At 41.6% G+C, this 144,179-nt stretch overlaps 4 protein-coding genes across 15 annotated transcripts in view; 2 read left to right on the forward strand and 2 right to left on the reverse strand.

Moving 5' to 3' along the window:
- The first annotated feature begins 13,625 nt into the window (after positions 1-13,625).
- On the forward strand, positions 13,626-58,308 carry LOC120301906 (titin homolog). Of its 2 annotated transcripts, none has more exons than XM_039329677.1 (8): positions 13,626-13,996; positions 37,023-37,074; positions 45,999-46,079; positions 46,779-46,903; positions 49,408-49,507; positions 51,082-51,112; positions 52,025-52,132; positions 54,696-58,308. In XM_039329677.1, the coding sequence occupies exons 1-8, from the start codon at positions 13,854-13,856 to the stop codon at positions 57,047-57,049; spliced, it is 2,994 nt and encodes a 997-aa protein (XP_039185611.1). In that variant the 5' UTR covers positions 13,626-13,853; the 3' UTR covers positions 57,050-58,308. The 2 variants fall into 2 exon arrangements, with proteins under 2 accessions (XP_039185611.1, XP_039185612.1); XM_039329678.1 differs by lacking the exon at positions 13,626-13,996 and adding an exon at positions 30,440-30,649.
- A 12,882-nt stretch (positions 58,309-71,190) lies between these two features.
- IL27RA (interleukin 27 receptor subunit alpha) lies at positions 71,191-99,913 on the reverse strand. 4 transcript variants are annotated; one of them, XM_039329673.1, is made up of 16 exons: positions 99,433-99,903; positions 98,542-98,758; positions 97,586-97,707; positions 93,652-93,799; positions 92,687-92,853; positions 91,253-91,407; positions 90,691-90,844; positions 84,171-84,250; positions 81,792-81,987; positions 80,815-81,015; positions 79,790-79,891; positions 77,774-77,938; positions 75,743-75,871; positions 73,313-73,403; positions 73,068-73,182; positions 71,191-72,068 (listed from the first exon to the last, which is right to left on the reverse strand). In XM_039329673.1, exons 3-16 carry the CDS (start codon positions 97,650-97,652, stop codon positions 71,847-71,849), a joined length of 1,992 nt encoding a protein of 663 aa, XP_039185607.1. In that variant the 5' UTR covers positions 97,653-97,707; positions 98,542-98,758; positions 99,433-99,903; the 3' UTR covers positions 71,191-71,846. The 4 variants fall into 4 exon arrangements, with proteins under 4 accessions (XP_039185607.1, XP_039185609.1, XP_039185608.1 ...); XM_039329675.1 differs by lacking the exon at positions 79,790-79,891 and having other exon boundaries at positions 99,433-99,905; XM_039329674.1 differs by lacking the exon at positions 98,542-98,758.
- Positions 99,914-105,220: 5,307 nt separating this feature from the next.
- Positions 105,221-108,133, reverse strand: RLN3 (relaxin 3). The gene is made up of 2 exons (XM_039329696.1): positions 107,974-108,133; positions 105,221-105,477 (listed from the first exon to the last, which is right to left on the reverse strand). The coding sequence occupies exons 1-2, from the start codon at positions 108,131-108,133 to the stop codon at positions 105,221-105,223; spliced, it is 417 nt and encodes a 138-aa protein (XP_039185630.1).
- Positions 108,134-138,157: 30,024 nt separating this feature from the next.
- Positions 138,158-144,179, forward strand: part of RFX1 (regulatory factor X1) — a 61,230-nt gene continuing 55,208 nt past the window's right edge. For 5 of the 8 annotated variants that reach the window (XM_039329700.1, XM_039329704.1, XM_039329702.1 and 2 more), the window contains exons 1-2: positions 138,158-138,364; positions 141,379-141,486. In XM_039329700.1, coding sequence (XP_039185634.1) covers positions 141,409-141,486 — 78 coding nt within the window. In that variant the 5' untranslated portion in view covers positions 138,158-138,364; positions 141,379-141,408. The other 3 variants (XM_039329701.1, XM_039329698.1, XM_039329699.1) reach the window with 2 other exon arrangements.

The following is a 144,179-nucleotide window of genomic DNA, read 5'->3' on the forward strand; positions in this document are numbered from 1 at the left end:
AAGGGGCTGTCCTAGTCCCCCATGGCTGGACACTATAAAGGATATCACCAGGATGACCATGGCAGATCTGAAGGAGGCGGTGAGAGACAGAAGGACATGGAGAGTGCTGATCCATAGAGTTGCCAAAAGTCAGTCACCACTGAATGACTGACAATGATGATAACGTATAAAATGTGCTGCTAGTTTCCATCATAGCCTATCAAAACTCCATAAGGGGCATTTGGGAGGCAAATAACAAAATTTATATCATAAATGTACATTGAGACATCACAATTCAAATCCATACTTACATACTTTCATCAAACATCCAGATGCAAGTAGGTAAGGGTAGAGTTTGGGTAATGATGTTAGCCCACATGTATTATTTTGACACTATCTTGGTTTGCCCAGATGTCTATAAGGGATGTGATCCAATAACATCTGGAAGACCACCTCCACCACAGATATAAGGTCAGTCTCAGCTGATGGTTACCAGCAGTGCTTTTATTAGCAAGCATTCCCAAGTATCTCCCTCTCTCCACTGAACTATTTTACTGTCACTCAGTTATAGCATATACACAGTTAGCATAGATCAGATGAGCTAAAAACAACCATGCTCATGGCTTGAGAAAGAAGAACAGAAGAAGACTGGAAGAGAAAAGCTAGCCATGTAATGTCTGCATGCTTAAATGAGCTTGGAGGCAAACCATGAAGTCAGGGGATATCCAGGTTGTCAATCTGAATTGGTGACATTCCCATGCTGAGAATCATGGCAGAAAGCGGGCATAAATACCAAGAATTCAAGGCTGGCCTAGAAATACACTAATTCTAAGAAGCTCCATTCCGTGGTTTAAGAGCTGGACACCAATTCTTCTGCGTCCCAAGATGCTTCTGTTGGACCATGGAGGCCGCTTGACAGTTTGCCGCTTATAAAGCACCTGCTTGGATTAGTTGTGCCGTGAGACATGCCTCTCCCCTCTGTTTGGAGGTGGTGACAGAAAGACTGAAAGAGAGAGAAAAGAAAGATCAAGTTCTGTGGTTTGGTGGGATTAGAGGACATTCAAGGACTTGATTAACTAACACTCAGACAGAGAGACTTTCCAGAGTCACCCTTTGCTGCCTGGCACATGCTGGATCCATCTGGAGGGGAGGAGAGGGGACAGGAGGTGAGGGAGGGGCAAGGGCAGGACAGGTACAATCTATGGGGGTGCCAAGCTCCACATAGCTCTTTCCAGGGATTTGAAGTATAGCAAAGTCACCTCCTGTTCCGAATATGTTATTATTATCTGGGCTGAAACTTGAGCAATCCAGATTCTAGAGCCTGTAGCGAGGAGAAGGAAATGTTCCTTCAAAATGTTTCACGTCACCCTGGAGAGATTAGGATCAGTTTGGTGAATGGAAAGGAGAGAGAAAAGCACCAAAGGAAGGAGAGAGTCCAAGGTCAACTATACACAGAGTAAACCTGACTACACCAAGCTCTCAAGCTATGTTGAAGAACTGATAGAGAACAAAATAATGAGGGTGCCAATATAAGCCATAAGTGCGTTTAGATCCCTCATTATTTCTCATACTCAGAAAGCCTGGATATACATAGTGGCTGGCTTCACACAATGCAGTAAGACAAACCTAAGCAAACTATATTTTGGCTTAATATGTTGGGCGAACAATTGATGGGATCTCAGCCACTGAGTGCTGCAAGGGATCTTGGGACAGCCTCCTGAATAAAGCACAGCTATTAGACATGACTAATTTTTTGGATCTACATTGAGAACCAGATAAGATAGCCAGTTTGGTCTAGTAGTGAATTCTAGAAACCAGAAAACTGAATTCTAGTTCCACTTTAGGCATGAAATCCAGCTGGGTGATTTTGTGCTAGACATTCTCAACCTATAATGTCAGGCTCAGTTAACGAGCCAATCAGTCAATTCTTGTTGCAACTAATGGATCAATACTTGACTGATCAAAAAAAAAAAAAAGCCAATCCTACACTTGTAGAAAAACACAAGGAAGGAAATAATTGAGAACCACATGGCAGAGAAACTTGCTCCCAGCAATACACCTTAGGATTCAATCCCTGTACCACACTCACTGAATAATTCACAAATGAAAACATTCAGGTATTTTAGCATCTATATATCCTTAATGGGTTGGTTTACACATCACATTAAGCCACAATTTGCTTTAATCACATTGTGTTTATTAAGCCTCAGAGGGTGGATTCACATGTTGCACTACACTATAACTATAGCACAATGGCTGGATTCAATTGTTGTGCCAAGGCAAAACTAAACAATCTACAATCTATAGGCTGGCTTCACTATACCATGATGACTGCCTCCTTTTCTTCCTCTATTTTGCCTTCAAGTCTGACTTAACTCCTGAAGGAAACATGTTCAGAAGTGGTTTGCTAAAGCCAACAAGACACACATCATTGGACAGTGAATTTCATAAAGTGTCAGGCCTGCCCCAGTCTGCTTTCTCATGAAAGTAAGACTTGTGACTCCATTTAGTTGAAGCAAAGGAACTTTTACTGTAAGAAACTGGTTGTAATAAAGTCAGGTGGAATCTGGTGTTCCCACACAAAATACAAAGCTATTCTTTCCTATTGTCCCTCCCTCCCTGCATGACCAATCCCCCGGCCAGCCAATGAGATGCTGGTAAGATGTTTTGAGAAACTCTGGGATGTGAAACTGGTAACATTCCATTCTCAGGGCAAATGGCCTTGAAAATCCTGTACAAGCTAGTTTGGTGATCTGGTCTTCCATTGTCACTTCCCCCCTCCCCATTTCCCACCATTAGATACACAGGTGTGGATTGCCCCAAATGCCTCTGCCTCCCTTCCTCTTTGATGGCAGGAACCCAGCAAGGCACCAGGCTGATGTTGGAGATCCTGACATGCTGCCCCCCTTGACAAGGATGTTAGTCCTGGAAAAGAAGAGAGAGAGAGAGGGAGGGAGAGAGAGAGAGGAAAATCAGGATAAAATCATTTGGGTTGTCAGAGTATTGATTGTGGAAGCATTTAAGGAGTTTGAGGGCATTAACATGTTTGAGGTCCAGCCACTCCATTTTGGAAGGAGGAAAGTATGTCCATGCCAGTAGGTACTGGAACTTCCTGTGGTGTTTGCGGGAATCCAGAATTTCAAAATGGTGCTCCCCTTTGATCATAAGAGTCTCAGGTGGAGGTGGTAGCATTGGGCGCAGAGGGGGAGAACGCCTCAGGTTTCAGCAGACTGCAGTAGAAAATCGGGTGGATGCACCTAAGTGATTTGGGAAGTTCAAGTTCTACTGTGACTGGGTTAATCAGGCATTTAAAGGGAAAAGATCCAACATACTTGGGTCCCAGTTTTTTCGAGGATTGCAAGTACTTGGTAGATAAATAGACCTGATCCCCTACATTGAAGTCCTTAGGCTCCGAGGGTTTTTTGTCTGCTTGCTTTTTATAGGCATCCCTCACCTTTTCTGGTGATTTTCTAGCCAGTGGCCAGATGTTTTGTAATTGGATCACCCAGTCTTTGAGAGAGGTGACAGAGGGGGTGGCCATGGGTAATGCAGGTATTGAGGCAAAATCTTGGCCCATGGCCAGTTTGAATGGCGTAAAGCCTGTGCTGCTATGACGGAATTATTGTATGCTACTTTGGCAAATGGGAGGAGCTCCGACAAGTTGTCTTGCTAGTAGTTTACATAACACCTGAATTACTGCTTTAGAACCCTATTGGTCCATTCACACACCCTATTAATGTGGGGGTGATGACTGACCCTTAGCCCCTGGGAGGTCCCTAAAAGTCCGAGAAACTCCTGCCAAAATTTTGAGGTGAATTGCACTCCATGATTGGAAATTATTCGTTGCAGAGCCCCACGCAATATATAGACATGTTGAATGAAAAGTTTAGCCAAGGCATGGGTGGATGGGATCTTTTGGCAGGGCATGAAATGTACTTGTTTGGAGAATAGGTCCGTTATGACCCAGATCACTATATTTCCTGAGCTCTCAAGGAGTTCTACAATAAAGTCCATGGAAATTTCTTTCTTTGGAGTGCTAGGCTCCACTACTATTTGAAGGAGCCCCGGTGTTTTCTCTTGCCATTGTTTGGTCGAAGCACATACTGGGCATCTTGCCACCTACCCTTCAATGTCCTTTTTCAGCAATGGCCACCAAAAGTGTTGTTTGACCAAATGAACCCGAAGTGTCCTGCAGAATTAACAGTCTATGGCTTTTCGGGCCATATAGTTTAGCCCCTCCCCCCCGCCACCAAACCATCTCTCATGATACACTTATCCTTATGTTTCTGGAACCGTTCATCTCCCTTCAGGGCTCCTTTTAAGATTGCTTCAATGCCTTCTGTTTTAGGGGCTTTTGGTTTCGTTTGTGCCCTGCCGGTTACTAGTGACTAGTGATGGTGGGAAGGGATGACTGGCCTGATTATTTCTGGCTTAGTGCTATGATATTGAGGCATTCTAGATAGTATGTCAGCTAAGACGTTTCCCCCTCCGGAGGTATTTCAGAGTGAAATTGAAGCAATTAAAATATTGGACTTGTTTGAGCAACAGCTTTCAGGGTTTTTTTTAGGGCCTCTAGATTTTTGTGGTCTGTCCAAACTTCGAAAGGAGCCTTAGCCTCCTCCGGGAAGTGTCTCCATGTAAGCAATGCTCATCGCACTGCGTATGCTTTTTTCCCAAAGGCCCATCGACGCTCGGTGAGTTTTTGGATGTATAGGCGCATGGCTGCAGGGCCCCCTCCTGGTTTCTTTGTAGGAGGACTGCTCTCACAGCCACATCGCTGGTATCAGCTTGGATGACAAAAAGAGTGTTTGGGTCTGGATACTTTAGGACTGGCTCGGTTGCAACAGGCATTTAAGTTTCTCAAATGCTGCTTGATATTCCATTGTACAATGGAACAGCTGGCTGGGCTTGGGCATTCTCCTCTCTTTTGTTTTTAGCAAGTTCATGATGGGAAGAGCAATTTGTATGAACAAGGGGATGAATTGCTGATAGAAATTTGCAAATCCCCAAAAGTTCTGCAGTTGTTTCCTAGTGCGGGGTGGAGCCCAGTCCAGTACTGCATAGACTTTTTCTGGTCCATTTTTATCCCATCATGGGATATGCAGTAACCTAAGTAGTCACTTTTGCTTTCATGGAACTCACATTTAGAAAGTTTAGCAGATAGCTGAGCACTGTAGAGTTTATATAGCACTATCTGCACCAGCCTGACCTGGTCCTCCATAGTCTCGGTATAGATTAAAATGTCATCTAAATATACTAGCACCCCTTTGTGTAAATGTTCATGCAGCACCTCATTTATCAGCTGCATGAAGACCGCAGGAATTTCTTGCAGTTCAAATGGGAGGACTCTGAACTGGAAACATTCTAAGGGGCAGTTGAACGCTGTCTTCCACTCATCTCCCTCTTTGATCCTAACTCGGTAATATGCTTCTCAGAAGACTAGGTTTGTGAAGATTTTCCCCTTTGCCAGATGGACCAGCATGTCTTTCATTATGGGAGGAGGTAAACATTTTCCATGCAGACGGTGTTTAACCCTCTGTATTCCACACATAGATGAAGGGACCCTTCTTTCTTTTCTCAGAACAGAACCGGGTCAGCTACCTGGGGTCAGGCCAATTGGATGAACCCTCATTCTAGATTTATATCAACGAAGGTCCAAAGCTCTCCCTAGGGGTCATTAAATATAGCTTGGGTTTGAGTAATTTGGCCCCTGGTAGAATTTTTATGGAACAGTCAGTCAGCATCTGACCCCTTTTTGCTAAATACATCACATAGATCTTGGTACTCTTTGGGCATTTGAGGGCTTGCCTGCTTCTGTTCCTGGAATGCAGCTCCCATCTCCTGTCTGGGGTCCTGGGGTCCCTGGTCCCTTATGATTTTGCCCCGGATTTGTCCATCATATTTTTAATAGCCTCCACTCCAGTTCACGTAGGGGTTCCACTTCAGCAGCCATGCTAGCCCCAACACCAGTGGATGTCCAATCACCAGCTGCAGTGGGGAGTGGATGTGCATCAGGTTGCCCCATCTAAGCCAGAGTTTCGTGAAGTTTGAGGTTCTTGAAGGCCCCCCTCATGAACTTTATGGCTTGTTCCATAATCCAGTCTGCCCAGTCACTTTCTCCGCACTCATCACTTCCTTCCTCCAGCCCTTCCAACTCAGCTCACTTCCCAAATTGGTGGCTGCCTCTTCCTCCACAGTCCTCTTTTCTCCCAACTCATAGGGGCCATCAGGGTCTCAATGGGTAATCTTCCCCCAGCCACTTGGACAGATCCAAGTCCTCCCAGAGGAGGTCTTATAAACGCCTTTCCCCAGGTTTCAATTTCCTCTAGGTCACTGCCTTGAGTCAACATTGTATGCACAATTCCGATGGTAGAGGTAAAATCCTCTCCAGGTTGACCAACATTGCAGATTCCGCCTAATATCAGGCCTGCCCCAGTCTGCTCTCTCAGGAAAGTAGGACTTGTGACTCCATTTAGTTGAAGCAAAGGAACTTTTATAGAAAGAAACTAGTTGCAGTAAAGTCAGGTGGAATCTGGTGTTCCTGTGTAAAATACAAAGCTATTCTTTCCAACTCCCAATCCCTCCCTGCATGACCAGTACCCCAGCCAACCAATGTGATGCCAGTAAGCTGCTGGTAACTCTGGGGTGTGAAACTGGCAACATTCCATTCTCAGGGCAAATGGCCTGAAGATCCTGGTACAAGCTGGTTTGGTGATCTGGTTTTCTTCTATTGTCACTTCCTCCTCCCCATTTCCCACTATTAGATATACAAGTGTGGGTTGCCCCAAATGCCTCGCCCTTCTCTTCCCCTTTGATGGCAGGAACGCAGGAAGGCACCAGGCTTGATGATGGAGATCCTGACACAAAACAGCCATTAAAATATAAGAAAATAATATATAGCAGAGAAAGTGCTCTACACATTCTACCATCTGCTTTGAAATGGGTAGTCCAGCTGTTTGTCAGACCCTCCAGGATTTCATTCTCTTCACTTGCTATGTCCCCCAAAATTAGAATCCCCCAGCTCATTCAGTTTATTTCATCTGAGAAATCCCATTCTCTATCCAAGTACATCTAAAGAGGCAGGCAGGCATGTAGGCAAGTGGCAAAATGACACAACAACCTGTCTGCAAAAATCTAGTTTATATACTGGGTTGAAATCAGAAAATAGTACTGTAGTATTTTATGATGCAGCAAGCAGAAATAGGGTGGCATCACAAAGCACAAGGAAAGCTCCAAAGAAGAGAACCAACTGAGGTTCAAAAACTACACTGACATTTTGACTTGCAAATTATTCAGCACATTTTGCATGTTTTTCTGACTGGACATGAAATTATGTTGTGATGCAATACAACTGGAGGGCACTGGGTTATGGCCTGCCGCATACTGGATTGTGCTGGTAATAATCCTACAGAAAATTATTCATCAAGAATGTGTATATGGGGATGGAAGGAAGAAAACAAAGAATACGAGAAAATTAAAAGGAAATAGTCTGCTTGTAATTAGTCTTGGATATTAATGGCCAGAAAGCAGAATACACTACATTTATAGAGATACTAATAGAATTTATTCCATTTTAGAACGGTAAAATATTGTCTATGATGCCTTGAGAATAATAAGGTCTCCTTGCTAAAGTGCATTCGCAAATGTGGTGCCAGTAGGGACTTAGTATATACACTGCAAAAGAGAACATTCTCATCACCAGGAACTCTGAAATAAAAAAAAGACCCATTCATTTTATAAATCCAGTTTTGTATACAGTTTGAATGTTAACCAACATCCACCAAGCAAGGATGCTGCAAAGATTCTGGGGACCATGTCTTGAATCATATATTCTAGTTGTGTGCAGGAATCTGATCTTCTTGCATACCGTGTCTATGAATCTCCCTTCTTCCCAACACCCTGCAAATTAATCTACATCAATGTATTTCTATTTCTGTCTTGCTAATCACCAAACCTTTTTTTGTGGGGCAGTGTTTGGTATACAGCTGTCTTTAGAAGACTAAGCTGCTTAATACTCCTGAGAGATGAACTTGAAGGTGTCAAAGGCATGTTAGCCAAACAAAAAATGCTTTTGGAGATTAAAAATAAAAACAATTAACCAAGTGCCTTTAATGGGGGGGGGGGAGGGAGAGAGACTCTGTCAGGAGTCAGATCTTTTGCTCTCTCACCTGGATGCTCTTCTCTTTTCCTTGAATCCAGGACTGGCACTCTATGTACCTTCACAGACATTTTATACATTCTAAGGCTCAACTACACTGACATGGAAATAATTTATGTGGTTACATTCTATTGTAAAATGCTGCTGAAATCAAGAGTGAAACAGCAACAATGGCATTCCACTGTATGGCTGAATATAAACAGTTTTTAACTGCTTAAACGTCAAATGAAAATAGTAATAGTAATAGTAGTAAAGTTGGAAGGGACCTTGGAGGTCATCTAGTCCAACCCCCTGCTCGGGCAGGAAACCCTACACCATTTCGGACAAATGGCTGTCCAGTCTCTTCTTAAAAACTTCCAGTGTTGGAGCATTTACTGCTTCTGGAGGCAAGCTGTTCCACTGATTAATTGTTCTCACTGTCAGGAAGTTTCTCCTTAGTTCTAGGTTTCTTCTCTCCTTGATGAGTTTCCACCCGTTGCTTCTTGTCCTGCCTTCAGGTGCTTTGGAAAATAGCTTAATTCCTCTTCTTTATGGCAGCCCCTGAGATAGGGAATACTGCTATCATGTCCCCCCTTGTCCTTCTCTTCGTTAAACTAGACATACCCAATTCTCGCAACCGTTCCTTATATGTTTTAGCCTCCAGTCCCCTAATCATCTTTGTTGCTCTTCTCTGTACTCTTTCTAGAGTCTCAACATCTTTTTACCTTGTGGTGACCAAAACTGGATGCAGTATTCAAGTGTGGCCTTACCAAGGCATTGAAGAGTGGTATTAATACTTCACGTGATCTTGATTCTATCCCTCTGTTAATCAGCCTAGCACTGTGTTGGCCTTTTTGGCAGCTGCAGCACACTGCTGGCTCATATTTAGGTGATTGTCTACTAGGACTCCGAGGTCCCTCTCACAGTTACTACTATTGAGCATGGTGCCACCTATGCTGTACTTGTGCATTTGGTTTTTCTTGCCTAAATGTAGAACCTTGCTTTTTTCACCATTGAATTTCATTTTGTTAGTTAGTGCCCAGTGTTCAAGTCTGTCCAGATCCTTCTGTATCTGAAGCCTGTCTTCTGGGTGTTTGGCTATTCCTGCCAGCTTGGTGTCATCTGCAAATTTGATGAGTTCCCATCTATCCCTTCATCCAAATCGTTGATGAAGATGTTGAAGAGTACTGGGCCCAGAACAGAGCCCTGGGGCACCCCACTACACACTTCCCTCCATATAGATGCAGTTCCATTGAGGACCACTCGCTGAGTACGGCCGGTCAGCCAGCTACGGATCCATCTGGTGGTGGATGAAAATACCTCTATTAGAATTGCAGGGCATGGAAAACTAGAGAAAAAACACAACATTTAGGAGAATTTGTTCTGTCTCATAATATATACATGGAGAAATAGATTGAAGAACATAAATCAGATTGCACAGAAATCTTAACCAATTTTATTAATATGCTTATTTTTAATGTAAGTTCCACCTGTTTCTTATGGCTGAAGATATTTGGGAAGAGAAGCTAACATTTAATTACTGGTTTGGAAAAGGGGAATAGTACACCTTTTGTTTGGCGTGCTTATCTGAACTTTGAGTCAAAAGAAAAACTGATATCAGAGGTAGGAGTGTAAAATTTCTTGGTTGGAGAAAGTATGACTCAGTAGTCACAGAACCACATTTTATTCTGAAAGATCAGATCCTACAGCAGCTTTCCCATTAAATAGCTGGAGAAAATAGTGAGAATAAGGAAGAGCAGAGTGTGTCTTGTGGAGAATGCTTTTGAAATATGGAGATAGCAGCAGCTGAAATGTGGAAAGAAGTATTGTAACTCAGGAACTACATTTCCTTGCCAGCAGGGGTTGCAAGAGGATTAATTACAATAGAAATATTCCTGATTGCTATCAGAATCACAGGGCTGGAAGGGTCCTTTGAGATCTTCTAGTCCAACCACCTGCCTAAGGCAGGAATAATTTGTAAGTCATTTATAGATTCCTCTATAAAGAAGATAGAAACATAAATGAGGAGGGTGACAGCACCAGGTTTAATGCTGCTGGTTCCAGTTCATACAGTTGCACTTGGGTTGGTTCAGTTGTATGAGACAGAACCTACAGACCTTATAATAAATAACAGCTTGACTCCTTCATGACATACTGTGTGATTATGAAGGGCTTCATTTCTGGTTCTTATTTCTTCTCCACAGATCGCAGGTTAAAATTACTTCACAGTAAGCTTGCCAGATGTCTCAGGACCATAAAAAGACAGTAACAAAAATGCCATTGTCCCTCCATCTCAGTAGGATATTGTCTTGACCATAGTTCCCCAAGGGTTCAGGTGCTCTACCTTGAGGCACTGGGGGCTGAATTTAGGGCCTGCTATATACAAATCACATTGTCTATCATTGACCTGTGGACTTTCCCATCAGTAGGACAGGAGAATCTGTGATCTTATCAGTGTTGCTGAATTACAATTCCTACCTCCTTCATCATTACTCATACTGGTTTCCCACCCTCAACCTGAGAATCAGGTAAATAGCCAGGCAAACTGGTTCATAACCCTTCTGGTTAGCTGAAATTGGATCCACACTTTAAGCCAAGTTATATGGGTTTAAAGTAGGTCTATCTCACATGGGCTACAAAACCTGGATGTCCACTAGATGACAATGAGGAGTTAAAGAAATGTTTGCCTTCTTAGCTTGTTTGTGATGATGTCTTCTTTGCAAAAAATTAACATGACAGCATTAATAAATTATTTTCCCCAAACTGATGTAATCCATTAACTCCTTATTCCATCGATCATTTGATCCACGTCTATTCTTTTCCCCTTTCTGAGTTCAAGTGCTCTCCACATAAAACTGCATAAAACATGAAATTTGCTGTTCCAATTACTTAAATTCTGCCGCTGCTATATTGTTTCAAGGCAGAATAATCAACTGACTTATCTCCAGCATATAAGCATGATCACATCTAGTGAAATTTATACATTTGAGGGCTACCTTAGACAGTGGCAGAATAAGGAGGGAAATACTACTGGTAGCATTATGGATGCTTAACGTCTGCCTCACTTGTGGACTAAGGTCTAGAATGACAGTTGCATTATAAGAATACAGCACAAGGAAAGACATCTTGTTTGTATGCTGATTTGATGCAAGGAAAGGCTTTAAGATATGAAAGTGCTATTCTAGACAAATGACAGGAAATATAAAAAAAACCTCAAGCGTACGTGTTAGCTTCATAAAACCGCACATTAAACAGAAGTAGAGTACCAGGAAGAGGAAGTAAAATGTAATTCAGGAGAAATATATCATCATTTCTCTCAGATTATGATTGGGGACAAGACATTGTGTTTCGCTGATTCCATCCAGTGAACTTGGGGAGCTTTAATAAAAGCTTCTTTAGACCATCATAAAAAACATAATTTTTTTTTTTTTGCTTTTTCATGGTAACTGATTCGGAAGAACTAGATGGGATCTGTGTTATGACAGCTTTATCTTTTAATCGGTATAGAGAAACCTATCACTCTCTAGCTGCATAAACTTTGTGAAATTGTTTGAGAAAATGCTAAAAATGAATTCTTCCAAAGAAGTGTAGGAATGACACTACGTAGGCTGAATATGTTGAACTGATGTGAAATAGGCTATATGTGGTTGCTATTATTTACTGTAATTAATTCATCATGGATATTTTGCTGTTGCTGTGAGTGTTTTAATATTGTATACCTATTTGTGACTGCTAGGAATCTTGACTGAATTACAGCAGACTAAAATGGAATGAATGAATGCATGAACAAATTATACAAATAAAGAAATAAAATTATGGGTGTTGAAAACCAGAATATTTGGGTGCAAGGTATGAGGCTGAATCTATCAAGAATCACCAACATGTTCCCAAGATATACCGGTACACTTTTTCTTCTTCAATGTTAGGAACTTAAGGTGACATATATAGTCATCATTTAGAGAATAGAATAGAGCTGGAAGAGACTATGGAGGTATTTTAGTCCAGCCCCCTGCTCAAACAGGAGAACCTATACCATTTCAGATCAGTGACTCTCTAGACTCTTCTTAAAAACCTCCAGTGATGGAGCGCCCACCATTTCTGGAGGCAAGCTGTTCCACTGGTTAATTGTCCTCACTGTTAGGAAGTTTTTCCTTAATTCCAGGTTGCTTCTCTCCTTGATTAGTTTCCAACCATTGTTTCTTGTCCTGCCTTCTTGTGCTTTGGAAAATAATTTGACCCCCTCTTCTTTGTGGCAGCCGCTCAAATACTGAAATACTGCTATCATATCAACTGTTTCTTCTTTTCTTTAGACTAGCCAAACCCTAGTCCTGCAGCCGTTCTTCGTATGTTTTAGTCTCCAGGCCTTTGATTATCTTAGTTGCTCTTCTCTGAATTTTTTCCAAAGTCTCAACATCTTTTTTGTAGTATGGTGATCAAAATTGGTTGCAGTATTCCAGGTGTGGTCTCACTGGGGTTTTATAAAGGGGTACTAATACTTCACGTGATCTTGATTCTATGCCTCTGTTTATACAACCCAGGATTGTATTAGCTTTTTTGGCTACCGCTGCACACTGCTGGCTCTTTCTCTTATTTTAATTCACAACCACAACCCTACTTTCTAACACAAAGTAGGTGGGTGGAAAGAATAACTGGTCCAAAATCAGTCATTGAGCTTTCATGGCTAAGAGAAGACCTGAATCTGGGTCTCCCTGGTCCTAGTCCACATCTTATTCGTTACTCCAAACTTTAAGTGTGGTAAAACAACAAAGCCAATTTTGCTAATTATATGTTACCCCTGTATGCTATATGAATTCAGCCAGCATGGTCAATTCACATTTGGGAAAAAAACCAGATTATTAGTATGCTACAAAAATCCAGGGAACAGTAAGATGGCAGAAAGGTGAAATTTTGTATGCTTTTCCTGACATCTAATAGTGATCCACATTGTTGCAGTCAGATCATGTAAACCCAGAAAAATGGGGTAATTTTGAAAACCACAGGTGTGTTTATGAAAACCCCACTGCAGAGTCTTCTAGTAGCTGAACAGCTTTTGAAAAGAGAAATGATTATAACATAAGCCCTTTGCCACACAGCCAATTTCATAAAATAAAAACCTTTGGTCATTTCGTTTGGTGTTTGTTGTTGTTGTTTTATTTTATTTTGCTTTGCTTTGTTTGACTGAGCCATGAAAGAACTGGGGAGAGCTTTTCACCAGGGGAAAGGAGTCAGTTGGGCAGAAACGGGATGACCCAGAAGGAGGGTCCCACAGGAGCTGTGTATGGCCAGCTTTACCATTAAGGACCCTATTTTAAGCATGAATGGAATGTGACTATTTGAGCGTCAGTGGCAGTCATCTCCTTTTATTTTCTGGCCTTAAGATGGTCTCAGAGGATAGAAAACCAGAAGGTAACCAAACAGCTCAGGAATGCTGGTAAATAATTCAACTAGGCAGCTGATAAGCCACTGACCCAGCAGTGGGGGTGGGAGGCTTTCAAGGGTGCCAGGGCCCAGCTGTGCTGGTGCTGCCTGTGGGGAAACTCACCTCCCTTCGCCCAGCTCTCCCTGCCTCTCAGTTTTTTCCCAACTGAAACCGGCCTGACCAGCTCTGGAGAGCCTCATTTCTTCTCTGCTCTGTCTTTTGATCTAGGCACTCTCTCGCGCGCGCACACATACAGAGAGAAGAAAGGCTTGGAGCCAAGTCAGGCCCTGCTAGGATAGTGGGGATGTTAAAAGATGTATGTGCTCTTTGACTTTGCTCTTCTGGCTACACCTCACTGAGCGGGACAGAAGTTCTCCCCACCCTTGTTCATCTACTCCCTTCTGCATCAGAAGAAACTCTGCAAAAGACCAGTGGCTGGCTGACTATCCCATGACTGAAAGGTAAGGAAAACACAAGAGGACTGGGCAGCTCTGGTAGGTGCTGGCCTATGGACTTGGAAAGAGTGAAGGGGGAAAAGCAGAACAGAATGACCAGGCTGGGCTGTTGGGTTAAAACCAGGCCAGAGCAATTCACCCAGAAAAAAAGAGAAGCGCAAAAAGAAACCAAGCTAGTTACTCCTACAAGCCTCCTGTTTTGCAAAGGGCTTCATGCCATTTGTGCCACTTGTGACCCAAAGCAAAGAAGGATAGCTGTGGATCCCTTTAATAATTCCATACATGAAGGAAGATGGCAGGTGGAGCTTGTTCTATAGGGAGCAGCCAAGCTGCTCCACTCAAATTGTAATTTTCCCTTTTTTACCTCCAGTCACTCAGCTGGGAAAGCTCTGTCCTAAAGTGCCTCCCTTCTGGGCAAAGGAAATAATTAGGGCGGCAAAAATAGTCAGTGTTAAGGAAAGGGTGGCCTTGATGTTACAAACAGCTGCAGATGTTGTTTCTGTGTACAAGGGATTGTCAAAGAAACAGGTGTGCATCTTTTTAATCAGAACCCCCACCTCCCAATTTCTTCATTATGGGTGCACTGCCCCAAGTGGAGGCCACAATGATTCCCCTTGATTTGCAATGATGTCACGACCTGTATGACATAATTTGTTCCATCCTATGGACTCCCAGTGGACACATGTTCCAGGGTGTCACTACTAGGCTACAAATGAAGTTTTAAGGGAATAGCCTCAGCCTAGGCCAGGGGTAGGCAACCTCGGCTCTTTTATGACTCGTGGACTTCAACTCCCAGAATTCCTGAGCCAGCCAAGCTGGCTCAGGAATTCTGGGAGTTGAAATCCACGAGTCATAAAAGAGCCGAGGTTGCCTACCCCTGGCCTAGGGTGAGTGCTGGAAGATAGCATGCCCAAGTGTCTCCCTACATAGGTATTTGAAGAATGCACACACTGAAGATGACTTTTTATAGGTGATTAAAATCCTTTAAATGTCCTGCTGGTTGCATACCCTGTTTGGGTATATTGATCTATGGACTTTAATTAAAGCCCTTTCTCAACCATAGGTCTGGATATAATCATGAAAGAAAAAAATTAGGCTGTATTTGGACAACATGCTAGATTAAAATGTAGTTGGTTAGTTTCTAATTCAGTGTGTTGTATGAACCCAGCCAATAGTTGGTTTGTACATCCAGAAAATTGGATTCGGTAAACCAACTTTATGTTGATCATGGATATATCTGTAGTGGCCACATGGCCTAATTGTGTTTTAATGATTATATATAAAGGCATGAAAAGTCTTCCAGACCAATTTAACAAGTGTAAAAGCGCCCAGTAAATCTGTCTGTTTGTTCAGTAGCAGCTTTGTCCTTGGCTTGGCCTTGAAATGATTTAGTGCATTTGAGACTGGAAATGGAGCCTTCAGGCCTTTTGAATGTTGCTTAGCTTTGCTCATTTCATCACTGCTCTCTGGGCCTTTTCCACCCCCACTGAAATGTACAGAGGAAGCTGTGGCCCTCCTGATGTAACCAAGCAACTTGAACAATCATCAGTGGCTGGGGCACCTGGGGGTTGTAGTTTGAAATACTGTATAGCATCAACCCCTTGTAAACTCTTTCTGCTATGTGTTCAAAATGGACAGTGATTAGTGTGTGTGTGTGTGTGTGTGTGTGTGTGTGTGTGTGTACATACATTAAGAATTTCATTTTTAATGTGGGCCAGTGTGCTCACAGTAGAAAATGACAATAAAGGTTGTCTTATCTTATCACAGCAGATTTTTCTATTCTATTTTCCATTGTGAGACTACAATGATAAAAACCCTATGTCCTCTTGATTTAAGTGCCTAAAATTGAAATAACTGGGGGGGGGGAGAGAAGGGGAGACTGGAGAAGATTGTATTTGCAAAAGGACTTATATGAACATTGTTGCTAAAAATAATCCTTACCTTAACATGTTCTCAAAGTTGTTATGTACCCCAATTTTGGGGAGGATTAAAATCCAGGTTAATGTGCTAATTCTTGTATTGTCAGAGATAAAAAAAAATCTCATTATATTACACATTCAAGAAGTGTCTGGCCAGCCTTGATTAGTCATTGGTGGATTTCCTGGAGGATTCCTCTATTTTAAGAGGAGAGGGGGAGAAATTCCTGCATTGCCCATTCCTCAGCTAATTAACACCTTCAAGATAGTCATTCCACCCCAGTAACACAACAGATTTTCCTAGCCAGACACCATAGCTGCAAGAATGAAGACCTCACATTACCATTCCAACAAGATGCTACATTCACTATAGCAAGAGCTGAGATATAATAAGGGTCTCTAATGAAAAGACTTTGGTTTGCACACCCAAAATATTAGTTGAAATTCACCATATATCCAAGCAACTATTGTCCCAAGTAGATGGATAGCAAGAGAAGCCTAGCTTCCACTGCATGCTTTTTCTAATTATTGACAGTTGCTTGTCAGTCATATTCTGGGTAGCAATTGGGTAAGCATTCCCACAGTTATTAGTCTACTCTACCCTGTCTTCTTCCATTGCTTATTTGCTGCAACTGTTCCAGCAGATGAAAAAGTAGTGCTTATGTCTGTTAGAAGATTATGGTTTCCTTTTGGTTCAATAGTTGGCTGTTTGCCATCCCATGATCTGATTCCTATAAAAGAAATTAATAAGCAAGCTTATATTAAAAAAATCTATGTGTCCTATTAATCACTGATTTATCCATGCCAGATGAAGCAGCTCTGGTGCGACAGTTTTCCAAATTTCTAATAACCAAGATACCCTTTTCTGAATTAAAATTGAAGACTCTGTTCAGTTGGAGACTTCATCCCTCTGATTCTGTCACTGGATGAGTCATTGTTCCAAATGTGCCATTTCATTAGTAGTAAGGAATTCCAGAACAATAATTCACCCAGTAAATACTGGTATTGAGTGACTAAATGACCTACTTGTGCAAGAGATCCCAGTAGAGGGCGTTTGTCATAGCAGAGACACAGTGGGAACCTCTTGAGCTAAGACTAGCTCAGTGTTTCTCAACCTTGACAATTTTAAGGCATGTGGACTTCAACTCCCAGAATTCCACAGCCAGCATTGCTGGCTGTGGAATTCTGGGAGTTGAAGTCCACATGCCTTAAAATTGTCAAGGTTGAGAAACACTGGACTAGCTCAAGAAGCTTTTAAGGATAGCAGGGTGGGTTTCTACAGCATGCCAAAAGCCTCTGGCCCTCAGCGTTTGTGTTTCTACAAAAAAGAGGTTGAGGTTGAGAAGTCCACGCAAAGTGAGGAGGAGAAGGGGCTGGCTTTGCACAACAGAAAGACTGGTTGCCTTCCAGTTTCTGGGACAAACAAAAAACTAGCTTGCTTCTTCTAATCTAAATCCTAAAATGTTTTGCTCTGCAATATGTAAACTCCAACTCTGCCTTTAATCACTTTGAGGGCTTTATCTTGCTTGCAATGACAAATCAGATGGCTATCTACCAGTTCCTGAGCAAACGGAAAAGCATGCCAGCAAAATATTTGCTGCCTCGGTTGCTGATCCCTATTCTGCCATGATAATGAGAATGGTGAGGTAGTGTCCTTATAGTTTTAATGCAGGACATATTAAGGAAAGCCATTGGTAGATTCATCTGACTTTGTTTCCCCTCCTACCAATTCTTACCTACCAGTAGGAAAATAACCACTTATTGCTCTTCCTAATGGAAGAAGAGTGAGGTGAGTGTAGCAGTGCTTGGAATGGTTGGGGTTAGCCAGCACTCAGTAATTTTGATTGGGATACGTTGGAACACAAGTTTAGTGCATTTCTGAAAATAATGCTAGACCCAATAGTGCTCACAGAGCAGAGGAGTGTTGGTGAAGATGATGGAACTTGCGGAAATGGCTAAATTAACCTCTTTGATAGAAAAAAAAATAAAATCTATATTTATGGGTGACAGGAACCCCTTATAGATTTTTTGCACAACATTGGAAAAGTGCACTTATAGTTTTAATGATTAAAAAAAAACCTGGATAATAATTAAAAAAGAGTGAGCTTTCTTTTGTGATCATAGAGCACAATTTTACAATTGTACTTATATTTGCTGCAAAAAGAATTGGAAACCTTTTTCTATGTTTTTCTGCAGTTTTGCTTTTTTTCTTCTTCCTTTTTTACTGCTTTTATTTTGTATTAGTTTGTGCTAGGTTTTATGTTCTTGGTAAAACTTTTAATAAAAAAATATTTTAAAAAGTCAAAGAATGCTACATCCACTTTAGAAACTCATGTCAACAAGTAGCCTAGTTGAGAAGTTGCAAGCCTAAAATAGGGACGCAGGAGGGGGGATGATTCTTAAGAAGTGAACACCAATCCTGACTAGTGTTTCAACAAAATGGCACCTCTGACAGTGAATCCAGTTCTATTCTCACAGCCAGCAGCAGCATGGAGGAGATTGTGGACAGCCCTGGACTGATGAAGGCAAGATGCAACTTTTTACATAAACAGTAAAAAGTCAGCCACATATGATTACTTTTATTTTATTTTTTATTTATTTAAAATGTTTATAAAGCTGCCCATCTTTCAACCAGCCCTGGGCGGCTCTCAATCAATCTACCAATCTCCCTTAGTGGTAGAAGCATTGGAAAACCTGTAACACATGCATTTGTGCAGCACCAATAATACTGGGATAGAGCAGCTGGTTTACAGAAGAGCAATACAAAGTATTTCCCTGGTTTAAAATGATTTCTCTGTAGCACAGAGACCAGATGCTTAAAAGAAAACAAGTCTGCCACTATTTTTAAAGACTAATTTTTATTAAATATTTTTCTCAGATATAAAAGGTAAATATAAAAGTAATATAAAATAAAATGAGAAAGAAAGAAAAAGGGAAAGAAGTAGGGGGAAAAAACCAACTAGAAACTAAAATAAGCAAGAAAATGGTAAGAGAGCACCTATCCAACCTTGACGAATATAAATCACTGGGACCTGACAGATTACATCCCAGAGTTCTGAAGGAGCTGGCAGATGTTATCTCAGAAACATTGCAACACATCTTTCAAAAATCCTGGAGCACCTGGGAAGTACCTGAGGATTGGAAAAGGGCTGATGTGGTTCGCATCTTCAAGAAAGGGAAAAAAACAGACCCAGGAAACTACAGACCAATCAGTTTGATATCAATACCTGGGAAGATCCTAGAAAAGATAATCAAAAAACAGATCTATGAACAACAACTAGAAGCAAACAAAGTCATAACTAGCAGCCAGCACGGGTTTGTTAAAAACAGATCATGCCAAACCAATCTCAACTCATTCTTCAATAAAGTGACTAAACTAGTAGACCAGCAAAACACATAGTATACTTAGATTTCAGAAAGGCATTTGACAAAGTAGACCACAACCTACTCCTTGGTAAACTAGGAAAAGATGAAATAGACAACATCACCACCAGATGGATCTGTACAGTGGAGGGATTCAAATATGTGAACACCCAGTTCTCTGTGTGGATGCTGTTTCTGGAAGTACATTCTGGGCCTGGGCAACAAAAAATTAGCTACCGATTCTGCCGAAGTCGTGCTGAATCCCACCACTGGATTTGTAGCTGGCTGACAAACCGTACTCAACAAGTAGTCCTCAATGGCACCACATCCACATGGAGAGAAGTAAGCAATGGGGTACCACAAGTTTCCGTCTTAGGCCCAGTACTCTTCAATATCTTCATAAATGACTTAGATGAATGAATTGAAGGGGAACTCATTAAATTTGCAGATGACACCAAACTGATAGGAATAGCAACACCCCAGAAGACAAACTTAGGATCCAAAAAGGTCTTGACAAACCTGAACAATGGGCCCTAACCAACAAAATGAGTTTCAATGTGGAGAAAAGCAAAGTCCTACACTTAGGCAGGAAAAACCAAAGGTACAAATACAGAAAGGGTGAGACCTGGCTTAAAAACAGTAACTGTAAAAGGAATCTGGGAGTTCTAGTGGACGATCACTTGACTAGGAGCTAGCAGTGGGCAGCAGCAACCAAAAAAGCTAATACAATCCTGGGTTCTATAAACAGAGGCATAGAATCAAGATCACACAAAATATTAGTACCGCTTTATAAAACCCTAGTAAGACCACATCTGGAATACTGCAGCCAGTTTTGGTCACCATATCACAAAAAAGATGTTGAGAGTTTGGAAAAAATTCAGAGAAGAGCAACAAAGATGATCAAAGGCCTGGAGACTAAAACATACGAAGAACGGCTGCAGGACTTGGGTTTGGCTAGTCTAAAGAAAAGAAGAAATAGGGGAGACATGATAGCAGTGTTCCAGTATCTGAGAGGCTGCCACAAGGCAGAGGGGGCCAGGTTGTTCTCCAAAGCACCAGAAGGAAGGACGAGAAACAATGGTTGAAAACTAATCAAAGAGAGAAGCAACCTGGAATTAAGGAGAAATTTCCTAACAATGAGGACAATCAACCAGTGGAACAGCTTACCCCCAGAAATCATGGGCGCTCCATCACTGAAGATTTTTAAGAAAAGACTAGACATTCACCTGTCTGAGATGGTATAGGTTCTCCTGCTTGAGCAGGGAGCTGGACTAGACGACCTCCAAGGTCCCTTCCAGTTCTATTCTATTCTATTCTATTCTATTCTATTCTATTCTATTCTATTCTATTCTATTCTATTCTATTCTATTCTATTCTATTCTATTCTATGAAACAACTCCTTACCTCCTTTATAGCAATTACAAGTAAACAAATCTTCATACCTCGCACTTTAAAAGTGCATCCTATTTCCCTTTCCCCAATATTTAATGCCCTGTAATCAACAAATCCATAAATCACTTTTTTCCATTTCAGCAAAACATCTATAAAAGGTTATCAGTCATTAATAAAACCCCTGATCAAACAGGTCAATTTTGCCATTTCTGTTAATTCCACCGTCTTCACAATCCATTACTTACACTGTGGATATTTCAGTATTTTTCCATCCTTGTGCATATAGTAATCTCACTGGAGTGAGCACATCTATTAAGGCCATATTTTTAAGAAGCTTGTATAAAAATGTGTAAAGTGCTTCAGAAACTGTTGGTCAGACAATTTGCAGGCAAACACTCCTGTGGAAATTAGGTGTCCATTCTTTCCTACAGCCCAAGCCAAAGGTCTATGACAAAAAATTGTATTGGGAAAAGGAAAACAAAATTGAGCAACCAAAAAACTAATTTAAACTGCCTCAGTTGTGGGTGAGGATGGTGTTTGTAGAATTCCTTGAAAGAAATTCAGAGACGAGGTTCGGAGTAGCAGAATAAAGTTTCTTTTATTATCAAAGTTGAGTTTAGTAAAAGAAAACGGTTTGCAAAGCGTGGTGAAACTTTAACCATGCACTCACAAGAGTTGCAGGGAAAAGCCACACCTCCTACAGAAGCTAACAGCAGTTATACCCCTCCCTATCTCCTCCTATACCTACGTCAGCTATTCCTGACGTGGCAGGTCACAAACCTATCAGACGACACAATTATCCTACCTTACCTCCTACTTTATCATATATGGGTATTCTTTTGTTTTCTACATGTGGACATTCCATTCCATACCTAGTTCCAGGCACGTACTCAGGTTTTCCCGCACATGCTCAATGAGCCTGTTGCTGAGTAGAAAATTTTAAACTTTTCTAGAACCTTCCCATTCAATTCCCCCATTTCTTATTTGGTCACTAGTTTAATATTTTCTTTTATTTCATTTAACCTACTAGTTTCTTCTTTGGTAGTTTTCATTGGATGTGAAGTATTCATATTTTCCAACAACTGGATTTGGTCCTCAATTTCTTTTAATACCATTATGGACTTAGCATTTTGTTGGGCTTGTAATATACCGTGGACTGAACTGTTTACTAGGTTCTTTATTACTGGAATCAGACAAGGTAAACAGAGCCTGTTTCCAATTTCTGAATATTCCTCCCAAGAACCCTTCATCATCCAATATCCCTGTCCAAGTTTGTACAGGTACATGTGCAATTCTAACCATATCTTTCGTTATCTGGTTAATTACCATGCCTGAATCGTTAATTTGTATACAGCAATTTGTTAAATTAAATTTTCCACAGACACCTCCTTCCTTAGCCAACAAATAATCTAAAGCCAAGCGGTTTTGCATAATATATGTTCTGGACAAAACACTTTCTTTAGCCAACTTAGTTAAAGCCTCAACTGTTCTATTGGTTATAATTTCTACTACTGCTTGTAATCGGATAATTCTGTTTAACATATAAATTGGGGTCCTATACCCCCAACTTCCATCTTGGGCCCATGTAGCTGGATCATAATAAGCAATTATTCGTTCGGGTGGCCATTCATCATCTTTCCAATTCCCAATTTTTAACCCTTCTCTCACTTTAGCCACAGATCGCCTTACCAAATTTCCCACATGTTCATAGGCAGGGACACCCAATAATTGTCTTCTTTGTAATGGCAAGAGGAAGAAAGAGGGTTGTATAGCACCCAGAATACAAGACCCAAACCATCCAGCAGGGAGAATATTATATGCAAATGCTCCGCAGATCCAATATAACCCATCAGGAGTGGTCCAGAGGAGGGTATCGTTTTCAGGATCTTTTAGGAAGGCTAGCTCGGGAATTAAAGATAAAGAGTTGTTAGGGACACTTTGATTCGTTTGTGATATCCAAGTATTGTTTTCCCAGGTATTCAAACAGCGCATGAACCCCATAGGTTTAGTTCTCCCACTATGGTTACTCCTTGAGTAACATATATTGCCCACCAGGTTAATGGACATCCTCCAAGTTTCATTATAGGTGTTCTGGTAAGTGAAATTTCCTTTCCATTTCTCAATTTCAGTATAATTAGCTTCTCTAGCATGCCATGGCCATTCATCTCCCATATTGGTTCCCCCACACACGAAGCAATTTTTCAGCATTAACTTCTGAGCAACCTCTTGGGCTAAAGCGATAAACATATTTTTAGCCTTTGGTGGAACAGGGAGACTATTAAATTTTGCAATCTCTTCTTGATATTCCCAATATACTTTTACTGGCTCTGAAGTTAACTTTGTTGAACTCACTTTTACTATAATATACCCATATGGATCTTTTCCTCTTCCATTTATACCAATACCAAAATAATAAAAATTAGTAGAGGGGGTTTCAGATGCCTTGATTTGTAAGCAAATCCGTGTACACTGTTCTGGCTCACAATCTGTTGATACTGAGGCCATAGACAAGTTGAACCCCTGGGGTCCTTTCCTCCATTCCCAAGGGGTCTTGGTGATATACCAATAAGTGTGACTTGGAGCAAAAGCCACCTGGCCTGTACTCGCAGCAGGCATAGCAACTTGGAATAAATATTTTTCTTCCCTCATATAATCTTTTTCCCACTCAAAGTTACCACACTTCATTCCTTGTCTATTATCATGTCCTTGTCCTATCCTTATAGCTTTACAAGTGTCAAAACACACAGACAGCTTGGTATTTCCTCTTGTGGTATTGTGGGCAACGTATCCTCCCTTAGTTTGGGCTATAGCAAATAACCCTTCTGTTCCAGTAACTCCCCCTTTATATCCATATACATAAATGTTAGCAGTAATTGGACCTACTGCTTTTGGTTCATAGCACTGCATCCCTTGGGCTGTATAACACCTAAAATATTGAGTTTGATTACATACACAAGGTTGCACTTTAGTAGCATTACATTCTGGTTTTAGAGTGTGATATAATAAGGTACTAGTAACTATATTCCCTGGCTTAGTCTTTTTAATACATTCTGTGCACTCTTGGCAGGGTCCGAACTTCGTTGTGGTCTGTTTTATAATAACAGTAGTTCTCATCTTTCTAACAGGAGGGATAAGGAATGGACAGGCTGATGAGTCTGAACAAGTTCTTCCCATAATACTTCACACAGCCCTTCCCATTCAGGTTGTAAATACTGACTCCTAGTATTGTTACATAGAAAGTAGAGATAATCAGTGCTTTCCCCTTCTGTGCCACAACCACTGTACCACAAGGCCTTCCCTATCCAATGGCACCTTGGGTCTCCCCTGGTTGCATTTTCACACATCTGGGTAATTCCACTCATCCACTCTCTACTTTGATTTTTACAAGTCCAAGCTGGATCTCTCTGGGTTTGCCTTGGTGTTACTTCCAGAGTCAGATTACATCCATATTGAGTAGTTTTCCAGTATTGGAACTCTCCCTTTTGATGTCACCCACCTTTTCTCCTGACCTACTTGCTGCCAGTTTGGTTGCAACTTAGATTCACACCACCAAATTTTTGGGTTCAAAGATCCAGTTCATGGGGCAGTGTTCACTCTCTTTGTCATTATAACACCGAATTTGTATCCAAGTTTCATTAGGTTCAAAGATTCTAGGCGGCTCAATCCATAATTTCCCCCAATCGCCACTATTGTCATATTCAAAAGGATATAAGTCATTGTCTTTTTAACACCAGTTTCAATGGTTCTTTTTGAAATGCTTTCCATGTTTCCGACTCCTCAAGATTAGCCTTCTTTACTCTGGTATAATGAGTCCAACCCTTTTTCTTTCGTCCAGACTGCTGTTTCAGAGGTCAGCAACACTGGAATGGTCCTTCCCACTTAGGTTGCAGTTTTTCCTCCTTTCACGTTCGGATCAGGATCCACTGTCCCACCTCAAACTTGTGGACAGGAAATTTCAAAGGGGGTGTTTAGATCAGCAAGCCTTGTTTCCTGAGATAAGACAAAGCAGAAAACAGCCCCAGTATCTAATTCTTTATAAACATGTCATTAGTTTTCATATTGTGGAATTTCCTACTTGAGATGATTTAAAATCAACTTGAATGCATTGAAATAGCCTCACCATTAGATGTTATAGAGCATTTTATGTATTTGTCTACATATCATATAACCAACCATATATTAACCATAGAAAAGTATCAATTATCCCTCCCCTAGCCATTTCTTTTATCCGTATTTACAAACACATTGCTTAGTAAAGAGCCAACACAGGAGCGCTCACCAACTCTGCTTGAGTTTGTTTGCATACAAATCTTTATTTAAAACATAGCTCATTTATAATCCCAACATTTTCTCAACTCCTTCGTTTTAAACAAGGGTTGAATTACCATTCCTTAAGGTCTCCTAGATATTATGTTTTTATCAGTGTGTCCTGCACACAGACATAAAAACATAAAAATAAAACTACAGTATAGGTGTATTCAAGTTCTTCTCATATTTCATTACTATAAGAATGGGTATTAAATTTCACATCCACCCCACCTTCCTCCCAAAGCAGAATTCCAAGCGGAGAAAAAAGTTAAAATGAGCAGCCCCCCCCCTTTTCTTTCTGTCTCTCACTCTTAAAGCAACACAGCCAGCTGAAAACGAAGGGGGAGGAATAGCTTTCTCTCCTTCACATGAATTTGCCATAAATTCTCTCACATTCTCCATGGAACTCTTCTCATGCAAACACTTGCTAAAACAATAAAACCTGCAGTTTAAATGGGGGAGAAACTCACTCACACACACACACACACAGAGAGAGAGAGAGAGAGAGAGAGACAGGATCAGCATATCCATACATTCACTTCCATTCAAACTGCTTGTACAAACACTTTCACATAGGGATATTTCATTTCATACTTTCTCTTGACAAATCAATAACTATTATTATTATTTCAAGGAGCTGTTCAAAAGCCAATGAGCTCCTTTCCCTCCCCTAGTAAAAACTATCCTCTTCTTCCCACACTGAGTAAACTTGCTGTTCTCTCGCGCGTTTAGGGCAATTTTTTTTTTTTTTTTAAAAGTGGCCCTTCATTCCACATCCAAAGCATGTTGTCTCCTTATTCTGGTATCCACCTTGAAATCCTCCAAATCCCCTTCCTCTACTCCCATTAACATACTGGTTCCTTTCATCCCCCCTATATCTTGTCTCAAAGGGACTCTTCTTATCCCCAAACTCTCTTCTAGGAGGTTTTTCCTGCTTCATTACTTGCTGTTCTGTTGCTACCATCATCTGTCACCCAAATTAGCACATAATCTAATTCATTATCTAAACTCTTACATTTCTTTTTCTTCACATAGTTATATAAATTGTGACACTGAAAATAATCTGTGGAGCCATTCCTTGGCCACTCCACATTATCGTCCTCCCACCAAACAAAACAACATAAATTGACCATATCTTCTTTATTCAACCCCAACCTCAAAATCTCCCGGTTATAGGGCGGGGATCCCCATCCAGCCAATATTTTGCCCAAAGGGCCATTCGGGTCGATTTTAAGTTTGGGGTTTTTACGGATCCTTTTAACACACTTTTTCCCCGGATTGGTCGACCCTGTATTGCCCCCCATTTCTTTTATGGGTGCTCAGCCTATCTTGAGTATGTGCGCCTGTGTCCCTCCCAGCAACTCCTTCCAGTTCCACACGTCACCGTCTCCGGATATTCAATAATATCCCCTTCACTCACTCCGTCCTGCAGACCTCCCCGAGGTCCCTCAAAAGGACTTCCACCCGGCCCCGTTGCCAGTTCTCACATCCACACACTCTATCCCGACCGCCCTGGACTCTTGTGTTCTGGTGTTTTCAAACCAGTACTCACCAGGGTCTGCGCGCAGATGTTACCCGGTCTGTCTTCAGGCTGTTCCGCACTTTATTCACCCTTCTCCTAATACTCGTCTTTATTAAAATTTTACGGGTTTTCCAAGAGCTCCGCAGTCCTCTGGGTGGTTCCCCTCCTTTCAAAAGGAAAGGGGTGCACCTAAGGAGGACCCCTCAGAGTCCCAGCGCAGATTGGATCCCGGTCGAGCCCCCAATTTGTTTGTAGAATTCCTTGAAAGAAATTCAGAGACGAGGTTCGGAGTAGCAGAATAAAGTTTCTTTTATTATCAAAGTTGAGTTTAGTAAAAGAAAACGGTTTGCAAAGCGTGGTGAAACTTTAACCATGCACTCACAAGAGTTGCAGGGAAAAGCCACACCTCCTACAGAAGCTAACAGCAGTTATACCCCTCCCTATCTCCTCCTATACCTACGTCAGCTATTCCTGACGTGGCAGGTCACAAACCTATCAGACGACACAATTATCCTACCTTACCTCCTACTTTATCATATATGGGTATTCTTTTGTTTTCTACATGTGGACATTCCATTCCATACCTAGTTCCAGGCACGTACTCAGGTTTTCCCGCACATGCTCAATGAGCCTGTTGCTGAGTAGAAAATTTTAAACTTTTCTAGAACCTTCCCATTCAATGGCATGAAAGCACCATCATGAAGACCAGGCATAAAAATGCCACATGGAGTATGTTTGTGTTGCATTAGGTGGATGTGATCATATGCTCTAAGTCTCACTTGTCTACAACTTTACTTTTTGGGGACACAGCTTGACTTCTCATACCTTTGGAATAAAGTGCCAGGATTTTAACTGTTTAAGAGAGTGATGATGAAGGCTGAATGCATTCTTATTAGAAGCATGTTTAACAACAAGCATCCTGGGTCAACCATTTACAAAAGCCAAGTCAAGATATAGAAAGCACAGGTTAAGCTTTGGCAATCTGCATTCTTCTTTCCGGGGTGCTTCTCCACTCCACTGCCTCCTTAAATGACAGTGGAAAGCCTCACCCAGAGCCTCTCTGGGACATGGATCAGGGAGCTATGGTGGTTTCCTGTCTTTGGTGCTATTGATGCAGCAGAGGTTCCACTTAGCACAGCAGGAAGGAGGGAGTCCATTTGGCAGCAGTATAAAAGTGCCAATGGACTCTGGCAGAAAATGGCTTGGAGATAGTCATGCAGCTGAATTTGCCAAGATTAAAAAGCAGCATTTCATACTCCTAGCTGGCACCTGTGATGCATCTAGCTTCAGGATTGAACAAAGACTCTCCGGTATCTATGGCATACAATTAAAATGTTATCTGTGGGCTTTGCTAATTAATATAGGGCATAAGCCTCTGGGATACATTGGTACACAGATCCATTCAAAATGAATGGAAGCTGTCAAAGAGAAAGCTCAGCACTAGGCTGCCTAATGCAAAATCACTACGGGCACTGTCACTTGAGCAGCATCAGAAATCTGCCCATCCTATTGTCTGCAAAATGGGCCTTTATCTAGATTGGTGGCAAATAGCATGGTCATAATTAATAGTCTCTGATGCTTGTTGAGCCACTAGAATTTGTGTCAGATTCTGTCTGGCTGAGTGAAATCTGTCCATGAATTATTTTGAGCTCGTTGAAACAATTTTCCCATTGGTTTCTTTTTAGCTGGCAAAAGCAGCATTTTAATATTGGTGCCTGAATGATGTGACATAGCAGCCAGTCTGAAGCCCTCAAGATATGTAAAATTACAACTCTCAGAATTGTCAGCCAGCATGGCCAATTTATTTATTTTAGATTGTTTATCCTCCCTTTATTTTTATTTTTTTAAAAAAATGACTCTAGGTGGCTAACATACATATAGTCCTTCCTCCTATTTTCCCCACAACAACCCTGTGAGATGGGTTGGACTGAGAGAGGGTGACTGGCCCAAAGTCACCAAGCTGGTTTTCATGCCTAAAGCAGGATCGGAACTCTCAGTTTCCGGGTTTGAAAGCTACAGTCCCAATATATTTAAAAGATACCAAATGAAGGAAAGCTGTTATAAAGACTCCAGTGCATGGGAACGCCCGCTCATGCAGTGCAGGTTTTGCTGTCCATTTATTGTAGAAAGCAGAGGGAATGCTTTGAAGTATTGGAAGAAAAGCCAATACCAAGCCAAAGGTCAGATAAGAGGAGCTGAGCCTAGGCCAAGAAAATAACATGAGTAATCATTTCAGACAAGCCTCTCCTAAATCTCATGAAGATAATGGATAGCAGAGGAGAAATGCATTCAGATTTGCAAGATTCTGTTACTATAGCTTTACCAAAATAAAGAGAGAGAGAGAGAGAGAGAGAGAGAGAGAGAGAGAGAGAGAGAGAGAGAGAGAGAGAGAGAGAGAGTACTGACTTACATGGCATTAGTGTTCTAGTCTGGTCTAGCTCCAAGGGTTGACACCTATTCAAATATTTAATTATAGAGTTTGTTGAAAAAATTCCCATGTTCCAGCATAACATAAAGGAAGTGGCCTTATTTACTATTTATTTGTTTGTTTGTTTGTTTGTTTGTAAAATTTATTGGCTACCCATCTTATCATAGGGTAACTCTGGGTGGCTTATAGTTACACCTAAGACACATGAGGAGGGCAGGGGCAGAGGAGGGGAGGTGGGATCTGTTATTATTCAATCAATCACCTCTATTGCGCTATTCCCCCACTGGGACCCCAAGCCAACTGGCAGAGCCAAGTCTTTGGGCCCTTATGAAAGGATAGGAGGGTTGGGACCAGCCCCACATCAGGGGAGGGGAGGCAGGATGTTCCAGAGGGCAGGAGCAACAGCAGAGAAGACCCTCCTCCTGGACCCCGCAAGCCGGAATGATCGGGCTGACGGTACCCGCAGCATGCCTCCTCTGCTGGCATGAATGGTACGGGCCAATCCCAGTGGGGTGAGACGGTCCCTCAAGTATTTGGTAAGCATTTGCAGATAGAGGTCCTCATATTCATCAAATTGAATTGTTCAGAATATAAGAACTATCTCTGGCTGCATCAGGCCAAAACCATATAATCCTCCCAGGAGTAGCCAGACAGATATCAATGATTATGTGAGTTTCTACAGGCAACCCATGAAATTGAGAAAAAGAGTCAATGGTCTAGAGACCAGGGGTAAGCAACCTTGGCTCTTTTATGACTCGTGGAGTTCAACTCCCAGAGCTCAGGAATTCTGGGAGTTGAAGTCCACGAGTCATACAAGAGCCAAGGTTGCCTACCTCTGGTCTAGATTACCCTTTCTGTGAAGAATGATGAAGCTACCTATTTCTTATATCACTGAATTAATTTGAATTTTTAAAACAAAAATTTGATCTCCTTTTTTTCTCCTTGACTTGCTTATAAGTTATCTTATAACCAAATAAAAACTGACTTCTTCCTTGAAGTGATTATCAGCTAGCTAGAAGTCACACATTTGGGACATGTGATGCAAGGGGCTGGATTAGAAAAATGATTAAACTTGGCAAGTTCTAGGCAAGAACAAGAAGTGGAAGACAACAGATAAGGGTCTGAAGAAATCACTGGAATGTTCTTGAAAAAGTTATAGGTTAAGGTGGTAGGCATTAGTCCATATAGTCACCAGGATACTAGCTAAATACTTAGTCATTTGGATGCATTGAAACTAATGTAGTAGTCACCTGGACAGAAAACTCCACTTGCATTTTGAATACGCACTGTTTGCAGTTAGGGAGTTAAGGGAACTCATTAATGTTCCTAGATTCTCTATAAACCTATATTTCATCCACCAGGACCAACTGAAAATCATGCTTTTATAACCTGAAGAATCAGAGATTGCAATGTATGAAATGAGATGTACTTTCAAAAAATTTTGTGAAGTTGCAGCTAGTGCTCTACGTGTCTGACCACTTCCTTTTGCCAAGAGTGCATAATTACTACTCCGTCAGTTGCAGTGACTGCTTTTCCAGTTTCTATGCCTGTACAGAGAGTTGCTGGTTTAATTTCTTTTGCTGTTTAATTTACAAGAGCAGGAGCTTCTTCCATGTCTTGATCTTTTGAGATCTGCTGGTGAATTTCTGTTGGAGATACTTCTTTTGCCTCACTGAAGTTGCAAAGTTAGCTTCCTAAAGTACCTGAGGGACTCTAATTGATTTCAGAAGGCAAGTTAATTCTATTTTGTTTATGCGGGCATTATTTGTCATTTGATTTATCTAATCTAAATTACTATTCTCCTCCATGTTTGTTTAAGTATATGATGAGATGTCATTGCTGTAAGGAAATGGATGTTGTGATTTCAGACATATCTATGAATTTAGGATGAGCTGGTGATCAGTTGGCAAAATATCTGGAAACACACACACACACACACCAGTTTTGTCTTTAGATATTTGAAACACAGATAAATTACAGGAAAAATGGTAATAGTGAATCTCGGAGAACTGCAGTGGTGCAATGGTCAGGGTATTGGACTCAAATCAACCTGAATCAGGTTCAGATTTCTGCTGGGACACTTTGGGCTATTTGCTGAGTATAGTTTTTTAAGCTCCTTTGCTGTCTAAACGAAAGGACTTGATCAAGCCAGGAATTAGCTATTTGAATCCTGCTTGAATTCAGTGAAGGAGTTCAACAAGATCTTAAATGTTTCACTAAGCTCCAAAGTGTTTAACTCTGGTGGGATTTACTGATTGCTGGTTTGCCCAAGCAACTAGTCCCTGTCCAAATTAATAAAGCAAATCCTTATCATTTAATAAAATGGTGATAGTAGTAACCGAGGCATATTAAGGAACTCTGATGTACTTTAAGCACCCCTTTCCATTATGAAGAACTTTATTTTTTCACTATCCACTCTTAAATTATTTTAAAAATTGTCTTTTTTTTTACAATATCTGTATACTATCTTTCTTAGGTACAAAAATGTTTTGTGTCTATCTGAAAAATCTAATATGGAAAATAACCCTCACTGTAGTTTGAGAATACAGTCTTACATGTGGAAACAATGGGTTCAATTTTACCTTTACCATCCAGCCAACCATTGAATTACTTGTAGGGTTGGACCAACAGTATTTGGTTGCTGAGACTGCCGACTTAGATGATGGTAGAATCACTTTTATCCTAATTTGGAGGCCTGGCATCAGTAGCAGTCTGGAAGCACCTTCTGTTCTCATTGGCTGTTCTTTTCACCCACGTAACCTTTGGAATAACCACAAGCCTCCCTTTCCTCTGAAGCAGCACTTTTGGTGGTTTGGGACATTAACCTTGTGGGAGGAGGCAGCCCAAAGGGCAAAGTAGCCATTTCAGAGCAGGGCTTTTTAGCAGAAGTTGGCCTCTTGCACAAGTGCCAAATGAAAGGTTAATAATGAATGTCACTTAAAGCAGGCCAGGCAAATATTCTTTTGTAGAAGGGCTGATCTCCCTTCCACCAAAGAACAGGCAATCTGATATTATACTGATATTATAAAAAGCAACATGGCTCCATAGTTTTTCAGCATTCTTTTGAATGGGTTGACACCCAGAGGATCAGAGGATCAGGTCTCTCTGGATTGAAGGCTGAGCCCTCAAAAAACACCCTGGATCTAGAATGAGCGAGCCCAGGGGCAGAGAGTTTCCATGAGCAACATCTGCCTATATTTGCATGTGGATCTCTGGTCTCCATAAGAAGCATCTCTTTGCAGGGGGACTTAAAGCACCTAATTTGAAATTATATTATGATGCAGCCGCCCTAACTTGGTTAAGTGATTGGCTTAACTTAACAAATATGGATATTCTTTTTTTGGAAGGTTGGGATTTAATATATGGTTGGCATGCATACTTAATTTTTAATAAGAAAGTCGATCGGACTTTTAAATCACATATTTTGAGGAATGCCTTACTTCGTGTTTGGAAAAAGTATTATTATAGATTAAATTATAAAAATACCTATCTGGGGGATTCCCAGACATGCAATTGAGGGAACGTCTAAAGGGACAAATTTTGATAAAATCTCGTATAAAGAATTGTTAATTTGCTCTGGTTCGAATTGGCATTTGAAATCCCTAGATGTATTAAGGCAGGAAAATATTCTACAGTCATGGTTTCAATATTTACAAATAGTGGACAGATGGACTGTAGATAAGAAAGAGGGAATAACATTAGAAGATAGACAATTGATTATTCAGATTAAAAATCAAAGTCCAGCTCATATAAAAAGAATATACAATGTTTTATTAGAGTTAGGCTCGGAAACAGAATTGGTTAAAGATTGTATGATTAAATGGGCTCAGAATATACAGGAACCGATCTCATTGGATTTATGGGAGACAATTTGGACAAGAAATGTTAAATTTACACAAGCTCAAATTTGAGAGAAAATTTTTATAAAATGTTTTATAGATGGCATTTAGATCCTAAAAAAATATCTTGTATGTATTCCAACATAAATGTTGGAGATGTGGCAATAATGATGCGACATACTTTCATATTTGGTGGAATTGTAAAAAAGTAAAGGCTTTTTGGATTATGATTTGGTGGAACATTCAAAAGATTTTTAGAAGAAAGATAAAGTTTACTCCTCAACTATTTTTACTTGGTATTTTTGTTGACTTAAATGAAAAAGAAATACTTTGATGTTGAATTTATTAACTGCAGCAAGGTTACTAGTAGGTTTATATTGGAAGAAAGATTCCTTGCCTACTTTAGAAGAATGGATATTTAAAGTATCTAGTTTTGCAGAAATGGCAAAAATTTCTGCTTATTTAAAGGATCATACACAAGAAAGATATATTATTGTATGGGGAAGGTGGATAGATTATATTCAGAAAAAGTATGGAATTAAAAAGTTTCATTTATTTTATGAATGAATATTAAATATTATAGAGAATTGTTTTATAGGTTATGGAGTTAAAGGTTAATTATGATAATTTTTTTCTCTTTTTTTTCTTTTATTATTATAAATTTTGTCATTATTAACCCTGTATTCTGCTCTGGGAAGTGAAGGGAGGGGGGTTGGGGTGGGGGGAGGGTAAGGGGGGGGTAAAGGTAGTATAGACAATGGTGTTTATGAATTTTTTTTTCTTACTTTAAAATTTTATTGTATTTTTATAAATGTTTGTATATTAAAAAATAAAAAAAATTCAATTAAAAAAAAAAGAAGAAGCATCTCTTTGCAAGATGTTTTGGTCTAAGACTCTTGTTCTTCCTTTTGGTGTATGTGCTTCTTATTGCATAGAAAATGCCCTGTGGGAGAGATTAATTTGTTTTTATACAGTATGTGTTTCTCTATATTTGGTCATATTTATAAACATTAACTACATTTCTGAATATGTATCTGCATAGAGTAGACATAGGCTGTGTGTAGAGAGCAGTTGTACCAGAGAGTCGCTCAATTCACACCTGTGCCTGATTGTCTCTCGGTTGCAGTCGCTTAATACCACTCAGGCTTTCCACTCTGCGGATGGAGGATTCCACCTCCCAATTCTTTAGACACTTGTGAGGTGTCTAAAGTTATTTTCTGCTCTATGTCTTCTGGGCTTTCCCCACCGTATAAATAGAACTAATTACAAGGATTCCGAGCTATTGAGGATTTCTCAGTAATTAACAGTTTACAAAAACTGCTAGTAGGTACTCAGAAATGATTTAGTCAATCATCAGCTAGCATCTGCAACTATTTAGAAAAAAAAATCTGGCATACAGGAGACATATTTTACTGTTTATGCATTTAGTGATTTAGCAGAAGCCAGTTTATGAGACTGAAAGAAATAAAAGCTGGCTCAGGGATCTGGCTTTCCTTGACATTCTAGTTAGATCCCATCATGGTGGGTGAATAATCTCATGGACTGATCAATGATTGCTCTCATTTTGCATTATGCCTTCCAGCCTCCCTTCTATGGGTGAGAAAATGGCTAGTCCTGTGGGTTTTTTTGCCGATGGGCAGTTGGAGCAAACCACGTAGGCCTCAACACTCATTTTCATCATCTTCAGCCTGCCCTGATACTCGTGGAAAGACTGTCAGTATTCAGAGACAGAAGGGAAGTTGTGGTTCCAAAAAACTGGAGGCTGAGATAAACTGATCGTATGTTGATAAAACTGACATATGAAATGTTCAGTTAGTTCCATCTGACTGAGTTGGCATAAGACTCCTGCTTTAAGCAGAGGGTTGGGCTAGAAGACCTCTGAGCTCCCTTCTAGCTCTATGATTCTATGATTATCTTGAGTTACCCACCCTACATGACTCAGTAGCTTCTGAAGCTCTTTTAGGTCTCTTCATCTATCCCATTCACATCTGTCTGGATCCGATGTATGGTTCCTGAACTTTATTCATCATCCAGTGGGTTGAAAGCCAGTGGAAATTTATCTAATTTCAAGATCTTCAAAATCTAGCCTTCCTTACTCTGAGCAAACTGCTTCTTTATAAAAAGCAAGATTACTTCTACTTTTGATGTTTTGGGAAGAGATATTGCCACCTTTTACTCACTGTATGGAGAATTCAGCATTTGTCAAATAGGTGCAATCTAGTGGGTATTATCCTCCCATGTTTTCTTTAGATTTAATTGTTTTGTTATGGTTACAACTATGATAAATAATATATACTTGCAACATTGCTCTATTCTACATAGAAAAAAAGTACTATTCAGATTCTCATACCCCTTTATTCAACACATCTTGTTTCCAGCTTCCAGGTTTTGCTGTTTTATTAATTCCTGTTAATTGCAATTAATTACAAGTAACAAATTATTATTTTAAATACCCTGGAATAATCTCTGTTTATATATCTATATATAAGTGAGACTTATAAAAGGATAATCATTCATCTCCTTACTACACTAAATAGAAGGTGTTAAAACAGGAAGGATTTGCAAACATGAAAGTTGTAATGAAATTGAAAATATCTTTCATACTTCCTGTGCCAGCTAATTGGCTGAAATATACTTATATGCCACCCATGGCTATCTTGCTTCATTTCCTCCTGCATGCCTACCTAGTGATTATCTACTTTCTGGCTCTGACAGACATGGTGGGGTTTCAACTGCTGGTCCTAATAGTTCTGCACCAATTGTATATGGCAGACAGCTCATATTGTATTGTAAGATTGGGCACTGTGCCCAAATACCATTTTTTTTCCACATAAGAGGTTTCAGTCTTCACTATATTTGTATAATTGCAAAACACTATTAGATAAACCCAGATAATCATACTATTAGAAATGCAAATTGTTCATTCCTACCATCTATCCACAAGCAGGGATTTTATTGATGCAAAAATGTGGAACTGCATTAAAAAGGAATAAAGGGGCATGGGACAGAAAGAGTTCATTCTCTCAAATATCTGTCAATCAATCCCTTGCCCCCAAGTGAAGCAGATGACAAACTGACAAACTATTATAATTTTCCAGAATAATTACTGAAACTCATATTTCTGTAATTTGTCAGTGCAAACCCAGGGACGGGACATTCTGAACTGAGGATAATGTATGCCACATAAACTGTGTGCTCCCCACTTCAGGTTTACCACGTTTGTAGAGTTTTGCACTGCAGTGTTTTTATATGTGACAATAGTGGTCTGCCTGAAGACCAGCAGAAAGTTGATAATTTATGCAGCATTCTCAGCACATGATTGGCCATTCCACCGCTGGCGGAGCCTTTAGTATCTGCCTATGTGGTACATATATGACGCCGTTGGAGATGTGCTTTCTCTTTCTCTTTAAAATTTGACATTTATATTTCACCTCTTTAAGCTGAGCCCTGTTGGGATGCCTTCTATATAGGAAGGATGTTGCTTCTCCATTTCAAAAGGGCTACAGTGGTGGGTCAGGTGATAGAACAAGTCAGAGGAAAGGAATCTGTCTGTAAGCCAACTGTCTTACCATGCCTGAGAAGAGTCTACCAGAGTCCAGGGAATAGAGCAGGGGTGTCAAACTCAATTTCATTGAGGGCCGCATCAGCATTGCGGTTGCCCTCGGGGGGGGGCTGGGGGTGTGTGGCCAGGGTGGGTGCAGCCTACTGGGTGGGCATGGATGGAGTGGGTGTGGCCTACTGGGGGGGGCATGGTCAGCTCTACATCGTTCGCATCAAGGGTGCCTGTGGGGGCCTGGGCAGGAGTGGGACAGAACTGAGGCTCTCTGGCAGAAGGGCAAGCGCCAAGGCATGGTCCATTTCTTCATTCCTCACAAAGGGTGACACCTCCCCAGCATGCACCCAGGGGGCGGGGCCGACACGGCAGGGGCTGGTTCCTCGCTGTTTCTAGACGGCCTTGTAGAGCTAAGACTGAATGCGTTTCAGCATAGATGGCCACCACAAAACTGTACATTGGCTCCTGGCCAGCCTGGGTCAGGGCCAAGGCAGCGGGGGCCATTCCCTCACTGTTTCCAGGATGGCTTCGCGGGCCATATGAAACCACTTCGCGGGCCACATCCGGCCCCCGGGCCTTGTGTTTGACATGTCTGGAATAGAGCATGTAAGAACCTGAGATGGGAGTTGGGGGAGGAAAGAGAATGAGATGGTGTATAATGGCAACCAGTGTCCTCTGGACATATCCCAAAAGGCTCTTTTTCTCTTTCAGAAGGAAAATGGCAGAAAGCTCCTTATTTGCACAGCGCCTGCATGCTATTACGGTAAGCTTGTTTTCCCAGTCTCCCTTGTGGAAAGGATGCTCCAAGTTTTCAACCAAGGTTATGCTGCTGCTCCCGTGGGAACTCCCTCTCACCCACCATCCCAAAATGGGAACTAAGAAAAAGTGAGGCAGTCCCACTTGGTCAGATCACTATTTTCAAAGCACGGAGCCTGTAGACATAGTAGCTTAATTCATTTGTGTGTGGTTCTTGTGGGTTCAGCTTGGCCACAGAAAGATGGGGCATGAATCTCAAGCTCATGCAATTTATATTATGTTCCTGCAGCCCATATTATTATGTAGTTTTAGTTTGGAACAGACATAAATTAAAGGCTGATTTATGATAAATATCAACTCTCTGGGAGGCTCATTAAGGTCATCATGCCATTCACCCTGTAAGTGTTGCCAGATATGTAATCTCCTGTTGAATAACAAAGTAAAGATAAGAATCCTGCACGAGCAGAGGGAGAAAATGTTGATGGCATGTGATTCTAGCAGGGTCTGCTGATTGGATGGCAGTTTTGGAGCCTTTCTCCACTTGCACCTAATCACTTCACTGTTTTTTTCCTGCCATGTCTCTTCTCATCCCCAGCCCATAACTGGGGTAGCTGAAAGTTGTCCTTAGCTATGACAGTATTAGTGTTTTCCCTCTTTAAACAAGCAGCAAGTTACAGTAGTTTAATCAGGGGTATCTAATGTGCTTCATCAACCATGTGGTCATTGTCAGATGACTCCTAATCTCCCTGATCAATTGAACCAGGTATGGGGTGGTCCCTGCTTCCCCACATCTTCTTATGAGTTGGGCAACAGAATACAGGTAGTCCTTGACTTAACAACAGTTCATTTAGCAATCATTCAAAGTTACAAAGGCACTGAAAAAAGTAACTCATGACCATTTTTCATACTTATGACTGTTGCAGCCATCCGCATGATCACATGATCAAAATTCAGTCACGTGGCAACTGACTCATATTTATGACAGTTGCCGTGTCCTGGGGTCATGTGATCACCTTTGGTGACATTCTGACAAGCAAAGTCAATGGGGGAAGCCAGATTCACTTAACAACCATGTTACTCACTTAAAAACTGCTGGGATTCACTTAAGAAATGTGGCAAGAAAACTTGTAAAATGGGGCAAAACTCATTTAACAAATGTCTCACTTAGCAACAGAAATTTTGAGCTCAATTAGGCTCGTAATTGAGGACCACCTGTGGTTTGGTTCTTTTATACCAGGTTCTTCAAGTCAATCTGCAGTCTGGAAATCTGGATTAGGCCGAGCAGCCACTGAGTATGGAGTAGGGCTACACATTAGGGAAGGAGAGGAACAACTGTCTCTCTGGTGCATCACTGCACAAACCTCTCCATTCCTGCTGGGTGTTGTTTGGGCTACTTGTGGAATAATATTAATCCTATGTTCAAAAGGAACCAACTGTCAGATGATATAATTTATTTAGTCTTTTGCTAGAATAGCCTGTCTCCTTTAGTGCTATCCTAAAACAAAGTTATCCTAGAAGAATGCTAAATCCAAATCCAGCTAACAGTTGGCCTCCCTTTGAGTGCATTTATGAAAACAAAAAAACACATTGTGCAGAGCCAGAACATGGATAAACCTTCTGTTAAAACTCTTCCTCACTCCATCCCACATTAAGGTGAGCAATTGGTGGATGTTTTCCCATTGGCTGTGATATTCAGTGGGAGGGGAAGGAAGCCAAGCTGAAACAAATTCAGTTTTTTTGTATTCCATGTACCCTGTACACCATAAATATGATGTCATTTGATAGCATTGTGCTTGGAGCTGGGTAGGGATCACCAGTGATGCAATACTGCCAACTTAGAGACTGCTAGACAGGACTTTAATTCCTCCATGAGGAAAAGACATTTTTGTGTGTATGCTTCATCCACAAAAGTTTAACTACAAAGAGGCAACAGCAGGTGTCTGAACAACAGAGAACTTACTTTTTCAAAAGCAGTTCCCCAAATTATATATAACCTTTTGATATATCTTTATCTTTTATTTTAGTTACTAGTATATATTTAACCATAGTTTAAACTTCAAAAGCAGGAAACAGAGCGCTCCTTTTGAATTGGAGCAGTCCCCAGGTTCATGGAAAAGTAACCAAAAAAAATCTGCACGAACTAGTCACTTACAGTATTGCTTTTACTCAACCAGACTTTTTCTAGATTTATGGTACTGCAGGTGTTCCCTCTCCCTCCTCCCAAAGTTTGCTGTATTCTTTAATAACAGATCATTCCTATGTCCCTCAATGTCACTTTTATGAGACATAGGGCCAACATTTATTTCTTTTTCTTTTCTGGCCAAGCATGCAAGGCAATGCCACCAGATGTGGTGGTAATGCTCTAAGAATGATTACATGCAAAACAAAAACAAAAAAAATCCAACACATGCTCCCTAATTTTTCCTGAGTTCACTAGAATATAGGACATTATAAAAGGGAGGAGTAGTATTACAATAATATTGTAACTACTACTTATTTTTTTTATTCATGTGACATGGTGCTTTTCCTGAGTATGAAACAGCATTTGCAAAGGGGAGCCTACAGTTCTGAATTTAACACAGATAAAAACAACAAAGACATCAGAAAGCAGAATGAAGATGTTTCATTATAAGCAAGGGCAAGGAAGCTGGAGATTTTTTTTTTTCATCAAAATGGCCTAGTGGGTGTGGATTATAAAATTTTTGCAAAAATTTTAGCTAACAGGCTTATGGGGATCTTGCAGCAGTTTATACATAGGGATCAATCGGGTTTTATAACTGGAAGGTATATGAAGAATAACGTTAGACAAATTATTAATTTATTAGAGTATTTAGAAAAGAATAACCAAGTCTCTGCAGGCCTGATATTTTTGGATGCTGAAAAAGCCTTTGACCAAGTGAATTGGCAGTTTATGCTGTGTTTAATTAAGGAGATGAATTTTGGACAAAATATATTACAAGTATTATCCAATATATATCAAAAACAGACTGCTCAAATTATTGTAAATGGGGGTTTGTCAGAGGCTTTTGTAATAGAAAAAGGAACAAGACAGGGATGCCCGTTGTCTCCGTTATTGTTTGTTTTAACACTGGAAATTTTGTTGATTAAAATTCGGGAGTCTCAAGAAATAAAAGGAATAGAAATTAATAAAAAAGAATATAAATTAAGAGCCTTTGCAGATGACTTGGTTGTTACTTTGTCTCAACCTGTTTCTTCGGTGGTGAAATTATTACAATTGATTCAACAATATGGACGTGTTTCTGGCTTTAAAATTAATAATAATAAGACCAAAATATTAGCTAAAAACATGACTAATGGTGATAAACAGGCTCTAGTTAACTTAACAGACTTTGAAATTGTTGATAAGGTAAAATATTTGGGGGTTACATTATCTGCTTCTAATGTAAAATTGTATAAAAATAATTATGAAAAGCTGTGGATGGAGGTACAGAAGGATTTAAAAAACTGGAATAATTTACAGTTATCCCTTATGGGCAGAATTGCAGTTATTAAAATGAATGTCCTGCCAAAGTTTATTTTTTTGTTTCAAATGTTACCTATCTTAAAGAACGAACGTAATTTAGATGAATGGCAAAAAGGTATTAATAAATTTGTTTGGGCAGGGAAAAAACCAAGGGTGAAACTTAAAATAATGCAAGATTTTCGTGAGAGAGGTGGACTCAAGGTACCAAATATGAAATTGTATTATGATGCTGTAGTATTGACATTGATTAGCGACTGGGTGAATTTAACAAATACAGAAATACTTCATTTGGAAGGCTGGGACCTACTTTTTGGATGGCATGCCTATTTAATATTTAATAAAAAAGTGGATTGGGTTTTTAAGTCTCATATTATAAGAAACTCTTTGCTAAGAGTGTGGAGAAAGTATTATAAAAGTGACTTCAAAATACCATTATGGGCTATACCTCGGCATGCCATAGAAGGTATAAGGAAAGGGGTAAATATGGACAAGGTCTCTTACGTACAGTTATTAAGATGGGATGGCCAAGACTGGCAGTTAAAATCTTTGGAAGAATTAACACATGAAAACTTAACTTATTCATGGTTCCAATATAGACAAATAGTGGATAGATGGAAGATGGATTGTAAAATGGGCTGGCTTAGAGAAGATGAATTTTTTTAAAACAAGTAAGAGATCAAAGGCCAACCCATATTAAGAGAGTTTATGGGGTTTTAGTGGAATTAGATTCAGAACTTGAACTAGTTAAAGATTGTATGATTAAATGGGCACAGAATATTGGTGAAACGATTTCAATGGATACTTGGGAACTTATTTGGATAAGAAATGTTAAATTCACACAAGCGCAAAATTTAAGAGAGAATTTTTATAAGATGTTTTATAGATGGCACCTTGACCCAAAGAAAATGTCCATTATGTACCCTAATCTACAGCCGAAATGCTGGAGATGTGGATATTTGGATGCTACCTATTACCATATTTGGTGGACGTGTAAGCATATAAAAGCTTTTTGGATTAAGATATGGTGGAATATTCAAAGAATTTTTAAAAGGAGGGTAAAATTACTCCGCAATTATTTTTACTAGGTATTGTTATTGACTGTGATGCTAAGGAGGTTATATTGATGTTAAATTTGATTACAGCCGCTAGGTTGTTAATAGGACAATATTGGAAGAAGGAATCTTTGCCTACTTTACAAGAATGGTTTCATAAAGTTTCGTATTTGGCAGAAATGGCAAAGATTTCGGCTTTCTTAAAGGAGCAATCTCAAGAAAAATTTTTTGCGGTATGGGAAAAATGGATAAATTTTATACAACATAATTTGGATATGGAAAAATATTATTTAGCCTTTTTATAATTTGTAATGATTGTTTTTTCTTTCTTTCTTTCTTCTTTTTCTTTTTTATATATATACATTTTTTACGTATTATTATTCATATATTTTTTTTTATATATATATATGCTTTATTCTTCGTCTACTTTCTTCTTTCTTCTTTCTCTCTCTCTCTTCTTTTTTATTTTTATTTTTTTTTTCTTTTTTAGTATATATTATTCATTTTAAAGTTTATGTTATGCATATTATTATTATATATATTATTACTGTGATTATTATTATTATTAATTATTTTATAAATTGCAAATGTTATTTTTAAAATATTTGTTAAATAATCCTATATTCAGTTCTGGGAAGTCGGGGGGGGGGTGGGGTGGTTGGGGAGGGGGGGGGTGGATTCTTATTTGTAAAACTTTTGAAAAATTTTAATAAAAAAAAAAAAAAATGGCCTAGTGGGGAACTCTTTGAGGTTAAGAACCATTTTTAATGGGTTTTTTTCGAGGGGTGGGCAGTGCAATGAGGCAAAATGGGCATGAATAGATCACACACCCAGCCACGTTTTGTAAACTGTATTGTGGCTTAATATATTTTGTAAATTCATCATATTCCAGATGGATCAGAAAACTATGATTAAGCAAACTATAGCATCATTTATAGGCCTAATTTCTGTCTTAGATTAAAAGGACAACAAAAGCAGTGCATCTGGATTAATTTAAGGGTTACTGAAATAGTGGATTAACTACAATTCTCAATTCCCACTGTGCCAGTGGCTGTTTATAAAGCTGAAGAAATTGGAGCAACCATATAATTCCTTCCATTCATTAGAAAGTTGCCTTGCTGGGGATGAAATGTCTGAGAGTCTCCTTCCATGGGGAAAGGCTGGAGGGATATCCCCCTTGAGAATAAGGGCTGCTCTCCAGATTTCATTAAATCTTATTTTTGCTGGGAAAAGTTGCCAGACTTACTGATTTGTCCAAGGAATGGCTAAAATAAATGACAGGAATGTCCCAAATAGAAGGGACCTAGGTGCCAGATATTCTCCACTTACAATCTTTGACTTTATGCCCAGTGGCTTTGGGTTTGTGCTAAATATGGGCTGTTTGCCCTGCTCCATGGGAAACCTGGGGTAACCTGAGTCTCTTTCTTTGGCTTATCCTCTCTTCAAACAAATGAATAATTCATCAGACAATAGCTTCAACCTGAACCAAACAGAAAGAGAGAGAACTTTGGAGTCTTGCCCAGACTTAGAGATGCAAAGATTGGGTTGGGGTTATTTCCTGAGCTGCAGCCCAGCTACCCTTGTGTGGAGTCTCATACACACACACATCCTGATAATGGGCTTGACATGCATGCTGCATTCCAGACAGTGTAGCAAATATTTATTGTTATATGAATTTTAAGTTAATGCTTCTATACAGGAATCAAATCTGGACAGATTTTCCTGATCTGGCCAGAACAGAGTGCAGGAGGGGAAAAGAAGCTGTGAAACAGCCTGTGCACTATGAAGACCCAGGAGACTAGAGTATGCAATCAGTAACAGACACATCAATGGCCATATGTCTGCAGCAAAGTGTCTGGTACACACACAGACTTTGTAAGCAGCAAGTACTCTTTTACACACAGAAAGCAGAGCCACCAGACGGTACATACCCAAATAGAAATCATTTCCTGGTACTCACTGGCACCAATTAAACTCCAGTCAATATCAGTCTTTATTTGCATTTATCCAACACCAATGCAGATAAGAGTCCCATTTATTTATTTATTTATTTTATGAGACTTATATACCGCTTTAAGTGCAAGCACTCTCTAAGCGGTGTACACCAGTAAGCAATGTATATATATATTACATTGCCCCCAACAATCTGGGTCCTCATTTTACCTACCCCGGAAGGATGGAAGGCTGAGTCAACCTTGAGCCGGTGAGATTTGAACCGCTGACCTGCTGAACACAGTCAGCTAAAGTGGCCTGCAGTACTGCATTCTAACTGTTGCGCCACCTCGGCTCATATTTCACCTGTTAGCAAGTACAACCCAAAATAAGGGCAGCCCAAGGCAAACCAAATCACACCACCTTCTTCCTGCATTTGTGATGAGGGATCGTAGACATGTCTCCTCCTGATCAAGTTCTTATTAAAATAATTTTTCCTCAGTGACCTGGTGCAATTTCAAGAAGCATTGATGGGTTGTTTATCAGGGATCAGAAATGTCTGTTTTCTGTTCTCCAAATCCAATATGGCAGGCAGATGTTTTATTTTCCTTTTTATCCAAGGTGGAAATTTCTGTATATCCATAGTTCCACATGAAATCTATGACATTAAGTGACTGATCTCAGGTAGCAAGAGGGGGAGGATCCTTCATTTCCCAGGAAGACATTGCCAGTGAAAAGAAAGAGCCCCATCCTCAACAGTTAGATGTTCCAGACAGAAAGGTCAATATCACCCGTCACACAACAACTTTTGATCTCAAGTTGCAGGGAAATACCGTCTCCTCTTGACTGAGTCTCTCTTAACCATCCCGCCTCTGAGCCTTTGCTTCCTTTGCTTCATTTTTCCAACAATTAAAACAAAACTCCAGGAATGGTGCCTGCCTGCTTTTGCTTTCTTGTTGGAGTAAATCACCAGGGAATCTTATCCGCTGTTTGAATGAAAGGAAGCTTTAACAGATTTCAAAAATAGGAATATAAACTGACCGATTCAAGTTGCAAAGGATTCCAAAATTATTATTAGCTTGTTGACGTTGTGTGAAAAAATGAAATATACATATTCAGATGTATAGAATGAATATTTAGAAGCTACAAGTACAGTAATTCATAGTAAAGTTCCTTATTGTTAATGGAGGTCACATAGAGTGCATGACTCTTGTTCAAAGTCTTCCTCTATCATCTGAGCCTGAAACACACACCATTTTGTGATAACAGAAACTAAAATTTGAATTGTTCCTTGAGCCTTGCTTATAAAGTCTGGTTTCTATTATCTCTAAATAGTGGCTTGCTCCAGGGTCTGAAAACATGGTAATCTATGTTTTTGGTTAAAGCCGAGTAAGTATGTATGTACATATGTATGTATGTAATATGAATATGAAATATGTTCACTTTTAACTTGACTGTCTGGCCTTATGTGTGGCGCAAATATTGCCTTAGTTGGGACAGCAGGAGAGGGACTTCTGGGTAGCTGCACCCTAGCCCTGAAATAGCCTTCCCAAGGATTCCCACTCCTAACTAGGTTAAAAAAATACTTCCTGTTACCTGGAAAGGCTAATCATCCAATAACTGTATGAAGATACAGTACTTAATGTGCAATATTACTTTGTCATTTTAAATTTTAATTCTGAAAATTTTAAATACTTTAATTTCTGTTACATTGCTTTCTGATAGTTTAAAAGTTGATATCGTTTTACTGTTAATATTGTAAATCAGAGTATGTATTTAGTTAAATTGTGTACAAATCACCCATTACGAATTCCTTAATTGCATAGAAATAAAATAGAAGAAGACACCCAAAAAAATCCTTCATAAGAAATCTATGCTAGTACGTTTGTTGAGATCAAAGCTGCTTTCTTGGCTTTCTCTAAAAAGAGGCGCGCGCTCTCTGTTCCCATGGCGTTTGGGGTTTCTGAGAAAATGAAATCAAAATTGCCGCTAGTAGGTCGAGGGGGTGCGGCAGTCTCTCCCGCTCCCCGTGATGCTTTCACCGGGCAAGCGTTTCAGAGTCATTCAGAGTGGGTGAATTGAGCGGCTGGGCAGTTTTGGAAGCCTGTGGAGACCGGGAGTCCCCAAGCCAGCCGGGGGAGCGCAGAAAGGCTCGATCAAGCGCTGCAGGCGGGACTACAGTCAAGTGCAGGGGGAGAAAAGGCGCCGGGGAGATAAACGGGAAAAGTCTCGTTTTAAGCGAGGCTGATTCTCTGGGATTAATCCACGGCAGCGTGGTCGGTCAGGCAAACCAACAGCCGGGTCTGCCGGTCGCCCACGTGGGCTCGGTCCCGCCCTGCCTCCCTCCGCGGCGGGCCCTTTGTCCGCCCTTTTGCAGGGCGGCTCCTGTCTCGCCTCGCCTCGCCTCTCTCCCTCCGCCTCCCCCACCACACACCCAACCCCGGTCTTTTTGCTTTGCTGCAGGAACGGCGGAGGCTGCAGGAGCGCATCCTAGCCACCCGGCGGGAACTGGAGGAAGAGAGACTGCGAGTCCAACGCCTCAAGGTACCACCCACGAAAAGGATACAGGAATGGATGGGCCACCGAGAGGTGGAGATGGCTGTGCGAGGATCAGAAGCCAAAATATGGGTGGGTGGGGGAGCAGCACTGAAAGAGGAAAGAAGATACTTGTCAGCGACAGCCGATTCCCCCCACACCAAACTGAAGGGAAGGAAGAGGCTGTGATGCACGCTGCTGTGGGTAATACCGACTCTTTGGGGCTAGGTACATCTAAGCAATTCCAGAAGGCTGATTGGGTTTGCACTGTATTCATTTTTGTTTGACAGTCTTCTGATGCTCTGCCTTGAGCGATATAATTTGTTAGTTTTATATCCTATCTCTCCTTCAGGAGCTAGCTCCAGTTTCTTCCCAGAACAAGCTTATATACATGTGTGGTTTATTGGGGGGGGGGGAGAGAGAGAGAGAGAGAGAGAGAGAGAGAGAATGTATGCATTATGGAACTGAGTATCTGCACTGGTGGGTGTGTCCAACATCTACTGTTAAGCCGTAGAGCTTCACATGAAATGTCATTTGTATAGGACTATATATAAGGGTGTGGCTGAACAAGCATATGAGTAGATACATGTACGTGTACATGTGCATCGGCTTTAGACTGGAACTCATTTGTCTTGATGCATCCTGATGGCCCACGTGCATGTCCAGTATGAAGCAGACCCTAAATGCAATCTTTGTCTCTGTTCTAAGAGAAAATCCCTGCGTGAACGCTGGTTGATGGAGGGAACATCCATGCCTGCTGATGACAAGGAACACATGTCTTCTCTTTGGGAGGCAGAGTCTCATGTCCAAGACTTAGAACAAAATCTGTCCAGGTGGGTGTGTCCTAAGTGATGGTGGATGTGGAGCTTTGGGAATACAATAACTAGAAAGGATTGCACTTCTCATAATTTCAGCCAGCCAAAGAAACTGTCACTTTATAAAGCAGAATGGTTGTTTCAGGAGAAGTGTAAGGGTCACATCATTCAAAGTTTGCTGCTTTAAGGGGATTTCCTCCATCTGCAACACTTTGGGGATATAGCAGCTGGGGAGAAGCCAGGTTCAGTTGCTGCTTAAATCATCCTGCTTTTCTTCCACAGCTGCCTCAGAGTCTCCTGCTCCCTTTATTCTTCCACTACCCTTGATGCTTGCTATCCAGAACACTTCTGCCATCCACCGCTCTTCTTGTTTCCTGAATTTCCTCCCCAATTTGTGAAGAATTTCCCACAACCCCCAATGCCAGAGTCATAGAGTAGCCAAATGCACGTCCCCCTTTGGTAGCTCAGGAGAAGCGTCTCAGAAATAGGCAAGCTTTGATTTCTCAAGAACTCTGCATTTGCTGCTTTTCTTAGCTCATACCTTCGGTACCTGCCAGCCCGATGAAGAGCTGTAAAGAATTCAAAAGCTTGCACAGTTTTCTTTCTTATGAAGGTTCTGCCAAAGTTTTGAATTTGGGATGCTTTTCTTCATGAACCATAAATGACCAAATGGAATTTACCATCTTCTCCTGACTTCATTAATTGCCTGAACTTGTTTCCATTTCATTCCCCTTCCCCTTTTGTTTCTCTGCATCAGATTTTTCAAGTGTAAGCCACCCTGGGCAGAGACTTTTCTTTTGGTGTTGGTTTATAAAGAGCCACACTGACAGCCTTTTGCGATTCTGGGTAGAGCTGCAAATAGAGACTGATGATGACATAGACATCCCCCTGGGGACACCAGGGAGTGCTGTTTAGCTGGGACTTGGTGTCTCCCTCCTGCTTCTATAAGCTCTCTTTCCGGAAGAGGCTAAAAACAAAACTGAACTAAAAGTGTGTAGGAGGAGGAGCCAACACACAAGAAGCCTAAAACCACTATCTGGCCTGAGGAAACTAGAGAGAAGGAGGATGGAAATGCTCAAATGAGTGATGATTCAGCAGCCCTCCTGAGACAATGCAAAGATAACCACCTAACATCCATAGATGACCTGAAAAAGCTAAGCAGCATTGATTCTTGTTAGTATTTGGATGGGAGACCACCAGGTAATGCCAAGAGTGGTCTAGAGTAGATTAGACTAGACTGGACTAGGAAGCTGGAAAAACATCCTGGAAGAAATCCACTTCTGGGCCACTGCCAAGAAAATTGCATGGCTGAACCACAAACATACTGGAATAATATAAACCCTACCTTTTGAGAGGTGTGTGGGAAGCCATAAAGGAACATACATAAATCCCATTATAAATGTAGCACAGTCATCCCACGTGCACGCACCTTAAACAACTACTCAACAATTGCCCAAGAAAGTAAATAGTGTTCAACTCGCAGTATAAAAGACAGCTGAGTGAATTGTTTCTCAAAAGGAATGAAACTTGAAATCTACTTAACCAATGAGACACATTTACTTTAATATTTTTCCCCTCTATGAAGCCAAGGAGCTTTCCAGTGGAGATTATAAATAGAATAAGACTATAAAATAAAACAAAAATACCAAATCAATAAATAATAATTGAATTGTCTTCTATATTGAGGTAATAAATTACATCCAATCGGTAGCTGTCTCGGCAGTTTGCATATGTTTATGTCAAAAGTTTTGTACTACAAAAGAATTGAGCAGGCTGGTTTGAATCTTTAAAATTCTATGTGATGGTAAATGTCTGGCCTTCTAAATCTGGGAATTTTGAGTTCAGTAACATTTGAAGAACCACAGGTTCTCCAGATTCTTTTATTCTATAGCTGGAATCTCCTCTCTAAAAATTAATCTGGGTGAGGTTTGCAAACAAAATCTTTCTTTCACTTTGTGGAGAAAGGCAAATTATAAGAAATGGACCCTTCTGGCTTCCTCACAATATCAAGCTTAATGTTGACTGTTTTCCAGAAACCAACCTATTCTAATTTGGCTCATGTATTTTAGGAACACCAGAAATAGGCATTGAGTTGAACATTTATAGTAATCTGCTCTAGAAGATATCAAAGCATGTATTATGGTGTCCAAGTCCATCAATTTCCTGCTAAAAGGGTCTTCTCTTTGCTAATAGGATTTATAATAGTATTTATTTATTTATTTATTTATTTATTTATAAATAATAGGATTTAGATGCTGTTGAATTCAATTCACCAGTGCTCTTGCAGCCTGGGAATGCTGGGTATGTAGAACAGTTTTCTCAATCTTGGCAAGCTCCCAGAATTCCCCAGGCACTATATGTATATGCTGGCTGGAAAATTCTGGGATTTATGTAGAACTTGGATTTAGAACTTGGATCTCAGTACCAATGTTCTTTAAGGGAATGTTTCTCTTGCGTTCCCCTGTATTCTGCAAAGGCCCCCAAGCATTTTCTCTAATATCTCATTCTTTCTCTCTCTGAAGTCTTCAGTCTCAAATGCAGCACCTAGATAATTTGGATCTTCCGGAAGGATGGCAGCAGCAGTCTTTGAAGGAGGTGAAGCCATTGGATGGCATTGTGAAGGTATTTATTATTAATTTGTTTGCTGCCAAATCTTGTAGCTTCACAGCAGTGCATGATGAAAGAGAAATAGAGTAAAACATCCATGGTAAAAGATGCAATACATTTTAATAAATCAGACAAAAAGACATGTCAGATTAAACAGGTGACTAATACCAAATAGTATACAGTATTCGCTAAAAATGCTCTGGAAGTGTATCACTATCTACAGAAGGCCATTCCCATGGAACCAGTTTAGCTTCTAATGGAAATCTGTTTCAGAGAATAAGCATCAATGCTTATCAGTTACAAGACTGTTAACAGTGCTTTCTGGCTTTCGTCCCTATCACCTCATAAAACTGAGGTTCTCTGAAGAGACTGACCAATTCTTCTTGGAGTGGGAGGTTCTGAAAATACCTAGAACAGACATGTCAAACACAAGGCCCGGGGGCCAGATGCAGCCCGCAAAGTGGTTTCATGTGGCCCGTGAAGCCATCCTGGAAACAGTGAGGGAATGGCCCCCGCTGCTTTGGCCCTGGCCCAGACCAGCCGGGAGCCAATGTACAATTTTGTGGTGGCCATCTTGGCACTTGCCCCAGTGGACCATGCCTTGGCACTTGCCCCAGTCCCACCCCCTTTTGCCAGAGACCCTCAGCAGGTCAACGGTTCAAATCTCACCGGCTCAAGGTTGACTCAGCCTTCCATCCTTCCGAGGTAGGTAAAATGAGGACCCAGATTGTTGGGGGCAATGTAAATATATATATATATACATTGCTTATTGGTGTACACCGCTTAGAGAGTGCTTGCACTTAAAGCGGTATATAAGTCTCATAAATAAATAAATAGGCCTCAGCAGGAACATTTGAACAAAAGGTTCTATCACATTTTTCATGAATAATAAGCCAAGATTCTGCAGAATTCCACCGTACGGTTTTGTGTGAATGTAGCTATATTAAGTTACAGCTAGAATATGCGAAGACAAAACAACAATCTGTATTTGCACAATCATTTCCAGATTGAGGGCAACATCTGAATTTGAAGTACTGTGCCAGGAATTATATTTTAAAAAGCAGAAAAATATTTCTGATTTAATTTCATTTAAGCTTTAAATATAATTAATACAATTTCACCCTCTGTTACGTTAAAAAAAATCATTTAATAAATAGTTTTAGTAGTGTCAGGGGTGGTGATTTGCAGGTTTTGGGGACCACATTTGGTATGTGAGGCTTTAGGTTGGAGACTTTAGAGTAGCATGAGGGATGAACCTGATACACAACCTGTTAAATCAAGTAATGAACCCATTGTTTTAAAGAGTTACAAAACTGCTGTGCGTGTTTCACAAATGTTGTCCAGGTGATGACAAAACTTTTGGCCAAAGGCTTCTGGTACAGTCTGGCAAATGTACCTCATTCCTACCCCTCCCCACACAAGTTTAACAAGTTTAAAAAGGTACATGATTGTATTCCTATTCATCATGGTGACAATGTTTCCTCTGAGAATGATCAAATTAGATTAAATAGAGTATGGATAAAGTGTATTTAGCTTATGCAAAATCTCATTGGTTATCACTTTATCAAAAAAAATTCTTATGTTTTCAGATTGATGGGACATCTTCCTCTTCTCCAGAAAGTGAGTAATTTTCTATTTGGTAAGGTGCAGATTATCTGGGGTACCTTATCACACTGGGCACAATCAGATTGGGAATTCTTTTAGGTAACTGCATTAAAATAAATAAGACTATTTATAGACTAATTAGTAGCGATACCTAGTGGTAATTTCATAGAATTTGGGCTGCATTTATCTAAGTAAGTCACACTTGATTATTTATATCCTCTTTAGAATTAATTGTCTAGTAGTTGCGGATCTAGTCCTCTGCTCATACTTATGGATCAGTATAAAAAATGCCTTGCCGAAGCAAATGGTAGTGTTATATCTCATATGACCTCAAAAATTTGGTCTCTGACCTAAACTTCTAAATTTTTAATCCCTTTCACCCAGCTAAAATATCAAAATGATGAATTAATTAAAGGGCAAACTATAATTTGCAAAATTATCCATGAGATAATTTTTTAAATAGTCACCTGTAACCTTATCTATAATCAGCTAAAAAAAAACCCATTCACCAGTTCACAAGAAAGTTTTTAGAAAGAATTTAAGGAAATGTTTTCTGTAATGTAGTGTTTCTTATCTATAGCAATTTAAATCATTTTTGGCTGGGGACTTCTGGGAACTGAAATCCAGACATCTTAAAGTTGCTAAGGCTGAGAAATGCTGGGTAAATTGGTTCTAAATTGGAAATAGTTCAGTTACTGAAATTCTTATAACTTCCATCTCAGTAAATCTTGTTAAATCTGAGTTTGTGAGAATAATTAGTTTTGCTTGGCTTTGAACTGTCAATCTTAGCAAGGGTACCAAAAGGCCTAGGATGCTTTATTACCAGGTTTCACCTTTTGAGCTACGGAAAAGCATCTTTTGGCTCCAGCATTCTTCCTCTGCAAAGGGGCCTGGTTAAGATAACTGAAAGTAATGCTTTCTTTACAGAGGGAAATACTACTGAGACCAAAGTTGAGTTGGCTTCTGTTTCTCCTCAAAAGCCCATGGAGGCAACAGCCAAAGAACAACTGGAGAATGGAGACATGTCAGGAGATGGTGGGTATTAGCCATTGGCAAGGTCTGTCATTAGGTAAGGGATCAAGCCAGGTCCTTGGGTGGTGATAAAAAGGAAATCCACAGTCCAAGGTACAACCAGCAAACCTGCTGAGCAAGTTTGCATCTGTCACATGATTTCTTGCAAATATGGACTTTGATATAGAGTGGTAGAAAATTTGCCATTACAAAAATATCTTGGTTTCAGCTGTAAGGAGATTGTTCTTTTTTTGAGATCAGGACTTTTGAAGGTTCATTCTGGTTTTAGAAGAGTAATCTGGGTATGCAGTGGGGATGGTAAAAATTACTTTGTTTTGCTGAGAGTTTGTGACAAATGAAATTCTGTGGTTCTTAGGAGCTCTTTAGATATTCTTGCTGATAAAGTATTTAATGGGAGAAATTAATCTCTGAAACAGGCTTGTTCATTGCAGTTATTGACCACTAAAATGCTAAAACATGAAGAGGATTCAATGTATATTACATGCACTTTAGCTTCATGCAAAATTATGGTAAGGCCCAATTGCATGAAATGATGATTTATCCTATACTGTTCATAAAATCTTCTGCATGGGAAACTTCTAGTTTCAGGCCTCATGAGAGTCACATGGTCCTTGGCGTGTCTAGATAGCTCCTCCCTCATAAGGCCTCCCCCTTCTGCCAAAGCCCTGGTCTTTCCACCCCACCCCACCCCCAATTTCTGTCAGAAAGATCTTATCTCTGATTAGCAGCTGATGGGAGATAACTCTCTTCACATGCACACAAGCACTATTTTGTACCAAAACCAGCTTTAATAGCCCCATAGTGGATAATAGAGATATTTTAAAATGTCTTTATTAAACAGCTAGTAAAAGAGGTGCCTTTCCTAAATATGCTTTTTGACTCAGTACCACAGTAACTATCCATGACGATTATTCTACAGATTTCTTGGATGTGTTCTGAGGATTTTGTATTAGTGTAAATGGGATGTATAGGGAATGTTAGGCTGAATATTTCCCCTCCCCATATATATGTTATGTTCTGCTGAAACTTGCTTGCCCTCTGGGATACTCTTCAAGGGTGACATGTGTTTCTGGTTTTGTGCTATTCCCCCCTCCCTGCTGTTTCTGCCCACTCCTCCTTTCTCTCTCCCTTCTCTTCCGACTTGAGGACTAAGGAACAGTGTCGTTTTCCCAGAGGGTGCTTTTAAAATCAAGCTTTAAGTTTCAGCCTGTCTCCCTCTGTGTGTGTGTATGTCATTATAGATGGGGAGGATTCTATAATATGGAAGCTGTAAGCATTTTTTGGTGGAAGGGACATCTTGTGTGGGAAGGGTTATCTGAAACTTTCAAACGTGAACACCATCACATGAAAGTGAAGCTGGAAAGATAAAGTTATTGTGCAATTTCCTCAGTGTCATCAGTTCATCTGCGCTTAATGGAGGTTACTTGCAGAATTAGAGCTGTAAGTAAGAGAAATAGGAATCAGACAAAAATGGGGAGATAGATCTACAGTAAGTAAATGCAGCAGACTGTATCATGAATTTGGAAACAGGGATTAAGGGGCTGAGTCAAAGGTTGCTTCATCTGCTATGTAGTGGGGTGCCTGAAATAGAAATTCAGAATTGCATTATCTCCTCCCACCAATGCACAATCCCTTAGGGAAGATCTCTGATGGAAGCTGCATTGAACTAAATGGAAATGGCACAACTGCCCAGATTTAAATCAAGGTAGGAAGATAAGCCAGATCATGGTGTAAAGGTCAATCTTTTGGTTATACTCTAGCCTCCCTGATGCTGCAAGATCACTTTATATCCTTATGGAAGATTGTCAGATTTAAATAACTATGTGGATTATCTTGAGAGAGCCTGTCATAGTCGAAAGAAAGAAGCCTCAATGTCAGTATCCTGAGCAACCCTGCTAAAGCTCCACCTTTACAAAGCAGGCCTAAAACAGAGCCTTGGGGTATCCCACTGCTTACTTCTCTCCAAGTAGATGTAATTCTATTAAGGACAAAACGTTCAGTGTGGTTTGTCAGACAGTTACAAATCCATCTGGTGGTGATGTTGACTATCTCACATTTTTTTAGTTTACCAAGAAATAGGGTGAGGTCTACTTTATCGAATGCTTATGGAAATCCAAATATATTATGTCCACCAGCATTTCGCTGGTCCACTAATTTAGTCACTCTGTTGAAGAATGAAATAAGGTGCCATGTCCAAACTAGGGACAAAGAGGATCATCACAGAGGTAGATCAGATTAACATGAATCTCCTCCATGTCAAACTGAGAGGTATACTTTTATCAAAAAGCTATCACCCTCATCGCCTATAAGACCCAGGTTTTGGAGGCAGGTAGAGGTCAAGAAAGCCATAATACAGCAAACCATAATCTGTACTGTAAACCATTATGAATTTGGCAGATGTGTTCAGTGAACATAAATCAGCTGCGAGAATTCTAAAAATTATAGTTCTTGTGCATAAGGAGAGCATAAAGTTGGGGAAAGTTGGCTTCTGTATTATTGGTGATATTTAAAAGGAGAATATAGATCAGGACCAGAAAAGTCTGACATTTTCTTTTGTTCTCCAAAGGTATTTCTGGCAATGAATGCAGCTCTGAAAAAACAGGAGTCAAAGTAAACCCTGTGACTATAGAAGGTGGGAACTTTCCGCCTTATCAAGGGAGAATCGAGGCTGCGCCTACTACAAAGAATTTGGATCCTAGTGAAGCCCCTGCTGCTCACCAAAGAAAGCTGGCAGTGGAAAAGATGGTCATCAGAGATCATTTGGGGCAGGAAGTGGGAAGCATGGATGCTGTTGGGCAGACACAGAACTTCATTAGAAAAGAAGACGAATTGGAAGACCATGATAACATGGGAAATGACTGTGAAGAATGGAGTACTTCAGGTAGTCTTTGCAATGTGGTGGATCAAAAGAAGACTGGTTGTGCTACTGAAAACCACCTGGACTGTGATCTTGATAGCCGTGATGGCCCAGAGGGAGCGTCTCCAACTTGCCATGATCAGCAAAACCCTTCCAACCTTCTGCAGGACAGTGCTAACTGCCTTGACTCCCCCCGGAAGCAGGGAGATAGTGAGCAGGAGATAGGCTTGTTGGTCAAGGAGGCAGTTCTTATGGAAACGGGGCAGAAAGAACTATCAGAACAAAATGCAGAGGAGGCAGAGCCTGCCAGAAACCTGGCAGTCTGTGATATTGCTACAGAAGAAGAAGCAGTGAACCAGGCAAATCTTACACAGAAGGAAGAGATGCAAGAATGCCATGAATCAGACACAGTAATGCTGGGGGGAGCAGGAGAGGGGGAAGAAACCAAACAATCTGTTTCAGACCAGATCTCTCCTGGTCAGGAAACAACAATTCTGAACCCTTTGGAAGAGGCTAAGCTAGATCCGGTAATGACTTCATCTCTATCAGATCAGATTCCTTCTCTGCCAGATACTAAAGTATCCCTTCCAGAACAGAATCCACCATCTTTTCAGGAAACTGAAACTCTATTCCTGGAGTCAGAACAGCAGTTATTACCACATCAGAGTCCATCACCCCTTTTGGACCAATCTGTTTCATTGCAAGAAAATAAGGATTCTCTTCTAGGTCAAACCCCATCTTCACTGCCAGAATCCTTTATAGCATCAAATCCATCAGCTTTGCAGGGCCATGTTTCTTCTCCAGAACAGAAAGCATTCTTATTACAAGATGATACTGCTACTCAAGAAACTAAATGCTTCTTGTTGGATCAGACCCAATCATCCATACATGAAGCTAATGGAAAAAATCTGGACCAGATCTCAACAGCTCTTCAAGAATGTAGTGATTTTGTGGTAGATCAAATACTGCCTACCTCTCCAGACCAGCTCACATCTCTGCCAGAAAAGATTCCTTCCTCATTACATGAAGGACAGAAATCACCCCACGTCTTGCCAATTGTTCTGGACCAAGAACAGTCTGTTTTGGAGATGAAAGGTCCCCTTCCAGATATAGCCCCTTCTGTTACTAATCAACTCTCTCCTCTATCTGATCAAATCATACCCCTTGAAGAAGCCAATAGTTCTTCCTTGGAAGAAGTTCCAGTACCTTTGCAAGTCCAAATGCCAACTGTTACAAAATCTCAAACACTGCTTGTTACTGAGGCTGATAAGTTTTCTTCAGGCCAGATCCCGTTATCTGAAAATGAAAAGAAGGCAACACCAACAACTGAGCCAGACCAAATTCCACTTGCCTTACAGGACCAGAAACCCCCATTTCCGGACGGCAAAGAGGTGACAGGATCTCTAACTGATCATTCACCACTTCAAAGTCAGTCCTCTTCCTGTTTTCTAGAAGTATCACTTCAAGACCAAGCTCAACCAACCTTAGTGGAGCACATGTCAGTCTCTCTGCAGGACCAGACCTCTTCCCTTAAAGAAACAGAAGAGATTCTTGCAGGAAAGACATCTCCATTTCTTATGGAAGAGACACCTGCACTGTTGGATCAAGCTCCAACCACTAACAAAGACCAGGGTCCAATACCACAAGAAACAACTGTCCTTGATGCTTTGCCAACTGTGAACCAAGTCTCTGCTCAACCCCTTCTAGATGCAGCTGTAAATTCAAAGAATCAAGAATTGAAAGAAGATAGAGATTCTAATTTGGCTTCAGAAGCAGAGACCACTGAGATCCAAGAAAATATTGCTGCTGAGCAACAACCTTTGTTGAATGAGCTGAAAACCGCAGTAACCCCACAGGACATTTCTCTAGATCAGCAGCAGTCCAAGAGTGGGATCCAAAAGCACCAGGGAGCCTCAGTCCAGGAGGCCCCAATTTATATCACCACTGATGGCAATCCTGGCTCATGCCACCTTCAACCTGCAGCATCACACCAGGAGGAGGGTCAAGAGCAGGGGCAGAACAGACGCAAGCAGAAGACGTGCCAGTGCTGCTTGGTCATGTAAGCTTGGCGTCTTTCACGAAGTTGAGGAGAACAGGTGTCATTGATCTGGTCCTAGCAGCAGGCTCTGAAAGTGGTACCATGCCCTGCTAATCATGTAGTGTAAGCATCTCACACATTCACGCATGCGCATGCACACACATGCATACAGTACACACTCCACGGAGGGACTTGGAGGCGAGTTGCATAGATGGGTCCATGGAAGGCTTGCTGCGTCACAAAAGAGAGTGTTCAATGACAGGATTGTTTCTCTTTATTGGTATCTCCTAGCTCATCTCCCAGCTTTCATGGAGGCAGCATATGAGGAATGCCCTGCTTGGGCAGATTGTATTGGCCCACACACGTTCTCCTGCAGCATGCACACTTCTTCATACACTAGTAGTGTAGACCTGCATTTTTCTTGGCACTGTCAAGTATTGTATCACCATTCCCTCCATTTATAATTTATGTGCCTGCATGTCATCCTTCTTGTGCGTGCATGTACATTACGTATTTCGAATGCACGTGTATGTGCACAAAGGTTATTAACATGCAAACCAAGATAGAGGCATATCCATCTTTTCTTCATTTGGCTTGCAAGGCATTTTCCTATCTTGGAAAACACCTGAGTTATGTGCCATTACAAACCTACAGGCTTCTGCAACTTTTTCACAGGGCTGGACACAAAGGCTACAATATGCATGCAGAACTCCTGCCATCCACACTCTCCGCATGTGCCTGAATCCTGTCTGCTGAGTTGGCATGACTCCCCAAATCAATCTGGACCCACTCCAGACACTGAGCAATACCCTCTTCCTCCTGTTCCCACCTCCTGCACCTCTGCTAAGATGGCCAGCTGAACACAACTACGCTTGCAGGGCAGTGACACATAGGACACAGGAGGACTTCCTGCCAATAGGTGGTGCGTTGCAGGGAATTTGGACAAGGCACTACTGGAACCTTCTCTCCCAAATGTGGTCTCCAGCCAAGATCTCGTGTGTGGTAGACTCAATCTTCTGCCTCCCAAAATGGGACTAAGAACCTTTTCCTAGCTCTGACTCGTCCCTTCCTATAAAAAGCCTGGGTTTGTGTCCTGCTAGGTCACAGGCTCTTCCCTCAGCCCTTCACATCCTCCTTTCGGTGACTGTTTATTCTATGCACTTTGTTTAATTTTAGTTATATAAACTTCTGTTGGGGCCACCACCTAAGCCAGTAAGAGCCTTTTACATGTCAGTTTCTGGCTAATACTGATTCTCAATTAAAGTCAGATGCAATGACAAGTGAGAACTGTGCCTCTGCTTGGGGATAGGGACGTGGGATTTGTCTCCTGGGCTTGGAAATGGGGCAGGCTAGCAGAGCTGTCTGATGATCCACTTACCCAGTGGTTCTCAACCTGTGGGTCGGGACCCCATTTGGGGTCGAATGACCATTTCACGGGGGTCACCAAACAACGCAGTCTGCCATTTCCCCCCCTCCCCTTTTCCTTAGCTGTGCTACTCCCTTTTATTCTATTGGCTTTTGAGAGCCAATAGAATAGACTCTCTTGAATAGAGTCTAATTCTATTGGCTTTCAAAAGCCAATAGGAATTGTCCAGGCTGTCTCTGCCCTGCTGAGCCCGCCAAAAGTCCCATTCTGCAAACGGTGCTGCATCAGTTGAGTAGTCCTCGACTTACGACCGGTTGGGGGTCGCGGCATTAAAAAGGTTGAGAACCACTGCACTTACCAAAGCCCCAGGGTGATTTGGGGAGTAGGGGGTAGAAGATGAAGAGTTGGTGATCCTGTCTCTTGTCCAAAGTTTTCCAGTCCTGAGAAAGAAGTAGCAGTGGAAAGCCACTTCCTATCCCTCCTTTTCCAACAAGGGCTTATCATGAATAATAAATAATAATGCATTATATTTATATATGGCTTGCAAAGTGCTGAAAGTACACCTCATGCAGTCTCAGTCATACTTAACAATACAGTTAAGTAGGTCAGTGCTCCATTACATAAGAGAAATGGAGTGGGGAAAGCAGAGGCTGGAAGAACAAATTCCCTTGCTTAAAATCTCACTCTATGCCTCAAACTTGTTGTAGCTTCTTCCTTCCAGTTATGGTTGCTGAGATATTACAAGGAGTCAGCACAAGTAAGCATTGCTGAGTTGAAGTTTCTTCCAGGGGTCCAATTCCAAATGTTCCATGGGGAGAAGAAATAGCAACAAAAGTCATCTGAGATGCATAATATACACCAGGTGTGTTCTTAGCAAAGCTGATATTTGGAACTGGATTGGTGGTGATGTTTGAGCTGTAGGTGCAAAAAACCCTGCCCACTGTCTTGTGTCAATAGAAGGACAGAAGTGGCATCTGAGTAAAAACAAACAGTGCTCAATTTGGGGGCAAATACATATAAAATTCACAGTGCTAAGATTACAATGTATTTTTATAGACACAGACATACATACCTTCCTTTTCAAACTGACCAAGAACAGAAACTGATACAAGAGAAAAATCAGAGGAAAGCAAGCTTGATTTTGAGCCCCCTTATTAGATCTGCCCATTTCTGTAAGCATATAGGACCACCTTTTGCTGTCCATGATGATTTTCCCACCTAATCCCATATCACTACTGGCCACCTTGCCTGTAGGATATTGGGAAATCTCATCTAAAGTGATGCTTTTGTTGGCTTTCCTACCCAATCTTGTATTTTCCCAACAGGTACTGTGACTTTCTCACTAGAGTTCTTTCCTGAGATTTAAGACAATTTATAACTTCTTTCTGTTACAGAAGCATAATAGTTGTGCTATGCAACCAAAACAGATTTTGGAAAGTCTGGAGGGAGAGAAGGTGAGAGTGGGGGTTTCATAGTGTACAATGTGTGACAAAGCCATACTTGATTCTTTTTAGACTTAGGCAGGGAGGGGGGAAACGGATTTGTCAGATTTGTAGCCAACCAGTGCTCCAAAAACAGATATTCACCAGACATCTTGGAAGAAGAGGTCCCTGCAAGATCTTCCTTGGAGACTCAGATCATGCAGGCTCAACTTGGTAAGAATGAGATGTGAAATTGATCAAGCCAAGCCTTCGTTCAGTGCCCAACGAGGCAGTGGATTTAACAGCTTTGAGAAAAAAAGCACACATCATTTTAATTTTCACCCAAGACTTATGAGGGACTCTTCTCATGGATGGTTCACAAAAGAGACAAAGTGCCATTTGATTTTACTAAATCCTACTGAGAAAAGTGAGCCCAGAAGTTTGTCTTCCCAGCTTGACCTACCTGGACCTGCCCTTTAGCAAGGCTGCACAACTCTGCTTTCCCCCAAATCCCAAAGCCACCTCTTTAATGTGACAGCAGTCACTTTACCAATGCCACGACTAAGGCAGGGATTGATTTTGTGTCATCTTCATGTATGTTCTTCATCAGACTTCCATTTTTACTTTTGATATGGCAATCTTGCAGTAGTCTGACATAATTTTCCATCCCAAATCTGGTTCTTAGCATGTATGACAAATGATCTTAAGTCACATTATTGCTTCTGACAAGTAAAGTGATCATGGAAAGCCAGATTTACTTAACAACCGCATGACTTGTACCACAGTGATTCACTTAAAAAATGGCAAAAAAAAAAAAGGTTAGTAAAATCGAGTGCAACCCAACAATGGAAGTTCCAGTCACAATTATGGTCAAAAATTGAGGATACCAGTACAATATTTGCCTTGGTAGTAATTATAGTGATTATACATTTTGCTCATCACTAGATGGCAATATAGGATCAGTTTCATTCCTACTTGAGTTTGTCAGCCTTAGGTGGCCCCCACAGGTTAAGCCTGATAAATTGTATTCAACCAGAATTTGAACTCATGGTCCTTACAATATATAGCAAATATCACCATTGAAATAGAAGGTTATATAAATTCCACACTGCAGGGAGGACCTGAAGTTTCTAGTATGAGCCCTAGACAAAATAATATCTATTACCCTCTATCTGAGAGTGCAAACTAATAAGAAAGGAGGGCACAGTTCAAAAAGCCATGGGAAATTATTTTGATATATGATTATGCAGCGAGATTGATTATATGCACAGAGATTGAAAAATTGGCTGCTCTACCCACTATGGAGGAATGATTAGTGAACCTGAATTGATAGACTTTTTTATTAGAAAAAAAATCTACATTTATTGGTGACTAGAAGACTCTTATGTATTTTTGCATAAATGTGAAAAAATGAACGATTTATGGCTTTGATAATTAGACAGGATAAATTAATGGAAAGAAGAGATTCGTGTTGTAACTTTAAACAGTGTTTTAAAAAAATATCTGCACTTATAACCACTGTAAAGAATATTGGGAGCCACTTCTTTATATTGCTTTCTTTTCTATTTTTCTTCTTAAAATTATATTTTTAAAAGGTCACCATGCATAACATCTACCTGCATTTCCCCACTTGCACTTACCTGTGGAATCAACATTGGATCTTTTATTCCCTGCCATTTATTAATTGGTTGAATTTCTGTCTAATGCCAGAATACTCTGGGTGGCTCCACTAAATTAAAAGAATATCTAAAAAAGACGCTAATTGTCTGAGGGAACAGCATTGCTTTGTTCCACCTCTCCCTTCACTTAATGGGGCTCACCCAAATATTGCCTTCATCTCATCTCCAACCCATGCCTGAGGCAACCTAAAGAAATAACCAGGTTTTTAAATGCTAAGTAGCATTTGACAAAAAACAAGCCACACCAGCTTTGGCATAGATGCGAGTGAACCTGGCTCATCCATCATGCAGTCCATAGTTCCAGTTAGCCCAGCACCTCTTGATCATTCAAAGCTGGTGCAGATCTGCCTTCACTAGCCTTAAGCACTATCTTCCAGAGCCATTCAGCTGTGGGCAGTGAGAAAGTCTAGTTATTTCAGACTGGGCTCTGTTCCTGACAGGCATCCGACTCAATCCCTAAATCAGACTGAGCAGCATCTAAGCAGCCAATGGGAAACAGAGACGTAGGCCAGCTCTGTGAAATGAAATGAAGACAGCTGACCTCTGTCAGCTGACTGAGCTGGTTGGGAATGAAGACTTACCACTCTTCTGGGAATCAGGTGTACGTTTAGTGCCAGTTCAGTTTAGTAGTAAATTTGTGTCAAAAGAAGCCTCTCTATTAGCTCAGGCAAAAGACTGGAACTAAATCTGCCTGTCCAGCCTCCCTCAAAACCTGCCTCCAGACCCCATTAAAGAGTGATGAGTGAACATTTTTCTGCCACCTGGTGATGCTTAGTGGGAGGGGAGGGAAACAAGGGGAATTCCCCAATCCCTGTTCCTAATGTGCCCTGTGCACCATAAGAAAGGACAGCACCATTGGCTGCCATTTTACCTGTGGCAGGATAAGAATACCAGCAAAAGCAGCAAACATTATGCCACTATAGATTTGTGAGGACCTAAAAGCTAGTGGAGTGAGAAACAATTCAATAACAATCTTCGCTCCCAGGCAGCATTTTATTTCAATTTCCTTGCCTAATTAGCTGAAATTTTATTGGAGAGCAATAATCAATATACATTTGCAAGAGAAGAACTACAAGAACTGTTTTGGAGTCCCATGCACTCAGATATGCTATTTACCTTTACAAAATGTGAGGCACATCTATCCAATAAATATATAGTTTCCTAGCATAAACTGCTGTATGTGAAAATGAATGAGTCTGAGAGTTTATGTATTATAGAAATTGAGGATTCAAGTTATACAAGCCCTGCATAAATTTATTTTTAAAAAATAAAATTGGCTTGGTTGGAAAAAAAATCTGCAAAAAAAAAAAAAATCTGAAGTGGGGGATAGCACCCCATCTGATTAGAGGAAATGTTGAAAGACAACCTAATTTATTTTCAGTAAACGGTTGATTTGTGACTGGTCTTACTCATCACAGCACACTCTCAAAACTCCTAATGTACTTCCTGTTCCAAAAGAGTTGCCTGCCCTGATGCAGGAGCCAGAAAGTCAACATGCCAGACAAATGCTCTCAGGTTTTTGGCATGTTGCTTTTTAGTCATGCCATTTGTGGAACAAAATGAGAAAAGATCTCATCTAGAAGTCTGTATCTTAAAAACAGGCCATGTGAATAACCATAGCATGCTGAATGGAACCCGTGAAACAAGCTTGAAAGTGAAAAGACTTATGAGAAACAACAAAACCTTTAGGAAATAACCAACTTCTAAAAAATATCCAAAATACTGTATTAGAACTGTCCTGCATCCTAGTGGTGAGAAGGGAAATATTGCTAGCATTTAAAATGTTGGTTAGTGCTACCGAATATTTATTCTTCCTTATGCATTTACAGTTAAAGGATGCATGGAAATATGCCAAGATATAAGCAGCAATAAATGATTGTTTGCCCATTTCAGTACAGCTATATCTTACTCAGACAGCTTGCCTTATAACTTGTTTTACCATTTCAGAACAGTACTGTTCTGGCAGTCTCCTGCTTGAGCAGGGGTTTTGACAGATTCGACGCCCTGGTAAGGACACCACCCCACTTTGCATCTTAAGAGATGATGAAAAGAAGGTAAAATAGTTAAGAGAAAAAAAAAAAAGGATAAAAAAGAAAAAGGAAGAAATACATAAGAAAGAAGAAACAGCACCTCTTGATTGTTCTTCAACCGGAATCCGTTATAGAAAAATGGTTGCAGGCATGCTAGACGAGACTTGGGGTCCAAGCCTCTCCCATTCAAAGGTTTTAAGGGGTTCCCCAGTTAGTCTCCCCAATCAAACCCTCCCTTCCCAGTGATAGTTTCAAGTATCACAATTCTTTGTTAATGCTAATGTTCTCTGGTGTTAACGCTTTGAGGTTACAATAGGTTACAATAAACACACATTCAGCATTCAGCTCTTTGAAGTCTACTGAAGTAAGTGAGGGCCATAAAGCCCTTTTGTTCTCCCCCTTCTCTCCCTCTTATGGCAGAATCCAAAGAAGGCAGAATTGGGAGTTTCTATATTTGATAATTAAAGATGAAATATGATTGGATTCTGACATCAGGCCCCTCTTAAAAATAAGAGAGATCCACCTGAAAGAAAACACAAGTAAAAAATTTAGTCAGGCTTGTTAGGATACTATGTGTGAAACTTCTTCAATAGCTTCGGGGCTCTGACATGACGTTTATGGACCCACTCATTTTGTGAGGGAGGGAGGTGTTTCCAGGCAACTAGGTACTGAGTTGCTCCATGATATCTCCTAGAGTCAAGGACTTCCTTTATTTCGAAGTGTTGTTCACCCTCCACCATGATTGGAGGTGGTGGGGGGGGGGGATTTTTGGCCGTAGAGGTGACTGATGCTCTTTTCAGCAAGCTGCAATGAAAAATTGGGTGTATTTGCTTGAGATTTTTGGGTAATTCTAATTCTACTGTTACTGGATTTATGATTCTTTTAATTGGAAAAGGTCCTATGTATTTTGGTCCAAGTTTTTTACAGGGCTGTAGGGACTTTAGGTATTTTGTAGATAAGTACACCATCTCTCCTATAATGAATGGTGTAGGCTCAACACTTTTTTTATCGGCTTGTGTTTTGTAAGCCTGCCTAGCTTCATCTAGTGCTTTTCTGACTATTGGCCAGGTGTTTTGTAATTTTTCAATCCATTCTTTCAGCGAGGGGATCGTTGGTTCGTTTGGGGTTAATTCTGGCATGGGGTTGAAACTTTGACCGGTGGCTATTTGAAAAGGAGTGTAACCTGTGCTGGAGTGGACTGCATTATTGTAGGCAACTTCTGCAAAAGGGAGTAAGTCCGCCCACTCGGTCTGCTGGAAACTAAGAAAACATCTTAAATATTGCTTAAGTACTGAGTTCATTTTTTCAGCCCCCCCATTTCCTTGAGGGTGGTGGCTAGATGTCAGTCCCTGAGTGGTTCCTAAGAGGGATAAAAATTCCTTCCAAAATGCAGACGTAAATTGCACCCCCCTGTCAGAGATGATGCGTTGGGGTGCCCCATGCAATCTGTAAATGTGTTGGATGAAAAGTTTTGCTAAGGCTTTTGCAGTGGGAATCTTTTGGCAAGGGATAAAGTGCACTTGTTTGGAAAACAAGTCCGTGACCGTCCAGACCACAGTATTCCCATTGCTTTCTGGCAATTCCACTATAAAATCCATGGCTATTTCTCTCCAGGGGGCTGAGGGACTTGCCACTGTTTGCAATAGTCCTGGCACTTTCCCTTGCAACCTCTTTGCCGTGGCACATTTTGGACAACTGGCTATATAACTTTCAATGTCCTTTTTCATGGATGGCCACCAAAATTGCCGTTTAATTAAATGTAAAGTTTTTACAAATCCAAAATGCCCTGCTGATTTTGTGTCATGGCAAAGGTGCATGAAAATTACTCTTTGAGTTGTTGGTATATATAACTTTTCCCCTATCCAAGGCAACCCGTCTCTCATTGTGCACACATTTTTGTTTTTCTGGAACCAATCATCTGTTTCCAAACTTTTTCTGAATTCAATTCCAGTTTGGCTGTCCAGTTGTGGTTTTAATTTGGCTTGGGTTTCTTGTGGTTACTGGTGCTGCCAGTTGTGACTCTGCCATATTGGTCTAGAGTCTGTGGTTCGTGCGCTGTTATATTGGGGCATGCGAGATAGTGCATCTGCCAGGAAGTTCTTTCTTCCTGTAAATGTTTGAGCTTTAATTGGAATTGGTGAAAATGCTGGGACCAGCGGGCTTGTTTGGGATTGAGTTTCCTGGAAGTTTTCAGGGCTTCCAAATTTTTGTGATCAGTCCACACCTGGAAGGGGATTTTGTGCCTTCCAGGAACTGTCGCCATGTGAGTAATGCCCAACGTATCCCATAAGCCTCCTTCTCCCATACGGGCCAGCGCTGTTCTGTTTCCGGAGTTTCTTGGATGTATATGCACAGGGTTGCAATACTGCACATCATTTAGGTAATAGCACAGCCCCCACTTGCCACAGCTTTGCATCTGCTGTATTTAGAGGCTTGTCCCATTGGGTGCCTTTAGTGGGTCGGCCAGAAAAAAAGTATCTCTTAGTCTCTCTCAACGCTGCTTTGCCAGTTCCATGTTAGTGGCTGGCAGGTTTTACTGAGGATGTTCCCTTCGTTTTTAGTAAGTTAGTGAGGGGCAAGGCTATCTGTGCAAATGAGGGGATGAATTGGCGGTAAAAATTTGCAAAGCCCAGGAAACTTTGTAGTTGCTTTCTTGTGCGGGGTGGTGCCCAATTTAGTACTGCTTTGACCTTCTCCGGGTCCATTTCAATGCCCTGTGGGGATATGCGATAGCCTAGGTAGTCTATCCTTTCCTGGTGGAATTCGCATTTTGAGAGTTGGCATATAGGTGAGCGGCTCGCAGCTTCTTTAAAACCGCTCTGACAAGTTTGACGTGTTCTTCTTTTGTTTCAGTAAAGATAAGAATGTCGTCCAAGTAAACAAGGACCCCCTTAAACAGGTGTTCCCTTAGAACGTCATTGATTAGTTGCATAAAGACTGCAGGGCCCCCTTGTAATCCAAATGGCAAGACTTTGAAGTGATAGCACCCCATGGGGCAGTTAAATGCAGTCTTCCATTCGTCCCCTTCCTTGATTCTCACGCGATAGTAAGCTTCCCTTAAGTCTAGTTTAGAAAAAATTTTCCCTTTCGATAGGTGTGACAGCATGTCTTTCATGAGGGGCAGCGGGTATAGGTTGCTTTCACTGATTGTGTTCAGGGCCCTATAATCCACGCATAAACGTAAAGAGCCATCCTTCTTCTCTCTAAAAAGGACCGGGGCAGCCACTTTAGGCTTAGCTGGTTCAATGAAACCTCTCTCCAGGTTTTTTTTTATAAATCTTTCCATTTCCTCCTTCTCCTTTGGGCTCATGGAGTATAATCTGGGTTTCGGGAGTTTTGCCCCAGGCTTGAATTCAATGGTACAGTCTGTGGGTCGGTGGGGGGGAAGCTCATTCGCCCTCTCCTCACTGAAGACTTCAGCAAGGTCCCTATATTCCTCTGGTATTTCTGTTAATCTTTTTTCCTCTCCTATGGATGCTTTTTCTATTCTTGATTCTGGTAGCCTCTCTTGGGGTTTTAAGTCCATAGGGTCCCCCTTCGGGAATTTGATTTCTGTCGTCCTCCAATTTACCCAGGGGTTCCATTTTTTCAACCATTCCATCCCTAGAATCATTGGGCATTCCATACCTGGGGTCACCACAAACGTTAAGTCCTCTTCATGGTTGCCCAGGGAGAGGTGTATTGGCAGAGTGGCTAGGGTAGCTGGCACCCCCCCTGCTATGGATCCATCTAGCTGGCCAAATGAGATTGGTTGTTCCAGTCTCCTGGATGGGATGCCCAGATTCCCCACTAGTGTTGGGCTAATGAGGCAGCGGGTGCAGCCAGAGTCTATTAAGGCTTTCACCTTCACAGCTTCGGGCATGGGGGGGATTAATATAGTCACTGTTTTGAAGATGGGTGTGATGCGTCCACTTACCAGGGGTTCGCCTTCCGAGCTGTCATCTGAGGCATCCACCGTCCCTGTGGTGTAGGCTGGAGTTCTTTCCCCTTGGTGAGCAGAGGTGGGGTTTTCTGCAATTTCCATCATTTTCATGGCTGTTTCTTTTGGCTTAGCTGAATACCCTCTGGGTTTGTTGATTGGGGATCTGTCTGGGTTGTGCTGGGGGGCCTTTGAGCGGCATTCTACAGCTCGATGCCCTTCTCTTCCGCACTTGAAACACCCCATCTGCTTCTTGGCTGTATCCGATGATTTCACCGGTTGGTGTGTCAGCTCAGGCGGGGGGCGGCTCCATTGTTTTCCTCGGCGATGCCTCTTCAATATGTCGATCTCTGCTTCCTCTGCCAAGACGTACCATTCCTCAAGTCGATGTGGGTCTCCTCGGGGCAGGCAAGCATCATATAGATCATAGTTTAGTCCGTCTTTGAAACGGCCAAGGAGGATGTCTTCTGGCCAATTCAGTTTGCTGGCAATGGCTCGGAATTCTTGTGTATACTCAGCCACTGGGCGTTTGCCCTGCCTCATCGTTGTTATTCTTTCACGGGCTTTGCGATCAGCCAGGGGGTCTTCAAATCGTCTTCTCAACGAGGACATGAAACGGTTGAAGTTACTGAGTTCTGGGGCATTGGAGTCATGCAGGTTCACCACCCAATCTGCAGCTGGTCCATCCAGGGCAGATTGCACGATCCGGATGCGGGCTTTGTCGCTGGGGATGTCCTGCCCATATTCCTCCATGTAGCTGAGGACTTGGGTTAGGAAAAACCCCAAGCGTGTTGGCTCCCCTTTGAATTTCACCTCCAACGGTGGGCGTCTTGGAATGGATCGGTGCCTCCATTGTGGGTGGTAGTGTCTTCCGTCCAGATTTCCATCTTGGGTCCGGTAGGGGGTGGGAGCTCCTGGATCAGTAAATGTCCCTGGGGTTGCAGGTTCCACGTCCCCCTCGGTGTCTCTCCCTTTGTGGCTCCAGGAACTGGGGCGGGCGTAGGGCTCAGGAATCTCCTCTCCTAGGGAGCTGAGAGTTCTCTTCATCAGGTCAATAGCTTTCTCTAGGATCCAGTCTGAGTACGGCATACAGCTTCCTCCCTCTTCACTTGCGTGCAGGGATTTCTCCATCTCCTGCTTCCATTCTGGTTGCTTGGTCCCCCGTCTCAGGGTCACTTTTCTTGATTCCTTTCCCCACTCGCTTTTCTTTCCAACGCCCATCGACCAGTGAGGCTTGTGGTCCTGTGTCTCCACCACTTCTTCTTCTGAGAAATCTGGCCTCTCGGATCCCAACATCTGGCAAGGTTCCAACTGGGTCAGCGGCTCTCTTTCCAGGGAGTTTTCTCCCTCTCTTGCTTCGTTGTCTGACATGGTAAATTTTTGCAAAATCCCCCGGCAAGGGTCTACCTTCCAGGTGGATTAATTTTGCAAGTCCTGTCTAATGTAAGGACCCACCCCACTTTGCATCTTAAGAAGACAGAACTCTTGGAATAGTTCTTCCAACAGGAATCCTTTATTAAGAGAAAATGGTTGCAGGCATGCTAGACAGGACTTGGGGTCCAAGCTCTCCCATTCAAGGTTTTAAGGGGTTCCCCAGTAGTCCCACCCAATCAACCCCCCTTCCCAGTGATAGTTTCAAGTATCACAATTCCACCCCGTTTCTTCTTTCTTCCGTCTGGATGGAGACTTCAGATAACTACATGAAAGGCAAATACTCTTCTTTGTTAATGCTAATGTTCTCTGGTGTTAACGCTTTGAGGTTACAATAGGTTACAATAAACACACATTCAGCATTCAGCTCTTTGAAGTCTACTGAAGTAAGTGAGGGCCATAAAGCCCTTTTGTTCTCCCCCTTCTCTCCCTCTTATGGCAGAATCCAAAGAAGGCAGAATTGGGAGTTTCTATATTTGATAATTAAAGATGAAATATGATTGGATTCTGACAACCCCCAAGGTTCCTTCCAGCTCTATTCTGATTGATTAATTGAAGTTCTTGTATCTCTAAATCTTGTTATTCCACCCATTTTGAAGGGGGCATGCCTTATTTTGATCTCTCCCTTCTCGTTAGCTCCCCCAAAACCCTAGAGGGTGATGCTGCTCAAAATTACAGCTCTACACTGGAAAAATCACACGATTGGTACATGTTTTTCTTAGCATAGAATGATTACAAAGGAGAGAGAAGTGAGTCTTCATAAAGAGAAAAACACTAAAGTAAAATTATATCTACTTGCAAAGAGTATTCAGCCAGAGCTGTACTAATTGTTACAAAAATGAGAGAAAATGTAAGGATTATTTGATTATGGCAAAATAGGAATGATTACTGAAATAAAGCCTAGGTTCACACATCACACTAAGCCACAATGTAGTGTGTTTGATTTTTGTTTGGTGTAAACCCACCCCTTACAGTTTAAACCTCATGGTGTTAGAGGATTATTATGTGTTGCTATGTTGGTGTCAACTCTTAGTGATCAGGTAGAATTTTTCCCAGCAGGATAATCCTTCAGGTCTTCCAAAGGTGCACCACCATAACTGAGTCCATTCACCTTGTTGCTGATCATCCTCTTCTTCTCTTTCCTTCCACTTTTCCCAGCATTAAGGCCTTCTCCAGAGCTAGGCCTTTTAATAATGTGACCAAAGTATGATAAATCTAATGCTTGACATTTGTGCCTCAAGAGAGAACACTGGGGCTATTTGTTCAATGATCCATTTGTTTGTTCTCTTGGCTATCCATGGTACACTTTGAGTTTCAAAAAATGAGATGACTGATGATGATTATTTTGCTTTGGAAATAAGATCAGTTCAGTGCACTGGAATGGATAGGTGGCTATCCATCTACCAGCCACGATAGCCACGATAGATCAAGGGGAACTCTCTCTGATCTCTATTCCTATAGAACAAACATGTCAAACTCGCGACGTCATCTGACATCGCGCCACGTATCCGGATGGTTTTGCCATTGCTGGCAATGAGGTGGGTGCGGCTTCCGGATGACGCATCCGGCCCACGGGACGGCAGTTTGACACCCCTGCTATAGAAGAATTGGAGACCAGAATTTCCATGTTGCATACTGTTTGTAATTTACTGCGAAGGGTGGAAACTAATAAAGGAGAGAAGCAACCTGGAACTAAGGAGAAACTTCCTGACAGTGAGAACAATTAATCAGTGGAACAGCCTGCCTCCAGAAGCAGTAAATGCTCCAACACTGGAAGTTTTTAAGAAGAGACTGGACAGCCATTTGTCCGAAATGATGTAGGACTTCCTGCCTGAGCAGGGGGTTGGACTAGAGGACCTCCGAGGTCCCTTCCAACTTTACTACTATTACTATTACTATTGGCCTTGTTGAGGTATTGATCTGACCTAACAAATCTCTATGCCCTTAAGAAATCATAAAGAACAAACTATGCACCTGCCAACTAAATGGGGGGGGGCAGTAACACCTCCTGCTCCACATAGATTCAGGGATTGACGTATAAGATCTTTCAACAATGAAGCTCCAGCCCACAAGATTCCTTTGGAGAAGCATGGCTTTCGGTATTTGACTTGCTACTATGGCCAGGAAAAGAAAATGGACATTAACATTGCAATAATCAAAGAGTTGAGAAATGAATGGTGGAAAAACACATGACAATGTCTGTACAAAGGAAACAACTGCATGCACGAGGTAGCTTCTACATTGGGCTACTTAAGCCCAATGTATCCTTTTAAAAGCATATGCTGCTGCTTCTTAAAAGAAATATCTATGAACTACAAAATGGATTATATACAAATATTTATTAAACCTTATTCCTATTTTCCCAGCAAGCTGGGTTGCACTAAAAGAGAGTGATTGATCACCCAGGCTAAGGAGAACCAGAACTCATGGCCTCCCAGTTGTTAATCCAGCACCTCAGCCAGTATACTGAAACAATTTATAACTTTTGGGTGATGGGAATTACTCTACCCTTTAAAAAGTAAAAATTTACAGACCTTCTTGGTAGAAAGTAAAAAAAGTAGGTTTCCCCAGTTCCAGCCTGGGGAATTTCACAGCTGCTGGGCTATAGTCACAAAGGCCCTTTTTCTAGCACCTTATGAAAAAGTCTGATTAGACATCTTTGAAGAAAGGACCCGTCATCCAGCACAAACAGCAACTCCATATTCTGGAGATATGCTAAAGATCAGAAGTGACCTCAGAAGCCTCTCGGCAAGAGAGTCTTGAAGACCTTGGAGACTGGATCAGGTCACTGTAGTCTCTGGCTTAAATTCATTGCCCTGTTCGTTTTAAGCAGATCAAAGGATATTAAGAGACATTTCAGTCATTTCATCCAGAGGCACCGTAGGAGCTTCAAAAGCCCAAGGAATGATCCTTCCGAGAGAAATTGGATCTGCAGCTGGATCAGAAGTAGCAGCTGAGCAAATGACCCCAAAAGGATCATGTCTCCCTTTCTCTGAGTCCAGAAAATGGAGAATTGTTTCTTTCCTGCTCAATCCAATTCAGAATTTCCTCTTGAGTAGGAAGAGATCGTTTTTCATAACCAGAAATCACCATGGCATTTGGTCTTGCTAGTGGTGGAGATGGCTCAGGGATTTGTTCTAATATCTCAGCAATGTCCATAATTTCTGGCAACTGGGTAGAACACTTGATCAGGACATCCTGGAAAAAATGCAGCAAAGTCATAGGAAGCCCTAACTCAAACTTAGCCAATGAACCTACTATAGGGAGACAGCAAAGCCCATTCAGGATGTCAAAACATAGCCTCTAACCTTAAATATCTGACTCCCATTTTTCAGATTTCCAAGCTCCTTAACTTCACCAAACTTGGCATTGTTTATAAGCCAGCCAGCTTTTGGGACCACCCTTTTCAGAGTTCTCCATAAATGGCAGAAATACTGGATGAAAGGAACATGTTTTTCCACCATTTCTGCTAGGATAAGTAACTTCCTCCCTCCGCCCCCAACAAGCTATGGATCTATCCTTTCTCTTATCTATGGAAAAGGGAAATCTTTATCCTGTTCTTTGCAACAGCTTTCCTCAATTTAGTTCCCTTCAGATGTGCTAGACTGCAATTTCCAATAATCCCAAATATTCTCACACGTGAATGATGGGAATTGTAATCTAATGCAAATCTGAAGGTACTGGGGTTACTGATTGATAATTCTTACATAATTAAGAAAAGTTTCCAATTGTGAGAATACATTTGCAAATTCAGTTGTGAGCACATTTTGGGGGTGTAGCTATAGATCGGCACTGAAACTCAAAAATATGGCAAATAAAAAGAAACAAAGGCAAGAAAACCAAATATCTTTAGCACAATGTACAGGCATGGTATTCTGCTTTGACCAGCCATTCATAGTAATCCTACACAGAAGATGAATGGAATACAATTTTAAAATGTAAATAAAGTAATGCTTTGGTCAAATGCACAGAGTAGTTGGCCTGGACTTTATGTCCATCCAGTGACTACTTAAACAACCTACATCTGCAACCTTTAGTTTAGGGTTTTAGCTTTAGTTCTTTTTAGGGCTATCTAGAAAGAGAAGCAGATGAATCTCCAAGATCTCAGTAGAAGACAACAGAGTACTTCCTCTTTAGTACACCCTGCAAATGCCACGTAATTCCTGCAATGTTGTAAAAAATCCAATTGCTTCTTACCATGGCCGGCGCAGTGCTCTCTTCATTCATCTCCACAGCAATCCCACTGTGTTTTGCATCTGGAATTTTCTCCCAACACCACCGAGGCAGGACCTTATGGCAGAAGCTCAGTAGCCTACAAAACAGAGATGTCAGAGGTTGCTTTGCCCAGGATTCAAATTAGCACTTAAGGCAAACCAGTAAAAGAACTTAGTTGACCCATCCACACAGATGTTATGCCTGCATCTCTGCCTTTCCTCACTTACCTTCTATATTTAAGCAGCACCATAATGGACCCCATTGTAATCAGGATGACCACAAGTGAGAAAACTATCACAATGCTCTGCCAATGAGAAACTGCAAAAGATTTAAGGACAACACTGTGATTTATTTTGTATCAAATGTATACGTTGTCAATTCCATTCCATCTCAAGGATGCTTACATGCCAAAATTCACAATTTCCATGGTACAAGATAAAAACGTCAATTGTAAAACAACCTCTGAAAAAATATAAACAAGAATAATATTAAAACGTTTATTGTAAATAGCTCTAACTTGTCATTCACTCACCATACTCAATCCTTGCTACCCCAATACCATAAGAGTATGAACTACTTTTAATTTTTTTCCACAAGGAGGTCTGAGCAATCTTAACTCTAATGGGACAAAGTAAAAGGAATACACTTCAAAAAATTTGCCTCAGTTCCTTCAGTGACGATGATCCATTAAAAGTACGCAGTCACACTTGCAAATGATGAGAATTGTAATCTAATGCAAATCTGGAGGTGCAATGGTATGATCCATCCCAGAAGTATGCAGATACAGGTAGTCCTCATTTAACAACAATAATTGGGCCTGGTGTCTATCACAAAGTGATGCAGTCATAAAGCTTGATGTCATGAGATTCCATCACTTAGCTACACAATCCCAGCACTCTCCATTGTCATCATTAAGTAAAGACCTTACATGACTGCAACGTGGAAAGAATCCAGAACTATTTGCTTATACCGCTGAAATCACATCCCAAGGAAGCAGGTGAAAGATACAGATAAGTGGATTGGCACTGTAAAATATGGGCAGGTGGGTGCTGCGGCTAAGTGCTATGGAATATAGGCAGATGGGTGCTATGGAGTATGAATTGTGGGCAATATAGAGTATAGTGTTCAGGTCTCATGGCCAAGTGTGTGCTGTGGGTGAATATTGTAGAGTAAAAGTGGGTGGGCTGTACAGAGTATGGGCAGGCACTACAGAGTATGAGTGAGCATAGGTGGGTGGGTGCTGCAGCTGGGCACTATGGAGTATAGGCAAGTGGGTGCACTATGAAATATGGGTGGGTGGTGCTACAGAGTATGAGATCCCTATGCCACCAGAGGGATCTTGGGGAGAAAAAAATGGCAGGAGCCAGAGCAACTTGCAGGAGCAACTTGCAACCTTCTACTGGCTTCCCCATTGATTTTGCTTGTGGGAAGATGGCAGGGAAGCCACAAATGGTAATAACATGGTCACAGGACACTGCAAACAATGTAATTGTGAGCCAATTGATGAGCATCCAAATCATGATCATGTGATCACGGGGATACTATGATGGCTGCAACTTTGAGAACTGGTTCTAAGTTCCCCATATTCACCATAACTGCATGCTCGCTGAATGAGTGGTTATTAAGTGTGGACTTCCTGTACCCAAAACTCTTTACAGGTAGTTCTCAACTTATGACAGCAATTGGGACTGGAATTTCCATCACTATGTGATGTGGTCATAAATCACTTAGTGACAGCAATCCCTGCAGTCCCAGTTGCCATTGTTAAGCAAATCCCACAGTCATTAGGCAACATAACTTCCTGCCACCTTCCCAGAACTCAAGTCAGTGGGGAATCCAGCAGGTTGCAAGTCCAAGGCCAGGAGGCTGCTGCCAGGTATGTGTGTGGGGGGAAGCAAGGCAGTGTGCAAGGGTGTTGGGGAGGGTCAAGGAGGGTACACAAGGATATGAGGGTTGAGGAGGGTGCACAAGGATGTGAAGGGATGGATGCCTATGAGGTGAGGGTGTGCAAGGGTGCAACTAGGTCGAGGAGAGTGAGTGAGGGTATGAGGGAACGAGCGTGAAATGTGCATAAATGGAGGATAAATGAGGGTGTGGCATGATTAGGGAGAGGTAAGGGGGAGTGGTATAGGTTAAGTACACCGGAGTGCCGCAGAAGTTGGGGAAGGTGTACTAGAGCGCAGAGAGGTGCACAAGTGGCTGGTACAGTGCAAGCACAAGAGAGGGTGGTGGAGGGTGGAGGAGACTTACCTCAGTGACTTGCGAACCTCCCTGCCGGCTTCCCCACTGACTTTCTGGGGAAGCCGGCAGGGGAAGTTGCATATAGTGAACATGTGATCACAGGGTGCTGCAATTAGTCATAAGTGTGAACTGTTGCCAAGTACCCAAATTGTGGTCATATGACCACACAGATGCTGGGACGGCTGGAACAACAAGGAGCAAGCCCAGTGCCCTGATAACTTTGAATAGTCACTAAATAAGTAGTTGTAATTTGATAGCCAGAAGGTATCAAAATCCTTAGAGCAGTTTTTGTGCTAAAGTGATTGATTTCACAGCTAATTTTATCATGATCTTTCTTGCTCCTATAGTTAGCATAATATCTCCTGTTAATATACCAGTTTGGTTTAAGGAACAAAGCTTCTTGCAGTCCCTCTTACCTGATGTACTGAAGTGATGCACGGCACTGGCTGCACCCTCTCCAGCCGATGTAGAGCCAGTCATCCAGACCTGGTAGGTTGTTCCTGGCTCCAGATCTGAGAGAGTGTAATTTCTTTCCGTAGCACTAACTGTAATGTAAAAAAAACAAAATAAAAAAAAATCTATCCTAGGCAGATGGTAATCAGGACCCATCATCCAGAATTCACTGGTGGAGGATAACCATGTCTTGCTTAACTAGCAGTTTTACACCAGACAAGAAAAGAATACATTGTGTTTATACTTTACAGATAGAAAGAGGAATCCCACATATTTTTTCACAAAGAGATGTCTTGGCTTTTGGAAAAGAATGCCTTACAATGCACATTTAATATAAGGCATAAGGAGATCAAGATCTCTGCATTCTTCTCCCCCACAAATATGTGTTAACTGTTACTGTTTTCTTAGGTTGCCACACATTGAAATGTACAGGTAGCCCTCAACACAGGATGGCAATTGAGACTGGAATTTCCATCACTAAGCAATGCGGTCATAAAGGCAACCACATCAGTTAGGGACAGCAATCCCTGCAGACCTGGCTGCTGTTGTTAACTGAATCCCATGGTGGTTAGGCGAGGCAACTTCCTGCAAGCTTCCCACAACCAAGTCAGTGGGGAAGTCGGAAGGAAGTTGCAAGGCCCAGATGATTTACCAGCAGGCAGGGAAGTTAATTTTAATGTTAGGTTTTACATTTTTTTTATCAGTTATAATATGTTGTACACTGTGTCCAGAGACCCTCTTTGAGGAAGATGAACAGTTTAAAAATAAGAAATATAAATAAATATAAATAGATGCTGCAGGGCAGAGGAGTGCAAGGGGGGGTGTAAAAGTGCAAAGGAGGTGTGGCAAGGCTCAGGAAGGATATGCCAGAATGCAAGAGGGGAACGAAAAGAGTTGGAGAAGATGTGAAGTAATGTACAAGGGCAGGAAGAGGATAGAGCAAGGGTGTGTGAGTGACCTGGTGAGGGTTAGGGAGGAGCACAAGTGTGCAGGAGTGGGAGGGAGGCACGGCAAGAGCCAGGGAGGATGTGCAAGGATGAATGAAGGTGTAAAAGAGGCACAGCAAGGGTCGAGGAGGGTGTGCAGGAGTAGCTGGTGTGGCACAAGGACAGAAGGGCTGGAACAGAGTGTGCAGATGGGGGAGACTTATCCCAGTGACTTGCAACCTTCCCTGCTGGTTCCCCATTGACTTTCTGGAGGAGCCATTAGGGAAGGTCGCAAATAGTGATCCTGTGATAGCAGTATGCTTCAACTGCAACAGTAACTAAGTATGAGCCTGTAGGCAAATACCCAGATCATAATCATGTGGCTGCAGGCTGCTGGGGTAGCAGGAACTCCAAGGACCAGTCACAACCACCATTTGTTTGAAAGACTGCTGAACAAATAGTTGTAAACTGAGGATTACCTGTATGGATTGTATCAACTGGAAATCTGTTTGTAATTTTGGGGGTCTAATGAAGGGATTTGGGTTTGTTTTCCACATAAAAGATGTGCTGCAGAGCTAAAAACCACTCCTTCTCATACCTTTCTATACTCTCCCATATAAGGGGATTTTGCTCCTAGGTTTCCAGATATACTATTTTAGGCTGCAAAGGAAGAGCCAAACAAGGAGGAACGTATCCAGCCACATGTGCTTTTTACTTAAAGAGCCAGACTTCCCCCCCCCCTCCTTTGTTATATAAAGAGAGTAGATAAATATGATTTCTCTTGTTATGACTATTTGTTCCCCAAAAGCTATACAACAAATTTCTGGACCCACAAATCTTCCCTAAATGAGCTTTCCAGAGAAAAGCTGTAGATATCACCTAATGTCAAACTAATGCCCTTGAGAAGTGATGAATTATCTCCATTTAATATGGGACTGACAGGAATAATCCAATCTGAAAGAAATCAGAGGAGAGAGCTGATGCAGAGCATTGTAATTAAGAGAGGCCATTTTAGGAGGACACAATGCCTTCCTCCTCAATTATCTTTAGGCTTAGAATCTCACTCACTGGGCTTGTGAACCATAAGGCTGTCTGAACGGAGATGTTTCAGGTAAAGTTTATAGTGTATGATATGCCCATTGCGGTCTGCCAAGGGAATCTCCTCCCAAGAGATGGAAGTGGCAGTGGATGAGAGTCTTTCGTCTTGCAGTCCTTGGGGACCAGCTGATGGTACTGGAAAAGCAAAAGAGGAAACAGAGGCTGTGAACTGGTTCAGTAGGTGGGCAAAGCGTACAGTTCATCTCATTGCTGTAACAAGGACACATTGCATTACTTACCACACTACAGAAGATAAACCAAAAGTCAAGTTCCATAGGCCAACAGATCCAAAGGAGACCATCAGTTTATGAACACCAGAGGAAATGTTTCTATACTAAGAAATGTTTAAAGATCATACATCCAAGGTAGTATTCAAGAAGAAAATGGTCACCATTTAAACATTTATTGTAATTTGTCTCTGGAAACTGACATACAGTTCTCCCAGTATAGTAAAAGTTCTATATAATGGATACAACCTTCTTTTCCAGTATGGCACTCATAAAACAACTTCCCTCCAGAAGCTAGGTAAACTCTGAAAGTGATGGCCTTCTGAAAGGAAATGACCAAATTCTTCCAATGATTGTGCAACAGCTGAAATCCCTTAAAGCAGGTAGTCCTTGCTTAATAGTCAGTGACTATTTGAAGTTAGGACAGTGCTGAAAAAGAAGACTTACAATTGGTCCCTGAAGTTCTGGCCATTGTAGCACCCCCCCCAACAAGGTCACATGATCACGTTCCGGGCATTTGGCAACTGGTTCACTCTTATGAGGTTACAGTAATGTGACCACCATTTGCAACCTTCCCTGCCAGCTTCCCATAGGCAAAATCAATGGAGGTTACTCTGGTAAGCTGTTTGCCAAGCACCTAGAACGCGATCATGAGACTGCGGGAGGGGAAGCAGTTGGAATTTTGAAACCAGGTCATAAGAAGCTCTGGGGACCTCTGTTACAAATTTGAATGGTCACTAAGCAATTGGTTATAACTCAAGGACTACCTGTACCAACTGTTTAACCTTAAGTCTCTCAATGCCTAAGTTCTCTATCTTAAATAATTGAAGCCCTATCTCTTTTGTACCTGTGTCAACATTGGTCACACATACAAAGGGGCAGAGCATCAATCACATAGACATGGCTGCCATCTTGACTTTTTTTAATACACCTCCTCTCCCCTGCTTCCAATAACCTTCAGTGGTATTTTCTCTTGGGAAAAAAGAAAAAGAAAACAAAAAAAGCTAAGGGAAGAAACCTAAGCAAATCTGTTCTAAGACTGTTACTTACTTAGCTAAAAAAATTTAAAGCAGTATCTTTCTACCACCTCTGCAAAAAAGCCTTGTTGATAGGCTGTGGTTTTCTGCCTGCTGTTTCCTGTCCTTTGGAGGTGGGCCTCTGCTATTGTGGCATGGATCTGGCAGAACAACCTGATCTATAGAGTATAAAAGGGCAACGCTTGCATGTTTCCAAGCCCTCTCTAAAAAACATCTTTTTATACTAAGCAGCTGCAGCCATTAACACTCACCAATACTGTTTTTTAAAACAGTTTTTATAGCACTGTTTTCACACTACTATTGTAAGCTACTTCAGGAAACGCATAATTGAGAAGTGACATATAAATAACAATAGAAGCATGAACCCAATCAGTTTTGGCTTTCCCAATAAACCATAGCTTGTTTTCTATACAAATCAGCAGAGCGTTTGAATTCAATTATAAAGTTTATTCTTGGGTGCAAATTTCCTTTGCTGCTGGAGTTAGCTATACTGAATTAGTTGAAGATATAAATATAGTGCCTCATACTAAAGCCTGTTTTTTATTGTAGCAAAGATCATCAATTCTGGTTAAAGAGCGATGCTAATCAACGCCCAACCTCAACAGGGAAGAGGTGACTGTGCTACTTAAAGTTACAAGAATGTAGGGAGGAAAATTCATTTGAAAGCTCTAACGATCAAAGGGGAAATTCTGGCTCCCCTCCCTTGCACTCCTGGCAATTACCTTCTTCTTTGAAATAGGCACGTACAGAGTCTGAGGCAGTTCTCCCATGAGCATACAAACCATACACACACACAAGGTATGGTACCTTTGAACTGAAATTGCCTAAAGAGGAAGAAAGAAACAACGTTTAGGAAACTAACGACTTGCCTCCGGAATTTGTGGGTGCTCCAACACTGGAAGTTTTTAAGAAGAGATTGGATGATCATTTGTCTGAAATGGTATAGGGTTTCCTGCCTGAGCAGGGGGTTGGAGGACTACAAGACTCTTCAAGGTCCCTTCCAACACTGCTATTCTGCTTGTTTGTTTGTTTGTTTGCTGTATGAACCTTAGTGAGTGGCCATTGCCAGCCAGCTTTTCTCTAGGTACAGGCTGACAGCTAAGCATGCCTTCCTTTCAGCACCCAATCCAGCAGAAGACAGCTATTAAACCGTGAAAGGTAAAAGTCACACGGGTCTGCTTTAACTTGCTTCTGCAGGAAATCAAAACAGAACATGGGACTCCAAGAAGTAGTGGAAAACTTTCAGCACCAATTTTTCCAGAGGACACCTGCTCCCTTTTTTCAACAGACGAAATTCACTCCAGTATCCCAGAAGGTGCTATGACCCAATTTCCTTCTACTCCGTTTACTTAGCAGAAATGGAGGGTCAAACTAGATAAAACTCATGCATCCAAGCAGCACACTTTCATGGTTTTCATTATATAAGATGCAATTTATATGCTTCTGTCAAAATTTGAATAGTCTGGAGAAGATGGAGTTTTAATGCTATAGACCTCTCCCTTTCCCATGACCTTGCATGCTTGTCTGTAGCTGCCGTATCCAAGGAAGCTTCCTCTGGAACAAAATGAGGTGCTTTTTTTTTTTTTTTAATGAAAATAGCGGCTGCAGAGAGATATTTTCAGTCAGTGGCAGTGAAAGAGGCAGCCACAAACACGCACAAAGAGAAAAAGAGTATGTACTACATTTCCTCCTATTTTGTTGTTTACATAATTAATAACATTACTGCAGGTGAGATTGTCCATCTCACCTCTCAATAGGGCACTGGTACTGCTTCCAAGTGTGCGAGTCCAGTTCAGCAACTCTCCCGCACTATCAGCAATCTCTTTTCTCCACTCGACCACATATTCCTTAGGCTGAACCCAATGAGAATCCATGCTGGGCTTCCATGTCACGTTGAGACCCAAACCTTCTGATGCCACTACTGTCACCTCCTCAGGGCCTGGGAGCTCTAGGAAAAGGAAAGACAGTTCATCATTATGCAGGACATCGCCCATAATGCTGGCTATCATCCACACAAACAGCCATAAAATAATCCCATTAATTGCAAGCCTTGGATCTGAGCCGATCTCAAAAAGCTAAACATGGTTGGACCTGGTTAGTATTTGAATAGGAATCTATTAGTTGAAAAAAAAACCCTCCAAACCTTAAGAACAGGTCATGGCAAACTACTTAGTTGTCAAGAAAATTGCACAGATTTCCATGTCATCACCAGGCCTCACCAGGCCATCCTTCTCAAGTTGTTCAGTTTGTCTGAGGAACTCACCTGGCCTCTAAAAAAAAAAAAAAAAACTACTTGGTTTCACAAAATTTGAACCCTTGATGACCTCATTTACACATCAGTGTGGTTTTCTTGGCAGCAATACGAAAGTCATTTCTGCGTAACATTTTGAGAATTTCCACGCTTGCCACCGCCTTAGATTTTCTTCTGATTTCTCATCCAAATATAACCAGGACTTCTTAGTATTTAAGGGTTAGCCCAGGTACACTAGATGTTATGTAACTGGCAATTTCATCCCTAAACTTAGAGAATCAAAATAGTTGACTGCCTGGTACAAAATACATCAGGATCTTTTCTTAAGGTGGAGTACAATAAGGGAGACAGGAATGAGTATGTTGTGAGTGAAGGGAAAGGAAGCCACCACCTATTTTTCTTCAAGAATCAGATGAGAAAGCCAGAAAGTGAGGCAAGAAAGAACTGTTTCAACCCTGTAGTGTAACATGCACCTGTTTTCTCCAAGCTGAGATTAGCCCAGAGTGTCTTCTTAACAGAATTGCGGGCTGCTATTGAGACGTATTGTGCACCGATAGGGATCAAAGCCTGACAGCAATTGTAATTCATTCTGTAGAGTGTTTTGCTGTGGTCCTGGAAGATAATTTCATAATCAAGGATCTTTCCCTGGGCTGCTTCTGGATCCAGTGCCTGTAAGAAGGGAAGCAGAATTCCTCAGCAGAGTGAAGAAAAAGGTAGGAGGGAGGGAAGGAAGGAAGGAAGGAAGGAAGGAAGGAAGGAAGGAAGGAAGGAAGGAAGGAAGGAAGGAAGGGGAGGAGGAAGGGAAACAGGGCTGAAGTAACCCAATTTGTAATCACTTGTGCCCTGCTTCTCCTGAACCAGACACACCACAGGTACTGGACATGAGCAATCCCAGTCAAAACTGGATCAGCGGTAGAGTCTGTGCCATTGACAGGAGCAGTACAAAAATTAAAAGATAAAAGATTGCACTCATTTTGGCAAGAAAATGATAGGTTAAGAAAATGTGCACAAGCTGAATTTCTTCCTGGTTTCTTCCAAAAAGCAGGAAGCTGTCAAGTAAAAGGCATTTTATCAAGAGGCTTCAACGTTTTTCACTCCAACGACCAAGCAAGGGGGAAAAAAGGGGGGGTGGGCTTTTTTCCACTCTCTTCTTCCTCCCTCACCCTAACTACTTGTAACTGTCTCAGGTGAGAACCTCCTCTTAGGGCCCAGGAGAATCCAGCTGCCCAAAGAGGGAGAGGATAAAAAACCAGAAATAACTAGCCAGGCAGGAGCTGTAAAAGAGACCTGATTATTGCTAGTATTACCTAGCACAGTGGTGGCGAACCTATGGCACATGTGCCAGAGGCAGCACTCGGAGCCCTCTTTGTGGGCATGCGTGCCATTGCCCCAGCCCCGCCTGCCCCCATGGCCCCCTCCTCACCAGCAGCCTCCCTGGAGGAGAATCGCCCCTGGGTGTGGCCCACACGGAGCAGCGCAGCCAAGGCCATAGCTGGGCAGCAGGGACACGACTCCGCCCTTGCACCCCATAGCATGCAGATGATGCTGCGGGGTGTGGGCAGAGGGCGTGGCTGCCATGGTGCTGCAGGACTGCCTGGGTGATCTGTTGCGGCCCATGGAGGCAATGCATGTCCCTGCAGGTGGGTGGGACGGGGCGGGTGGGGGTGGAGCAGGCAGGGGGGAGGCAGGGGGGGAGGGGTGGTGGTTTTTGGGCACTCGGTCTCTAAAAGGTTCGCCATCACTGACCTAGCAGCTACTCTGAGGGAAAGAAACGAGAGAAGAAATGTATGCACATTAGGGCAATTTGCAGGTCAGTACAGAAAATGTTGTAGTTAATAAATGCTTTGACTAGCTGCCTACTTATATGTGAATTTCTAATCTTTTGTAACTTAATTTTACTGAAAGGGGAAAAAACTGGGGATGAGAGTTATTGCATGCTATTTAAGGCATTTTTTTAATTCACTGTCAGTGGAAGAAGACAAAAGATGCAGCTGCTTGAGTTACTCTCCATGAAAAAAAAAAAACATTTTCAGAATAGGATCAAGTTGAAGAGTTTTATATTTCAGAGAATTTGAAAGCATTCAGCTCTAGATAAAACGCAAGCTTGATAATATGGAAGTTATCATACATGTTCCAGGACAAGATTGTATTACTGTTATTTCTTGCCTTTACAGTATATTTTACAGAATGTTCAAAGCAACTTGATTGTTAGTAATAACTTTGGGTTTACACTTCTTAAATAAAATCTGGTATCCTAGGATGCACATTTTAGGTTAAATTAGATTCAAGTCTATGGAAAGTGTATTTTGAAAATCTCAGCTGCTAAGCTTATTACTGAATCATCATTCTGTTTGTTTTATTAGAATGAATCCTAAGCACATTTATCTTGCTCTTATTTGATAGCTCCTGACAGTTAATAGATGCCTCACCAGCACTTGGAGCACCTCTTTTCATGTATTAAAGTTTAAATAACTACTTCCAAATTTGCAGCAAGTGTATATTCTACCTATGTAAAACAGCTTCAGTTTTTAAGAATACATTAACTATTTAGATAGACTTCCTTTTTTATTTCCAAATCTTTTTTTTTCCAATTTTTTTCTTGTATCTCTAATCAAAGTGAGAAAAAGTATTTCTCTCTCTTCCTTGGCAAATTTGGCTTTAGCCCAGTTACTGATATCATTCTTGTAGAGATTTTGTTTCTTTAAACTATTATACTTTCACCCTTTTGGATCATTCATAGTTTGCCTCAAAATTCTTTTTATGCAGACTCTGATCTGGCTCTAAGAAGACTGATCTGCCCTATGACCCCACAGAGAGGAATGCTATATGATAAGAAACAGGAGCTAACTCACCTTCCAGAGCAAGAAACAGCTTTGATTCTGGCGGTCAGAAACACACTCTTTTTGCCACACATCAACTTGACCCAAAGGAGCTAAAGGAATCAGAAAGGAGGCAGGTAATTACTAAGAACAAACAGGATAACCACACACACCTACAGGTCTTCCCCCAAATAATACAAGTAAGAAACAACTGAAAAAAGAACACTGTGCATATGTATGGTTACAAATGAAAAAAAAAATCCTAATAAGGATAAGGACTCCAATAACAAAAAATTCCAATAAGGATAAGGATGCAGACCTGGCTGTTCAGAAAATTAGAAATCTACAGTAGACTCCTCCCAGCCATTCAGTGAATGCTAACACTTTTGATAACACTTGTCCCAAAATTATGTATTTTAATTGCACCTCTATTTGTCTCAAAATGCATTGTGTGAATGCAGGAAACAAGTGCTTGAAAAAGTATACATCCGAGAGCTTCCGGTGGGAGGCGACGGCGATGGCGGCTAGCTTTTAGCCGTCCAGCTGGGGAAGTGTCAGAGCCGCGGAGCGCAGCGCGCATCAGCTGGCCCGCGGCTCGGAAATCCCTTCCCGGGCAAAGGGAAGGGATAGAGAACGCAAGAGTAGAGGTAGAACCCCTGAACCCCCTCTGGATTTATTTCTAGAGGGGGTGAAAGGAGTGTTCCCTCGGAGCTCTTGCTGATCTCCGCCTCCCAGCTGTTTTTGCTTCCTAGGAAGCAAAAGAAACCGCCGCTTCTATCTCCGTGTTTACAGCATTTTGGTGAGTAATTTTTAAACGGACGGAGCAGTTTAAAGGATTTTTTGTTATATTTTAGGTGTTTATTTTTTTTATCTTTTGATTTTTACTATTTTTCCTCCTTTTCTTTGTTATACTAGTGAAAGGACTTAAGATGGCGTTTTGAAAGTGTCGGAGTTTTTTTTTCCTTTCTCTTTTGTTTTACTTTCCCTTTTTAAGGATTGTTTTTTGCTTTTGCTTTTGCTTTTGGCTTAGAATTTTTTCTTTTGAATTGTTTGCTCTTTTACTACTTATTCTTGGGATTTATTCTGGACTTTTAATGATTATAGTTTGTCTCTTTTTAAAAATTCTTTTTTTCTTTTTTTCCTCCTCCCTTTTTGGCTGGAGGGGAAAGGGAAGTGACAATTGTGCTTTTTAAAATGGCTTCAAAGAGGCAGCAGCCTTCCTCAATACCCAAGGTTATTTCTTCTCCTATAACTTCCACTGCACAGTTACAACAACAATCTAAACATGCACCACCGGCTCAGCCACCACCCTCCCCTCCTCTACCTGGACTTTCAGTACAAGAGGTTAGAGGCATAATGGGAGAGATTGTAGTTCAAATGAGAGAGGAAATGACTCAATTTGTTTCACAGATTAAATCAGAAATTAAATCTGATCTCAAAGAAGAGATAACGGGGATAAAGTCTAAATTGCAAGAAAATAATAATGAATTACGACAAGATATACTGGCAGCTGTTTCAGGTTTGGCTACTGTGGTGGTTAAGCTTGATGCAAGGCTTGAGGAAGTGGAAGACAAAGTTGACTTTTTAGATGATAAAATTCAAGACGTGGAAAGGAAGGTGGACTCCTCACAAGAAGATATTTTGATGTTTCAGTATAGACAGATGGAGTATGCTCTGAGGATTAGAGGCCTCAAGGAAGATATGAATCAAGATTTGATGGAGGTGGTTCTTAGTGATCTGGCGCTGGCTTTGGATATGGATAAAGGAGAATTACAGAGAGAAGTGGAAAAAATTTATAGACTCAACTCCTGGATTGCTAAGCAGAAGAATTTGCCCAGAGATGTGGTGATTTACTTTACAAAGAAGTCCCTGCGGAATGAGATTATACAAGCTTTTTACAACAAAAGATTTCAGATTGCCGCCCAAGATGTCATCATTCTAAAGGAAATCCCATCTAAAATTTTAAGAAGTAGGAAAGACTTTGCTTTTTTAACCAATGAGCTTAAAGCTAGATCGATGCCATTCAGATGGGAAATTCCGATGGGTATCGTTTTGAGCCATGCTGGGACACGTTACAGATTGAACACAGTTGACAAAGCTAGAGATTTCTATACTTCGGTCCTGAGTGCAGGCTCAACTTCATCTGGTCGGAAATCTTTGAGTGGTAAGGAACCTGAGCAGCAATCTGAGGCACTAGATTTGGTTTCCGCAGGGATGATAGAAGTGGCAAAGCAACGCCAAACGCAGGCTAAAGAGCAGAGGATGACTCGTGCAGCCTATAAGCGTAAAGAGAAAGAGCAACGTAAAAAAGAGCCGAAAGAGAATTCTCCTGGAAGTGCATCACCGCCGGTGGGAGGAGCAAGACCCAAGAGTTATGCAACACACGCAGCTCTGTCAGAGTTTGATGGTGTCTTCTCCAGGCTGCGTGCCAAGGGAGATGGCAAAGTTTTTGACCTGGAATGTTAATGGATTGAATTCTCCTCAGAAACGGAAAAAAATCTTTTATTATTTGAAACAACATACCAATGATGTTATTTGTTTACAGGAAACTCATATTCTACTTAAAGATCAGAAATATTTAGTTAATGCTCGTTTGGGATCTCATTTTATATCTCCTGCACCTGGGAAGAAAGGGGGAGTTGTTATATATGTCAAACAAAACCTGCCAGCTTGTCTGGTAGAATCAGATCCCCAGGGGAGATATGTGATGATTGAACTTGGTATTTATGGTAAGAAAGTACTTATAGTTGGACTTTATGCTCCAAATCAACAACAGGAACAATTTTATAAACAGTTACACCAAAAAATAACTTTGCTTGATTATAGATCAGTGGTATTAATGGGTGATTGGAATGGTGTCTTAGACACACAAAGGGATAAGAAAGGTTCCTCTCCTTTTCTTAAACAAGCAAGGCTACCTAAAGCCTTTTTTGATATGAAAGAAGACTGGGAATTAAGGGACTATTGGCGGGAACGTAATCAAGAGGAGAGAGACTTTACTTTTTTTTCTGACAGACACCAATCTTTTTCAAGAATTGACTTTTTCTTGATTACCACGGATTTGTATAATAAAGTAAAGAATGTAAAGATTTTTCCTAGATCACTGACGGATCATAGTCCAGTTTGGATGGAGTTGATTCAAGAGAAAGAGGAAAGAAGATCCTGGAGAGTTAATGAAAATTTGTTTAGACAAGAGAAGAATGTTCAAAAACTAAAGGAGTGTTTAAAGGACTATTTTGCTTTGAATATGTACAAGGGGACTTCAATGTCAATGGTATGGGATGCAGGTAAAGCATTTATGCGCGGTGTTTTGATAAAAATGAATAATTTTTATAAGCGAAATCAGATTCAGAAACGTAGAGAACTTGAAGATGAAATTAAACTAAAAGAAAGGGCTTTGATTCTAAATCCTTCTGATGAAAGTACTAAAGAATCTGTAAAGTTATTAAGGTCACAATTTAATATGTTGATAGCAGATCAAGCTGCAACCAATTTATTATTTATGAAACAAAATACATTTTGTAATGCTAATAAGCCGGGGAGATGGTTGGCTTATCAATTAAGAAAGAAACAGAGACAGAGAATAATAGAGAAAATAAATTATAAGGGTAAACTAGTTTCTCAGAAGGAATTAATTAAAAAATCTTTTTTGGATTATTATCAAAACCTATACAAATCTACTAATGTACAACTGTTAGATATAAATAAATATTTAGCTGAGGCAAGTTTTCCTAAACTGACTGAGGATCAGAAATATGAAATTAATGGTTTAATTACTAAGGAGGAAATTGCCTCAGCAATTCAACAATTGAAATTAGGGAAAGCACCGGGTACGGATGGGTTAACAGCTGTTTATTATAAAGCCTTAATGGAGGAGATGATTCAACCATTAAATGATCTTTTTAATGGTATCTTACAGGGTTTAGAGATTCCTCCTTCATGGCGTAGTGCTTTTATATCATTGATTCCAAAGGAGGATCAAGATCTTACTTTACCAAAAAACTATAGGCCTATATCTCTTTTAAACGTGGATTATAAGATATTTGTAAAAATTTTGGTAAATAGGCTTATGAGGGTGGTGCATCATCTTGTGCATAAAGATCAATCAGGGTTTATAACAGGAAGGTATATGAAAAACAATGTTAGACAAATTATTAACTTATTAGAATACTTAGATAAGAACAACCAAGTTCCTGCAGGGCTCATATTTTTAGATGCTGAAAAAGCATTTGACCAACTGAATTGGCATTTTATGCTAAGAGTAATGGAAGAAATGAATTTTGGTGAAAACATATTACAAGCCCTTAAGGTAATATATCAAAAACAAACAGCACAAATTATTGTTAATGGAGGTTTGTCGGAGGTTTTCACAATAGAGAAAGGTACTAGACAGGGGTGTCCTTTATCGCCATTGTTGTTTGTTTTAACATTGGAAATATTATTGATCAAAATTCGAGAGTCTCAGGAAATTAAAGGAATATATGTTAATAAAAAAGAATATAAGTTGAGAGCTTTTGCGGATGACTTGGTTGTTACTTTGTCGCAACCTGATTATTCTGTAGTAAACTTATTACAGTTGATTCACCATTATGGTTTGGTCTCGGGTTTTAAGATTAATGTAAATAAGACTAAAATTTTACCTAAAAATATGTCGAGTCAGGAGAAGCAGATTTTGGTTAACTCGACGGGTTTTGAGATTGTTAATAAGGTAAAATATTTGGGGGTGATGCTGTCTGTTTCTAATGCAAAATTATTTAAAAATAATTATGAAAGGTTGTGGGTCAGGGTACAGAAAGACTTGAAGAACTGGGAAAAGCTGCAATTATCCCTCATGGGAAGAATTGCAGTGATAAAAATGAATATTCTACCCAAGTTTCTTTTTTTGTTTCAAATGTTACCAATTTTGAAAAATGAGATTAATTTAAATGAGTGGCAGAAGGGTCTCAATAAATTTATTTGGGCAGGGAAAAAACCAAGGGTTAAGTTCAAAATTATGCAAGACTTCCGTGAGAGGGGTGGACTCAAGGTACCAAATTTGAAATTATATTATGATGCGGTGGTTTTAACATTAATTAGTGACTGGGTAAATTTGACAAACTCTGAGATACTTTATCTAGAGGGATGGGATTTACTTTATGGGTGGCATGCCTATTTAATATTTAATAAAAAAATAGATTGGGCTTTTAAATCTCATATTTTAAGAATTTCTTTACTTAGGATCTGGAGAAAATATTATAAAAGTGATTTTAAAGTACCATTATGGGCTATACCTTGGCATGCGATAGAAGGAATAAAAAGAGGGGTTAAAATGGATATGGTGTCTTATAGACAGTTACTTAAATGGGATGGACAAAACTGGCAATTAAAATCACGGGAAGAATTAGCACAAGAAAATTTTACTTATTCTTGGTTCCAATATAGGCAACTACTAGATAGATGGAAGATGGATTGTAAGGTGGGTTTTCTTAGAGAAGATGAAAATCTTATTAAGCAACTGAAGGATCAAAGACAAACCCACATTAAGAGAATTTATGGGGTTTTAGTTGAATTGGACTCAGAAACGGAACTAATTAAAGATTGTATGATTAGATGGGCGCAGAACTTTGGTGAGCCAGTTTCATTGGACACCTGGGAAACTATTTGGGTGAGAAATGTCAAATTTACTCAAGCACAGAATTTAAGGGAGAATTTTTATAAAATGTTTTATAGATGGCACCTTGATCCACAAAAAATGTCTTACATGTACCCTGACGTGCAACCTAAATGCTGGAGATGTGGTTATAAGGAGGCTTCCTATTATCATATTTGGTGGTCATGTAGAGAGATAAAAGCATTTTGGATCAAAATATGGTGGAATATCCAGAGAATTTTTAGAAGGAGGGTAAAATTTACTCCGCAATTATTTTTGTTAGGTATTGTTACAGATTGTGATACAAAGGAGGTTGTATTGATGTTAAATTTGATCACAGCCGCGAGGCTGTTAGTTGGACAATATTGGAAGAAGGAATCTTTGCCTACATTGCAGGAATGGTTTTTTAAAGTAGCTTATCTGGCGGAAATGGCAAAGATTTCGGCTTTCTTAAAGCAACAAACGCAAGAGAAGTTTTTTGCTATCTGGGACAAATGGATAAAATTTATACAATTTAGATTGGGTATACAAAAATATCATATAGCTTTTTCATAAGTTTTATTTTTATATATATTATAGATATCTTTTTTGTATATATAAATATAAAGTTTTTAATTTAATTTTTATTTTTTTTTATTGCTTAAGCCTATATTCTGCTCTGGGAAGCTCAGGGGGGGGGAAGGGAGGGTTTTTGGGAGGGGTGTGGGGTGGGGTTTTTTTTTTTATATGTATTGTTTAATTTTTTTTTTCTTCTGTATATGTTGTTTTTTGTTTTGTATTGTTCTTGTTTTTCTTGTAAAATTTATAAAACTTTTAATAAAAAAAAAAAAAAAAAAAAAGTATACATCAACCAGATTTCTGCTGAGGTCCTACTGCATTCACTTTGATTGCATGAATTTCTGCTTCATCCACAGCTGTACCTACCAGCCTCACAGGTACAGAAGGATTTGGAAGAACTCCATTCGCTCCAAAGGTCTTTTTTATTTTCTGGGATGCACCGTACCTGCACTTCATAGCAGGTGAATGGTTTCAGGTCATAGAATTCATGATTTTCTTGGTCTAGATGGGCCTCCTGCAGCTGGGAATGGAACATACTCATATTGTTGTTGTTATATTAACATTCTACCCATCCATTTTGCAAGGTCACGCAAAGGGATCCAAGTTGAAACAAAAATTTCAAAAACCCTCCATCTAAATTTCCACTAGAATTGCAGCAAGTCTAATATTACATCGCAAGAAAAGAATAGCATGCTGGATGCAGATCCATATCATGTTTACTATTAGGACCTAAAGTAATATATAACAGCTAAAGCAAGGATTTGGGAATGGTCTCCAGGAAACTGCCTTCAGTTGGTTAACGGGGAAATCCTAGACAAAGCCAGCTGTAGTTCAATGGAATGGACCTTCAGCAGAGAGAAACAATTCATACGATGGGAAAAAATGCAATACATACACAAAGCAGGTCACAAATGCAAGATAGACTCACATAGGTCCATTCATGGTCTGTGGATATCTTGTATCGAATAGCATAAGTGAGAGGTTGGTCACTATGCAATTCAGACCAGTGAGGGTTTTTCCATGTCACTATGGCTTCAGAGCAATCCTGTTCTACGTGATCCAATTCAGGAGGACAAGGCTTCACTGAAACATGAGGGAAGAGTTTAATCATATATCGTATCACTCACTGTTACTCCTAACTGCCACACCTAGTGATAAAAGCATTGATCTAGACACAGACATTGCTCTAAGCCAAAATATGGATGGTTTATTTTTAACTAAGCAGTGTGTGAAACTGTGGACAGAATAGTGATTTGTGTAGGGCTGTTTTGGCATATTCAACAAACCTTGGTTAGAAAATCTTGGCTTTGCACAATACATCTCTCTCATCCTGTCAATGGTTTATTGAATAAGCCACAACTGACTGGGTTTTCATATTATCCTAAATCATAAGCAAGCCAAGCATGTCATAGCTTTTCAAAATGTGTGCATTTAGTCAAGATATCTTTAGTCTAAAGCAGTGGTTCTCAACCTGTGGGTCGGGATCCCATTTGGGGTCGAACGACCATTTCACAGGGATTGCCAAACAATGCAGTCCGCCATTTTTTTCCCCTTTTCCTTAGCTGTGCTACTCCCTTTTATTCTATTGGGGGTCGCAGCATTAAAAAGGTTGAAACCACTGGCCTAAAGGTATCTGTCCTACTGTAAATCCAATCCTTCTTATACTTGGGACCCAGTCTTGAGTTTCCAGAGTCATACAGAAGTCTGCTATCTGAAATGCCCCATGCAATTCCTCAGGAGGTAGAAAATTCAGAATGTTAGTCTATAGACCAGTGGTGGCAAACCTATGGCATGGGTGCCAGAGGCAGCACTCAGAGCCCTCTCTGTGGGTACGCATGCAGTCGCCCCAGTCCTAGGCCTTCAGCTGGGTTTTAAAAAGCCTTTTCGCTTTAGGCCTCCGCCGCCGTGTGCAAAAAAAAAAAGTTCAATCAGTCAATTTCAACTTCTCGCGGGAAAAAAAAAAGATCTTGCAAAGTTGGAATTGATTGAACTTTTTAGTCCCACCCAGTCTGCCGTTACCACAGCCACGCCCAGCCAATGGGCCACGCCCAGCCAATGGGCCACACCCACCCGGCACTCAATGATGCATAAGTGCGTTTTGGGTTGCAGTTTGGGCACTCAGTCTCTAAAAGGTTTGCCATCACTGCTATAGACCCAACTGGCTGCTGTGAGAGGACTATAGAGATGAGCATGAGCATCAGAGTCAATACAAACAAGGAGAGTGACAAAAGCCAAAAGGGGCCAACACTTGGCCTGCACAAGTAGGCAAGAAAAGCAAGGCACTTTTTTGAAGCAAAAAATGATCGTTGTTTCCCAGATTCATTCTCAGAGCATTCTGGCTCTCTAATTTAGTTTCTCTAACCTATTTCATCCAGGCTGAAGGTTAATTTCTTGAAGACAGCAATCCCGGCTGCACTGTGAACTTCCATCCAGACACTGTATTTGTCTCCATGTGTCAGGTTTCTTCGTTCAATAAGCAGCCAGTTCTGTCCCGTCTGGGCTATCACTAAGTGCACTTGGCCAAGATGTCTTCAGAAAAACAAAGATATACAGATATATCTAACAATAGTTTATATAAATGGAAACTAAACCTTTGCTATTTCCTATCAATCCAGCTGTCCTGCCCAAGCAGGCATCTTTCAAGAGTTGCAAATACAGGCACATAGGTACCCACAAAACTGTTTGTCTAGTCCCCTTTAAACCCTTTTTTAATTATTCTTCTTGACTTCCAACTGTCTCTGCCTTTTAATCTTTGCAAAACTGAAGATTTTGCCTGGTGGCAGCAATTACAAAAGAGATTCTATATAGAACTTTTAATTTTTAAAGAAAGAAAAGCCTAAGCCAGCTAAATGTTAAAAACAAGTCATTTAAAGCAGTCATAATTTAGAAATGATACTTCTTTCTTTCCTGTGCACTAAACATCTATAAAAAGTTTAAACTCTATAGTCAAGGTTCTTATGTTCTCTGGGCTTTAATGAAAAGACTTCTGACACTTGCTGTTTATGATGGTAGCTCCTATGTGCTTTTCTGAAAATCTCTCTCAGCGCTCCCAATCCACTCAGTTCAACTGACAAAGAGAACTCTTTCATTATTTTCCTTAATATTCTACACTTTTCTAATATTGGCCCATTTGGCTAAAATCTTCATTCATGAAACTATAAAATCCTAATAGGTTATTCCTTTACTCTCTGTAATTCCCTATACTTCCTAAATAAAGTCATTTAGCCAATAGATTACACTGGCCAACATAAGAGGTCCTAGTTGAAAAAGGCAATGATTTATTAATTTGGATATTTGCACTATAAGTCAATATAAGGGCTCACTAACAGCAGCATTTTGCTAAATTTTAGGCTCTGGTAGTGAAGGATATAGGTGGCGTTAGCATTTTGAGATTCCCAGGTCAACCAGCTGCAGTTCACAAAGTTGCTGAAAAATGGTTGGAAGCACTGCAGGCCCATAGTGGCATCTGGGTCACCTACAAAAAAAAAATAAATCACAAATCAGCATTCCAAATTACTGCAGTTGAAGACACATTTCATGGGAAGGGATTATAGCTACATGGAAGTTAGGATCCTCCTAACCCAGGGGTAGGCAACCCAAAACACTCAAAGAGCCACTTGGACCCGTTTCCCACCAAAAACAAAACACTGGGAGCCGCAAAACCCTTTTGATATCTAAAATGAAGATAACACTGCATATATCCTTTTTTACCTTTATTATAGGTGTGTGTATGTGTGTGTGTGTGTGTATGTGTATATGTGTGTATACACACACACACACACACAGACACACAAACACATATACACATTAAAAATAAAAGTAAAAATATGACTCTTGGGAATATCCATACTATTAAAACAATGATCACCAAAAGAATGCTTTAAGAGAATAAAATTACATACACACACAGGTAAAAAAAGGATATATGCAGTGTTATCTTCATTTTAGATGTCAAAAGGGTCTCTCTCTCCCTCCCTCTCTATCTGCCCTTGGTCTGCCACTCCTCTTCCCCCACTCTCTCTCTCTCTCTCTCTCTCTCTCTCTTTCTCTCTCTCTCTTTCTCCCCCCCCCCATCTGCTGCTCACCTGGCAAGCTTCAAGCTGTTGTCCAACAACCTCCGGGGTAGGCAACCTCGTCTCTTTTATGACTCATGGACTTCAACTCCCAGAATTCCTGAGTCAGCCTAACTGGGCTAGCTAGCTCTCTCCTGCCCTTCCTGCTTCCTGCTTCCTTCAGAGACGCAGCAGAGGGAGGAGCTCCGCTCAGAAAGCTTTTCAGCTCCTCGGAGAACACTGTGAGTGCACTCTGTTTTACACATACACACACACACACACACACACACTCACCCAGACACACACAGAGAGAGAGAGAGAGAGAGAGAAGCAGGGAAGTGCAATTGCCTCTCTCTGTCTCTGTCTCTCTCTGCAAAGGCAGAGGAGGCTGGGAGCCACAAGGGAAGGCTCAAAGAGCCGCATGCGGCTCCGGAGCCACAGGTTGCCGACCTGTGTCCTAACCAAACTTTTCCTAACTCTTATCTTTGTGTTAGAACAGCAACTTGAAAAATCCCCAGAGAGAATCCTATAATCCTAATGTAGCTAGAAGAAAGACTTGGGAGAAGAGATCCCAGAAGAGGATGCAATAGGTTGGAAACAGTGTGGAGTTCAGTCCTGACCTGCCACTGTTTCAACAGTTGCCTGCCCTAGAAATCATTATACCAATTAGCCACCAGCAACTGAGGGCCAATGGAAAGATGTCTCTAGGAATCTCCTTAGAGACACTCCAACAGCAACAAATAAAACAGTTCAATACTATTTATAATCAAAGCCATAAGGAAAAAAAATCCAGCATGCCTATAATAAAAAATGTAGGAAGAGCAAGTACCATCCCTATTCTCCTTTGAGAATAAATAGCTAAGTAGACCTGCAGTTAGAACAAGCTGGCATTTTGGGCTACCCCAGAAAATAAATTGTGCATACAGGCTGAGAAAGCTGAAGACCTGGTTGAATTGAGGCTGCTCTCACCTGATAATAAGTTTCCACTGCTGTAGCAAGAGTGCACAAACCTGTGCTGTATACATCTATAGCAGTGATGGCGAACCTTTTAGAGGTTCGTTTGTGTGACGGCGACCCCTGTCACACAAACGTGCCGCGCATGCGCGGCACCCCGCCATGCGTGGCGGCACCCCCATGCGCGGCGCGCATGCGCAGCGGTGCCCCATGCGTGGCGTGCATGCGCGGCGGCGCCCCCATGCGCGGCGCGCATGCGCAGCGGCACCCCCCCGAGGGGGAAAAATGGCGGATCGCCTTGTTTGGCGACCCCCGAGAAATGGTCGATCGACCCCAAATGGGGTCGCGACCCATAGGTTGAGAACCGCTGTTTTAGAGACTGAGTGCTCAAAAACTGCCCCCCCACTCTACCCCCCCTGCCCCACTCCCGCTCTGCCCCCCATCCCCTGCTCCGCCTGCCCACAGGACCATTCACTGCCTCCAGGGCCTGCCGCAGATCACCCAGGCAGCCCAGCAGCGCTTTGGCAGCCACATCCTCTGCCTGCGCCCTGCAGCATCAACTGCATGATGGGGCGTGAGGGCAGAGTCTTGTCTATGCTGCCTGGCTGCCATGTCCTTGGCTGCGCTGCTCTGTGTGGGCTACACGCAGGGGCGACTCTTTCAGGGGGGCTGCTGGAGAGGAGGGGTCATGGGGGGAGGCAAGGCTGGGCAATGGCACATGTGCCCACAGAGAGAGCTCCGGGTGCCGCCTCTGGCACCCGTGCCATAGGTTTGCCACCACTGATCTATAGAGTGATCCAGAGATAATGAATCTACATGGATTGAATGTTCTAAATACAACTGAGTTGCATTTGAATCTGATGGGATCTTATAATGAGCAATAGAACTAAATGGTCCCAAATTGTTGAGAGTCCCTGTTACCATTTATCTGTTTTGTTACCTAGAAATATCAATTTTAAACTTAATGAATGTTCATGTGTGCTGTTTGTCATCCAACTACTAGGATTATGATTACCGCCATTCAAAATAGATGCAGGAATTACACAGTCAAGAACTGCAAATGAGATTGATTATGTAACAAACAGTAGAAGAAGCTCATCATATGCAAACTACCATCACAGGAAGATATTAAGGTATTAAATGTTTAAGGCTATGCCATATTTACTATCAGGAAGGGAATTGCTGCAGCACATCACAAAGGATGGGACAAGAATGTGTATTCCTTTTTTTTTTTTTAAGAATAGCATTAAGCCTATTTCGAGTTTGCACAACACTAAATATAATGCAAATATGTCCTTCACCTTCAAATTCTAAAAAATTATGTCATTTTGCTACCAATTTTTAGTTGTCAGAAGGAGCGGGCCTCTGGAGGCCAAGGTTGGCCATTATTGTTCAATCCCTTTCAGGGTATTATTGAAAATAAAAAATAATGTGTTTATTTGAAGAACATTTAAAACAAGTTCAGCTCAAACTGACATCTGGGATTAATACAATTAGAACATACACTTTGCTAATTCCTGCTGTCTCTACTTTTTCCCCCAATTGTCAACAGACCAAATTTCCTTTCCCCTACCTTCAACCCTAAGACATAATTCTTTATTCTCCAGGTTATCTTTTCCAGCTATTTCAAACATAAGCCCCCAATATAGTTTTGCCATCACTCAATCAGCAAGCAAGATAAAGGTCAATGTGTCGAAAATGTTTCGCCTGCTTCACTTCTTCTACTTTGGAGGCCTGTTTGGGGTTCTTGACAGATTTCCTGTGTGGGTTTTAAAGAGCAGGGGGCAAGAAGGTGACAGTAGCAGCAGCAGTCATCACTAAGTGCAAGTCTTCACACATTTGACCGTCCTTCTTGTTGTCTTGAAGTTATGCAAACGTGTCTGGCCTGCCTGCCTCTCCTTAGCAAACAGAGATCTGAAGATATGATAGTTCCACAGATCTATTAAGGTCACAAGGAACTGAATATATATTGTCTTACCACTGGAGCCCTAAATGGCTGCCATTTCAGGTCCCTTTAAACTGGATCCACAACTTACAACAAATCTGAGACATGGTGCCTAAATTAAAGAGATCTGAAATGGGATATGGATTTAAACCCTCAGTTAAAGAGAGGCATAGAAAAGTTAAAAATGGTTCAGCTCACATGTTCATTAACTGGAATTGACATCTAAGCATATTGGCTTTCCCTCGAGAGCACAGATGAAGTTTTTAGGAAACAGATCTACTGAAGCAAAGCAATAATATTTCTCCTTTACCTTTTTTCAGCATAGAGACCTTGAAGGCTAGGAGTAGCAACCCTGCAGCATCCCATCTGTTTCTCATGATGCTAACTCAAGTAGTGATATGATGGAGGAGCACCTGGAGAAATGCTCAGCCTCTGTAACATTAAAAGAAAATTATTCCATCTTCAAGTTATTAACAGAGCAGAAAATAAAACATTTTCAAACTCAAAGAGTTTGAGGGTTGAATAAGGGTTGGGAAGGAAGCAAGGATTGGAAAATTGTTGTGTTGAAAATTGAAACTTATTGTTGGCAATATGCTACAAGGACCGAATAACCATATTGCTCAAAAGATAAGCCACAGCAATGGATGAAGGGGGAAATAAGAACTGTTCCCTAAAATTTCACATATGCTGGGTATGTTTTATAATCAATTATCAATGGGCTCACTGTTTTATCCAATCTACTGCAATTTGAATAAAGTACAATAGACTAAGTTCTTATATTAGGTTGGTTTACAAATCCTAATAGCATAGTTTGTGATTCCAACTAAGTCGAATCAAAGCAAATAATGTGAAGTATTAACCCAACACACTGTAGATTATCAGCAAAATACAGGGAGCAGCTGTGGATTAGTTAGTTATACATGGAGTAGATACATAAAATTTCCCCAGGTCATTTCTCTGACAGTGATTATGTTCGGACACCATAGTATCTGCCTTATTCACATATTAAATGTAGTTGTTTTCATCATATTATGTAAGCTAGTCATTTTAAAACTGATTTATAATTTAGCATGTTGCATGAAGCACTTCATGGAGTTTTTGCAATGCTACTTGCATACAGATATATTTAATCAATTTAGAAACTACTCAACTTCTAACCCTACACTGAAAATGTAATGAAAAGAGTTCATAAGCAGCCCAAAGACACATAAGCAAACAAAACAAAACCCCTATTCAATAGGGGCTCAACATTAATCTGCCCCATACCCTGGGAGAACAGATAGGTCTTCAGTAGCTTCCTGAATGTCATAGGATGGGAACATAATCTAGATCTGGATTTGGAGAAACTGGTTGATAGGATGTATTCCTTATGTTCGATGTGCCCAAGATCACATGGTAACGTTGTTGTTAATTGCGAAGTCGTGTCCGACCCATAGACAATGTTCCTCCAGGTCTTCCTGTCCTCACATGGTAACTTACAATGCTAATAAAAAAAACAGGAGAAAGAGTGCCAGGAATCTGTTTCGGGATGGGACATGGACTTTTCCAGGACCAAATCAGAGTGACTGAGGATCTCTTCTAGCAGACAGGCAAGACAGACAATTGGCGGATGTGACAACCTCGGATCTATACTGTCTTCCGAAGGAATCAGGTAGCGCGACCTTCCCTATTGCCTGTGCTGTATAACGGTATTCGAAGCAGCCCCTACAGATATCCTGAGGCAGTGCCACAACTCTCAGTTCATCTGGCTCCAATGTTTCATGCTAACTGCTAATTTCTATAAATGCCTTCCAGCTAGAAAAATCAACGTCCCGACCGGAGATCGAATACGATATACGAATACGGAGTGGAGGTCCCACAATGACCCTCCCCACCCCCACACCATTCCGTGTGTGATAATATTGGGAATTCATAGAGATTTCTGGGACCAGATAAGTCGCCTGTTTAAATTGCTCTTCGGCTCCCACTTGAACTAAATAACTCCAAACAGTCCCCTTCCACTTTATATGAGCCATTCATCGGAAGCTAATTTTAATCGGAAAAGACTCGCAGAAGGAAAGTTCCCAATTGCTTGAGAAGATCCGAGGAAAGCATGCAGAAAATCCCAAGCAATTTTTCCTCGAAAGGAGAAGGAGCTTTCCCCCTTAGCTCACTTACCACCATCAGCTGCCAGCGCTCCCCATCCTGAATATTTCCCAGCACCGCAAAGAAAAGACTGTCGCGAGTTGACTCAACGCTTCCCGGACGGCGCCGCGCCAGGCGCGTGAAGCTACCCTAGTCGCTCCAGGGCCCCGAACGCCGCGCGCCGCGCTTGCTCCGCCCTCGGCCCAGCCGCTGTGGAGGGGAGGCGGATAGAGGGGCGACCGCTGCTCGCAGATTATTTCTATTTCCTCTTCTGATGCAGACCGTGTTTATCACAAAGGGTTGAGACGAAAGAGGAAGCCGCCTGCTTCCTTCCTGCATGCCGCGCTCTCCAAAGACCAAAAGAGGAACGTAAGGCCGGCGTAAAAGAGGAACTTGGGCGGCTAATGAGAAGCAGCACAGGCAGCGGGATTTACTCACGCCCTCGGGCTTTAGGCTCGGGATAATAATAATAACAATAACGAGAAAGAACTGGAAAAGATAACAAAATACAAAGACCTACAAATAGAAATAGAAAGACTGTGGCAAAAACAAGCAAGGGTAGTACCAATAGTAATAGGCGCCTTGAGTACAATCCCAAAACAACTGGAGCACCACTTGAACACCATTGGCATTGACAAATTCGCTATTAGTCAATTGCAAAAGGCCTTACTAGGAACTGCTTCCATCCTGCAACGATATCTGTAATACCATCAAACATCCATATCTGCCTATCCCAGGTCCTGGGTAAAGACTCGATAGGTAGACAAAATGCCAAATCCAGTCTGAACATCTGGCTGACTGTGTAATGATCCATAATAATAATATAGTTGGAAGGGATCTTGGAGGTCATTGAGTCCAACCCCCTGCTCAGGCAGGAAACCCTATACTATTTCAGACAAATGGCTGTCCAGTCTCTTCTTAAAAACTTCCAGTGCTGGAGCATTCACAGCTTCTGGAGGTAGGTTGTGCCACTGATTAATTGTTCTAACTGTCAGGAAATTTCTCCTTAGTTCTAGGTTGCTTCTCTCTTTGGTTAGTTTCCATCCGTTGCTTCTTGTCCTGCCTTCAAGCACTTTGGAAAATAACTTGACTCCCTCTTCTTTGTGGCAGCCCCTGAGATACTGGAACACTGTTATCATGTCTCCCCTCATCCTTCTCTTCGTTAAACTAGACATACCCAATTCCAGCAACCATTCCTTATATGTTTTAGCCTCCAGTCCCCTAATCATCTTGGTTGTTCTTCTCTGTACTCTTTTTAGAGTCTCAACATCTTTTTTACATTGTGGTGACCAAAACTGGATGCAGTATTCCAAGTGTGGCTTTACCAAGGCATTGTAAAGTGGTATTAATACTTCATGTCACTGTCCTGCTGGAGGCCACAGGACAGATAGAATAGAGCTGGAAGGGACCTTGGAGGTCTTCTAGTCCAGCCTCCCGCTCAAGCAGGAGAACCTATACCATCTCAGACAAGTGACTGTCAGCCTCTTCTTAAAAACCTCCAATGATGGAACGCCCACGTTTTTTGAGGGCAAGCAGGTTAATTGTCCTCACTGTTAGGAAGTTTCTCCTCAGTTCCAGGTTGCTTCTCTCTTTGGTCAGTTTCCAACCATTGTTTCTTGTCCTGCCCTCTGTGCTTTGGAGAATAGTTTGATGCCCTCTTCTTTGTGGCAGCCCCTCAGATACTGGAATACTGCTATCATGTCATCCCTGTTTCTTTTTTTTTTTAGACTGGCCAAACCCAAGTCCTGCAGCCATTCTTCATATGTTTTAGTCTCCAGGCCTTTGATTATCTTAGTTGCTCTTCTCTGAACTTTTTCCAAAGTCTCAATATCTTTTTTGTAGTATGGTGACCAAAATTGGCTGCAGTATTCCAGGTGTGGTCTTACTAGGGTTTCATAAAGCGGTACTAATACGTCACGTGATCTTGATTCTATGCCTCTGTTTATACAACCCAGGATAATATTAGCTTTTTTGGCTGCTACTGCACATTGCTGGCTCATAGTCAAGTGATCGTTCACTAGGACTCCAAGGTCCCTCTCACAGTTACTATTTTTGAGCCATGTCTGCCTAATCTGTACTTATACCTTTGATTTTTCCTGCCTAAATGTGAGATCTCACTTTTCTCCACATTAAAATTCATTTTGTTGGATAGGACCCATTGATGTAAGAAATAAACGGCCTGCCCTGTGTTTGCTGGATTTAATGCTCTGGACTTGATATCCCAATAGGGCTGGGAGATGTATTTATGTCCATTAGCTGCAATTAAACCAATTCCTCCCAATATTTGGATGCATCAAAAAGGATTTTGCATAGGAGCGTATCTGCTGCATCTATGCATGAGTTAATGTACTTTGCTTATTTTTCTCTACTTGGTTGCAAGAATAAATTGGGTCTTCCATTTTTAACTAAAAAAAATTGTTATTGGAAGAGTAGCTTCCATTTGAGTCAGGTTTTTTATAACATGCTAAACTAAAAAGCTAGATTTATAAACATATACCATTCCCAGGTCTAATGACATACAATTCATTATCTGTTAGCTTTAGTTGTTAGTTCTCTAGCTTTCCCCCACACACACACAAAGTTTGGTATACGTGAATTGAATCATAGAAGCATAAGACTGGGAGGGACCTTAAAGGTATTCCGGTCACAACCCCCTGCCCAGGGCAGGTCACCTAATATCATCCTGAACAAAAATGATTGTATAATCTCTTCTTGAAAACCTCCACCAATGGAGCATCCACAGCTCCCGGAAGCAAGTTCTGCCATTGATTAGTTATTCTGTCAGGAAATTCCTCCATAGTTCCAGGTAGGATCACCTTCTGATGAACTTTGGCCCATTGCTTCTTGTCCTATTTTGGAAAATAAGTAGACCTCTTCTTTGTGACAGCCCCTCAAGTACTGGAAGACAGTTATATCTCACCTAATTCTTCTCTTTGTTATACCTAATTCCCTTAACTGCTCATCCTATGATTTGGCCTCCAGACCCCTTATCATCTCTGTTGCTCTTCTCTGCACTTTCTAGGATGTCAGCATTTTTTCTGTATTGTGGTAACCAGAATTGGACACAGTATTCCAAGTGTGACCTCACTAGTGCAGTATAAAGCAGTACTGTCACTTCTCATGGTCATGATGTTTCTGTTGATGCAGCTTAGGATTGCATTGTCGTTTTTGGCAGCCTCAGCACACTGCTGGCTCATACTTAAGTGGTTGTCCACCAGGACACCTAGATCCCTCTCACAATTACTGCTGTTGAGCCAGATACTGCCTATTCTATAATGTGCATTTGGTTTTTCTGCCTAAGTACAGATTCTTACTTTTCTCACCACTGAACTACATTGCATTGGATAGGGTCCAATGCTCAAGTTTGTTAGGATCCTGCTGAATCTTGAATCTATCTTGCTAAATGTTAGCAATTCTCCCCAGCTTGGTGCTATCTGCAAATTTGATGAGTTCCTCTTCTATCCCCCTCATCTAGATCGTTTATGAAGTTGTTGAAGAGTACTGGGCCTAAGACAGAATCTTGAGTTACTTCACTGCATTCTTCCCTCCACATATATTGAAGACTACACACTGAATGTGGTTGGTCAGTTAACTGTGAATCCATCTGGTGATGCTACTGTCTATCCCACATGATTCTATCTTCCCAAGAAATAGGCTGTGATCTACTTTGTCAAATGCCTTACTGAAGTCCAAATATACCATATCCACTGCCTTTCCCTGGTCCGCTAATTTAGTTACTTTATCAAAGAAGGTAATAAGGCTTGTCTGGCATTGGCATTGGTCTGATAGTTTTGAACTAGCTGTTTGATTTGTGGCCATGATTACACTTTATGACAGTGAACACTGTAAATAGCTAATATTCCCCTGGCACTTAATATGTATGCCAGAGAATGAGTGCAGGTGACTGTGGTTAGCATATGTCTTTGCTCAGCCTAGTGGCAGTATCTAAGCCTCGCTGTTCTCAAAAACTTTTTGTGTTAAATTATTTTGGGAGAAAACCATCAAGGAAGCACTGTAAAAGAAAATCCCAGAAGAAAACAACCCAAGCAAAACAGTATGTACTTTCATTTGGAAGCCCATTGATCCTGCTATTTTATACCCTCTGTTAACTTTGAAGTAAGTAAAAAGGCCTTGTGAGCCCATGGCTAGCAGGCTTTTGTTTTGCTTTTGTGAAATTTAAATATTAAAGTTAGGGGCAAAATAGACGAGGGATTCCTGTGTACAGAATTTGAGGTCTTGCAGATGTAAATAATATAAATTTATATATAAGTTTATTGGGTATATTTAATATCAATTGTCACAATAAGGGGTGCGTACATATATGTTAAATGTTACACATATATAATACAAAGTGGGGCATGGGGTGTAAGGCAAAGATTAGGAATGGGAAAGTGTTGGGGACAAGAAAGATACCTACGCTTTTAGCTACCTAGCTATATTTTACTGTTGCTTTACAACTATTGATAATAATAAATACTTTTTTTCATCTGCAGAATCTAAGTAGTTTCAGGTTTGTGCCCATCTGGATTTTCACAGGTGCACAAACATTTTATACAGGGAAAATGTGAAGTTCTCTCTGGCGATTGGCCATTTCCTTCCCACACTGTGTGCATCCCTTTGATCTGTCGGACCACCACTCTCTTAATTCTGGCTAATAATAGCATGAATTTTAGATTAATGGGAAGATTAATGGGAATGTAGATTAATGGGAAAGCTGGCATATACAATTCAGTATACCTCAACTTCTGCCTAGTTGAAGAAGAAAATACAATGTTAATATGATTTGGATTATGTCAGATTGTTCCAGCTAAAAATTTCTTAAAGGTTTGATATTATGGCAGATTGTTCCAGGTAAAATTGCACACAACCACTCTGAGAAATGTCACTGGCTTCTCCCTAAACTTTTCTAGCTCTTCTCAACATTTTTTAGGCAGTTTGCATGAGGATAAACTTGTCCAGGATAAACTTCAACATTTTAGGCAAACATCTTGTAGTGTTTATAATTTGAGAATTACTGATGTCATCAAAATAAAACAAATCTGAGTTGAGTGACCCTATTAAACCAAACTGTTCTGAGTCAACATAGTGCATCTCATTATTTTGTTTCATTTCATTTTTTTTTCTTGTTAGCTTTGTTTTATAGTCATTTGAATCTCAGAGCAGCAGGCTTAGTTCCTCTCTAAGGGGACAAATGAATACACCATGGAAGTGCCACCACCCTGAAAGCTGTTGGTTTGTGAGACCAACTTGAATACCAACCCAAGAATTTTTTTATTCATTAAATTTAATGCTGGTCTGTGATCATAATAAAAATGGATTGATTATTAAATTTGCTTGCTGCCCTTTTCACCATGAGTTGATTTGTAAATTATCAAATGTGAGAGAACGTTTGTGACCCTCACCAACAATCAGAAAGCCATTGCATCCTTACTTTTCTACGAGACATTCTCTGCTCCTGCCACGAACCTTCCTTGATGCCCAGTCATTCCAGGAGATCTAATAATTTCAACTGAGTGGAACAGGATGTAACTGTCCATTCTGGTTGTGACTGAGGCTCATTAATGTTCTTAGAATTCAGGGAAATAGTGTTAACAAGGCTTGCAGAGCACTTCATAAGTGAGTATAATCATGTAAGTGGGATCCATAGGCCTTTGAGAATCAGTATCTACCTTGATGAAAGGATGGATGTTTCATGGAGGCATTCATGTTGCATCTGCATGCATGCTGGTTAATCTTCAAGCTCACAAATTCTATAGTATACTTCCTTGTTTTTATTTTATTTTTTAACCAATGAACACATGCAGTAAATGAGAACTGCTATCTAACATAAAGAGCTGATCTCACGCTTGCTGCAGCCCCACTTGCAACAGGCATTGCTCAAGCTTTCCATAACATCTCGGGCTCCGCGATCCAAAGACCAGGGCTCTTCGGAGAGGGCATAGCTCTGCTGACCTTGCCAGCTCCCATAATTGTCAGAGGGATCCTGTTGGGAGGAATGGGCTGGATTCCATTCATTGGATAAGGATGTTGTATCAAATGCTTCTGCAGGATCTCTCCCAAGGAGAGCACTGAGATTTCCTACAATGAGAAGGTAACAGTGGAAAATAGGGAGATCAGGAGCAAGATATTGGGCTCAGTAAATGGATACTGTGCTAAGAAGTCAATTGCATCAGAATATTTTAATAAGCATTAGATGAAACTCAATAAGTATTTAGGCAACCCACATATTTAACATCCTGTACAGAAGTAGCAAAACCTACATTTCCCATAACACCTTTGGAGAACAAATGCTTTGTAGGTTGTCTTGGTGAATTGTTATTAACTTTGTTGGTAATATTAATGTTTTGTAAATAAACAAAATATCTGAAACAATATATCTGAAGCAGAAGGCTGAGCAAATTCTAAGATTAGCAGATATTCAGATTTAGCCGTTTCCAAACGGCTTGAGTCTCAGTATTCTGAGCATTTCTTTTGAAGAGGAATAAGGTGAGCAGTTTCTAACATATCAAAGTCAATGGATGTGAAGATGATTGTTGATTAGTATAAACTGCAGAATCGGGCTTCAGAACAATTTAATTGCCATGGGATCTGTTTGGGCAACCAAAAGCATATTGAAAAGGTGTTGACATTAGAAGGAAATGCTTGTAATTTAGTTTCCTAGACAGGGATGTTTAACCTGTCTCTTGTCTACAGCTTTGTAATTATATCCTCTTCCTCCAACCCTAATCACTTTCAGATATGTAGCTTCTGTTTTTAATAGAGGAACAAGAAAGGGTAGGAAGAAATGGGCAAAAGTTTAAGAGAGGCTTGTGGTATCTCTAGCTGAAGAAACGATGCAACTTAGATGTGCCTTGGTTTCTATATTTTTCTTGACGTATATACTCTTTTCAGTACCAAATAAGATGTGTTCCTCAAACAGTACCCAAGCTTTGTACCTAAAAGGTCCCACGTTTGGTTTCCAGCATCTCCTGGTAGAGCAGAAAAGACTCCTGTTTTCTACAGGAATGCCTTCTACCAGCCAAGTATTGTACTGTCCATTAGTAAGTTGTCCATTAGGGAAAACCTAATACAATAAAGTGTCTTCCTATATTTTTATATGGTTTTAACTGGACAGATTAGACCTACTTTTAAACTCAATCTAGCATTCTTGGGAGAGTATGGGTGACAAATCTCATCTCATGTAGCAAGGTATTTACTGACTGGGATAATGGGAATTGTAACCCAACTTACACAAACTGAGTAATGAAAGTTTGTTGGTGAATGGCAAGGCAGCATCCCTGAATGTGCCTTCTCAGAGCTACCCTTTGTTGGAAATACACTAAGGGCTATGAATCAAAGAAGCTGAGCCAAAGGCAATGGAGCAAAGGGATAGGAATTGCATGGCTCTGCCTTGGTGCAGCAGTTTCTTAGTCCTTTCCTGTTCTGTAAATGGTACTACATGCTATTGCAAGTTTCCACTAATTAGCAGCATACAAACACACAGAAAGCAATGCAAGGACAGCTTCAAATGCATGTCACAGTGGGGAACCACACAGCAATTTTGAGCTAATGCCCATGCTTACAACAACAATAAAATAATTTTGGTTAGTTCTCAGGCCAGTCCAATTGTCTCTCAATTTCACCTTGGTCAGAGCATTCTTTGCATCTTTTTACAATTCCTTTCTAAAGCAGCAGTTTGTGAATGAAAAGCTGCTCTTTCCTTCATGGCTTTCTTCTTTCAATTCTCAAATATTTGCCTGGCATGTAGATACCTTGCACATGAAAGTACTTTCCCCCACAGTGAGGCTTGCAGATTGCCCTATGGGTCTGCTGAGCCCTGCAGACCCATAGGCCAATGGGTCTGCAGGGTATGGAATGCAGTATTGTGAGCAAACTCTGTCCACAGCCTGGAGTTTGAGCCTGATGGGGCTCAAGGTTGACTCAACCTTCCATCCTTCCGAGGTCAGTAAAATGAAGAGCCAAATTGTTGGGGGCAATAGGCTGACATTGTAAACTGCCCAGAGGGTGCTATAAACTAAAGCACTATGGGGCAGTATATAAGTCTGAGTGCTATTGCTATTGCTATACAATTTGTGGCGTTCTTTTTGCATTTTTTAACATCTGGCTTCCTACAGACTGGGAACTGGGACCTAGAGAACAACTGTCTTTTTCTAACTCTTCCTTAACCTTAACACTACCTTTTCTTTACACATGAATAGTAGGATTGGCCAGTTTGTATTATATGTTGGGAATCTCCTTAAAATCTGGCAAGATGATATTAGATGAAGCTGTTTATCAATCTTGTTTAATATTTAGATCTTACCAAATGGTAACTTGTTTGATTTTTCTCCTTCAAAAAGATAGGGAGTATAATTTTCCAAATAAAGATTAGGCCTCGGTGAAACACCCATGTTCTGGAAAGTATCTGGGTGTTGGAAGGTGGTAACCCAAAATCCCCATTATGCAGGACTATGTTAGCTGGGAATTTTAAGAATTGTAGTCCCATCCTATCTGGAGGGTATCACATTGGGAGAGACTGCTGTATCTTAACAATTTAGGCTCTAGCCCAAGTTTGCCCACATCCCCTTTGCTCACCTGCTCGTCTCCAGCGGGATCCTCCACAAGTGAAGATGACAGCACGGATGAACTCCCTGCCACACAGCTTGACACCATAGGGAGGTGTCCTGGCTTCACTCACCAGCCATTTCTCTGAGAGCAGCACTACAAGCAACAGAGCCAGGAGGAACTTGGGCATGGCTGAGAGCGCTGCAAGATGAGAATGGGGTTTCCTGCAGCAGCACGACTCCCTTTTGCCAGCTTCTCTCAGTGTAGCTGAGTCCTTTTTATATCTCCAGGTGGACATGAGCATCTTTCTGGCTATCTCCCCAATTAACAGCAGGAGGGGACAGAGACCTTTCTTGGTGGGGGGAGGGGCTTGGGGATACAGACTTAATCAGAGATAACCTTTTCCTTGTTATCAGCTGGGCAGATAGGGAATTGGGTTCAGCGCTTACCTAGCCTTTCCTGGCAGGGACAGACATGTAGGTGCATACAGGGAAAATGCACAGCAAGATATGCAAATGCAGATAACGGGTGGGAGAGGAACACAGGCAGAACAACTCACCAAGACTCCCCACACCTATTTATGCATTTTTGAAGACTTTTATGACCCAAACGCATCAATAGAAGCAGGAAGGCTTTTATTAATTTTCCAATTTTACATTTAAATATTTAAAAGCAACGTGGTGACTGGGTTATAACAGTTCAATAACAAAATCTTAGTGCAAATCCCGGTTACAACATCGAATATTTCTTCTCTTTTTCCCTTAACATTTACTGTCTCATATTCAGGTTAGTACATTTCTAATAATATCAACTCAATAAGAACATCATTATTACATTTATCAATAGATTTTTTAGCTTATACATATCTTAATTACCTTCGATCTTCATAAACAATCAATATCCTGTTATTAATTTTACTCAGTTTTTAATTTCTTATCAATATTCCAACTGTAACCAAAATTTCCCTTATCTCACTTCATAACAAACTATAATATCCAAAATACATGTTTTATCTATTTAAATATAATTTTATTCTATTTCCTAAGAGTTATCTATTTCCCATCAAATTTAATCTACTTAATAACAGAATATCCCCTTTAACAAATCAAGACCATTATATATATTGCCTGGGTTAATCAATAAATCAAACATATTCATAATATTTAACTTTCTTTTCCCTTTTAAGTCCAATTTTTAAATATTAAGCTGATAGAATCCTTATTTTCAACTAGTTTCTAAATATTATAAATCTAATAACCAAAATTCCCCTTATCTCAACATCTTCCTTTAACCCTCTAATTCAGTGGTTCTTAACCTTTTTGAACAAATCACCCCCTTGAGCCAATGAGGAAGTTGTCATCGCCCCCCTCCCCCAACATCACCTCTCAATCATAACATAGGAAATAATTCTTCAATTTATACAAACCCTTTTTTTGTTTTCTTTAAAATTGTCATCAGGACATATCAATGCAAATAATTTATTTCCAGTCTTTTTCCCATATCTCAACTGTTTGAAAAATTTTGGTGCCACCCATCACTTTATTCTCAAACTTCGTGATACATGTATTTCATTATTATCTTATTTATTCAAGACACTTAAATGTAATGACCACTGAAAACAAAATTCAATTGCAAGAAAGTGAAATGCCCGAAAAGAAAAAGAGTAACATTTAATGATTGAATTACAAGTGAAATTTAAGATGCAAAAAGAAATATAAAAAGGGTAGAAGCTGCTGCGCAATGCGCATGAAGATAAGCAATGCGTATTCACATATGTACGGCGTTCTTTACTGAAGCTAGCTGGAGGAACATTTGAAAACACAATTCAATCCACTAATAGCGAGCGATCTGATGTTTTTGTATGACAGATATGCAGCTGTTCACTGTACGAAAAAGTCTCAAAAGTGTCCCCAAAACTTCTCGCTCCATCGCCCCCATATCGCCCCCTTTTTGTTCCTTTGCCCCCATATCGCCCCTTTTTGTTCCATCACCCCCCTGAAAAATGAAATCGCCCCCTGGGGGGCAATATCGCCCAGGTTAAGAACCACTGCTCTAATTGACAATATAAAATCCCCTCTAATGAGTCAAAATCCCAGTTTTTTACCCTTATTCTAGCTTTCTTCCTTTGCCAGTCAGGCTTCCATATCAGCCTGTTTAAATCATCAAGTAGATCTCTATTCTTACATGTGTTGTTTGAATTAAAGGAGACCATTTGATTGCCTGTTTTCTGGGAGAACTAGCCCATTTGTATCCGTTAAATTGTCTCCCTGTTATTCCAGTTCCCCATATTTGCTCTCATCTATTTGTCTTCCATTTGATCTGTTCCACTTTTTTCTCAAATTACTTCTGATTTATATAGAAAGTCATTTCCATTTTCACTGTTGTCACTTCCTTTTCTGGATTTTCCATCAGGTATATTTGGTGGTCAATTGGGCCCTCTGTCTTCATATTTGGTTGTCCCGCTTCTTCTGTTATCTTCTGCATTATAGGTTCTTTAGTTGTAGTCAAAATTTGGTTTGTGCATCTAAGCTGCATCCTGATCTTTTATTTTAGGTCTCATTTTGTCACAAGCTGAAAGAATGCTTTCGTGTAATGCTTTCAACACAGAAAGAATTTTTTCCTGGTCCTCATCCATCTTTCACTTGTTTATAAATAGTCTTTCTAGTAAAAGTTGTTTGTTAAGCAAAAGTCAGTAAAAGTTTCCAGTCACACTTCAAGTGGGCCAATTTCGCTGCCCAGATATTCTCTTACAGCTGAATTTTCTCACAGATGGTTCCAAGGTCAGGAAAATCTTATCTAGGTCTGGGCTTTGAGCCAAGTCTCTTTTTAGGAAATAACAAATTGCAATACCAAGCTTCACAACATGATGTCACCGATGCCGTTTAGAGTTTTTTAAGCCCCAAATTATTTAGAGTTTTTAAAGTCCCAATTATTTCTTTTTTGTAAATAAAAACAAAAATCTCCAATAGAAATAGGAAAATTTTTAGTCCCCAAGTTTCAGAAACATATAAATCCAATTAAATTAAAGTTGTTCTTTTTAATGCTTTGATTCCCCTGGGTAATCAGATGCCGCTATTCTTAGAGGGTGGGATAGAATTTCCCTTCCCTCTCTCCTCACAGGGAGAAGATATTTCACAGCCTTTACAGGAAAAGAAGGTACTTGGGGTAAAGAGAAGATCAGATCTCACCCAGTTCCATCCGCATTTTTTTCAGAGTGCTTGATAGTAGGTTTGACGTCAGCTGTCTGCAGCCTAATGATGAGCCATGTTGCTATGGCCGGTCTTTTTTCTGCCAGTTTGGAAGGCTGCCCCGGATTGAGTGGGAGGACTGCCGCCTTCCCGCAATCAGGCGGGGGTTCCCTCCTTGCTACAGGCAACTTTCGACCCTTTCCAGGGTCCCCCAGTGAAGGAAAATCAGACGTGGAACGGAATCGTCTTCCAAGCGGCTGCAGCGGCAAACCGGAAGTCACAGGTTTCTCACTCTTACTACATCTCCCAGTTTACTATGATCAGCTTGGGCATTTGTCAGGAGTAGCTGGAAATTATACGCCGATTGCCTGCAATGCACAAGGATAGAGACAGTTTCTGTTGTGTTACATATTTCTGTCAGTCTTTTAACCAATCAACCATCTTAGAGCTACCCTCAACAATGGTGCTCCAGAGCAAATGCACTATCTTTCCCTTTGTATTTGTATTGTTTACTGGATTTATCAGGTCATTAAATCAGGAGACTTAAGACATTGCACATAGTTAAACACCATTAAAATACAATATAAAATCAAATAAGTTATGGGAGGAATGCTTACCAACTACCAGTTAGCCACTAATCTGAGCCAGAAATTGTCTTAATCTCTTGTCTCTTTGAAAAGCTACTTTTTTGTGGTTGTTTTTAGAACAAAGGTGGAGTTATAGCAACTACCTCTGGGTGCTGGACATGACTCTGTTGTTTTACAGGATGACACTGTTTAGTCACTGAGACCTGAAGCACACCATCCTTGTAATCTTATATAGGATCGGCAGAAATAATTGGAGAAAGTTGTCCATGAAGAACCAGGCTTTATAGATGACAATCAACACTTTGAATTGCACCCAAAAGCTCACTAGTAACCAGTGTAGCTCATGGAGCAGAGGTGTCACCTGGGCATATTGAGGTGCACCCAGAACTGCTCTTATGGCTGTATTTTAGACAACGATCTTCAGTGGAAGCTCCATGCAGAGGACATCAAGAGGTGGTCTAAGGCATGAATAACTGTGAGCAAGTTCTGCTGCTCCAGAAAAAAGTACATGAGATAGATCTATGAAAACGACTGCTGTTTGCTGTTGCTGCAAGAGCTGTATGCATTCAGCTTATGCACAGATCTGCCTGGGGAAGTGCAACCACATCATAATTAAATAGGGCAGGTCTCCAACACAGCTGAGCTATAAACCCCAAAATATTCAGTCTTGTTAGAGTTGAGCCTCAACTCTTCTCTCCCTTCAGACCCTAACAGCCTCCAGGCACTGAGAATGCTCATCAATAACATCACTTAGTCAGCCAGGGATCAAAATGTACAACAGATACTCAACACCATGCTACTGAATAAACTTCCTCATGGGTCTCATGTAGATGGTAGATGGAAGAGTTTTGAGTCCTAAGAACCATCAGAAATCCCAGCCCTAGGTCTAGATCTCCCCCCCCTCCCTCCCTCCCTCCCTCCCTCCCTCTCTCCCAATACTGAATTCAGGCAAAGTATTTTAGCTCATAAGGCAGAAAATATCAACCATTCAGATTTTTTTTCAAAGTTCATAGGCAGTGACAACAGTTTCCTGTTTCTCACGTTGCCCCAATAGACTTTCATGGTTAAGATGGGGGTGGGTGGGTGGTGGAATGCAGCTTACACAGCTCTCTGCCTTACTATGATGCTCCTGGGACACTATACCAGGAATTCTTCAGTGCTGCTTGTCCAATTGTAGAAGAATGGGAACTGCAAAAGATCTTTTGCATGGTGGATGGCTTCAGGGTGAATTAGAATAAATCCATTCCTTAACGAGAAATGTAGATTTCTTTCCATCTATTTAAAATAACTTTCTTTACTAAGTCCAAGGCTTGGTACAATTCATGAAATGTCCTTATGCAAATATCTTCCACGTTATGTTGGCAGCAGGAAGAGCACCGAACTTTGCTTATCTCTCCAAATTCTGTCCTTTCAGCCTGCTAGAGATAGCAGGTGGCTTTCCTTATTTTGTGATAAGAAGACTGCCGCAGCCTCTTCCACGAGTACGCCATAGCAAATGAGATAAGCTTTGGCCCAAGGGCTGGGTAACTTGCTTGCTCTCTGCTGCACGATAAGAGTAACATTTCAGACAAATGACAGATATAGACCCTTCTTAATATCAGGGCAAGACAGTGAAGTCAGAGGGATATGGCCTCTACGTCCTTATTGAAAGCTGCTGGGAAATAGGATCTTTGGATTGACCCAATAGACACCTTTGTATTATAGGTCCTTGTCTTTCTCTCTTTGGAGTTCCTTTCCAGCTTCATTACAGAGCTGGACAATAACTCAGAAGCTTTTTTTTTTCATTTAAATTGGGCATTTATAAAAACTTTTGGACTTTGTGTGTGAAGGAACTTCCAAAACAGCTTCAGCTAGGACTATCAGATTACTAGCAAAAACCCAGTCAACTTCTAAATGGAAGCAAACAGATAGCACTTTTCTGCCATTTAGAGGTTGTTGTTGTTCAGGTCAAGTAGCCTTGTATTAACAATTTAACTATGGCGGTAGTTAGCAGTATCAGGTTTTGGGGTGTGCAGCTGATGAGCAGGTTAGTTTGGTCGTTCCACAGTGAGACACTGGTAAAGCGGGCATAGCAGCACCTGCATCATATGAGAAGAGCACATCTTCCTTCTCCTATCCTTACCCCTTTCTATAGAGGGACAATTGAAAGTATCCTGTCATATTGTATTACGGGTGTAGTTTGGAGGTATTACTGTTTCGGACAGGAAGGCTGTGCAGAGATTGGTGAACACGGCAGAAAAAAACGATTGATCGTTCACTTCCTTCTATCCAGGACCTAGCATATAAATGATGCTTGACCAGGGTCTGCAGAGACTCTACACATCCTCTCCATGAACGGTTTTCTTTGTTACCTTCTGAGAGGAGGCTTCTCAGTATCCAAAGCAAAACAACTAGATTCTGTAATAGTATCAACTTTGTTATCTCCCAAGACTCTTTTTTCTGCTATGTGTTCTAAATGGCCTGTGGTTAATATGTGTGTGTGTGTGTGTGTGTGTGTGTGTGTGTGTGTGTGTGTAGCATATGTATATGTATGTGCATGTATGGATATGGGTATATATATTTTCTTCTGAGAGTGGGCATCAGAATTTCATTTTTTAATATGTGCCATTGTGTTCACAGAAAAAAGTGACAATAAAGGGTATCTTATCACCTTATCTTATCATCTTCTCTCATCTTAGGTATCAGTCTATGTTCTTATTCTGGGCTTGGAGTCAGACACATTGTATTTCTTAATACTTAGCATTTAGTTAAATACTAAAAGGAACATATCAAAGAGAACAGATATCTTAGCTACAGTTTGTTTTTATTCTGAGTGAAATATTTGTTTCTTCTTCTCAACCTCTGTTGTTTTATCACCATTTCCCCCTCTCTTTGTCAAAACATTCACCTTCTCAGTTCTTCCCCTCACAGAAAAAAAGCAGTTCAAAAGTACTATATTTGGCTTTCTAACACATTTAAAACACGGACATACCAATGAAGCATTTGCCTCCCCACACGAAAACCAGCCCTATTAGAAATGTGCATGTGTCCACTTGAGGGGAATGTTAGATGAAATGTTACAGAACTGCAACAAGGAAACAAAGGGCTATTATCTGGATTGTAAAAAAATTGGATCACTCTAGATGGCAGCAAAGAGGTACAAAAATGCAACACAGATGTATGGTAACCTTTTTACTTCTTCTGAGAAGTTTGCAGAATATTATCTAGCATTGGCATCAAAGTTTGTTGTTTTGTCTGCTATACATGCATTATATTTTGATTCTCTTTCCTTTTAGGTCCCAAGGAAGCTTTGCACATTTAGTTTAATTAGACTGGTTCTTTTTGAAAGGAGTAGAGTTGGAAATAAATCAGTTATTCAAATTCTATATAACCTAATAGTGGATAATCTATGGTCTTTTCTGCACCTTCTGATCCCAAGATCAAGTCTCAGAAATCTGCAGGAAAAAAAAAAAGCTGGATGATGTAATTAAGTGGTGGGCAATAGTGATTGTGCAATAGTGGTTGCGATGACAGCAATGATAATGGAAAGCTCCCCTAGAGAACCGGCTGGATTCTGAGCTGGAGATTCAAGCGAAGACTGAATCTCAGCCAAAGATCACAATGGCAAAAAAGTGATTATGAATGATAATAGTAGTTTTATTATAAGGCTACAATAACAGAATCTTGAAAGTCTGAATGGATATCTCCATTCCGTCATTTTATCTTCAAGAAAATTAATGAGGGTCAAGACCAAGAGACTTTTTCAAATTACACTTCTGCCTTGAACTCAAATTGTTTTTGTCTGATATTGTCTTAGTCAAGGCTCTTCCTCCTCTTGCTCAAGATTAGTTTTACAGCCCTTTACACCAGATCGTAGGTGGTCCTGGCTCGGTACCAGTTGTTGCTTCTGAAACCCAGGCCATGTGTAATAATACTATCTTATTTATTATCTGGATAAGGTAGCCAACCTGGCATATATAACCAAGACCCATGTGGGCTTGGATTGGGAAATTCTTCTCTTAGAGATGTGTCTACCTGGGCTTCACATTTGGCAGAAGATACAAACCCGGATGCCAATCCAGGCACCAGATGCAAATTCCATCTGGGATGCTTTATTGGCTTTCAGAGGCTCTGCTTTACGTACAGTATAACCAGATATAAGAACCTCTGGCTGAAGCTTGGCACTAGGGAACAGATGGGTTTGCTGTTTTGTAGCAGCCTCCCTGTAGTTTGGTAACATCTCTGCTTGAACCACTGCATTCTGTCTCTGAATTAATGATGGTACTCCCGAGGTTTATTGTCTGAGATATTATAGGTCCCCCTGCTTGGCCAGGCAGCTGGAGTAGAAGAACTCCAAGGTCCCTTCCAGCTCTGTTCTATTCTAATTGATAATCCTTAGGGATTGAAATCTGCTACCAGCAGAAATAGAGTTAGGGGCAGCCTATGGCTACTATAGCAAATGTGGCAAGTTATTATTTATTTATTTATTTATTAAAATTTATAGACCGCCCCACTCCCACAGCACTCCGGGAGGCTAATAATAAAAACACAATATAACTTAACAAAACAAACAATACAATAACATTCATCCAGGGGTCAGATTTTATAAACCCCAGGCCTGCCGGAAAAGCCAGGTCTTAAGCAGCTTGCGGAAAACCAACAGGGTGGGAGCGGTCCTAATCTCCAGGGGGAGCTGGTTCCAAGACGTGGGCACCATCACAGAGAAAGCCCTCCCCCGCAGCCCCGCCAAATGGCACTGCTTGGCCGACGGAACCTGAAGGAGGCCCAGCCTGTGGGATCTAACCGGATGAAGGGAACTATGAGGTAGTAGGCGGTCTCGCAAATAGCCTGGCCCTGAGCCATATAGAGCTTTAAAGGTAATAACCAACACCTTGAATTGGACCCGGGGTTTGACACATTTTTGGGGAGGGGAGAAAGGGGGTCACACATGTTTTGGGCCAGTTAAGATATGATTTGTCAATGGAGTACATTACCATCTTATAGTAAAATAACCGTGATTGCTCTTCGTCTTACTGATGCTTATGCTTCCTTTTGCAGGGAGGTGGGACCTATTAGATCCAGCCACCCAAGTAACAGATGAATCAGGAAGGATTCTGGAGGGACCCTGGGGTTTGACTAAGTAATTGGCCAGAATGGGTGGCTAATGAAGGCCTTAGACTGGATTGTTCCTATGCAGTATCTCTCTCTGCCTCAAGCTGGGAGAGCTCCTTGCTTCTCTGAGGAACTCTGGGAAGTGAAATGCTAGAAGTCAAAAAGTGAATTTAACCAAGAACAGGGACCCATATAAGGACTACTTTGCAGCAAAATGTTATTTTTTTGCTCTTATCACATTTACCAGCAGCTTTCTTTTAGGTGACTCACTCCTTGTTGAGGAGGATTGAGTCACAAGACCACCTGCAGGGCCATGGTGAACAATGTTATCGGCATCTGGCAGATAAAGTAATTTGCATTTGCTTGGAGTCAGACTCTGAACTGATTCTTTGAAGGTGATTGAAGCTTGTTATTTGAGAAGAGCTTGCTCCTGTAAAGTGGGTGTAAGGACCCACCCCACTTTGCATCTTAAGAAGACAGAACTCTTGGAATAATTCTTCCAACAGGAATCCTTTATTAAGAAGAAGTGGTTGCAGGCGTGCTAGACAGGACTTGGGGTCCAAGTTCTCCAATTCAAGGTTTTAAGGGTTTCCCCAGTAGCCCCACCCAATCAACCCCCTCTTTCAGCGACAGTCTCAGGCATTACACTTCCACCCCCTTTTCATTACTGCCCGGCTGGATGGAGACTTCAAAGAAACTACATGAAAGGAAAACGGCCCCATTCTTATGGTTAGTTCTTTTGCAATACACACATTCAGTTCCTTAGAAGTATACTGAAGGAAGTGAGGGCCATAAAGCCCCTTTGTTCTCCCCCTTCTCTCCCTCTTATGGCAGAATCCAGAGAAGGCAGAATTGGGGTTTTCTATATTTGATAACTGGAGATGAAGTATAATTGGATTCTGACATCCGGCCCTCCTTAAAAATAAGAGAGATCCACCTGGAAGAAACCAAAACAGGTATAAAAGTTAGTCAGGCTTGTTAGGATACTCTGTGTGAAACTTCTTCAATAGCTTCGGGGCTCTGACATGACATTTATGGACCCACTCGTTTTGTGAGGGAGGGAGGTGTTTCCAGGCAACTAGGTACTGAGTTGCTCCATGATATCTCCTAGAGTCAAGGATTTCCTTTATTTCGAATTGTTGTTCGCCCTCCACCATGATTGGAGGTGGTGGGGGGGGGATTTTTGGCCGTAGAGGTGACTGATGCTCTCTTTTCAGCAAGCTGCAATGAAAAATTGGGTGTATTTGCCTGAGATTTTTGGGTAATTCTAATTCTACTGTTACTGGATTTATGATCCTTTTAATTGGAAAAGGTCCTATATATTTTGGTCCAAGTTTTTTGCAGGGCTGTAGGGACTTTAGGTATTTTGTAAATAAGTACACCATTTCTCCTATAATGAACGGTGTAGGCTCAACCCTTTTTTTATCGGCTTGTGCTTTGTATGCCTGCCTAGCTTCATCTAGTGCTTTTCTAACTATTGGCCAGGTGTTTTGTAGTTTTTCCATCCATTCTTTCAGTGATGGGATCATTGGTTCATTTGGGGTTAATTCTGGCATGGGGCTGAAACTTTGACCGTTGGCTATTTGAAAAGGAGTGTACCCTGTGCTGGAGTGGACTGCATTATTGTAGGCAACTTCTGCAAAAGGGAGTAAGTCCGTCCAATCACTCTGTTGGAAATTTAAAAAACATCTCAAATATTGCTCAAGTACTGAATGACAACGTTCCGTTTGTCCATCTGTCTGAGGGTGATGGCTAGATGTCAGTCCCTGAGTGGTCCCTAAGAGGGATAAAAATTCCTTCCAAAATGCAGACGTAAATTGCACTCCCCTATCAGAGATGATGCGTTGGAGTGCCCCGTGCAATCTGTAAATGTGCTGGATGAAAAGTTTTGCTAAGGCCTTTGCAGTGGGAATCTTTTGGCAAGGGATAAAGTGCACCTGTTTGGAAAACAAGTCCGTGACTGTCCAGATAACAGTATTCCCATTGCTTTCTGGCAATTCCACTATAAAATCCATGGCTATTTCCCTCCAGGGGGCTGAGGGACTTGCCACTGGTTGTAATAGCCCTGGCGACTTCCCTTGCAACCTCTTTGCCGATGCACAGGTTGGGCAGCTGGCAACATAACTTTCTATGTCCTTTTTTATTGATGGCCACCAAAATTGCCGTTTAATTAAGTGTAAAGTTTTTACAAATCCAAAATACCCTGCTGATTTTGTGTCATGGCAAAGCTGCATGAAAGTGATTCTTTGGGTTGTTGGTATATATAACTTTTCCCCTACCCAAGGCAACCCGTCTCTCATTGTGCACACATTTTTGTTTTTTTGGAACCATTCATCTGTTTCCAAACTTTTTCTGAATTCAATTCCAGTTTGGCTGCCCAGTTGTGGTTTTAATTTGGCTTGGGTTCTTGTGGTTACTGGTGCTGCCAGTTGTGACTCTGCCATTATTGGTCTAGAGTCTGTGGTTCGTGCGCTGTTATATTGAGGCATGCGAGATAGTGCATCTGCCAGGAAGTTCTTTCTTCCTGGTAAATGTTTGAGCTTAAATTGGAATGGGTGAAAATGCTGGGACCAGCGGACTTGTTTGGGATTGAGTTTCCTGGAAGTTTTCAGGGCTTCTAAATTTTTGTGATCAGTCCACACCTGGAAGGGGATTTTGTTGCCTTCCAGGAACTGTCGCCACGTGAGTAATGCCCAACGTATCCCATAAGCCTCCTTCTCCCATACGGGCCAGCGCTGTTCTGTTTCCGTGAGTTTCTTGGATGTATATGCACAGGGTTGCAATACTGCATCATCATTTTCTTGTAATAGCACAGCCCCCGCTGCCACATCACTTGCATCTGCCTGTATTACGAAGGGCTTGTCCATGTCTGGGTGCCTTAGTACTGGTTCGGCAGAAAAAAGTCTCTTTAGTGTCTCAAACGCTGCTTGGCACTCCATTGTCCATGTTAGTGGCTGGCTAGGTTTTACTGAGGATGCTCCCTTCGTTTTTAGTACGTTAGTGAGGGGCAAGCTATCTGGGCAAATGAGGGGATGAATTGGCGGTAAAAGTTTGCAAAGCCCAGGAAACTTTGTAGTTGCTTTCTTGTGCGGGGTGGTGCCCAATCTAATACTGCTTTGACCTTCTCTGGGTCCATTTCAATGCCCTGGGGGGATATGCGATAACCTAGGTAGTCTATCCTTTCCTGGTGGAATTCGCATTTTGAGAGTTTGGCATATAGGTGAGCGGCTCGCAGCTTCTTTAAAACCGCTCTGACAAGGTTGACGTGTTCCTCTTTTGTTTCAGTAAAGATAAGAATGTCGTCCAAGTAAACAAGGACCCCTTAAACAGGTGCTCCCTTAGAACGTCATTGATTAATTGCATAAAGACTGCAGGGCCCCCTTGTAATCCAAATGGCAAGACTTTGAATTGATAGCACCCCATGGGGCAGTTAAATGCAGTCTTCCATTCGTCCCCTTCCTTAATTCTCACGTGATAGTAAGCTTCCCTTAGGTCTAGTTTAGAAAAAAATTTTCCCTTTCGATAGATGTGACAGCATGTCTTTCATGAGGGGCAGAGGGTATAGGTTGCTTTCACTGATTGTATTCAGGGCCCTATAATCCACGCATAAACGTAAAGAGCCATCCTTCTTCTCTCTATAAAGGACCGGGGCAGCCACTTTAGGCTTGGCTGGCTCAATGAAAGATTTTATGAATCTTTCCATTTCCTCCTTCTCCTTTGGGCTCATGGAGTATAATCTGGGCTTCGGGAGTTTTGCCCCAGGCTTGAATTCAATGGTACAGTCTGTGGGTCGGTGGGGGGGAGCTCATTCGCCCTCTCCTCACTGAAAACTTCAGCAAGGTCTCTATATTCCTCTGGTATTTCTGTTAATCTTTTTTCCTCTCCTATGGATGCTTTTTCTATTCTTGATTCTGGTAGCCTCCCTTGGGGTTTTAAGTCCATAGGGTCCCCCTTCGGGAATTTGATTTCTGTCGTCCTCCAATTTACCCAGGGGTTCCATTTTTTCAACCATTCCATCCCTAGAATCATTGGGCATTCCATGCCTGGGGTCACCACAAACGTTATGTCCTCTTCATGTTTGCCCAGGGAGAGGTGTATTGGTAGAGTGGCTAGGTAGCTGGCACCCCCCCTGCTATGGATCCATCTAACTGGCCAAATGAGATTGGTTGTTCCAGTCTCCTCGATGGGATGCCCAGATTACTCACTAGTGTTGGGCTAATGAGGCAGCGGGTGCAGCCAGAGTCTATTAAGGCTTTCACCTTCACAGCTTCGGGCATGGGGGGGATTAATATAGTCACTGTCTTGAGGATGGGTGTGATGTGTCCACTTACCAGGGGTTCGCCCTCCGAGCTGTCATCTGAGGTATCCACCGGCCCTGTGGTGTAGGCTGGAGTTTTTTCCTCTTGGTGAGTAGAAGTGGGAGGTTCCGTAATTTCCATCATTCTCATGGCAGTTTCTTTTGGCTTAGCTGAAGACTTTCCGGATTTGTTGGTTGGGGATCTGTCTGGGTTGTGCTGGGGGGCTTTGGAGCGGCATTCTACAGCTCAATGCCCTTCCGCACTTGAAACACCCCATTTGCTTCTTGGCTGTAGCCGATGATTTCACCGGTTCGTGTGTCAGCTCCGGCGGGGGGCGGCTCCATTGTTTTCCTCGGCGGTGTCTCTTCAATATGTCGATCTCTGCTTCCTCTGCCAAGATGTACCATTCCTCAAGTTGGTGTGGGTCCCCTCGGAGCAGGCAAGCGTCATATAGATCATAACTTAGTCCGTCTTTGAAATGGCTAAGGAGGATGTCTTCTGGCCAATTCAGTTTGCTGGCAATGGCCCGGAATTCTTGTGTATATTCAGCCACCGGGCTTTGCCTTGCTTCATCGTCTTTATCCTTTCACGGGCTTTGCGATCAGCCAGGGGGTCTTCAAATCGTCTTCTCAGAGAGGACATGAAACGGTTGAAGTTACTGAGTTCTGGGGCATTGGAGTCATGCAAGTTCACCACCCAATCTGCAGCCGGTCCATCCAGGGCAGATTGCACGATCCGGATGCGGGCTTTGTTGCTGGGGATGTCCTGCCCATATTCCTCCATGTAGCTGAGGACTTGGGTTAGGAAAACCCCAAGCGTGTTGGCTCTCCTTTGAATTTCACCTCCAACGGCGGACATCTTGGAATGGATCAGTGCCTCCGTTGTTGGTGGTAGTGTCTTCGGTCCAGATTGCCATCTGTGGTCTGGTAGGGGGTGGGGACTACTGGATCAGCAGATGTCCCCGGGGTTGCAGGTTCCACGTGCCCCTCGGTGTCTCTCCCTTTGCGGCTCCAGGAGCTGGGGCGGCCGTAGGGCTCAGGATTCTCCTCTCCTAGGGAGCTGAGAGTTCTCTTCATCAGGTCAATAGCTTTCTCTAGGATCCAGTCTGAGTACGGTGCCCAGCTTCCTCCCTCTTCACTTGCGTGCAGGGATTTCTGCATCTCCTGCTTCCATTCTGGTTGCTTGGTCCCCCGTCTCAGGGTCACTTTTCTTGATTCCTTTTCCCACTCACTTTTCTTTCCAACGCCCATTGACCAGCAAGACTTGTGGTCCTGTGTCTCCACCACTTCTTCTCCTGAGGAATCTGACCTCTCGGATCCCAACATCTGGCAAGGTTCCAACTGGGTCAGCGGCTCTTTTTCCAGGGAGTTTCCCCCCTCTCTTGCTCCATTGTCTGACATGGTAATTTTTTACAAAATCCCCCGGCAAGGGTCTCCCTTCCAGGTGGATTAATTTTGCAAGTCCTGTCTAATGTAAGGACCCACCCCACTTTGCATCTTAAGAAGACAGAACTCTTGGAATAATTCTTCCAACAGGAATCCTTTATTAAGAAGAAGTGGTTGCAGGTGTGCTAGACAGGACTTGGGGTCCAAGTTCTCCAATTCAAGGTTTTAAGAGTTCCCCAGTAGCCCCACCCAATCAACCCCCTCTTTCAGCGACAGTCTCAGGCATTACACTTCCACCCCTCTTTTCATTATTGCCTGGCTGGATGGAGACTTCAAAGAAACTACATGAAAGGAAAACGGCCCCATTCTTATGGTTAGTTCTTTTGCAATACACACATTCAGTTCCTTAGAAGTATACTGAAGGAAGTGAGGGCCATAAAGCCCCTTTGTTCTCCCCCTTCTCTCCCTCTTATGGCAGAATCCAGAGAAGGCAGAATTGAGGTTTTCTATATTTGATAACTGGAGATGAAGTATAATTGGATTCTGACAGTGGGACAGGATCCTCAGGGCTGCTAACCAACAACTTGTTTATTAGATCCACTGGTCTGTCTGGATTGTTAAGCTGTTTTGGGAGGTAGCATGTATTTGGGCCACCTCATGGCTGTTGGAGGAGAAGGCACACATCCCTACCTCAAGAAGTTGTCATTGGACCCAATTTTTTTCCTGTCTCCTATTATCTTTTCTTAGTGATCAGGCTTAGGTCCAGAGGGTTCTGGAAGAAACAGGTTAGCTACATCTTTTCATTCAGATTTCAGAACTCGTAGTATTTTTTATAACCTCTGGCAAAGCAGGATGGGATTGGTGCAACTATCCTGTCTCTCAGAAGCCTTCATTATTACCAACCATGATATTCTTGTGTATTGCCTACATGGATTATGTTGTGTGGACGTGGTACCCAGTAATTCTTCTTTCTTAGTTGTCAATCCCAATTGATGTTGATAGGCCAGATCAAGCCCTACACATCTGTGGGGTGCCCATAAGTTTCAACAAGTTTATTCATTCTGCTTAACATCTGCATGAAGCTGCTGGGTGGGATCATCCATCAGTATGGAATAAGTATCACTGATAACACCCAGTTGTGTATCTCAATCCTAAATCAATCAAACAGTGCATCAAGGGCCTATTTCAGTGTCAGGAGGCTGTGAGAGTCTGGATGAAGAGAAACAGGATCAAGCTGATTCTTAGTAAGATTGAATGACTGTAGGTATTTGGATCCCTGGATATCCAGATTATCCATCTTTACCCTTGGTTGAGATTGCACTACTCCATTCAGGTCTGGTAGTCAATTTGGGAGTCTTTAGTATTCACACTTCTGCTCAAGGAACAGATTGTAAGTTATAAACAAGAAGGCCTCTGCACAGATCTATCTTGTTTGCTAATTCTACCATTTTCTGGATCAAGAGATTCTATGGACAGCCAAATGATGATGAGGATGATTTGGTTACCTTCTATGTGGACTATTGTAATGCATTTTACATAAGACTGCCCTTGAAGACCACTCAGAAGCTGCAGCTAATTCAGAACACAGCATGGCTTGGTGTGCCAATCTAACATCTCAGCTTTAAGTACAATTCAACGTAGTAGTTATCATAAAGCCTGGCTATTTATGGCAATTTTTCACCCAGAGCATCTACCCATCCTGTTCAATCTGAGTTTTCCTGCTCCAGGTCCTTTCAATATAACAATGCCATCTAATGGGAGGTATACCTACTCTATCACTGATCCTGCCTCTAAAGCAGCATACATCCTGACAAATGTCTACTCTTTCCCCAATCTTATAAAAAAGCTTTCAAAATATTGTTTTTCTATCAGATGCTGGAGCCCTCAAGAGTAATGGTATGACAAACCTTCTGTATTGCTTCATCTTTGAATAATTATTTTGATTTGTTGTATGCCACTCAGAGTTGAAATATTATGAAACAATACAGATTGGAGGACCCCTGTTCTTGTTTCTCTGTTTACTTTTATTGATCACACTGCACACTGGGGCTGAGCTAATATTGTGCCCAAATGATGGGCGCAGGAGACTTGCTTGCAAATTACAGGCCTAATAGTCTGTTAAGCATAATAAGCAAGCTAATAAACTAGTTGATTAGATTGATTCAGAGCGCATATTAAATGATGAGCAAGCAGGCTTCAGGTCTGGATACCCTATGGACCTGTCTTAGCCAAAAGATATACCTCTGAGTGAAAAATATACATCTAAAGCAGGCTCTATACTGTACACCGCATTTGTTGATTTCAGGTCTGTGTTTGATTTAATTCCCAGATCACACTTTTGCTCATGGATAAACACTATAAGACGTGTAGATTCAAAATCTGCTGCAATATGCAAGGCTACTATACCAACAAGATACGAACTTACAGAGCAATGAGACAAGGATGTTTCCTAGCTCCTCTGCTGTTTAATTTATATATAAATTCACTCATGGCCAAAATGAACCAATTAGAACACCATCTTCCAAAATTAGCAAATATGCATATTGCCACCTTGCTATATGCAGACTGCATAGTACTTCTGTCATAATAAAGTGGACTCAAACAAGCCCTGAATGCCTTGACCAGCTATTGTTCAGAGGAAGTTTTCGAAATCAATCACAGCAAAACCCAAATCGTGAATTTTGCAAAGAGACCTAAACAGCATGCCTGGAGGATAAATGACTGAAATATTGAACAAATTAAAATCACCAAATATTTGGGCATAATTTTCCATAACTTCACCAAGTGCAGAGCAGTCAGAAAGTCACTGGGCAAATCCATCTTCCTGCCAGAATTTCATTTTCTAAGCAAGCCTGGGTGTCAGAATCCAATTATATTTCATCTCTAGTTATCAACTAAAGAAAACCCCACTTCTGCCTTCCCTGGATTCTGTCATACGATGAAGGGAAGGGGGTGAACAAAAGGGCTTTAGGGCTCTCACTTCCTTCAGTATACTTCAAAGAGACTGAATGTGGATAGCAACAAAAAGGCCTAATCATAACAAAGGGGGCTATTACCTTTCATGTAGTTTTCTCTGAAGTCTCCATCCAGCCGACAGTAAGAAAAAGGGGGTGGGAATGTAATGCCTGAGACTGTCGCCGGAAGTAGGGGGTGATTGGGTGGGGCTACTGGGAAACCCCTTAAAACCTTGAATGGGAGAGCTTGGACCCCAAGTCCTGTCTAGAACGCCTGCAACCATTTTCTCTTAATAAAGGATGCCTGTTGGAAGAATTATTCCAAGAGTTCTGCCTTCTTAAGATGCAAAGTGCTTTACTCTGCTTTTTGTCTTTTAAAGTTGACCAGCTGGTTGAATGCTGATTTGATTCAACACCCTACGGTACTCTGTTTTTTTTTTCTTTCCCTTTATGTCAGTGGTTCTCAACCTGTGGGTCGGGACCCCATTTGGGGTCGAACGACTATTTCACGGGGGTCGCCAAACAATGCAGTCCGCCATTTTTTTCCCCTTTTCCTTAGCTGTGCTACTCCCTTTTATTCTATTGGCTTTTGAAAGCCAATAGAATAGACTCTCTTGAATAGAGTCTAATTCTATTGGCTTTCAAAAGCCAATAGGAATTGTCCAGGCTGTCTCTGCCCTGCTGAGCCCGCCAAAAGTCCCATTCTGCAAATGGTGCTGCACCAGTTGAGTAGTCCTCGACTTACGACCGGTTGGGGGTCGCGGCATTAAAAAGGTTGAGAACCACTACTTTATGTTGTTGTTTTGAATAACTGTAAGGAAACACTGGGTTTTTGGAGATGGTGAAGTGCTTTCATTTGATTTACATTATTATTGGACATTACAGGTTCTTTGTATATGTATTTGCAAAATATTTGGAGTTTATGTTTTTTGATTTTTTAAAAATCTTGGTTCAAAATATCCAGAAAATATCTTTCCTGTTTCCTTCTGCTTCTGTGTTCTTTGTCCCCTAACCATGTTTCACAGAGTAACAAGCAACCTAGACAGAAATCTAAAAAAATACTTTTTGGTAACATGCAACTTTTAGCTGAAAGTTTTAATTTTTTTTTTATGAGATGATAATGGCCATGAAAAATATGCAGAGGCATGTAGTTTTAGATAAGTTTGATTCACAAAAGGACTCTGATATGAAAGTTGCAGACCAAAGAGATATGGACTCCAGTCAGAGTCTCTTTGAAGTTCATTTCTTTACAATACTAGAAGCTTGATTGAATGGGAAAATGACAATTTTTTCTTTTCTACGAGGATTATGAATTGGAAATCCTATTGTATGGTAGTGATGGACATATTGCTAAGGTTTATAAAACGTTATTGAATTTGAATTTGGAAACTGAATATGTAAAACATTGTATGATTCAATGAGCAAGGAACTATGGATATAGTGTAAAGCTTGAACAATGGGAGAATACGTGGACGAAAGGTTTAAAATTTACCCTAAATTACAGATTCACTGACTCATTTTATAACACTTTACCTGAGAAATGTCCTGGGAATTCTAATCCTTTTTATGTATAACTACTACTATTGGATCAGTAAGATCCACATAGCTATGCTTTCCTATACTGTCTGTAAAATTAGGCAGATCCTGGTTGTCCATTAATGATTTCACCACCAAATATAATACATTACTGTTGAGTCCTTGGCGGAAAGCAGACACGAGAAGCAGTTGAAGTTCTCAGTTTCCTTTATTCAGCGTTCAGCTTACAAGTAGATGGCTTCAGCAGCTCCCAAAACCTCCCAGCTTCTTATATAGACGCTTTCCGGGTAAATGTGATACTTTTCCCGCGCCAGCACCCGCGCATGCGCACGGCGCTGGCGACAGCCTGTCTGGTCCCGGGCAGCTTTGCACCTGCCCGGGACTGCCTGCAAACGCCCGAGCCGTTTGCAAGGCTCGGGACATAACACCCCTTTCCCCCGGGCTAAAACTACTACCAACATATAATCATTTATTTTATGCAGTGTTCTGCTTCTCAGTGCTCCTATCGTTACCTGGCTTTTGTTTAGCCATCAATGTTATGTAATCCTCTAAGTATTTAGGAGACTTCTTTGCTCTCTGTGACCTTCTCAGCTCTGGGTTACTAGCATGAGTTCCCTGACTGGAGGGAGATGTGAGCCTGTTCTCCTTATTGTGCCTTGGTGCCTTCCAAGGACTGTGCCCCGATGCCTGGCCTGCTTGCTTGTCCACCGGGCTCGTCAGGCCAGGGCTTCTGTCACTTTGTGACCTGGTTGACCTGCCTAGCTGCAGACCCTCGGGCCCCTTGAAGTGATAGCCACTGCTGGGCGTCTCTGTAGAACCTCCTAGGTCAGTCCAAGACCTGTCAGGAGGCTGTCCATTCCCTGAACCCCGTTCTGTGTTCGGGCTTGTGTGGGTTCCTGTACTTTCCCAAAACTCAGGTGTTCCCTGATTTGTGCTAGAGGTGTTGTAGTCGGGACTTGGTTCCTCGACTATCTCTGTGTATGTTTGACCCCCTGTAGGATTTGGGGTAAGGTCAGGCCAACCTTGGGAAGTGTGTGCCAGCTCTCTTGCGGGGAATGATTTGTTGGGGTGCCCCCGGGTATCCTCCGTGACTGGAGTGCTGTGTGATGTGTGTGGAAAGTGAGTATGCCCCCAGAGTGACTCCCTGGCTGGAGTAGGCGTGGATGCCTGGTAGTTAGGTAGGCTCATAGAATTCTTGTTCGGAGCTCTCGCGGAACTCTGGGATGGGCCGTTTGTGGCTCCATCAGTGGAGATGGGCAGCAGCTCGTGCCCTTCCCTTTGCTCCAAAGGGTCCCCCTCCCCCCTGGAAAAGACCCAGGAGTCTCATCTGAAAAGTCCCGCCTAGGGCGGAGTTGGTCGATGTGCCGACGCAGGACACGACCGTTGTCCAGGGCAACCTTGTAGGAGAGAGGACCTGTGACCCTGGAAATAGAAGCGGGGACCCAGGTATGACCAGGCCCGTAATTGCGAGCCCAAACCGGGGCACCCACAAGTAGTTGTCTAGGTGCCCTAGGATGTGAGGTAGATGAAGGCAGTCTGTCCGGATGCAACCGGTCAAGTTTAGTAGTAAGTTGACGCCCCCAACGAAGTTCAGCTGGGCTTCTCCCTGTAGAAGTGGACGGTGTGGTGCGATAAGAAAGGAGAAAGTCAGCCAACCTGTGATGCCAGTCCCCGTAGGTGAGTCTTTTCAAGGCGTCCTTTGTGATGCGCACCATACGTTCAGCCATACCGTTGGTGGACGGGTGGAAGGGTGCAGACGTGGCATGACGAATCATGTTAGCCTGTAAGAAAGCTTGGAATTCGGAGGAAGTGAATTGAGGGCCGTTGTCAGACACGATGACATCTGGAAGCCCGTGTGCAGCAAAAATCCCCCTCAGTACCTGAATAGTCTTTGCAGTGGTGGTGGAAGAGACAGGTACAACCTCAAGCCATTTTGAATGGCTGTCAACAAGGACCAAGAAGAACTGGCCCTGAAAGGGCCCAGCGTAGTCAATGTGCACCCTAGACCATGGGGACTGCGTTTCCTCCCATTTATGCACGGGAGCTTGGAGCATCTCTGGGCGAGATCGTTGGCACAGGTGGCAAGCATGCACCTTAGCCTCAATATCCTTATCTAAAACAGGCCACCACAAGTGGCTGCGTGCAAGAGCCTTCATACGAACAATGCCAGGATGACCCTCGTGGAGGGATTCTAAGACCCTAGTCCTCATTGAGGAGGGAATGACAACTCTGTTTCCCCAAAGCAGACAACCCTGAGAAAGGGACAACTCGTTTCTTTTGGACCAGAAACTCTGAAACTCAGGACTAGGGCAGTGCTCAGGCCAACCGGACAAAACCCAGGAACGGACACGTGAAAGTGTGTGATCTGTACCTGTTTCAGCGGCAACATCCCTGGCACAAGAGGGAGCTCGGGCAAGGCTTGGATTGATAGAATGTTGACAGCTGGCGCAGGGTCAGCTTCTACTACTGGCAGAGGCAATCTACTGAGGCCATCAGCATGGCCCATTTCTTTCCCAGGCTTGTGGAGTAAAGAAAAATCATATGCAGACAGAAAAATAGACCACCTAAGCATTCTAGGGGAAATGATTTGGGGAGTCTGCTTACGTGTGGTAAACAGTCCCAGCAGAGGCTTATGGTCAGTAAAGACCGTGAAATGCCTGCCATATAGAAAATCGTGGAATTTTTTAATTCCAGCAACAACAGCCAGAGCCTCCCTGTCTATCTGAGCGTAGTTGCGCTCAGCAGAAGACAATGTTCTGGAGTAATATGCAACAGGAACCTGAGTTCCATCAGACCTGAGGTGGCTCAGGACAGCTCCTACCCCGTAAGGGGACGCATCACATGCGATGCACACAGGAAGAGATTTGTTGAAATGTGCAAGTACACTGTTAGAAGTGAGCAAGGCCTTGACTTCGTTAAAGCAAGCCTCATGTGTTTGTGACCACTGCCACACTGCTTGTTTGTCTAGTAGCCTGTGAAGAGGCTCAGCTACACTAGCTTTATGAGGAAGAAAAGAATTGTAGAAATTCAGGAGGCCCAGGAAGGCCTGAAGTTCGGCCTTGGACTTTGGCCTAGGTGCTTCTAAAATAGCTGTTAGTTTGGATTCAGCAGGGTGAATCCCAGCAGCATCAATTTTGAACCCCAGAAATTCAGTAGAAGGCACCCCAATCTTGCATTTGTCTTTTTTGAGCTTGAGGCCTGACTTCCTGAATCTTAACAGAACAGCCCTTAGCCTTTCAGCTAGAATGTGTGTGGAGTCTCCTGCAATTAAGACATCATCAAAGTAGGGGCAAACCCCCGGTATGCCCCGTAGTGTGTTTTCCATTACGCTTTGGAAAATCCCAGGAGCGACATTCACTCCAAACTGTAGCCTTTTTACCTTAAAGGCTCCCCTGTGGGTCACAATAGTCTGAGCTATAGCAGCAGCATCATCAACAGGCAGCTGTTGATACGCTTGAGCTAGGTCAAGCTTTGCAAAAACGTGCCCCCCCTTGAGGGAGGCCAGAATATGACTGACCACAGGAACAGGATAGGCATGTTGCTGCAATGCCTTATTCAGAGTGCATTTGTAGTCAGCACAAATGCGAATGTCCCCATTTGCCTTTAGAGGCGTGACAATGGGGGTCTCCCAAGGACTGGAATCAACAGGTTCTAGGATTCCCTGTTGAATCAGTTTGTCTAACTCAGTGTCAATTTTACTCTTTAAAGCAAAAGGGACCCTTCTTGCTTTAATTCTAATGGGAGTGACAGTGGGGTCTAGCTTTAAGGACACAGGGTGTCCTTTGAATGTGCCCAGCTGGGGGCTGAAAACATCTGCAAATTCTTTGCAGACTTCCTGTAGGTCGAGTGTTTGTAAACTGTTGAGTCCTGTGACGTGTATCCCCAGGGCCTCAAACCAATCGAGTCCTATGAGACTCGTTCGTTCACCCCCTACTACTAATAAGTCTAGTGGACCTTCAAAACTCTTGCATTGCACGTTAAGGGTGGCCTCCCCCTTAACACACACTCTTGAATTTTGAAAATCTGTTAACACAATGTCAGAAGGCCTTAACTTAGCCTGAGTTCCACTACCGGAACAAATCTTCCTAAATGTATGCAAGGAGATAATTGAAAAGGCAGACCCTGTGTCTAGTTCCATAGATAATGGAACCCCTTGTAGCTTCACCTTGAGTGACAGCTTTTTCTTAATGGGCTTGTGTGTGCCTGTCCTAAGGATGCTTCTTCGCGAAGTGCAAAAACCTACCCTATTCTGGCTGGGGAATCTGGTACCTTTCAGGCGCAGTTCTTCCTGAGGTTGTACCTTTCGTCGGCCCAGACACACAGCTGCAATGTATCCTTGTTTGCCGCATGCCCGGCAGGGAGCGGAGCGGAACTTGCAGTCGGTTCTCCTGTGGCGACCTCCACAGCCGATGCACTTGAGTGGAGCTGAAGAGCTTCCCTTCTGTTTTTCTTCCGTCGTGGGGTGGAGACGGTTGACTTCCTCGTCCGGATCCTCCTCGGAGTTCCTTTGGGCGTCTTCCTGGTGCACGGATGCAACCTCTGGACTGTTTCTGATCGGCCGCATGTTCTTGACAGCGCCGCCTGCTGCTTCTTCTGCGGTGACTTCCCTTAATGCATCTTGGTAGGACAATTCTTCTTTAGCGAAAAGTCTCTGTTGTAGATCTCGATGCCTTAACCCGCACACGAATCGGTCCCTCAGTCGTTCTTCGAGGTCTTTGAACTCGCAGTGCTTGGCGGCCTTCCGTAATGCGGCGATGAATTCTTTGGCCGACTCACCGGGCCATTGATCCCTCTGCTTGAAGGTGTGGCGCCATGCGATGACGGACATCTTGGGTGGAAGTGCTCCTTCAATAGCTTCTTCAGATCTGCGTAGCTGACAGACTCTACTGGAACAGGTGCTGCAAGGTTTTCTGCGATGTCGAAGGCGTCTTGACCGCAAACACAAAGCAGGGTGGCAGCCTTCAAGCTCTCTTCCCTCACTTGTTTTGCCTTGAAGTAGTTCTCCACCCTGGCTACGTATGACTCCCACCGCTCTGGATGTGAGACGTCGAATTCCGAAAGCCTTCCGATTTTCGCCATCTTCAGAAGACGGGTCTATCAGCCAGCCTACCCCCGAATGCGCACTGGATTGGCGGGTAGTTGCCGAGTCGACGCCGTTCCGTCGCTCAGGACTCACTTGTGTAAGCTTACACTTCTTCCTTTCCAGGCGGTGTAAGGCAATCCCACCTTCGTCGCCAGTGTTGAGTCCTTGGCGGGAAGCAGACACGAGAAGCAGTTGAAGTTCTCAGTTTCCTTTATTCAGCGTTCAGCTTACAAGTAGATGGCTTCAGCAGCTCCCCAAACCTCCCAGCTTCTTATATAGACGCTTCCCGGGTAAATGTGTTACTTATCCCGCGCCAGCACCCGCGCATGCGCACGGCGCTGGCGACAGCCTGTCTGGTCCCGGGCAGCTTTGCACCTGCCCGGGACTGCCTGCAAACACCCGAGCCGTTTGCAAGGCTCGGGACATAACAATTACTATGTCCTGTCTTGTTTTATTGTATCCTAATGTTTAATTTTTATTCTGATCTGTGACCATAATAAAGATTGGCTGATTAGAATTTGATACCAGTCTCTTATGTACTTGCAATCTTAAATGCATTTTAACATTTTTACCATATGCTTAATAAATAAATATTCTTGGAATCCAGAGGTTTCAAGATGTGAAAATCTCTCCGTATACTGTGATCAAGTACTGAAATGTTACCTGGGGTGAATGAAATCTAAAAAAACACTGTGAGGAAATAAAGCATATCTATGTTTTAAAATTAACTTTCTTTCAATCGTCTATAAAAAGGAACTATTTATATGTCAGCTAGATCACCTAGAAGCAAAACATGACATAAGATAAAAGACACCGAAGGGACAGGAAGGAAAAGTTGACAAGGGAAAATATAAATTCAGTTGTAATAGCTGAATTCAGTTGGCTTAGTTTTAGTAGGATATGGTCTTTTTTTTAAAGGGCAGACATGATGCAGGACTCTAAGTTATTCAATATCTCTCTTCATTGCTTTCAATTCTTCTTTTAAGACAGCTTTTCAGACTGTGACAAACTTGTCTGTATACTCACCTCCAGATACACTTTATATTTGCTTTCAAGTATGAAAATTGTCAATACTCCTTTCTCATTGAACAAACCGTAAGTAATGACATTTAAGAAAAACCAACTGTAAATGCCAATAATTGTGAGAGAGATTTTGGAGTCTTAGTAGACAATCACCTAAATATGAGCCAATAATGTGTGGCGGCAGCCAAAAAAGGCCAATGCAATCCTAGGCTGCATTAACACAGGGATAGAATTAAGATCAGATGAAGTTCTAGTACCACTATACAAAGCCTAGTAAGGCCACACTTGGAATATTGCATCCAGTTCCGGTCACAATGACTAGGGGGCTGGAGGCTAAAATGTACCAACAGTTACAGGATTTGGATATGTCTAGTAGTCTAAGCTAGACGTAGTCAAAAAAGAGATGACAAGACTGAACATCGACATCTTAGGAATCAGCGAACTAAAATGGACAGGAATGGGTGAATTTAACTCAGATGACCATCAGGTATACTACTGTGGGCAAGAATCCCTCAGAAGAAATGGAGTAGCCTTCATAGTCAATAAAAGAATAGGAAAAGCAATACTGGGATACAATCCCCAAAATGACAGAATGATCTCAATTCGAATCCAAGGCAAACCATTCAATATCACAGTAGTCCAAATCTATGCCCCAACCACTGGTGCTGAAGAGGATGAAATTGACCGGTTCTATGAAGCCCTACAGCACCTTATAGAATTAACACCAAAAAATGATGTCCTTATCATCATGGGGGATTGGAATGCTAAGATAGGAAGCCAAAAGATAACCGGAATAACAGGCAAGTTTGGCCTCGGAGTACAAAATGAAGCAGGGCACAGGCTAATAGAATTTTGTCAAGAGAGTACGATGGTCATAACAAACACTCTTTTCCAACAACCCAAGAGACGGCTCTACACATGGACATCACCAGACGGTCAACATAGAAAACAGATTGACTATGTGCTCTGCAGCCAAAGATGGAGAAGCTGTATACAGTCAGTAAAAACAAGACCAGGAGCTGACTGTGGCTCAGATCATGAGCTTCTCGTTGCAAAATTTAGGCTTAAATTGAAAAAAGTAGGGAAAAGCACTAGGCCACTCAGGTATGAACTAAATCATATTCCTGATGAATATACAGTAGAGGTGACAAATAGATTTAAGGAATTAGATCTGATAGACAGAGTGCCTGAAGAACTATGGATGGAAGTTCGCAACATTGTACAAGAGGTAGCAACTAAAACCATCCCAAAGAAAAAGAAATGCAAGAAAGCAAAATGGCTGTCTGAGGAAGCTTTGCAAATAGCTGAGGAAAGAAGGGAAGCGAAAGGCAAAGGAGAAAGAGAAAGATACACCCAATTGAATGCAGAATTCCAGAGAGTAGCTAGAAGAGATAAGAATGCCTTCTTAAATGAACAGTGCAAAGAAATAGAAGAAAACAACAGAATAGGGAGGACCAGAGATCTCTTCAAGAAAATTGGAGATATGAAGGGAATATTTCATGCAAAGATGGGCATGATGAAGGACCAAAATGGCAGAGACCTAACAGAGGCAGAAGAGATTAAGAAGAGATGGCAAAACTACACAGAAGAACTATACAAGAATGAGCTTAACATCCCAGATAACCACAATGAGATGGTCACTGACCTCGAACCAGACATCCTAGAATGTGAAGTGAAATGGGCCTTAGAAAATCTGAGCAACAACAAAGCTAGTGGAGGTGACAGTATTCCAGCTGAGCTATTCAAAATCTTAAAAGACGATGCAGTAAAAGTGCTACACTCAATTTGCCAGCAAATTTGGAAAACTCAACAGTGGCCACAGGATTGGAAAAGGTCAGTTTACATTCCAATTCCAAAGAAAGGCAATGCCAAAGAATGTTCAAACTATCGCACCATTGCACTCATTTCATATGCTAGTAAAGTTATGCTTAAAATCCTACAAGCTAGACTCCAGCAGTATGTGGATCGAGAACTACCAGAAGTACAGGCAGGATTTCGAAGAGGCAGAGGAACTAGAGATCAAATTGCCAACATACGCTGGATCATGGAGAAAGCTAGGGAGTTCCAGAAAAACATCTACTTCTGCTTCATTGACTATGCAAAAGCCTTTGATTGTGTGGATCACAACAAATTGTGGCAAGTTCTTAAAGAGATGGGAGTACCAGACCATCTCATTTGTCTCTTGAGAAACCTATATGCGGGTCAAGAAGCAACAGTGAGAACTGGACACGGAACCACTGATTGGTTCAAAATTGGAAAAGGAGTCCGGCAAGGCTGTATACTGTCGCCCTGCCTATTTAACTTATATGCAGAGCACATCATGAGAAAGGCAGAGCTAGATGAATCAAAAGTTGGAATTAAGATTGCCGGGAGAAATATCAACAACCTAAGATATGCAGATGATACCACTCTAATGGCAGAAAGTGAAGAGGAACTAAAGAGCCTCTTGATGCGGGTGAAGAAGGAGAGTGCAAAAGTAGGCTTGAAACTCAACATTAAGAAAACCAAAATCATGGCATCCGGCCCTCTCAATTCCTGGCAAATAGATGGGGAAGAAATGGAGGTAGTGACAGATTTTATTTTTCTGGGTTCAAAGATCACCTCAGATGGGGACTGCAGCCAAGAAATTAAAAGACGCTTGCTCCTGGGGAGGAAAGCTATGGCAAATCTAGACAGCATACTAAAAAGCAGAGACATCACCCTGCCAACAAAAGTGCGTATAGTCCAGGCCATGGTTTTCCCAGTTGCAATGTACGGCTGTGAAAGTTGGACCATAAGAAAGGCTGAGCGCAAAAGAATTGAGGCCTTTGAACTATGGTGCTGGAGAAGACTCCTGCGAGTCCCTTGGACTGCAAGGCGTTCAAACCGGTCAGTCCTAGAAGAGATCAACCCTGACTGCTCTTTAGAAGGCCAGATCCTGAAGTTGAAACTCAAATACTTTGGCCACCTAATGAGAAGGAAGGACTCACTGGAAAAGGGCCTAATGCTGGGAAAGATTGAGGGCAATAGAAGAAGGGGACGACAGAGAATGAGATGGCTGGATGGAGTCACTGAAGCAGTAGGTGAGAACTTAAATGGACTCCAGAAGATGGTAGAGGACAGGAAGACCTGGAGGAACGTTGTCCATGGGGTCGCGATGGGTCGGACACGACTTTGCAATTAACAACAACAACAGTACTCTAATGAAAAGAAGGACTGGGGGGAACATGATAGCAATGTTCCAATATTTGAGAGGCTCCATAAAGATGAGGGGTTCAAACTATTTCCAGAGCACCAAAAGGCAAGACAAAAAACAATTGTTGGAAAGTAACAAAAGGCAAGATAAGAAACAATGGTGGGAAACTAAGGAGAAATTTCTTTGCCTTCAGAATATCTTGCCTTCAGAAACTGTGGGTGCTTTCAAAAAGAGACTGAATCATTTGTTTGAAATGGCTAGACAGTCACTTGTCTGCGATGGTACTACAGAGCAGTGATGGCGAACCTTTTGGAGACCGAGTGTCCAAGCTGCAACCCAAAACCCACTTATTTATTGCTGGGTGCCAGGTGGGCGTGGCTCACTGGGTGGGCATGGCTGTGGTGGTCATGGCAGATTGGGTGGGTGTGGTCAGCTCGATGTTGCTCATGGGGAGGGACACCAGTGGGGGCCGGGCAGGGTTGGGGAGATCCAGGGGGTCTCTGGCAGGTGGGGCAGTGGGCAGGAGGCTCGCAAGGCAAGGGGAGGCAGGACAGGGGTGCCACTGTCACAGGGAAATGCGAGTCAGGGGCCTGGGCGGTTGCTGCCTGACACCATCAGCCCCTGCACACAGAGGCCAGCGAGCATATGGGTGCTGGGATGCATCTGGCCATGTGGGACCTCGGCAAGTTAGCAGGCAGCTCGTTGAAGAGGGACAGTTGCCATCTCCAGAGCATGGTGCATGTGCCACAGAGAGGGCTCTGTCGAGCAGGGAGTTGGACTAGAAGACTTCCAAGGTTCCTTCTATTATTCTATGTTTTATGTTATTCTACAGTCTTGTAAGCTGTGATGGTTTACAATGAAAACTTTACACATCTTCACTATTCTTTGGCTTGCCAGCCCCAAGCAAGAGTTACATCGAAATTCGGAATTTCAAACAGAGTAGAGAAAACAGGCTTCCAGGTAACTCAGTAATTTAGCAGCAATTCTACTACAGCAAAAGGTTAATAAATAGCCCTTTGCTGCCATCTATTGGCCACGCACCCGCATCATAATTATCCATAGTTTACTGAACTAGGATTGAGTCAGCCCAGTTTTCTAGGGTTGCACAATGCCCTGAATTAATCACACAGGCTGGGTTCCCATTGGCCAAACTGTAGTTGGCTGTTTTGAATTCGTGTACGCAAATGAGGCTACTAAAATTTCTGCATGTTAAAAGGCGAATAAGGTTACCAGTCGCTATCAGTAATAATTGCTCATTAGTATCTTTAGAAGCAGAAACACTACTTTGTAAGTGCCAGTCGGAGTTATACCAGGAACCAGCACTACTCTATCCTGTTCTGCTGGTGGGGTTTACATAAGCCACGAGGTTTGATAGCCCAACCTAGAAACAGAACACTGTTTGGTTTTATCCATAGATCATTTCCAATGTAACGATTCAAAGGATACATCATGCAATTAATTACGATCGTTACACTTCATTTGCTTGTTTTTAAAACAGTCAGAAAAGGCCTTCTGCTGCATCTAAACTGCATTTCCCAGAAGTCAAAAGAATTACGCATGCGTTTATTGAGCTAAATGGAGTTAGGACGCCTTCCGCAGTATATTGAAAGCTACCTAGCCAGTAGAAAACTGCCACAGCTCCTAATTCGTTCGTGATGTCTTCAGGAAACACCTCTCTGCTTAGAATGACAGGTTCCTAATCAAATCCGTAGTTGGGATTATCAGATTTGCCAATAGAAAAGTAAAGTTTCCGGAAGGAGGCGAGGCTTAGAATCAACAGAAAGAAGGAAATACTAGGACGTGATTGACATTCAAATACCCAATAAATCTTAACCACCGTCCAATCGACTCCAGGCACCACCCATTTCCCCCCTCCCCGCACCGAAGTGGGTAGCAACAGTTGCCCCGGTGAGGGAACACGGAGGGCGCCATAGCCACCGTAGTCGTGGCGACCAGGAAGCCCGGCAACAACAACAACAACCGCCCACCCTCCCTGCCTCTGTGCGATTCCCGCCAAAATCGAGAGAGAGCACGATAATCGCGACAACGTCCCCGCCCCTCCCCTCAGGGGACGAGGCCTCGCGGGGCTGGGACAGTCCAGGTGGGTTCGAGTCCGGTTCCCCTTCCTTTTTCCGTAAAAAAAATGGCGAAGTCTGTTGTTCCTCCTTTCTTTTCTCCGAAGTAGTCGGGAAAAGTGGGGTGGACAAGTGAAGTGGTGTTTTTTTTTCGGTATTGGGCCCTACCGAGGCCACACCAAACAGGGCTTGACGGGGAAGGGCCCAGGCCCTGAAAGGAGGAGCGTTGACACTCCTCGGTGATTGGTGGGCGAGAGAGCCAATAGGAGTAGGTGGACAGACTTAGGGTGGCCAATGACACTTAGAGAGAGGCGGGTGCGGACGATCGCTCAGGAGAGGGGAAAAGGAGAGAAGGGTTGACTTCAAACAGCGTCATAAAGTCGCGGTGACGTCACGAGCATGAGCTTTTCTTGGTGAAGTTGCGTAGTAGCGCTAATAATCCAAAGGAGTGCTTCTTACGAGAATTAATAAAAAAATAAAGGGTTTTAGAGAAGTCCTGGTCGTAGAGAAGGTGGCTATTTGATAGAATAACTCCCATGGGGAAAAGTCATAGTTAATTATTGAGTATCTTATTGTCTTTAGAGAGTTGAATCTCTAATTGAAAAAAGATAAGAGAGCTGGAAAGACTTTTGGCCAGATCATAGACAGTCACTTTTAGACAAGAGGATAATGGCCAACAGCTGCCATGTAAGAGCTGCTTACTTGGCTATTTTTATAAATGGTTTGAAGAATGTGGGAGTTGTGTTGGGAAAGTGTTTTATTTTTTACTTGGTCCCTGCTTCCTGTGGTTCTCAATAAAGCTCCATGTCTGCTATGGTGAAAGGTTGCCCGTCCCTTCTTTTTTAAGACATAAAACAGATTCCTGTGTACCATATTTAGAACAGATACTGATGAGAATAGTTTTGGACCCTGTGCTCAAAATAAACCTATTGCTCACTGATAAGGCCATTTTTATGTAGAAGTTCTCAGTTTTATTCACGGGAAACTTAGGATTGGAAACTTTTTTTTTTAAATAAAAGGTAGCCAGAACAGATAGAAATCCTAGTGTGAATCAGTACTGTAGGTGTTAGAATGCTAACCCCTGGCTAATGGAATTGACAGTATATCTAAATCCTCAAATAAGGCAAACATTGTTACACTGTTAAATGTAACTTCGGATTACTAATGTAACAGGGATATCTAAAAGCCATGCTGTTTCACAGGGCTGTTTCAGAGTGCTTTAGGTAAAATTAAAATTATTTATGTCCTGTGCTTGTGGCTAGGTACAAGAGCACACCACAATTGGGTAAGAGTAATGCTAAGAATAAGAATGTATTTTTTTTACTCTGTTCAGGGCATAAATATGAATGAATTCTCTTATTACAGGTAGTTCTTATTTAATAATTGGTCATTTAGTGACCAAAGTTACAACAGATCCCCCAAAATGCACTTATGATCTGGTTTCCAAGTTCCAATGTCCACCCACTTTGGTCACATGATCACATTTTGGGCTCTTGGCAGTCAGCCTGCATTTACAGCCATTTGGTTTGTTTTTTGCCAGAAATCTCTGCTTGCTTTTGGGTTCTAACAAAAAACGCCCATTGAGAACAATGGGTTTGTTTAATAACCACAGCATTCACTTAACTGTCGTGTTTGTTTTACCACCATGTATGCTTAATGACTGCTTCAAAAACATCATAAAATTGGGTCAGTCATGTGATGACTTACTTAACAACAAGCATGACTCCTGATTAATTCCAGGCTCAGTTATGGTTGTAAGTTGAGGACTTCCTGTATTTTCTTAATATTTATTCAACATAACATAGGTTAATGTTTAATTTCTTCACTCTGAGAGATCTAGGTATTATTTTAGGTTCTAAACAACAGATTCTATATTGAAAAGTTGTTGAATTGCTTCATTTTTCACAAAATGCAGAATAAAGTATTGGAAATTGAAACTAAACTGAGGTGAAATATTATTGAGCATTCTAGAGATACTGAATACCAAATACTATTTGATGTTATAATGATGTGTTACATCTAATGATTTTACAGATAGTTAAGTTTGAAACTAAACTTTAGTTTGCATTTTTGGGGGGTGCCTTTTATTTCTGGAAACTAAGTAACTAAACTAACCAGTGGAACAGCTTGCCTCCAGAAATTGTGGGCGCTCCATCACTGGAGATTTTAAAAAAGAGGCTAGACAGTCACTTGTCTGCGATGGTATAGGTTCTCCTGCTTGAGCAGGGGACTGGACTAGATGATCTCCAAGGTCCCTTCCAACTCTATTCTATTCTAAGAAACTACCTGACAAATACCTGCAGTTTTCTTGGCAAGATTTCAGAAGTGGTTTCTTGGTTTTCCTAGGGTTAAGAGTGACTGGTTCAAGATCATCCAGCTGATTTTGTGCCTAAGGTAGGACTATATCTCGCAGTCTCTCTAGTTTATAGCCTGATGCCCTAACTCCTATACCAGATTGGCTCTCTTTGTTTGCTTTAGACATAGTTAAGATAACTATGGCATCTACCATTTATTCCCTTTATAGTGCATCATTTCTTTTAACCAAAATTACGATAACAAACAGAAAGTAGAGGAATGACTGGCAGGACTTTAATACTTTTTGAAACATTAAACCAGTGTGCCCAGGTTGTAAAATGGCAACCAAATTCAAATGTTTTAAAACTGATCCCGCTGCATAGGACAAAGTAGACTTTAGCACTTTAACACAGCACCAGAAGGTCATTATAACCATTTAGAAATTATTACTATCAAGTTCATAAGTTTGAATCAACTTCAGTTTTACTGTTCATTGCATGGGTATCTCATTTAATGTAGTAAGAATAATTGTGGAATAATCTATTTTATGTTTGTATGTTTAAGATCCAGAAGTTATTGTAAGATAGAGATGTTTGATTGCTTTGGAAAGGCTGAATGAAAATAAGTATTAACCATGTAATTGCCTGTGGGGATGGTGGTTTGAATTTCTTGAGCAATAAATGTAATTTCTGATTCTTTTTGAAAATCCAGATTATACTTGTAATGTTGGCCTTTATTATTGCAGGTTTATTAATTATAGATCAGCTAGAACTACATGCCATATAATAATACAATATTTTTACTGGAATATGCAGTTTGGCTACATGTGAAAACCATTCCATTCAAGAAAAAGGTATTAAAATATTTTTAATATTTAATTTTGACTTCAGCTGAAAATATCCAGTAGTCAGAACCATCTAATATATTGCTTGGGGTTGGAGAAACAAATTGTAATAAGTCTGGTTGCATGAGAGTCCTAGACATAATTTCATCCAGATACTGATAAATAATTGTTTTATATAGCAGAAAATGTTTCTAAGAAAAGTGAAAAAACTGCTGCTGCTCTGGTGTTTGCCCATAAATGCATTCCTTTTCTTTTCATTGTGTGATCTGTCTATACCCATGTTACCACCTTTACTTTGCTGATGCAGAAGTAAATTTCTGGAGATGTATATGGCACCAATCTGTCCCAAATTGGTGCCATATAAGGGAACCGGACTTTCTTGATAATGTTTGCTTGTTATCCAAGAAGCTTATTCTCAACAACTCTGAGAGAGCTAATAACTGACCTTCAGAGTGCTAATGATCAGATGATTGCAAATAATATAAATATTTCCATTCCTCACCATTTAGCCAGAACTGAAGAAGCTTCTTGGACGAGAAGTGAAACTTTTTTTTCAAGGAAAAAACCAAGAAAGTCCAGTTGCTTTTTGAACAGCTCATTTGGGGCAATCATGATCTGGATGATTGAGAAACTCCATAGACTTGGCACCACTCTGGTTATACTGCACTCTGTTCACTGGGTGGCATGATATGATATGCTCTTGAGTTAATGCTGAGGTTTAAAATATTATTTCAGAATTGTATTATGGAATAGTTGGGTTTGGACATACAGTAGGTAGCTGTTGACTTTTGGAGTTTTTTTCAGGTTCACAAGTATATCTGATAAACAGAATTATGGCACTTTAGGCAGGATTGTAGCTGTTGGGATAAGAATGTACAATGTCTAGGAAATGTCATTCTTTCACAATATAAACAGGCTTTCCCTTTTTAATTTTTATGGATTCTCTGTTTATTTCCATAAAGTAATATTTTTTTGAAAAAGATATAGAAGTGTAGACATGAAAATCTTTATATGAATCTCCTTTTCAATTTTAATTTCTTCCTGCAGCTGAAAACTATATTCACCAAGTGTGGGTAACAAATTTTGAACTTTCCTCCACTATTAAAAGGATTTGTTAGCTCAGTTGGTAATTTGAGAGAGTATATCCTGGGATGTAGATTAATGTTTATCCATAAAGGGACACTATCCTTCCATTCAGCAGATGTGCTAGTAGTAGTGTTCTATTTGTGCTGGATTACTTTCCAGCAGATTTAGAATCAAAATCACAGGATTGGAAGGGGCCTCAGAGATCTTCTAGTCCAATCTCCTGCTCAGAGCAGGAGAACTTATTCCATCCTGATGAATGGCTGTCCAATGTTTTCTTGAAGACCTCAGAATTGAATCACCATAACTTGGGGAGACAAGTTATTCCATTAATTGTTCTTAAATCAGGAAATTTCTCCTTAGTTCCGGATTGAATCTTTCTTTAATGAACTTTTACCCATTGCTTCTTGTCAATCCTTCTCTGTGCCAGCAACCTCAAGTACTGGAAGACCCTTATCATGTCACTTCTAATCCTTCTCTTCATTAGACTAGACATACCTGGTTCCATCCATCGTTCGTCATATGATTTAGCCTTTAACCCAGGGATCTTCAAATTTGGCCCTTTTATGACTTGTGGACTTCAACTCCCAGAACTCCTTAGCCAGGCATGCTGGCTGAGGAATTCTGGGAGTTGAAGTCCACAAGTCATAAAGGGGCCAAGTCTGACGACCCCTGCTTTAACCCCTTATTAATCTTTGTTGTTCTTCTCTGTAATCTTTCTGGGGCCTTAGCATCTTTTTTGTATCTTGGCGATGAGAGCTAGACACAGTTTTCTAAATGTAGCCTCACTAGTGTGGTACAGAGTGATACTATCTCTTCTCTTGATCTTGTTGCTATTCCTCTCTTATGCAGCCTAGGACTACATTTGCTTTGTTGGCTGCTGCAGCACATTGCTGGCTCATACTTAAGTGGTGGTCCAAGATCCCTCTCACTGTTACTACTGTTGAGCCAGGTACTGCCTATTCCAGTGGTGACGAACCTATGGCACGGGTGCCAGAGGTGGCACTCAGAGCCCTCTCTGTGGGCACGCACGCCGTCACCCAAGTCCTAGGCCTTTAGCTGGGTTTTATAAAACCTTTTCACTTTAGGCCTGTGCTGCCGTGTGCAAAAAAAAAAAAAAGGTCCAATCAATCAGTCAATTTTAACTTCTCGCGGGGAAAAAAAAGATCTTGCAAAGTTGAAATTGATTGATTGATGCCGTTACCATCGCAGCCACGCCCACCCAATGGGTCACACCCACCCAATGGGCCACACCTACCTGGCACCCGACAATGCATAAGTTGGTTTTGGGTTGCAATTTGGGCACTCGGTCTCTAAAAGGTTCGCCATCACTGGCCTATTCTATACCTGTGCTTTTAGTTTTTTCTGCCTAAGCACAGAACCTTATTTTTCTCACCACAAACTGCATTTTGTTGGATAGGTTCCAATGCTCGAGTCTGTTAAACTTATTTGGCTAAAGGAGGGGGTTTTGGTCATTGTAAAGGGGGAGAAAAAAGTTTTCCCTTCTGAGACCTTGCATGATACATTCAAAAACAGATAGTACAGGATTATATGCAACTACCAGCCTGTTTCAATAAGGCAGCTTCTGATTTTCCTAACAAAGAATTAAGCTCTGTTAT

This window comes from Crotalus tigris, unplaced genomic scaffold (assembly GCF_016545835.1).
Source record: "Crotalus tigris isolate CLP2741 ecotype Arizona unplaced genomic scaffold, ASM1654583v1 scf7180000024407.359931, whole genome shotgun sequence".
Lineage (NCBI taxonomy): Eukaryota > Metazoa > Chordata > Lepidosauria > Squamata > Viperidae > Crotalus > Crotalus tigris.

Coding starts and splice junctions, on each gene's coding strand:
- LOC120301906 (XM_039329677.1), top strand. CDS start 13,854: ATGTGCTCTTTGACTTTGCTCTTCTGGCTACACCTCACTGAGCGGGAC. Junction 46,080..46,778: donor TGCGAGTCCAACGCCTCAAG/GTACCACCCACG, acceptor CTCTGTTCTAAG/AGAAAATCCCTGCGTGAACG. Junction 49,508..51,081: donor CATTGGATGGCATTGTGAAG/GTATTTATTATT, acceptor TTATGTTTTCAG/ATTGATGGGACATCTTCCTC.
- IL27RA (XM_039329674.1), bottom strand. CDS start 97,652: ATGAGAAACAGATGGGATGCTGCAGGGTTGCTACTCCTAGCCTTCAAG. Junction 81,988..84,170: donor GCTGTTTCTTGCTCTGGAAG/GTGAGTTAGCTC, acceptor CCCTTCTTACAG/GCACTGGATCCAGAAGCAGC. Junction 75,872..77,773: donor CCTTATGGTTCACAAGCCCA/GTGAGTGAGATT, acceptor TTTACATTACAG/TTAGTGCTACGGAAAGAAAT.
- RLN3 (XM_039329696.1), bottom strand. CDS start 108,133: ATGCCCAAGTTCCTCCTGGCTCTGTTGCTTGTAGTGCTGCTCTCAGAG. Junction 105,478..107,973: donor ATCCCGCTGGAGACGAGCAG/GTGAGCAAAGGG, acceptor TTCTCATTGTAG/GAAATCTCAGTGCTCTCCTT.